Genomic DNA, 144,179 nt, shown 5'->3' on the forward strand with positions numbered 1-144,179 from the left:
GAAAATTCGATAGCCTGGTCTCACAGAGGATGGATGTCTGTTCTAGAGACACACCGGGCATCTTTGGAGTGAGGTGCTGGTTTTCAGGGCTCTAGTAGCGGGAGCAGAGATTCCTTTCCTTGACTGGTTGTTTGCTCATTGATTCTATATAATTTCCTGACAATTTAAGTGATTCATTACACTTCCAAACTGCTTCTCATGGGGGAATCTAATTTGTCCACAAAGTACTGAACTTAAGAGGCCCCACCAGCATCCAGGGCACTTCAGCCTGACTCAGAACTGCTGCTGCTGCTATGTGAATGCTCTATGACGGTTGTGATGTGTCTTGGGATTTGCCACCAAATGCACCTGGTGTTCTGTTTACTCTGGCAAGCTGGGGATTTTTTTCTTTTTCTTTTTAAAATTCCAGGATGAATTATTCATCATTACTTAGAATTTGGGTCTCTTTCATCTTCGCACTTGTATGGCACCAAGGTGAGTACTACAAAATTCCATAAAGCTCGTGATTAGCACTCTCTTGAATTTATAAAGAGACGCTTTTGTTGGAGCCATAATTGTCAGGGCAGGTGTACATGTGTCTACTGTTATAACAAGAAAAATGTAAATTAAATTCTGTTGTCAAGGGCAAAATATATTAACTTTGAATGATGTTCACTTACATCCCTACTTTTTCTTATTTTACTTGGAACACAATTGCTTATACCAGGTTGCCCCATGTAAATGGAGTTGGTCTTTAAGATAATGCAAATTATTTTCATTAAAAGTATACAGGGTTGGTGCATGTGCACCCTGTCCCTGATGACTGATTCCAATGAAGGCATTGAACTGGTGGCACAAACTTAAACAAAAAAAAAAACACACTTATTTAAGCCAAAATCAGGAAGGTTCAATGACATTAATGTCAGTGACTTGAGTCTCAGTGACCATTTACAATGGCCAAAAATCTAAAACTGCAAGTGAAATAAGAAAATTATTCCCCTCCGTGATTTCTCTTTTTTCTCTATGTAGCATTGCCTGGGGTAGGTAAAAGATTGCATGGATTTCTTTCTACAGTTTTTGAATTTTAGACTAGAAATGTAGGAAAGTTTATATTGATTTGAAACTTGCCTGGCTAAAATTCTAGAGCATCTGTCTTGGTTTTGTTTGTTTAGTTGAACAGACACATGATCACAAGTCTGAGGGAAAAGGTGTATGAGGTGTGTGGAACCCTACCATTTTCCTAGGGTTGGATAAATTTAAGCAGCTATATCGGGCAGGCCATGGTGTGAAACCCCACAATAATGAGTCCCTCTGCCCCTCACCTACTGCTGCACTAAGAAAGGATGTCTTATTTGTTGGGGGGAAAAAACTCCTGGAAACATAGTTATGTTTACTGTAAATTCTCTGCTTAAGATCAGCATGAATAAGTTTTCTTTTATTAACTCTGATGCTATCAACAAGCCATGTTGTTAACAAGTCATATTTTTATAATGGTAATGACTTCTAAAGTGGAAATTACTGTAGTTTAAACCTACTCTCTTTTATCTTTTATTAAGCATCTTTTTTTTTCATTCAACAAGTATTTGCTACGTACTTGCAATATTAGATATCCTGATTCTTTGTATTCTTATATTGAAATTTTTTAATTGTCCATTCTTTTCCTGTCCAAAATCATGAACTAGTTAGGATCACTCATGAAGAAAGGACTCTTTCAAATTTGCATTGCCTTTGGAGCAGAGAGAGAAGTTAGAGACAGTCTCTCTGACCATAGTTTTCTGTCTCCTCCAAGAGGGGTGAGGAGTTTCCATTTCCTTGGCAGCTCAGCCAGTGCTGCCCTGAATACAAATTACTCTTTCCATTCAAATGATTACAATTCAGCGTGAATCAGGCCCTTATTTACACTTGGGCATCACTCCTAAAAAGTTCCCCATGAAGGATAAATCCATAGCAAGATTTGATTTATTATTATTATTAATTTGAGAAAGCTCATTACCCTTCAAATTTAATAAGTACCTGTATAGAATACTATGATAAGGATCACAAAGAAATTTTTAAAAAATTCCTCCCTTCTGAGAATTTGGAGTTTGTTATGTCTATGTAATTATGACCGTTAGAAAAGAATCCTTTCTTGTCTACTGATCGTGACACTAAATAAAGCACGTGGGCTGAGAGCTCCTGTGATGAAATTAATTACAGCACCTCTGAAAGCTCCTTCCTTTGGCTAGCTTTGCAGCGACTTCTGCAGGCTGGCTTGTTCACTAAAGACCAGACTCCTTTTCCCCGCTTTCCTCTTATATTAATCCTTTGCAACAGAGGAGCTCTTCCTCCAGGCAGACCTCCTGGAATTCCCTTCTTCAGGAGGAGAGAAGCTGGCACCTGGCCCTGCTGAGTGGCTTTCTGGTCACTCTGTTTCTCTCTTCCATGAACTGCTATCTGCTCACTAAAAGACTCCCAGAGGAGCAGGGCAACCACTGGCCAATTGCTCGTTAGCCTATCGACTCTATCAACACAGAGCAGGGACTTTTCCAAGGAGGGCCCCCCTCCACCCAGCCTGAGGATGGGGTGTCGGCCTCTGGACTGTGGCCATCAGGTACCTCATGAACTGTCAGCAGAAGCCCCAAACGGATGCACTGCTGTCCCTGGAAACTAACACACAGTTTTAGAACATGGAAGAAAAGATGATGTCCTATTGCTCTGTTTTCACCCAAGAAGAGAAGGGACACAGGCAGAGAAAAAGTATTACTGGAATGTAATTAATTAATGTAATGTAATCCCGAATGTAGATTAGTTCACACAAGCCACTGGACCTGATCATTGGTAATGAAGACCCTAGAGAAGCTAATTTCTATAAACTGGGCCACCTTTTGCAAGAGTTTGGATGAGAAACTTGAGAAATAAGCCAAGTTGCCAAGAGAGGTGGTGACAGGGTTGCAGGAGGTGAGGTGTATGTGTCTGTGTGGTGACTCTCACCTTTGACCAGGGTGATAAGTCAGATCCCCCAGCCTCCTCTCCAAAGAGCTCACAGAGGCCCAACCTTCTGTGCCCCAGAGTATCCCGTGTCTGGCTTTGTAAACAGGAGCCGGGCAGGGAGCCTTCTCACGGGGCTGGAGCTCAATCAAGGTCATTCACGGGCCACTTACTACAAACCCTCTCCTCCCACCCTTGTCCCAGATCCAACTATTGTCTGTTTCCTCTGGGATCTGCTATCTTCTCCTATTGTGCAGTAGAGAAGAAGGGGACTCCTTTCAGGAAAAGCCTTGATAGTAGAATTCTTGAGCTAGGAGGGAATTTCAGAGCCACTGGCCACATTCTCTATATGCTGCTTTCTGATCAAGGATCAAGCCAGCTAAGCCCCGCCAGACCCAGAGGCCCCTCTCAGTGCTCTGAGAGCTCCAGGCAGGGTCAATTTCACAACCTTCCAGCCAGTGATGCCCATTGCTGTCTCCTAAATGTATGAAAATATAGAATGAAGCAGGAAGTGATTTCTCTTAAGGAGAAACATCATCACTTCCATGCTCCTCTTTCCGGAGGCAGAAGATCACGCACTGTGTCCAGCTGAGGTTTAGGATAAATAAAAAGCCCACCTGACGTGTGTGCCATTTGTAACTTACTGGAAGAAGCTGGATCTAGTGGGTGGGAAGGAAGCAGCTTGCCTAATGGAGGGGGATCTGCTGTCTACCTAACCACCCTCTCTCTTGACAGTTCAGCCCAGGGAACTCATGTATCCATTTTGGCAGAATGACACCAAAACCCCTAAAGTGGACGATGGGAGCTCATCTGAGATTAAACTAGCCATTCCCGTCTTCTTCTTCGGCGTTCCTTACCGTACTGTCTATGTAAGTGAGAAACGACTTAGCTGTGGGTCTACGGCCCTCCCCACCTTGTTTGTCATTAAGCAAAAGTATTTTAAATACCTTTTTCCAGGGCTCTGGGAATGGAGGATTTATTGGCAGCCCAGATGACGAGTTCTGAGATTTCATGAGCTGATAGGTTTTATGATTAAGGAAGTCAAAGGTATATTTAATGGCTAATGTTCATAGTAGAGGAGTATACAGGGCAATAAATTGCTTTTGTGGGTGATTAAACACCGAAGAGAAGCAGAGGCCCCAGTGCCAGGAACATTATTTCTGCCACTAGACAAGATAAAAAGATACAGTGAACCACCAATAGGAGTAATCTCATTTTTCTTTCCCTTCTGGGGGTGTGAAGGGTTTAGGCATCTGCTCCTCTTAGACTTCCTACCAATTTTGAGCAGAGTCCGAGTAGAGAAGAGGGGTAATCAACTATTATTTACATGTTGTTTGCAGAATCGGCCACCCTCAAAGGGTCTGAGATCCGCCATAGGGTCTCATTGTCAAAGCTGCGTGAAGAAATGGTATCATTTGCTGTCAGAGCTCTCCTGGGCCTGTGTTCTCAGGTTCTTTTTTATTTTTTACCATTGGAATTGCTGCTAGTGAGGCTACTGCACATTGACGAAAACGTTCAGAGCAATCAAACCTGTCTTCATCTTTGGCCTTAAAGAATTGAATGAAGAAAATGAAGATTATATTACATTCCAATGTTTCCTATGTTCTGCCCTGGAGGAAGAAATCAAACTCTGAACACCTCCAGCTCTGGTCATCTCTGCGTCTGGGACCTCTGTCTTCTCTGCTTTTTATTGATAGCTCAGGGCTGAGTCCCACCAGAAAACAATTTCCTCTTGCATTACATCAGCCCCGGTGCTTGAACTTGCAGCTCTAGCACCACCTGGGCACTTGCTAGAAATGCCACTTATCAGGCCCCACCCAGGCCTATGGAATCTGGGAGGTGGGCAGCAATCTGTGTTTAAACTAGCTCTCCAGGGGATTCTGATGCCTGCAAAAGTTTGAGAACCACTGCCTTTAACTATAGAAGATAATCACAACACATCTGAGTCATCATAAACGTCCTCTGCTAGTTTGTGTGTTTTAATTACACCATTATTTCCTAGAAAACTCATTGCTCTGGCATCTTGAAATGCCCTTTATGCTCTACTTACTGTATAGCCTCCTCGGTCTGTAACAGGTGATGGCGAGTTTCTGAATATATTGACCTGATTTTGGAGATGAGAGTATTCTCAGGGCTCCCATTCTGGAAGCCTTGGTCTCCTAGACCACTAGCCAAAACACGTGTATTTAGTTAAGCTCCTCTTTCTCCTTCACTGTATTGGGTGACATGGATTCTGAAAAATTCTTGCTTTTGCAGAATTGTTTATACTTATCAAATGCTACTGGATTATGTGTGTGTGTGTGTGTGTGTGTGTGTGTGTGTGTGTGTTGAGTTAGGCAGTGGCTTACGTGGACAATAAAGAAGGTCTGGAATTACAGATGCAATTAATTTGGGGCAGGCTTATTTGAGGGCAAATTATTCCCTGAGTTTCCAGAGTCATATAGTCTTGCTCAAGATTCTGGTTTGTTCACTGACTTGCAGGCAGTAGACTCTCAATGTCTTTGTAGTTAGGTCTCCAGCTTCCTTTTCAAACCACACACCCTTGCTTCCAAAATAGGGTGACGTACCCGTGACTCAGATACTGATAACTAACCTCTGGGATCTGGATCACCATTAATGTCCACAATATTTCTAATTAATATGAACCTAACAATAGAATATTTCTGTATTGAGGAATTGGAAGGATTCCCATCACTGACATTCCTGCTGTTGAAACTGTACAAGCCCTAGAGTTAAATGAGCTTCATAGGCCAACTTATTGAGCTGCAGACACAGACAGAGGAAAATTTTTTACAGATCCTGTTTATGAGTATGCATATTGGCTTGTTACTTGCATACGGTTGAGTAATTTAGTAAGCTTACTAAGCCATTTACAAATCATGAAGAAATCATTGTAAGATAGTCATTTACATATTCAATGTAAAGCTTTCATGTCTCCATTTTGTGCAGAGATTACACAAAGAAGTCCCCAGACTACAAGAGCTGTAATGGAATTGGGCTCATCTGTAGAGTATTACTTTGTCCCTTTTCTGGGTACAGAGTGGTTGTGACATCAGTAGAATTCCTTTAAATGTCTCAGAGTGGGATGTAGTTCATCTGAGATCTGAGTTTGATGATGGAGTATTTGATCTATCTTTTACTGACACTCCTCTCTCGTCATATAATAGGAATCAAGGTCTAATACAGAGTTCCTTAATTTTTTAATTTAACTTTTTGCTTCCACATTGGTTTTTTTCTGTCTATTTTGCATCTGTAATTCCAGACCTTCTTTATTGTCCACATAAGCCACTGCCTAACTCAACACATACACACACACACACACACATACACACATAATCCAGTAGCGTTTGATAAGTATAAACAAAGACAGGATAGAGAACATGAAAATGAGGCTGATTATTTAAGAAATGAAGCTGACTACAAATTGAAAGTGAAAGGAAACTGATGAGTTTGTCTGGAAGCAAACGAACCTCCTAGTTGAGCAATGGAAGCTGCTGTCTGGAGGTTCTAATTCAGTGGTTTAAAAGTTGTTTCCATTCATATGATTAGGTGAACGTCTGTTTTGGTTTATGACTCTGAAAGTGTCACGGTCTTGGATCCACTGTGCAAAACCTCTCCTGTCTTTGTAGGTCAATAACAACGGAGTTGTCTCCTTCAACGTGCTCGTGAGCCAGTTCACACCTGAATCTTTTCCCCTGACAGATGGGAGGGCCTTCATTGCTCCCTTTTGGGCAGATGTGCACAATGGGATTCGAGGCGAGATCTATTACAGAGAGACCATGGACCCTGTCATCTTGAAAAGAGCCACCAAGGACATCAGGAAGTACTTCAAAGACATGGCAACCTTCTCTGCCTCTTGGGTTTTCATTGTGACCTGGGAGGAAGTCACGTTTTACGGAGGGAGCAGCACCACGCCTGTAATCATTCATATTTTCCATTTTCCACTTCATATCCTGACATCTAATTCTTATCCATCTTAACGACTCTGAAGGAGCCTAATTGTTAGAGCTGAAGAATGTCGGTTTCCTTGAGTTAACTGAGGAGTCTTGCCAACTCACTTTTTAGGAAACAGAGGGAGCTATCACACCTAACCAGTCTGGTCAGCTGTAATATTTCAGAATCTGTGTCATCTCTGTCACGAATCATCACAAATGTCTAAAAAGAAACCCTCCTCACTTTCCTTGTAGTGTGTAGCATTTCTGTTTTGCAGGAGAGTGATTGAGGCACTGACACCCCTGATGATTAGGGAACAATCAGGAAACCAAAGGTCCCTTTCTCTTACCAGAGGCACAAAAGGCTTTCTCCATCAGCTAATTTCCTTTTTTTACCCTTTTTTTTTTTTTTTTTTTTTTTTTTTCACAAAACCTGATAGGAAAAGGAAAATAGGGTGTCAGTTTTGGGCCAAATGATCTGGCTTATTTTATTATGTTATGACCTTTTTTTAAAAAAAAAATTGTGACCGGAGCTAGAATTATTCATCTTTGATGCTAATTGGAGTGGGCAGTTAAAGCGTTTTCATGAATAAAGTTTCAACATCTGCTCAGAAATCCCAAATGAGCAATCAAATAAAAGTCAAATAAGGAAGATTATCACTGGCATTATTATAGAGATAATCAACTTTCTATATAAAAGGACAGAACAGAGTTTTCAGGAAAGCTTGCCATTTGTTTGGGTGACTTTGGCAATGGAGATCTTTGAAGTAGCAGATGGGTCTTCGATGTATAATTTCCAGTAAGCAAAGACACTCAAAAATCTGCCCTTCGCTTTCTTAGGATTGTTTCCAATTCCATCTGTTTTCCAATTTCCTTGGCGATGAGTCAGTTGTTTAAGGGTGGAACAGAAACTACTGAGTTGAGAGAGAGAGAGAGAGAGAGGTGAAAAAGTGCTGTGTTTGCAGTTGGTAGCTGCCAGGCAGTGAGCACCCTGTCTCTTTGCACTTCCTGACTGGAGCATCGAGATGCACCGCATCACTAAGATGTCCTGGACCACAGAAAGAAACAAGTTTAAACAAGGGATGCATTGGCTAGAAATAACCTCTAAAGAAGCATACATTTCCCTCTGTCATGTTATGGATTGCTAACAACTTCTCGGGTGATGTTTTATGTCCTCAAGTCTCATACCTTACAGTGTTAGAATGCGGGATGCCAGCGATCAATAAATTTGAGTGTCAGTGGGAGAAAAAAAATGCCCATCAAATGCTGACCACCTTTTTTTTTTTTTAAAAAAAAAAAACACAAAACTTCCATTGGCAGTAAAAAAGGCAAGATAATTTAGATACTTTCTGGTTTGTACTCTGGAGTAAATTTCTAGACTAGGTGAGGACTCTTTCCATGAGGATGAATGAGGTAACATCTAAGTGCTTTGAGCTCCTGGGAGAGAAAGATGATAAAAGTCCTCCAGAGCTGCAGGAGTGTCTATCCATCCTTGTCTTTGAAATCTGCCCCCTCTCCTGTTTACCCTTATCCCAGGCCTCCACTTCTTTAGAATAACACATATCAACAGGCCAATTAAACATAGGGCATGAGAGATCTTTTAGAAGTCCAATAGAAAGTCAAGGGGATAGGGACCTGTTTACTTTAAGGAAGGAAAACCAATATTTATTGAGGCTGACCATGAACCCTGGGCTGTATTAGGCTATGTCTGCAAATCATTTAGCCCTGTCTCTGCAAATCTTTGACCTGTGGAAGCTTGCTTTCCACTTTAAAGGTGAGGGAACAGGCCCAGAGAGGTTAAGTAACTTCCCCAAGGGTCAAGAAAAGGGATTTGAACCTTATACGAGGCAGTGCAGGATGCAAACCAAGTCTCCTATCTCTGAATCCTAACCTCTTTCCTCTGTTGCCCCCGCTATGTAGCATTAAAAGTCCTCTGAAGTATCATAGGGGCTTCCCTGGTGACTCAGTGGTAAAGCATATGCCTGCCAATGCAGGAGATGCAGGTTCAATCCCTAGGTCAGGAAGATCCCCTGGAGGAGGAAATGTCAACCCACTCCAGTATTCTTGCCTGGAAAATCCCATGGACAGAGGAGCCTGGCAGGCTACAGTCAATGGGGTCACAAAGAGTCGGACATAACTGAAGCGACTTAGCACGAGCACGAAATAGCACAAAAGGGCTTTTCAAGAATTGAAAACATGGTTTTACAAAAACAAATCCAGAGGAGTCTTAAACTCAGGTTGTAGAATGACCTGTGTGTGTGTTGCGGGGAGGGGTATGTGTGAGAGTAAGTGAGAAGTTGCCTGAGGGTGAGCCAGCTTCTGGAACGTTCTTAAGGATGATTAGCTGGTGATGAGCTGACTTCTGGGGTCAGACATGCGTTGCTTTCAAGACCTGCTTGGATCAAAGATATTTCCAAATTCATTTCAGAAGGAATTCACATCCTGAAGGAGCATCCTGGTCTGAAGGAGAGTTTAGCCTTGGTCCTTGCATGACCTTGACTTTATGCCTGTCTCTTGAACCTGACCCCGCAGCGGCCATGAGGCTGACTGCTGGTCCCCGCTGTGTCCCACTTTGCTCTTTTGTTGTGCGAGGCCAGAGAAGGAGGCATATACCTGGGTGGCTCTATCGTAAGTGCCATCGGCCGTGGCAAGCGCAGAGCTCGAGGAGAAAGTTCTTGGTTACAAAAAGGGCTTTTCTTTACTTGCACCTCTTCTCCTTCCCTGGGACCGTCCAGGATGGGAGATTTGGGGCTTCCAAGATCCTCTAGCCCAGTTTGATTACACAGGATAAGGATGTGGGTGTTCCTCTGCGTCTGACAGAATGTTAACCAGGATGGTATCAGGCAGCTGGGAAAATGCTGGGTTTGAACGGGAAAGGTCAAAGCAGTCTCTCCTTTTAACTCTAGTTTTACTTGAATTTCCTGAAAACACGCATCAAGGGGTAGGGATTAGCAAAGGAAAAGAGTAAAGGACTAAGTTTGCTACAGCTTCTTTCTGGAAACTGTTAGCAGGGCTGGTTTGAATTTGTATAACATCTCATCCTTAAAAGTTGAAAATTAAGGTAGTGTGTAATGACAGTGCACTCGGAGATCAGACTGGGAGCTCTGGCTCCAGTCCATTTTCTGTTGTTGGATCATTGTGGCATGTCCAGCAATTTGTTTCCTTTAGCCCTCAGTTTTCCTTCTTTAAAAAAAAAAAAATTATTTTGGCTGCACCGGGTCTTCATTGCAGCATGCACAGGCTCAGTAATTGTAGCTCCAGGGCTTAGTTGCAATGCGACATGTGGGATCTTAGTTCCTCAACCGGGGACTGAACCCAGGTCCCCTGCCTTGGAAGGTGGATTCTTAGCCACTGGACCACAAGGGAAGTCCCAGCCCTCAGTTTTCTTAGCTTCTGAGATGTGAATGGGCCAAAAAATTGCCCATCTTAACATTGGTTGAGGTACAGATGGGAGGGGAGCATGGAGAGAATTTTACAGATATAAAGTGATGCATGAATGCTCCATTAGAGGAGCAATTTCTCCCCACAATGTGCTTTTTAAAAAGCACTTTCCAAGCTTCACCTAAGAGAGGGGAAGACATCTCACCAAGGTTAGCCGTGTTTTCTAGGAAGCCAGAGAGCACGGCCCATGCCACCACTGGAGTGACACAGACTGGCATTTGTGTGCCCTGTTCCCCCTCCCCCACTCCACCCCACAGTTCTGGGAACAGGTGCTCACAGCCCTCTCCCCGACCTGATGGCTTCCTATAGTTTATTCTCATGCTGCCATCTATAGGTACTCAGGATTATCACACCCTGAGCCAGCCTCTGACTTTCCCTTCTGGTACCATTCAGAGATGTTAAGAGGGGCGCTGAGTCAGCCTCTAGGTAATTCTCAGGCAATTTCTCTTCTGGATGCACAACCCCACATAACTTGCTTTTCCCACTGGAGGCGAGAACATATTCGGAGAGAAGGCAGAGCAAGAGGTGGCCTGGGAGCAGCTCTGGGCAGCTTGGGGAGGGGGGAGAGGGCAGGGTAAAGGAAGCTACTGGGGAGATGATGGGGAATGTGGGTCATGAGACCCCCGCACCCACCCATTCTCATCCTGTAGGTGAATACCTTCCAGGCCGTCCTGGTATCTGATGGCTCCTTCACATTCACGCTCTTCAATTATTACGAGATCAACTGGACCACTGGGACTGCAAGTGGTGGCGATCCCCTGACGGGCCTTGGGGGAGTGATGGCGCAGGTAGGTGGTACTCTGGGTCATTCTCCTGTGTGTTTCTAAAGCCCTGCACTCTCTGCCTACACTCTCAGCATCCCCAGGGGGATCTTGCTTTGAATTGGAGAAGCACATCTGGTCCAGCAGGTGGACCGAGGGACTAGTCTCGCCTACCTTTCTATCTTGATCCAGGTGTGGCATGAACTAGTGGGCCTTTGTCACCTGGAATGGTGGCCCTGGGGGCTCCGGGAAAAGTTAAAAGTTTGTCTCTTGATTTCATGTTGTGCTGGGCTCTGAGAACAAGACGTTGGACAAGTAAACCAAAAGGGGATGGTGTGTATGCTCAAAAGTCTGTTCTTTCTTCTGTGCTCTAGGCGGGATTTAATGGTGGAAACCTCACCAATTTCTTCAGCCTGCCGGGGTCAAGAACCCCTGATATTGTCAACATCCAAGAGACAACAAACGTCAATGTGCCAGGTCGCTGGGCATTTAAAGTTGACGGGAAGGAAATTGACCCAGCCAATGGCTGCACCTCTAGAGGTAAAGGCATTTCCTCTTCTCTGAGGCAGAGCAGGGTTTGTTTAGTTTAGACTGACAGGCAGGCTTTTAAGCCACGGGGGCGGACTCATTGCTGATGCCTTACTCTTGACACCGCTCGGCTGGATAATGGAGATCAAGGTAATTTTAGCACGCACATTCATCACTCCAGGAGCTGAAGCCTGCATTGGCCATACTGCGATTTCTGAAGTCTTTGCCTGGGGTGTGAACACAGCTCCCCATCGGGAACTACTGCAAAGTGCATGAGGCTCTTGAATGATTTCTCAGCCAGAGGGACAGAAGGGAGCCCTCCTGTTTAACATTATTTTTGTTGTTGTTGTTGTTGCCATTTCCCCCTTTAAATTTTCCTTCTCATCTTTACTCCTGCTCTGCCATCTGCACTTTGTAGATCCACAGGAGTGGGTGAACTTGAAGCCTCGCCAAGTCTCTACGAGAGTAAATCAGTGCTTCCTAGTATGATTAGAAACAAAGGGGGAAAAAATGTCATAGTCTTTAGGGTAGCTTCTCCTAAAATCCTCGAAGCAGTGGCAAAACATTCAGGATTTTAGGGAGAATCAAAGCTGGCTTTACATCTGTGTGAACAAGCTATAAATGAACCTCGGTGGGTTTCCTTTACATTGGCATCCGAAGTTTGGAGCCTTCTCTGAAATATCAAAACCTCTTTGGATGTGCAAAACAGCCCAGGACTCTCATAGGAACGTCCTGGTTTATAGATTCCTGCTTCTTACATGTCTAAAAGTATTCAGAAAACAGGATTTCTGTTCATATTTCTGCTTCTAGAAGTGGAGGCTATAGCAACCAGAATTAGTAAGTCAGCCATTCATCTCTCAACCGATCCACTTACCCACTCACCTATCCACCCAACTATCCATCCATCCATTCAGCCATCCAACCACTACATCTTTCCAAATGAGACGCTAGCCATTCTCTTAGGTGCTGAAGATGAAGTTGCTCTGGACTCCTCTGACCCTACAGTAGAGAAGACAGCTGTGGACTCGGTGATGAAACAGTGCAAAACCTATCACAAGAGATGCGGGTGCAGGGTGCTGTGTAAACACAGATGATCCAGGGAAATGCGCCCAGATGCATAAGAAAGTTACGGTTTGGGATGGAGCTTTCAGGAGGTCTCTTTCTGTCCTTCCACTGAAAGCATGGTCTGGGGACCTGTATGTCTCTGCAGCCCTGGGAGCTTCAATTTGTATAATAATCAGAAGAGCTATAGCCACCTTCCCTGGTAGCTCAGCTGGTAAAGAATCCTCCTGCAACACAGGAGTCAGTCAGTCAGTTTAGTCGCTCAGTCGTGTCCGACTCTGTGACCCCATGAATCACAGCACGCCAGGCCTCCCTGTCCATCACCAACTCCCGGAGTTTACTCAAACTCATGTCCATCAAGTCGGTGATGCCATCCAGCCATCTCATCCTATGTCATCCCCTTCTCCTCCTGCCCCCAATCCCTCCCAGCATCAGAGTCTTTTCCAATGAGTTAACAATTCACATAAGGTGGCCAAAGTATTGGAGTTTCAGCTTCAGCATCAGTCCTTCCAATGAATACCCAGGACTGATCTCCTTTAGGATGGACTGGTTGGACGGACCTCCTTGCAGTCCAAGGGACTCTCAAGAGTCTTCTCCAACACCACAGTTCAAAAGCACCAATTCTTTGGCACTCAGCTTTCTTCACAGTCCAACTCTCACATCCATACATGACCACTGGAAAAACCACAGCCTTGACTAGACGGACCTTTGTTAGCAAAGTAATGTCTCTGCTTTTTAACATGCTACCTAGACTGGTCATAACTTTCCTTCCAAGGAGTAAGCATCTTTTAATTTCATGGCTGCAATCACCATCTGCAGTGATTTTGGAGCCCCAAAAAATAAAGTCTGACACTGTTTCCACTGTTTCCCCATCTATTTCCCAAGAAACCCCAGTTCACTTCCTGGGTTGGGAAGATCCACTGGAGAAGGCATAGGCTACCCACTCCAGTGTTCTTGGGCTTCCCTGTAGCTCTGATGATAAAGAATCCTCCTGCAATGCGGGAGGCCTCGGTTCGATCCCTGGGTTGGTAGGTTCCCCTGGAGAAGGGAACAGCTACCCACTCCAGGATTCTGGCCTGGAGAATCCAGGGACTGTATAGTCCATGGGGTCGCAAAGAGTCAGACACGACTGAGTGACCCGCGCTTGCGCTTTCATATTCAGCTGGCCTGAAATGCCCACACCCTCTGCCCGCCTCCCCTGTGCTGCACTCACACTTATCAAACCTCTGCCTTTGCTCTGAGGGAAGGTCGTTGGTGAAAGTGGCCTGCCTGGGCATCCTTGCCTCTGTGGACGCCGTCAAGTCCTCCATGTTCTGAATAAATAAATGCTTAGAGCTAAGCCAGTATTAAACTGGACAGAAAAGAACCTAGCTCCAAAGCTCACCAGGATTTCAAAGACTGCACTCTCCTCCCTTACACAGTGTAAACACAGCTTCATCTGAGGCCTGAGAAAGACACCAAACCACTGCCCCATTCTCTCTCTCGCCTTTGTGGCCTGGGCTGGGGACCTACCCGATGCCTCTCCCGCTTGTCCACGTGTCACAGCTGACTGGCTGTGGCCATGCTACCTAAGGGCCTGGTGGCAGCCTCTCCTCGGGTCCCGGGAGTGAAATGCTGTGATAATGGAAAACTACAGAGTCACAGAGCCGTGGGGTTGGCCAGATGCCAGCCATGCACAAAGTCCTCACTTTGACTTCATTCTTTCTCCCACTGAGTGATGGCTGTGGGTTTCATCTACAGGACAAATCCAATCTCCTTATACAGACTGCTGTGCATTTTAATGTGCCACTGGACATATATCAATCTAATGAGATGGGGATTTGGCCTGGGTGATAACAGGGGAAGTGTTGCATAGAGCGGGTTTATTATATCATCATTTTGCAAACAAAATTATCTCAGAGAGTCTACCTTTTGGGCCAAACCTCCTCTATTCAAAGGCATTTACCCCTCATTTATTGGAAGGCTGAGAAAGCAGAAACTGGAAATTATGCCGAGTGGAGGCTGTTACAATATATGCAGCCTGGGTTAGTGCCAAAAAGCACTGAGGTTGGAAGGGCCTGTTTTCAAGGCTGATGCATATGACCTACTGGGAATGTGAATACGTCTATTATGTTATTCAGGGGCCCTATTCCCAACAGGTATGAAACAGAACTGCCCGCTGAAACCTAATTGTTCCTGTTGGGCAGATACTGAAAGGACTGTCACCAGGGCAGGCCTGCCCTCTGCCTCGGCTCACCTGGCAGCCTTGTGCTCTGCATTAGGTATTCAGGGTTTTTTTTTTTATAAATTAATTAATTTATTTATTTTGGACAGAGTCAGGTCTCAGAATGTGGGATCTTTCATTGCAGTTTACGACCTTCTCTCTAGTTGAGCTGCATGGGCTCAGTTGCTCTGCGGCATGTGGGATCTTCGTTCACCAGCCAGGGATTGAACCCATATCCCCTGCATTTGAAGATGGATTCTTAACCACTGACCCACCAGTGAAGTCCCTAGGTATTCAGTTTTATAAAAATTTGAAAAACCTTTTCCAACTACAGTTTCAAGCTATAGTTATTCCTGGCATATGATCTTGTTTACACTTAACATTGCATCTTTTATATTTGCCTTTTCAAACATTCTCAGTGTACAGATGTTTCTACCTTATCAACCTGGGCCAGTTTTTTCTAGCGTCTCTGTTCCCCAGGAGGCAGAGATGAGAACATAGTCTTGTCCACTTTCTCCAGGGTGGAGGACTGAGACAGGAGGAAGTTAGGGCGGCGGTCTTGGCAGTGGATGGCAGACTTGTGGCCACTGCTTGGTTCTCTTGACTCTGACCCCTGACCAAGAACTGGATCACAACCCCCAGCCCAGCTCCCATGTCCACTGAAGGTTGCTCTTAAGAACTCACAGATTTCAAGGGTTTTGGTGGGGGGAAATCATTCATTTAGGGAAATAGTTTTAAAGACTAAGCACCTTCCAAATAAAGGGAAGTAAGTAGTAAGGATTTTAAAAATTAGCACTTCCCAGTTGTGTCAGGATGGGAAGTATATGGAAACTCTCAGTACTTTGCACTCAATTTTTCTGTGAACTTAAAACTCCTCTAAAAATAAAGTTTATTAATTTTTAAAAAAAAAACTAGAAAAAAACTTAGCACATTGCTTAGAACCATTCCCCTCCTCACCTCATTCTCCTCCTGACCCAGATTTTGTCAAGAAATTCTGTCCAGTGGATAAAGAGTGAGGAGGGCTAGACTTAGACAGGGCCTGGGGTGGGTCAGGAAGATCTTCTAGAGGAGGAAATGGCAACCCACTCCAGTCTTGGAAATCCCATGGACAGAGGAGCCTGGTGGGCTATGGTCCATGGGTTGCAAAGAGAGGTACATGACCGAGTATGGAGCAAAAAGCGGAGGTAACTCATGTAGGTGTAAGTCCTGCTTGAGTAGTGTCTGCAGGATTTGTGAGCCCACGATGGTGCCAAGTCAGAGGTCAGCCCTTTCCAACATCTTCCCAGGGAGCCTGGGATTTAATTTTGTGGGTCTGACTCCTGATTCTTTTCTGGCACCTACTTGTTACCAAAAGGTATGTATATGTGTGTCTGGCTGCTCACTGCTCAAAAGCCAATAGACAGGCCAGGTAGGTAGAAAGGAAAGTTTGCTTTATTTCAGATGCCAGCAACTGGGGGGAGGGAGGAGGATGGTAGACATCTGTCCAAAGACTGATACCCGCCCCCCTCCCTGCTGCCGACAAGCAGGGGGTGAGAGCTCTTAATGACAGAGTCGGTCGTGGGCCGGGGGAGGGGGTCAGTTCTTGGAATTGTCGCAACTCATGTCCTGGTACAATCTGGTCATCATATAGTTAACTTTTCCACCTGCTGTTTTAGTATCTATAAGACAACTCACAGGATATGACTCAGAATATTATCTATAGCCCTTGAGAAAGAACTAAAGGTCTTTGATTATGCTTAATGACTACATTATTATTACTTAGTCTCCTTTGACTGTTTTCCTTTGTTTCCACATTTCTCACTTCTCTGATTAAACTCATTCTTTGACTGCAGTTTTCCACAGACAAAAGGCAGGCAGGAGACATGGTGGACTGGGGGCAAGGACCACAGGGTTCTGCTCCATTTCATACTGAGCCCCAACAACTGCTTGTTGAATGAGCGGATGAGTGAATGAAGGAACACATTGGCCAATGAACCAACAGTGCTGCCGAGTTACCTGAGGGGGCTCCTTTCTGAATACCCTTCTTCTTGATGTCAAAAGGAAGGCGAGGGCAGCTGTGTGTCCTGGCCTTTCCCGTGGAGTGAAGCAACGTGTCTTTCCTTGAACGGAAGTGAGCTCACCAGCGGCGGAGACAGTGTTGCCAAGAGCTTAGGCTGGATTCCACACACATTTGGCTTGGAATCCCAGCTTCGCCATTGAGTTGCTAAGTGACTGAGATGAATCGTCTAACTACTTTTCAGCCTCAGTTTCCTCACTTGACAACAGAAGGCAGCACTTCGTATCTAACAGGGGTTTCTCTTGTGGGTTGAATGGTATGAGGCAAGTAAAGCTTTTAGCCCCATGCCCGGCACAGAAGGTAAATACGCAGTAAATGTCAGCTCTGCTGTCCTTCCTCCCCAGGACAGTTCCTTCGGCGAGGGGAGGTGTTTTGGGATGACCTGAACTGCACCATCAAATGCCGCTGTCTGGATTTCAACAACGAGATCTACTGCCAGGATGCCTCCTGCAGCCCCTACGAGCTGTGCGAACCCAAAGGCAAATTCTTCTACTGCAGCCCGGTGGAGACCAGCACGTGTGTGGTGTTCGGGGAGCCGCACTACCACACGTTCGATGGCTTTCTCTTCCACTTCCAAGGCTCTTGTGCCTACCTATTGGCCCGACAGTGTTTGCAGACTTCCAGTCTCCCCTTCTTCAGCGTGGAGGCCAAGAACGAGCACCGGGGGGGCTCAGCCGTCTCCTGGGTGAAGGAGCTCTTGGTGGAGGTGAATGGCTACAAGATTCTCATCCCCAAAGGAAGCTATGGAAAAGTCAAGGTGAGCCCATCTCCATCCTCCATGGGGAGATGGGGAAGCTGGAGATGCTTCATCCTGGGGAAGACCTTCCCAGATCTACTAGTTCTGCTGTTTGCTGTTGGTACCAAAGACTTGCATGGCTCTTCCTGCCTTGCAAATGCCTTGTAAAATTGTTCATGAGGCTAAAGTCTGTTTGTGCAAGAGCTAAGCTTTCTCTTTGACACATCTATCTGCTGGGTATCTTAATGTACATTTAGGTTCTTAGTTCCCTCATACACACACACACACACACACGCACATGTACATCCAAGCTCAGAAGTAACTGGGAACAGAGGTAAATTTAGTTTCTCATAGACCTAGCTTGAAACAGTGGTAGCCACATGTCCATGCCCTGGAGTCAATGTAAACACAACATACAAACCCATAACTCACTACAGTCTTTGATTAATAATCCTCACCCCACCCACTCATTCTGTTTGCCAAAGAGCTGTGGCTTCATTCTCAGAGAAACCCCTAAATTGATTGGTGTGTCCATAAGCACTGTCTGTCCAGGCAGCTAGAGTGGGCTGGGTGACTTCTTTAGTGAAACCTGGATGGAAAGTTACAGTAATTGCCCAAATGCTCCTTTAACACAACCTCCCCCCCCACCCCCGACTCCTGCTTGGAATGCGAGAGAACACAGATCTCTATGATTTGGTTTGGTTCGTTTAACCTATGCAAATGATTCTCATCCCCATCCACCTGGATATCAGGATAGGGCACTGACAAAAGAGAGAGAAAAAAAGCCACTAGCAATTACTCAATTTGTGGAGGCCCCAGTTTTCATGATGTTAATGAAGACCCTGTGGCAGCCGTGCATTTATTCAAGCAGTAATAACCAGGACCACAAGGGGCTGATTGCTGCAACCCCATGGAGTCCTTAATCCCCAAGCACGGAGGTCATCACAGAGATTACAAACCAGAACAGATGCCAACACAGGGAGGTCTTTCTTTTTATTTTAAAATACGTTTTGTAGTTTTAATTGGTGCAGTGTGGCCAACAAAAGGCAGGACCGAGGAACTAATTTCACCTTTTCTGGCTCTGCCCTTCCTAGGTCCGTGCAGCGTATCAGTGTCATAATTAGAAAGCGGCCTATTACTGTGGTTGAAATGCCAATTTGCTTGTTATTTGGTTAGTCTCCCTAGAGACAGGTCTGTAAATCAAATCAAAGGTAAGAATTCAGCTGCGGAAGTTTGGAGTTTTTCCCTTTTAAATTTCTCTTGTGCTGTCGAGCAGGACATTTGTCCTTGCGGATAGAGGCTAACATTTCCAGCTAGAAAAATGCTCACTAGCTCTCCCCTACCCCTTTGTCTTGTGGGGATCATGTGTACAATATCTGTAGTTGAAAAAGAAAGCTTCATGCTTTATTCCTATTTTCCATTTTGATTAAAAATTCTTTCCCCCTCACAGTCAGACTCTTTTTCTTTTTAGAAGGAAAGGGGCACCGCCAGTGCTTTCAGGCTCAGCAGCTCTGCTAAGTTTGCGTGGCTCTCTTCCATAGTCCAAGCGGAGGGCACGGATTCCTCAATTTTCTGTAGCGACAGGGAGGTGTGGATGTGAATGTAAATGTTTCAGAAAGAAAAGGTTATGTGATTCCAACTGCAAGCGAACAATGGCTCCCTTTTCCTTTTGCCAAATGGCTTCCAAGTGTCTCTGAATACACCTGCTCTGCCGGGGGAGGACGGCTCCGTGGATGGCAGAGCCCCCACCCAGGGTGACGTGGGGACAGGCGAGGAGGGGGTGTGAGGCAAGAAGGAGCCTGATTTGCCTGCGAGGCAGCCGACTTCCAGACATGCCAGGCCGGAAAACAGATCTTAGGAACGGATCGCTTTTCTCCGTATGCTGGGGTTAGGAACTGGGTTCTGAATATGCATTTTCCCCCTTTGAAATGTTCTTAAGTGACAAAATAAACAATTTAGGATTGTATATGTTAATGGGGGGGGGAACCCAGCTGCTGTTGCTGCTGCTGCTAAGTCACTTCAGTTGTGTCCGACTGTGAGACCCCATAGACGACTGCCCACCAGGCTTCCCCATCCCTGGGATTCTCCAAGCAAGAACACTGGAGTGGGTTGCCATTTCCTTCTCCAATGCATGAAAGTGAAAAGTGAAAAGGGAAAGTGAAGTCACTTAGTCGTGTCCAACTCTTAGTGACCCCATGGACTGCAGTCTACCAGGCCCCTCTGTCCATGGGATTTTCCAGGCAAGAGTACTGGAGTGGGAAAAGCCCAGCTAGCACTCATATATAGAAAATGTCTCCTTCTAGCTAATACTTATCAGTTTTCATCTTTTTCTCTCAGATAAAACTGCATAGTTTAGGGTACATCAGGGAAAAGAGGGCCAATGCCAAATAGCTCAAAGAGATCATACTCTGAGGTCAGATCTACTCAAGCCCTGTGCCACCACGCCAGTTGAGAGGCCTCTTTGAACCTCACTATGTCCATCTATAAAATGGGGTCATTGTGTTGTGTCTGGAAGGGAGGGCTCTTAGCTATAGTTTGGACTTGACTCCCTCTATTTAGCCCCAGACGGAAGCAGCGGGGAATGGTGGAAAGTGGGAGGGTCCTGTCACCCGCAAATTATGCAAGCCTCGAACCTCAGTTTCTCCATTTGCAAAGCAGGGAGATTATAAAGACCTTATTAGATTTTTCTGAGGATGAAACAGGACAGCCACATGTGTGACAGCTGGTACAGAGCCTGGCAAACAGTAGGCACTCAATATACACTTGTTCCCACGCTGCCATTCCTACCAAAATCTTTTCTCATTCTAAGACCTATCCTATGATGCTACTTCTCACTCCTCTTCTGGGAGAAATATCATTCTGGGGGAGGGTTGCCTGGAACACAGGGAGAGGAGGAGACACAAACAGGGAGACTCATCAACATCAGCTCATCGGAAGCTGAGGACTGGGACACCAGGAATGAAATAATAAGCCATGTGATGGTAAGAGTCCCCGGAGCTCCTACCCCGAGCTCTGTGGGGTACAGCACAGGACTCTAACATGTGGTTGAAACTGAGACATGTACGAGAGAGGAAGGGGGCACAATGACCACTGTGTCAGGAAAAATACCTTGGGCAACAGTGATGGTCAGCATAGGGACACAGGCGTTCTGAGTGGGACAAGATCAGCTGCAGAGAAACCGGGGGGCAGTAGCAACATCCAGGCACAGTCCCCGCTCTGTGGCTTCTGCTCTGAGATGCAACAACGGTCCTTTTTTTAGCAGGAGCTGAGCGAGAGGAGAGGAGGACATTCAGCGAGGGAGGTATTTGGCATTTACAATTATACCACCTTGGAGGAGATGTCCCTCCCTACATCTCAGCACAGAACAATACACAGTAATCACCCAGCGCTCTTGCTGGGTGACCTCCCTTAGAGCGTGGCTCTTCTCATCTTTGCAGGCTAACTTGCTACCTGGGAGATAGGGATGAATCAGTCAACTCTAGGGGATTTTTTTCCTATTTCTAACTCTCATCAGATAGCTTTCATCTCAAGCCTGTTTTTTTTTTTTTTTTTTTGGTCCCCTCCCCCTATTAAATCTTACTAATCTCCAAGGACAGAGAATTGCAATCGGCATTGGCGTGGTAAACCTTGGGAGCCACGCTCAGTCAGTTTGTTGTCTCAAATCCTAGACAACCCAGAGAGTAGCGGCAATGGTGGCACTAAAGACCCTGATGTTTCCATGTGCCAGGAAGCAGGACGGGTCAGGGCAGCCTGGACAAGCAGTTACAGTCAGCCCGCCCAGGACTGCTCTAGGACTAACCATCTATCCCAGCCCTCAGAAAGTGATGTCCAGAGGTGCCAGGCAGGGCAAGTGTGAGAAAGAAGAAAACAAACCCTATTGAAGGCTTATCAAGCCACTTACTCATGGGATTCTCTCTTAATCCTTTGCCCATTTCTCACCCACCCCACACACACACCCTGCAAAAAGCCCCAGGCCCTGTGGAGTATCCTCTACCAGCTGGCCCTTCTCCATGTCTGTGGGGAGGTCAGGCCTTGCCCTCCATTGCCCCCAGCCTCCAACACCAGTTACCTGCCTGATTTCTCTGTTTTTAATCTCCACTTGGGCTTCCCAGGTGGCTCAATGGTAAAGAATCCACCTCCAATAGACATGGGTTCAATCCCTGGGTTGGGAAGATCCCCTGGAGAAGGAAATGGCAACCCACTCCAGTATTCTTGCCTGGAAAATCCCATGGACAGAGGAGCCTGGTGGGCTACAGTCCACAGGGTCGCAAAGAGTAGGACTCAACTGAGCGACTGAGCAAGCACGCCATCTCTACCTACTTCAATACATCCTTCCCACTGGCCAGAATGGACTTCCTCAAACACAAGTCTGACCATGTCATTCCCTTGCTTAAAACTTTTCAGAGCTCTTGCTATAGAAGAGAAATCCAAGTTGTTTTTTGTTTTAGTGGGGTTTCATTTTGTCCCCAAAACAGACTTTTTTTCTGAGATCTGTTCCCAACACAGAAGCCAAAGCAATTCTCCCAAAACGGAAGTCAGATCTTGTCCATCTTTTGCTCTGCGTGCCCTCTCGGCTTCCCTCAGAGTCACAGCCAGAGTCTTTACAGTGGCCAACAAGGCCCTGCCTGTTCTGGCTGCCCTTATCTCTCTGACCTCACTGACCACTGCCCTCTCCTGGCTCTTCACTCTGGCCACATGGCCCATGTGTCCCCAGGGTGCCCAGCACGCTCCACCCCAGGGCCTTGCTGTACTCTCTGCTCAAGCCACTCTCACCCCAGGTAATGGCATGGATTCCTCCTCATCTCAAAGGTCTCCTTCCCCGTGGGGCCTTCCCTGACCCTATTTAAAATCAAAAACTCTCTAGCACTTTGGACCCACATTCCCAGCTTTATTTTCCTGCAGAACAGTTTCCTGGTGTTGTTACCTATTTTCCTTATTGGTTTTGTTTGTTGTTGGTCTCCTGAAGGGAAACAGATGTTCCAAGAAGCACATTTTTGTCCCCAACTCTTAGAACAGAGCTGGACACACAGAAAGGGCTACGTTGTTGACATCTGTTGAATGAATGGACCCTGCTTGTGTATCCACCTTCCTCTCCAGCCACCCCTTCCCTCTGCAGCCCAGCAACACCCGATGACTATCCTCATATTCATATAGCTCTATCTAACTGTGCAACTTCATTCTCTTGTCCTGGAATTCTCTGACCCCTCCTCTTCCTTCAGCCACTTCTGCTTATCTCTGAAGACTCAGGTCAGACTTGATTGCCCCTAAAAAGCTGATACGAATGCCCCCTCCCCAGGCTGGATCAGTGGTCAGGTACCTTTCTCCCACTGGATCACTGCATCACCTATGAATGCATATTTTAACTGGTACATTGATATTTGTGTCTCTCTTCCTCAGTAGACCAAGAATTCATCAGGGGCAGGGACAATTACTTTTTTTAAAATTCTTTTTCTCAACACCTAACATAGTGCTTGGTACCTAGTAGGTGTTCAAATTTGTTGTGTTGAATGATGACATGACAAAGTCCTGGTATCAGAAAGTGACAGGGTGTAATACTCAGAGAATAACACCAGGGAAGCCTCAAAGCTTGATGGTGTGGGATGGTTTATAGTGTCCCTGCCTGCTGGGAGGAGTGTCCAGGGGTGCCAAGGGCAGCACAGGGATCATGGAAAGTATGTGACTTGAGCTGAGACTTAAAGAATGAATTTCAAGGAGAAAAGAGGAAAAGCCAGGTAACTAGTCTTTTGAGAAAAGACTTGAAGCTGGCCTGAGAGCCAGGCTTCCCAGGGGGTGCAGTGGTAAAGAATCTGCCTGCCCATGCAGGAGATACAGGAGACGTGGGTTTGATCCCTGGGTCTGGAAGATCCCCTGGAGGAGGAGATGGCAACCCACTCCAGTATTCTTGCCTGGAAATCCCATGGACAGAGGAGCCTGGTGGGCTATAGTCCACGGGGTTGCAAAGAGTTGGATATAACTGAGCATGCACACATGCCTTGAGAGCCAGGCAGAAGTGTTGACCACCACCTGGTCTCCAGAGGGGTCTAGAGTTGCACTAAGCAATGCATATCTGTCACAACTCAAATGCCAGCCTGCTCTCAAGGGTCCCGGGGGCCTCTGCCTTCCTGGAAGGCAAGCCCGGCCCTCCGGTGCCTGAGCAGCTTGGGGGCCACGCACTCTGGGTCACTGAGTTGCTCCTCCTCCTTTTCCTGACCTCGGCTGGACCCGCTACCCTGGCCTCTGCTCACCTGCCTTTTCACTATTGCTGTTGTTGGCAGGTTAATGACCTAGTGGCTTCTTTGCCCGTCACCTTAGAATTGGGGGCGGTGAAAATCTACCAGAGTGGCATGTCTACTGCCGTGGAAACGGATTTTGGGCTCTTAGTGACATTTGATGGCCAGCACTACGCCTCCATCTCCATCCCAGGCTCCTATATCAACTCCACGTGCGGACTCTGCGGGAACTACAACAAAAACCCTTTGGATGACTTCCTGCGCCCTGACGGCAGGCCGGCCATGTCAGTCCTGGACCTGGGAGAGAGCTGGCGGGTCTACCACACCGAGTGGAAGTGTGACTCGGGCTGCGTGGACAACTGCACTCAGTGTGACATGGCCACCGAGGCCCTCTACTTTGGTCCCGACTACTGTGGCTTCCTCAACAGGACGGACGGTCCCCTGTGGGAGTGTGGCACTGTTATGGACCCCACGGCCTTCGTGCACAGCTGCGTGTATGACTTGTGCAGTGTGAGGGACAATGGGACCCTCCTGTGTCAGGCCATCCAGGCCTATGCCCTTGTGTGCCAAGGCTTGGGCATTCCGATTGGAGACTGGCGCATCCAGACTGGGTGTGGTAAGATGGCATCCCGTCCACATGGAAAGCCGCTCGTGTGCAGGGGGGCTGGGAGAGGGTTTCCAGGCTCCTCAGAGAGCTCCCTGTTAAGACACATTACCTGAGGGTCAGGGTGAGGTTGAAGTATCACAAATGATAAAGAATGAACTATAAAAGGATCTTGACCTTTCTCCCCAGCCAAAATGGTGATCAGAAAACAAGAAACCACTAATAAGCATCTGTGGTCTGGAGACATGGAATGTGTGGCCAGAGTAGGGCCATTAACAGTGGTGGCCAAGCCAAGGTTGAGGGGGGCAGTCCAAGCTGGAGGTGTCTATCTCTGAGGCCATTGCGGAAATGTGGACGCTGGCCTGGGGAATCAAGACTAGATTTTGGGAAAAGTATTCACCATCCAGATATTTATATAGAACCCATGGCATTTTTGTCCTTGGCTCTTTCTTCTTCACTTGCAGTCCCTCCAGGTTCTATGACTCCTGCTTTGGAGCATTTCAGCTGGTCAGAGAAGGGGCAATAGACAGGGCAGGTAGAGGCTTTCTAAAATATGCTGGGTGCTAAGGAAAAGCCCCGATAGTGTGGGAAACCCACCTGTCCCCTTGGAATTACACTTTTGGATTGAGTGTTTGGAACCATGTAGCTGTTTTATGGTTTCCTCCTATGCAACTTTCTCTCCATAACTACTCTTCCTAGTAATGTAAATGTTAAAAACCAGCAAACAGAAAAGCCAAATCACCTGTTGGAATTTTGTTTCTTTCCTGGTCTTTGGTTTTCTCCACAAAAGTAAACAGAAAATTATACCCCATGCATTTGAGAGTGTTGTGGAGGTAAGATTTTTAAAGTTTCTTTCAGTTCCAAGGCCAGAGGGCAATTTTTTTCCTATCAGTTTAAATTGGCTTCATAGAAATTAATATGCATCAGAATCAATTCTTTCGGAATTAATCAAGCTATTAAAAGACAATATATTTTTGTTTTTTATTTTTTTGCTGTGGGGACTGGCCAGCCTCTATCACGCCTGAAATATCCAAATGCTGATTCAAGCTAAGACTGACTATGACTTCTCTTTAATCCTTGTATAATCTAAGAGCATCCAGTTGCCTAAATTTTTGCCTATCATGGCTAATTTTTTCTAGTGGTACTGCTTTCCTACCCTCCACATTACTCTCTCTCTCTCTTTCACTTTAGTGGGATGAATTAGATTTAATTCAGAGAACTAGTCTACCAGGCTCTTGAGCACCCACCTGTAGGATTCAATCAGACCTAAACCAGAGTCAGATGTTTTTAAAGAACTGAATGCTTCCAAGGCAAGAAGGGCCTTTGGAAGGCATCTAGTTTCAATCTAGTCTCCTGGGGACGGGCACACAGGTTCTTTTCAGATAGCCAAGGTTCTTTCTTATTTTTCAAATCCCAGAGAATTCATTTTCTGTCTCCTTTGGTCCCTGTTCGAAAATTCACTTTTTCAAATTCCTCCTCTAAGAGTTACCTTTTTTATTTCTCTTGCAAGTTGGATTTATTTCCTTCTAAGAATGGGGCGTGCTCTTTAAAATCAGACCAACTTATATGCCCATGAGGTGAATATCTTAAACCATCTCCCTGGTTGTAGATCACTCAATACTAAACCTGTATTGAATAATCGGTGAAATCTAATTAGGATAGTAACCTGAAGTTTTCTTCTAGTCTTTCTTCCATCTTTCTTCCAAGATGATCAAATGAGGTTCTAACCCTTCTCGCTGCTCAGTAGTTATTACCAAAGGAGTTGAGCTCCTCACTATAGACACAATCTCAGTCTCCCTTCCCCCAGCGAGTGCCGGCTAGACCCTTCTCCGGGAGCCAACTGGTCCAGAAGGGGCGCTCTTCTCCAGGCAACCCCCTTCGCCCCCCACCCTCCGGTTAGCCCCCGGGTCATTCACCTTGTCACTCTCTCCTCTCCCCTACGTCAGTGTCCACCGTGCAGTGCCCGAGCTTCAGCCACTACTCCGTGTGCACCAGCAGCTGCCCAGACACATGCTCGGATCTGACGGCCTCGCAGAACTGCGTCACGCCCTGCACGGAGGGCTGCGAGTGCAACGAAGGCTTTGTCCTCAGCACCAGCCAGTGCGTCCCGCTGCACAAGTGCGGCTGTGACTTCGACGGCCACTACTACGCCATGGGCGAGTTCTTCTGGGCCACGGCTAACTGCACGGTACAGTGCCTGTGTGAGGAGGGCGGCGACGTGTACTGCTTCAACAAGACGTGCCGTGGCGGGGAGGTGTGCGCCGTGGAGGACGGCTATCAGGGCTGCTTCCCCAAGCGGGAGACCGTGTGCCTGCTCAGCCAGAGCCAGGTACTGCACACCTTCGACGGCGCCGCCTACGCCTTCCCCACCGAGTTCTCCTACACGCTCCTCAAGACCTGCCCCGAGCGGCCGGAGTACTTGGAAATCGACATCAACAAGAAGAAGCCCGAGGCGGGGCCCGCCTGGCTGCGGGGTGTCCGGATCCTGGTGGCCGACCAAGAGGTCAAGATAGGAGGCATTGGGGCTTCGGAGGTCAAGGTAAGACTCCTGTGGCCTTGGAGAGTTTTCTGATGAGTCCCGCGGTGGAGCCGTGTTCTTCGGGCTTGCCTCGATGCCTGGGACCGTGAGCGGATTCTAGGACCGCAATGACTCTGAAATGGGAGAGCTTTCTGACTGTCAACACCAAGTATGCATCGAGTGGAGACGTGGAGTGAAGCTGGGATTCCTCAAATGAGAGGAGGACCAGCTCCCCAGAATAGCAAATACTTACAGGACGCCTACTATGTGCCAAGCACTATCCTAAGCAGTATGGCATTTCATCCTAGGCCGTAGATAACTATTCTCATTTTACAGATGAGAAAACTGACGCACAGAGAGGTTAAGTGACTTCCCCAAAGACACACAGCCCTAAAATGAAATTCAGGGCTGGGTCAGCTGGCTCCAGAGTCTGTGCTCTTTACCCTGTACTATGTTGGATCTTCTATTTATAGATTGAAATTGATGTAACACTAGGGTGCCTGCCATGGTGCCTCCCGCCCCTCTGTTCTGGTCTAAAATACCCAATACTACACATACAGGTTCATAGATAATTAGTTCTAGAAGGAATTTTTGGAAATCATCTAATGCAACTCCTCATTTTCATAGGAGAATCCCCAAAAGGCTAAGTGAGGGCCCTGGGCCTGACACCTGGGTGGTGGCAGAACTGAGATGAGGGAGGGTGGGGGAGGGGCGGTTCACCCTCCTTCCAATGGTACATGCATTTCATAATATCACACGACATCTAATCTAGAAAGTAAAAGTCAATGCAGTAAATAAAACATCCATCCACAAACTGAAAGGGCTGTGTTTTTATACCCACTGACATGCTGGCAGAAATTAATTTATTGAACTAGTGTTAGGTAGATAGGCAGATGGACAGCTGGATAATTAGATATATATACTGTGTGCTTCCAAGGGGCTGAGACACAGGGAAGAGTAAGATTTGAAGAGTGAGGAAGGGAGAGGAAGGAGGTGGGAGGTCGGGGACAGGTAAGTCACATATCTACAATGACTGCTGCTCACACTTCAGTGTTTAGAACTAGCTCAGGGTCTCTCTCTCTCTCTCACACACACACACACAGCAAATGTGTTGGATCAGAGGAGCCTGGAAAAAAAGCAGCAAAGATGCCCATGAAAAAACAGTTGATGTCTGTGTGGTTTCCACAGACTGTCAGCTTCTCGACATTTCTCCAAGGGCTAGTCATGGGGCAGAACCACATCTTTATTCACAGCCTAGGAAACTGTGGGCACTCTGTGCATATCTGGGATGAATGACAGTGATTTAATTTTTCAGGTGAATGGTCAGGAAGTGGAACTGCCTTTTTTCCATCCTTCGGGGAAGCTGGAAATCTATCGAAACAAAAACAGCACGACGGTGGAGTCCAGGGGTGTGCTGACCGTGCAGTACTCAGACGTGGGTCTGCTCTACATCCGACTCTCCACGGCCTACTTTAACTGCACTGGGGGGTTGTGCGGCTTCTTCAATGCCAATGCCAGTGACGAGTTCTGTCTCCCCACTGGCAAGTGCACGGACAACCTGGCGGTGTTCCTGGAGAGCTGGACCACTTTCGAGGAGATCTGCAATGGGGAGTGCGGGGACCTGCTGAAGGCCTGCAACAATGACTCGGAGCTGCTGAAGTTCTACCGCAGCCGTTCCAGGTGCGGCATCATCAACGACCCCTCCAACAGCTCCTTCCTGGAGTGTCACAGTGTGGTCAACGTCACCGCTTACTACCGCACCTGCCTCTTCCGCCTGTGTCAGAGCGGGGGCAACAAGTCAGAGCTGTGTGACTCCGTGGCCCGGTACGCAAGTGCCTGCAAGAACGCCGATGTGGAGGTGGGCCCCTGGAGAACCCACGACTTCTGCCGTGAGTTGGGGCTGCGTTATGGGGGAGGCCGGCCGGATGATGGGCGGGGCAAGAGCTGAGACATCCCACTGGATCGTCTTCTTTTCCCGGTGGAATCCCACACTCAAGGACAATCTAATTACCTTGTAGACTTTCCCTGGGTGTCCTCTGGAAGGCCTGTCCCCCAAGACCAGACTGTTTCTCACCTTTATTTTTGTTTCTCATCACACAGTCCCTCTTCGCTGTAGAACAGTTAGCTCTTGACCCTTGGTTTTATCTAGTGGAGGAGACACATCATGTCAAAGCACCAGAAATCTTTGTGACAGCTCAGTGGGTGCCTTCTCTCTTGGCAGCAGGACCCCATTCATTTCAACAGAATGTGATCAGTTGGGGTACCTTCTCCCGAGTAGAGATTAGCCCTATTCCCAAGGACAACTTGACAATGGTTATGAAGAGCCCCATGTAGCTGGTTTTTCATTTTGTCCCCAGAATATTTCACCCCTCTTGGCACTACTGGTAGTAATGAGAATAATTGCTGGGAAGAGGAGATAGAGAACCTCCTCAGCTAGGGAAGAGCCCAGAGGGAGGAGTAAGTGGGAAGGTAGAAGGAGGGGTGGCTGAGGAGGTGGGACCCAGGCCTGGAACCAGGACTGACCCACCTGGACTGCATCTCCATATCTCTTCCCTACCAAGAAGGTCAGACCTCACCAAGACCAGCTCCACCATTGAGAATTCTATCCCTCACGTCTGATTCTTTCTCTCCCATTGTATTTCTTCCTATTTAACTTTTTACTTTGAAATAACTTGAAAGTTACAGGGAAGGTACAAGCCTATCGATATAGCTTTCACCCAGATGAATCTACTGCTAGCATTTTGCCCCACTGGCCTTGTCATTCCCTCTCACTTTCTCTCTGTTTGAGAAGAAGTTGCAGAGCTCATTTCCCTTTGTGCCCCTAAATACATAAGTCTGTATTTCCTTATAATCAGGACACTTATTCATAGCATAGTACAGTTACTGACCTTAGGAAACTTAACATTGATGCGATAACTTAACATTTGTATTTCAGTTTTGCCAGTTGACCCAGTAATGTCCTTTATAGCTTTAGCCCTCTCTCAATATGGATCTAGTCTTAGGATCCCACGTGGCATTTAGTTGTCATGTCTCTTTGGTCTCCTTAAACCTGGAACAATTCTTTAACTTTCTTTGTCTCTAATGATCTTGTCATTTTTAAAGAATAGAGTCTCCCCCATTTTGAGACAGAATGGCCCCCCATTTGGGTTGGGTGTATCCCCATGACGGGGTAACACTGTATACTGCACCAAGCTTCCTGCTTAGGAGATGCCTGTTTTCCTCCTGGTATCAGGTCACATGGGTGGCACACTGTGTAGCGCCTCCTATCATTAGGGATGGGCATGTTGATCCCCTGGTCAGGAGGTGTCAAATGTCTTCACTCTGTGTCATTATGGGGTTTCTCCCGTGCAACTAATGACCACTCTGTGGGGAAATACTTTAAGACCATGCAGTGTCCTGCTTGTCTTCAGAGTCCTCCTCCTCGATTTAGTGCCCACCGATGGCTTATGCTCGTATTGATCTTCAGCATGATGATTACAGGCTGACAGTTTCCAGCGCCTGTACTCTCTCCACTAGTGCCCGTCAGCAGCTGTTATTTTACTGAGCCCTCGCTTCTCTTCTGTCTGCCTGTCACCTATCTATCATTTATCCATCCATCCACCTATTTATTTATCTCAATCATCTATCTTTTGAAGGAGCACACCTTGCAGCTTGTGGGATCTAGTTCCCTGACCAAGGGTCAGACCTATGCCCCCTGCTTTGGAAACGTGGAGTCCTAACCACTGGACCTCCAGGGAAGTCCTTCATCTATCTTCTCAATATTGACACGTGGATTCCTGTTTTTTTTTCAGTTATTTGTGTTTCCTATTTCTCACGCTCATGCTCAGTCACTAAGTCATGTCCAACTCTTTTTGACCCCATGGACTGTAGCCAGACTCCTCTGTCCATGGGATTTCCCAGGCAAGAATACTGCAATAGCTTGCCATTTCCTCCTCCAAGGGCTCTTCCTGACCCAGGGATCGAACCCACAGGTCCTGCTTGGCATGCAGATTCTTTACCACTGAACCACTGGGGATATATTACATTTGTTAATTATTTTGGCATTAAAATTGTTTCAGATTTGGCCCGAGGGAGCCCCTTCAAGTTGCCTCCTACCTCCTTTTCATAGGCTTCTGTCACTTTCTTTATTTTTTAAAAATTAATTTATTTGTAATTGGAGGATAGTTGCTTTACAATGCTGTGTTGGTTTCTGCTTTACATTAACATAGGTCAGCCACAAGTATACACATGTCCCTTCCTTCTTGAACCTCCCTCTCACCCATTTTCTTACTTTCTAGATTAACAAGATGCTCCATGTCATCTTTTAGCCTTCCCTTCCCTAGCCTAGAATCAACCATTACTCTAAGAAGCCCAGGTTCCTTTTGGTGGAGAATGTTATTAGAAGTTAAGGTCTGGGTACTTCCCTGGTGGTCCACTGGTTACGACTCCATGCTTCCAATGCAGGGGACATGGATTCGAGCCCTGCTCAGAAAACTAAGAGGCATTGCAACAGGGCCAAAAGATTTAAGAAAAGAAGAAGAAACCAAGGTTTGGGTGAGGCTTACCTATCACTACTGGAGTATCCTTACTTTGCCTCTAGGCCTTTTCAGTAGAAAATTCTTAGACAGAACTAAGACACAGACACACACACACACACACACACACACTCACTCACCTTTATTTTATAATAATGCCCTTGTTTCTGAGCATCAAAAGTCCAAAGGAGTGTCATCCCAAAGATAGGCGGTTTTGTCCCTGGTGACCCTGACCACACTGGGGAGGGTTTAATTGCAGAAGCTGTCAATCCTGGAGCTGGAATTCTGGGAATGCTCTTTTCAGAAATTTACCTAAAGGGAGGGAAGCTCCAAGGTTTCTACTGACCACCACACCTACTGGGACCTCAGAATGCCTTCCCAAGGCCTTGTTATTAACCCACCTCCCACATCCTCTTCTGCCCTATCTCCAGCTTGTCTGCAATGATCTCCGTCCCTCCCCCTGCACTCAGCTTTGTAGTTATAGTTCATTCATGTTACAGGATTACAGAGTCTGCCTATACCCAATCCATGTTGTTGCCAGACTGTATCTGTGTCATCCTTTTAGACTATGAGCTCCTGCCTAGCGGGAAATGTCATTGGATTGTTTTTGTACTGCACCAAGCACAATTTGGTGGCATTGTTCATGGGAAGTAAGTGTGGGGCCATGGCAATGATGCTTTCTTTTCCTGGTTGCAGTACCTGCTGAGAATTGCTTCTCCCCATCCTTCACCAACAGTTCTATGAAGACCTATAAGACCTAGAACTAACACCAAAAAAAAAAAAAAAATGCCCTTTTCCTCATACAGGACAGGAATGCAAAAGTAGGAAATCAGGAGATACCTGGAATAACAGGCAAGTTTGGCCTTGGAGTACAAAATGAAGTAGGGCAAAAGCTAACAGTTTTGCCAAGAGAACACACTGGTCATAGAAAACACCCTCTTCCAACAACACAAGAGAAGACTCTACACATGAACATCACCAGATGGTCAATACTGAAATCAGATTGATTATATTCTTTGCAGCTGAAGATGGAGAAGCTCTATACAGTCAGCAAAAACAAGACCAGGAGCTGATTGTGGCTCAGATCATGAACTCCTTATTGCCAAATTCAGACTTAAATTGAAAAAAGTAGGGAAAACCACTAGACCATTCAGGTATGACCTAAATCAAATCCCTTATGATTATACAGTGGAAGTGAGAAATAGATTCAAGGGATTATATCTGACAGACAGGGTGCCTGAAGAACTATGCACAGAGATTTGTGACATTGTACAGGAGGTGGTGATCAAAACCATCCCCAAGAGCAAGAAATGCAAAAAGGCAAAATGGTTGTCTGAGGAGGCCTTACAAATAGCTGATAAAAGAAGAGAAGCTAATGGCCAAGGACAAAAGGAAAGATATACCATTTGAATGCAGAGTTCCAAAGAATAGCAAGGAGAGAGAAATAAGAAAGCCTTCCTCAGTGATCAATGCAAAGAAATAGAGGGGGAAAGACTATATAGAATAGAATAGAATAGAATAGAAATAGAATGGGAAAGACTGAAGATCTCTTCAAGAAAATTACAGATATCAAGGGAACACTTCATGCAATGATGGGCACAATAAAGGACAGAAATGGTATGGACCTTACAAAGCAGAAGATATTAAGAAGAGGTGGCAAGAATACACAGAAGAACTGTGATCTTAATGACCCAGATAACCACAATGGTGTGATCACTCACCTAGAGCTGGACATCCTGGAATGCGAAGTGAAGTGGGCCTTAGGAAACATCACTATGAACAAAGCTAGCAGGGGTGATGGAATTACAGTTGAGCTATTTCAAATCCTAAAGGATGATGTTGTGAAAGTGCTGCATTCAATATGTCAGCAAATTTGGAAAACTCAGCAGTGGCCACAGGATTGAAAAAGGTCAGTTTTCATTCCAATCCCCAAAGAAAGGCAATGCCAAAGAATGCTCAAACTACCGCATAATTGCACTCATCTAACACACTAGCAAAGTTATGCTCAAAATTCCCCAAGCCTGGCTTCAAACAGTACATGAACTGAGAACTTCCAGATGTTCAAGCTGGATTTAGAAAAGGCAGAGGAGCCAGAGATCAAATTTCCAAATCTGTTGGATTATTGAAAAAGCAAGAGAGTTCCAGAAAAGCGTCTAACTTCTGCTATATTGACTACGCCAAAGACTTTGACTGTGTGGATCACAACAAACTCTGGAAAATTCTTAAAGAGATGGGAATACCAGACCAACTTACCTGCCTCCTGAGAGATCTGTATGCAGGTCAAGAAGCAACAGTTAGAACCGGACACGGAACAACTGACTGGTTCCAGATTGGGAAAGGAATACGTCAAGGCTGTATATTGTCACCCAGTTTATTTAACTTATATGCAGAGCACATTATGTGAAATGCCAGACTGGATGAAGCACAAGCTGGAATCAAGATTGCCAGGAGAAATATCAATAACCTCAGATATGCAGATGTCATCACCCTTATGGCAGAAAGTAAAGAGGAACTGAAGAGTCTCTTGATGAAAGTTAAAGACGAGAGTGAAAAAGCTGGCTTAAAACTCATCGTTCAAAAAACTAAGATCATGGCATATGGTCACATCACCTCTTGGCAAATTGATGGGGAAACAGTGAGAGACTTTATTTTCTTGGGCTCCAAAATCACTGCAGAAGGTAATAGCAGCCATGAAATTAAAAGACACTTGCTCCTTGGAAGAAAAGCTGTGACCAACCTAGACAGCATATTAAAAAGCACAGACATTACATTGATGACAAAGATCCAAATAGTCAAAGCTATGGTTTTTCCTGTAGTCATGTATGGATCTGAGAGCTGGACTATAAAGAAAGCTGAGCACCAAAGAATTGATGCTTTTGAACTATAGTGTGGGAGAAGATTCTTGAGAGTCCCTTGGACTGCAAGGAGATCAAACCAGTCAATCCTAAAAGGAATCAGTTCTGAATATTCATTGGAAGGACTGATGCTGAAGCTGAAGCTGAAGCTCCAATACTTTGGCCACCTGATGCAAAGAATTGACTCACTGGAAAAGACCCTGATGCTGGAAAAGATTTAAGGGGAATACAAAGGGATGACAAAGGATGAGATGGTTGGGTGGCATTACTGACTCAATGGACACAAGTTTAAGCATGCTCTGGGAGTTGGTATGGATAGGGAGCTTGGCTTGCTGCAGTCCACGGGGTCGCAAAGATTTGGACATGACTGAGCAACTGAACTGAACTGAATCCTTCATCAGGGCCTGCAGAGCTGGAGCAAGTGCTTTTAAGTACCTCTTTTAGAGGGAGGCATGTGGACAGCAGCAGCCACATGGAGCCTGGCTTCCTTGGGTGGAGGGTCACGGCACACACTTGAGAATGCCCTAAAATGCGTGGATGGGTCTGGTGAGGCAGTCCAGAGCACACACACTTTATAATCAAGTCTCTGGGTACTAAGAGGTTAATCTGGCCGGGGTCTTGCAGAGTGGGGATTGGATTGCGTAACAACTGCAAATCAGGAGCACAGTCTCCTTTGGGCCTGGAAAGAGACAACCGCTGCTTCTGTGTTTGGATATTTTTTAACCGGCGCTCACTGGCAGAGTCAGACTGCCCAATTAAGTAATTTCAGAGGCATTTTGGGGGCCAGGAGAAGTTTTATTACTTTGTTTCTGTATATGCCAGACTTTCAGACACATTCAGACAACACAATAAGTCATAAAACGGGAGCTATTTAAATAACTCATGTTATTTGCTATCACCATAAACCTGCAGTCAGTGTTAGAACATTCATAATTTAGAGACAAATGTGAAAATCCCTCTCTACAGACATATTTTATCAGTGCTGAACTAGCCTTCAACTAGTCAATGGAAGTGGAGACAACCCCTTAGCCCAGAGGGGGAAAAAAGATTGGCTTTCAGTACGCAGTGCAGAACTGTTGAGTTGGTACTCATCAGCAGATCTATTACTGCCAGGCACTTTATTTCTCTATAGTGTCCTTTGTGTCCTTGAATTGTAAAACCCTCTTAAGGAGTGATAGTGTACATAATACCTAAAGAGAGCCTTAAAGGCCAGATCTTAAACTCCCAGGAGATGGTGGGTGAGGACCTTCACAGATCTTCAGACAACACAGACCTGTAGGTAGATTTCTTCTCTGCTCCTAGACTCACCCCGGCTAGTATCAAATTCTGACAAACAAAAATAATAAAGAGAAATGGGAAGGTTACACAGAACCCCACGGTGAGCTATGTATGCTTTTCTTTTATATGCTGTGCTTAGTGACTCAGAGACTTAATCCATCAAGGAAGGCTTCTAGACAGAAGCACAGCTTGAAGTGAAGTTGGAAGATGGGTAGCATTTCACTTGGTGAGGGCCATGCCGGTGGGGCCAAGGGCATGAACAGAGGATGTGGGGGTGACCATTTCTGAAGTCAGTGAGGAGGCGGAAGGGGTCAGAGAGCACAGGAGCAGAGAGGCGAAAGACCCAGGGTGAGTCCAGTTTGTAGAGTGGTGGCACCTCCCTGAAGCCTGTCTGTGATGGAGGGGAGTATAAGAGGGGGAAGAGCACAGCGTTTACTGACCTCTACTGTGGACTTGGCATATTAGCACAGCGGTCCTAGTTAAGTGTTGTCCTTATTTAATAAAAGAAGAAACTGAAGCTCAGAGACGGTACCCCCAGGTCTCTGTGGCCTCAAAGCATTTGTTCCTTCCAGGACTCTCTTTCCAGAGTCTTTGAGTTCAGAGACTTAGATTCAGGAGACACAGTTTTGAATCTCTCTCCAGTACTTACCAGCGGAGTGAAGTCACTAAACTTCAGTTTCCTCACCTGTAAGACAAGGGTGATTTGACTTTCCTTACCGTCCAGATTCTTGGGAAAATCACACTAAAATGCCTAGAACGGTGCCTGGCATGTTGCAGGTGCTCAGAACAGGCCTGTCCTCCCAGAATCTTCTGTGTGAAAAATCAAGTGCGCTAGGGGCGCATGACAAAGGCTCACGGAGTCTCGGATGGATCACCCCCAGTGAAGCTGGCGGCATGCTGATCACATGGCATTCGCTGAGCCCACTGTGCTGGACAAATAAGAGTCACGTGCAGCATATACACATGCATGCACACACAGGCACACACATGCATTGCACACACCCATGCATGCACACACATGCACATATACATGTGCATACACCCGTGAATGCACACGCACCGTGCATGCTGATGAGTATACACAAACTCTGTCTCTACTCTCTGTCCCTTTATCAAGCCCCTCTTCTCCTTGCCTACCCTCAGCTCTGGAGTGCCCGGAGAACAGCCATTTCGAGGAGTGCATGACGTGTACGGAGACCTGTGAGACCCTGGCCCTGGGCCCCATCTGTGTGGACATCTGCTCCGAGGGGTGTCAGTGTGACGAGGGCTATGCCCTGCAAGGCAGCCAGTGCGTCACCCGGAGCGAGTGTGGCTGCAACTTCGAAGGGCACAAGCTTGCCACCAATGAGACCTTCTGGGTGGACCTGGACTGCCAGATCTTCTGCTACTGCAACGGCACGGACAACAGCGTCCACTGTGAGACCATCCCCTGCAAGGACGACGAGTACTGCATGGAGGAGGGCGGCCTCTACTACTGCCAGGCCCGCACCGACGCCTCCTGCGTCGTCTCGGGCTACGGCCACTACCTGACCTTTGACGGCTACCCCTTTGACTTCCAGACCAGCTGCCCGCTCATCCTGTGCACCACAGGAAGCAGGCCGAACTCAGACACGTTCCCCAAGTTCGTCATCACAGCCAAGAACGAGGATCGAGATCCGTCGCTGGCGCTGTGGGTCAAGCAGGTGGACGTGACCGTGTGGGGCTACAGCATCGTGATTCACAGGGCCTACAAGCACACGGTGCTGGTGAGTGGGTGCAGGGCCCCAGCAGGGGAGCCGTGGGGATGTGAGGACAGGGCTCCCGGGCCAGCAAGCCAGGCTGCAGCTGAACCAGGCAGGCCCAGGATCTAAGGAACAGCAGAGGATGTCAGGGCAGAGAGGGGCCCTGCAGATTTCTTGTGACTTTATCTTACAGATAAGGAATGGAGCCCTCAGACAGGAAAATACCCAGGTCACCGGAACCGAATTAGGGACAGAGCCAGCTCTAGGGACTCAGCCTTTCATGTCACAGCAGTGTGCTGGGGACGGCACAGACCTAGATGGAGTTCCGGCTCGACCACTGTCATGTGGCCTCAGGCAGTGGCTGTCTATGTAGGAGAAGGCACGCCTAGTACAGGCTAGGCATCTGCAAGTGTACTGTTGTTTAATCCATCCCCTTGCCTTGTATTTTATTTGTTTTTGGCTGCACTGGGTCTTCCTTGCTGTGCACAGGCTTTCTCTAGTTGTGGCGAGTGGGGGCTACTCCCCAGTTGCGTTGCACAGCTTGCTCATTGCACTGGCTTCTCTTCTTCCGGAGCATGGGCTCCAGGGTGCACGGGCTCAGTACTTGTGGTTCACGAGCTTAGTTGCCCCGCGGCAGGTGGGATCTTTCCAGACCAGGGATTAAACCTGGGTCTCCTGCATTGGCAGGTGAATTCATAACCACTGGACCATCAGAGAAGCCCCTCCTTCTCTTCTTTGAGATAAAAACATTTGCCTGCTTGGGCCTCCTTCCGCCTCTTCCAGTCTCCCTTTGGTTCCCAGGGAACCAGGGAGTTCAAGAGTCTTGCCCACATTTGGAGCACTTAGGGACTCCCTTATAATCTTACTTTTTCCCACATTTTCTGTCCATTGACCTTAAAGACAGGAGCAGGTAGGGATTGAGGAGTTTTGTGCACTCCAAAGTCCAGCCTGTGGACATCAGCCCCAGCAAGAGCCCGGCCAGCCCTTCTTCAAGGGCCCACCCTAAGTAGAACTTGGGACACTAACAAGCCATTACTTTAGCATTTTGGAGGGGCTGACTTAGGATGTCAGCCTTCTAACACTATCTTCCCAGGTCTGTGGTGTAATATATCTCTAAGGAGGTGCTTCTTCCTCTTGCATATGTTCTCTTTCAAATCCTGACTTAAAGAGTTCCTTGCGCAGCTCTGCTGATATCTTTCTTTTCTTAGGATTTCCTTTAACCCCCTTCTCTGACAAACAGAGGTTTATGAGCTTTTTTTTTTATTGCCATAAAAGTCGCATAACATAAAACATACTATTCTAAGCATACTTCACTGTACAATTTGAGACTTCCCTGTAGTTCATACGGTAAAGAATCTGCCTGCAATGGAGGAGACTCAGGTTCGATCGCTGGATTGGGAAGATCCTCTGGAGTAGGAAATGGGAACCCACTCCAAGATTCTTGCCGGGAGAATCCCATGGACAGAGGAGCCTGGTGGGCTACAGTCCATGGGGTTGCGAAGGATCAGACACAGCTGGGTGACTAACGCTACACGCCGCACAGTTCAGTGGCACTGAGTGCATTCATATTGTTGTGCAACTCTCATCACTTTCCACTCCCAAATTTTTCACCTTCCTAAACCAAAACTCTGCCCCTTGAAACACTAACTTGCCATCTCCCCTCCCCACCCCAGCCTCTGGCATCTACCAGTGCTCTATGAATTTCACTGTTCTAGGTTCCGCATATAAGTGGAATCAAATAGTATTTGTCTTTGTGCTTAGCCACTCAGTCGTGTCTGACTCTTTGCGATCGCATGGACTGTTGCTTGCCAGGCTCCTCTGTCCATGGGATTTCCCAGGCAAGAATACTGGAATGGGTCGCCATTTCTGCCTCCAGGGGATCTTCCTGACCCAGGGATTGAAGCTGTGTCTCCTGCAGCTCCTTAACTGTAGGTGGATTCTTTACCACTGAGCCACCTAGGAAGCTCAAAATACTGAAGAGGGTTGCCATTCTCTTCTCCAGGGGATTTTCCCAACCCAGGGATCAAACTCAAGTCTTCTGCATTGGCAGGCAGATTCTTTAGCACTGAGCCACCAGGGAAGCACATATTTGTCTGTACCCTCTGTATATTGGAATGCATTCTTAAGGTTAACTTAATATATGTCCTAAAAACAGATTGTACCTTTTTTTTTCCCCTGTGCTTTACAATAGGCTCTCACCAGCCATCTGCTTGTTAAACTGTCTTCTCTTTCACGTTTACTGGAAAATGTGCCTTTTTAGCACCTAAGATGAAAGTCTCACTATGGACATTCCTCTTCTCTTTCTCGGATATTTTACCCAAACCCCCTACTGTTTCCCTATGTGTTTCCTTCTAACAGTTGGTCCCTCAGTCATTGAAGGCATTAATCATAGTGCATTTTTCCATGATGTTTGTGTCTGGCTCACTCAATACTCATTGTGGGCCTCTTGAGTGTGGGAACCACACCTAATCCATCTTTATGTTAAATGAATATACTGCATGCCATGACACTCAAAACATTTGTCAAATAAAGGAAACAGATGACATAATAAGCCCTTTCTTCCAAGGTTCCTACAACTTTCATTTTGCCGCTGGTCACTTCTTCAGCAATTGGGAAGATTGAATTGCCACCCGAACAAGTTAGGAATATATCAGGTGCCTTGCTTTTAGCCACGTAAGTTTTCTAACAGATGTCTGGATAGTCAAAGTCACTCATTACAATAACTTCTCTCCTTCACTTCCATCAACTGTGTTAAAACAAAGACATCAATCATTTTGTCCATGTGGCTGCCTCCTATTTGTACTTTGCTCCTCCTCTGATATTTTTCTACCCTTAGATTTATAAATTTTGATGTCATTCCTTCTTTCTGTGACATTTAATGCTCTTCCACCTTTCTACTTTTCAGGTTGTTCTCTTCTTTTAAAATGCAATCTGTTCGTAAGCCCTGTCTCATCCAGTGTACTATGAAATTGTATTTTCTGCCTTGCATTACACACTCTCAAGGTTTAGTTAAGTAGACATCCGAGGTTACCTATGTTTTCTGACCCAGTTACCTTCACATATGGACACCAGATCCTCATGGACACTTGTTCTTTTTTCTGCTCTCCCTTCTCTCTTCCCCAGAGGCTGATTCCCTGCTCTCACTGGGTGTTTCCCTCTCTTTGGGTGAGCTCACCTTCCAGGCACATGTCTCTTGAGATGCACTCATGGCTAAAAAGTCAAGAGCCATGAGAACCACACTGCTGGTCTCTTCCTCTCAGAAAGAGATGGAGAAGGGAGAGTATGTTAGTTCTTAGGGCTCCCATCACAAAGCATCATGGACCAGGTGGCCTAAAACAGCAGAAACTTTCTTAGAGCTCTGGAGGCCAGGAGTCTGAAATCAAGGTGTTGGCAGGGCCATGGTCCCTCTGGGGTCCTAGGGAAGCATCTATTCCAGGCTTTCTCCCAGCTTCTGGTGGTTGTAGGTGACCCTTGCCTTGGGGCCTCATACCTCCAGTCTCTGCCTCCATCTTTTCATGACCTTCTTCCCCCTGTGCCAAATCTCTCTCCTTTTAAGACCACTCGTCGTTGGATTTAGGGTCCACCCTTTCACAGCGTGATCTGATCTTAACTTGATTAAGATCTGCAAAGACCCTATTTCCGAGCAAGACCACGTTCACATGTCCTGGGGGTTAAGACTTCAGTGTATCTTTTGGGGGGACACAACTCAAGTCTACAACAGGGAGTAATTAGAAAGTCATGGGCAGCAAGGAGGAATTGATTAACGGGGTGAGGGGACACTTTCCACAGCCTGCCTTTCTATGTCCCCAGATGTCCTAAGATGCCCAAGCTGGGAACAGAGTATATAGCTTTCCAATCTCTGACAGGAAGACCAAGTTCAGGATGCTTGAAGGTTCTTTCCTTCGGGGGCCTGGGGGATAGATTTAGCATTTACTTTGAATTATTAACATGCACTACAGGATCTGCTTGTTCAATGATTTGCATTTGTTTTTCCCATGATGTTATTATTAGTCACCATCTCTCCCTGAGAAGAATAACGGCCATCATAATGACAACACACAGTCAGGCACCGGCAAAACACAGCAACAGAGCCAGGTCACTGCCGGTGCACACAAAACCAGAGGTGACCTGGAAGGGACTCCCTGGGACGCCAGGTCCCTCTGGGACTCTCTTTCCCTGCAGTACTGAGGATATGGGGAAATCCACTAAGCCAAGGAAAACTAGAAATAAACATGCTGTGTGTGTACCAGGCAGGGTGTGGGGTGAGCAGGAGAGGGGAGCCTCTCCAGGGCATTGCACAGCCCAAGCATCAGCCTTCCACAGCCGGAGCTCCACAGAGATGGCCCCTGTCCTCCGTCTCCCCTAGGCTCAACACAGCCAGGTCCTGAGTGGTCCAGGCTGAGGGAAAGGCTTTCAGGAGCCTCACAGCCAGTGTCTTTATCACTGACTGCTCATCCTATGGGCAGCAGAGAAGAGAGGACCTTTGAACATCACTCTGGCTCAGTTGTGTTTGACAGGCTTGTATTGATGTCTGTCCTGTGCCAAACCCTGAGGGTAGAAACATGAGTCAAACAGGGCTCCTGTGCTAAGGGAACTCAGGGTCTGGTAGGCGAGACAGATGTGTTCACAGGTAACTTTAACATGATGTGAAATCCCAGAAAAATGTGATGTGTGGGCGGAAGGTGGGTGTCATGAGAGAACAGGTTGCCTGAGCTACCTGGGGGTGGAGAAGGAAGGCTTTCTGGAAGAGATGACCCGGAGCTGAGCCCTGAAGGTGTCCATTGGCCGGGCCCAGAAGGAGGGCCAGGAATCGTCCATGGAGACCCAGAGGGGCAGCAAGGTGGGGGGCTGTGAGGGGACCTCAGAACAGCTGAAGAGGTGGCAGCAGGTCTGGGCCAGCTATTTAAAGGAAAGCTCTCCACTGAAAAGCAAGTTTGTGGCCTTATTTCCGATACTCAGATTAGAAACAAATAGCCCCACACTGATCCCCACGTCCTCCTCTTCCTCCTCTGTGCCTGCGTCCTCCGTCCATCAGGCACTGCTTCCTTACTGACCCCTTCCTTCCTCGGCCTCCCACCTTCCCTCCATTCTCACTCGCAAGGGCAGACAGGGCAGGGATGTAGGGATGGGGGTGGCATTCCCGGGGCTTCAGAGATGAGAGAAGCCAAGCCGGCCTGTTTATGTTGAGGCCTTGCTTTCCCAGGTTCTCGAAGCCTCTCAGTTGTAATCCAGGTACAAGACCTCCCCAAGGTGTCGCCCCCTGCTTGACATCCGGTAGCCAGGAGCAGAGAATTGGAGAAACGCCAGCGGGCACACGTGAGCCATTTGGTGCACAGCCTTGCGTTTATTCACGTGTGTTGTCAAGGCTGGTGGGAGGCCCTTCGGCCTCCGTGTCTCAGTGACCTTGAGCACCTGTATTATGGGTCTACATGGAACCTATGTCACCTGAGCTCTGGGCCTTCTTATTGAGAGAATTGTGCCTACCAGATGTGATCTCCCTCCTCCACTTCCCTCCTCCACCCTGTCACCGAAATGACCCATCACCACGTCATCTTCACCTCCTCTCCTTGTTCCAGAGAATGAGGCATCTCTTCCCCCTCCAGGGCCACTACCCACCTGCACCATCTCTATCTTGCCTTCTCAGGCTCTTGCCCATTTGTCATCTCCTCCCTCTCCTGTGTCTTAGGTCCTTCTCTTCAACCCATAAACATATTTATTCTAAGACAAACCTTGACCCCAGTTCAGCCCAATCCCTCTTCTATCTAATCCCTCTGCTCCCTTTTCTTACCAAACTCCTGGAGTCATCTCTGCTTCCATATCCCCTGTCTGCTGTTTAACTTCTCCAGTCTAACCTCAGGTTTCATCATGCTACTGAAGTTCTTTTACTAAGATCACTGGTGACTTTTTTGCAAAATGAGTCTCTTTCAAGCTTGATCTCATGGGACATTACACACGTGGCCCTCCATGGTCCAGGAAACTCCCATCTCTCCATCTTCATCTTCCATCATTCCCAAGGTCACATTTTGTGCTCCAGCATCATTAAATTGCTGTAATTCCTCATATTTATGAGGTTGTTTCTCTCCTCTTGGCTTTGACGTGGGCTATGCTCTCTTCTTGGGATACCCTTTTCTTCACTTTCATTCCTTCTTTTTTGTTGTTTTGTTCTGCTTTTAATTTTTATTGAAATATAGTTGACTTATAATGTTGTGTTTCTGCTGCTAAGTCGCTTCAGTCGTGTCTGACTCTGTGCGACCCCATAGACGGCAGCCCACCAGGCTCCCCCATCCCTGGGATTCTGCAGGCAAGAACACTGGAGTGGGTTGCCATTTCCTTCTCCAGTGCATGAAAGTGAAAAGTGAAAGTGAAGTTGCTCAGTCATATCCGACTCTTCGTGACCCCATGGACTGTAGCCTACCAGGCTCCTCTGTTCATGGGATTTTCCAGGCAAGAGTACTGGAGTGGGGTGCCATTGCCTTCTCCAATAGTTTTAGGTATATAGTGAAGTGATTCAGTTATACATACATGTGTATATACATATATACACACACATATATATTTCTTACATTCTCTTCCATTATAGAATATCGAGTATGGTTATTCTGTATATTATAGAATATTGAGTATAATTCTCTGTGATACAAGTGGATCCTTGTTGGTTAGCTATTTTATCTATAGTAGTATTTTTTAAAAATTTTATTGGGGTATAGTTGATTTACAATGGTGTTAGCTTCGGGTGTACAGCAAAGTGGCTCAGTTATACATGTACATGTATCCACTCTTTTGTAAATTCTTTTCCCATATAGGCCATTACAGAGTATTGAGTAGAGTTCCCTGTGCTAAACAGTAGATCCTAACTAGTTATCTAGTATGTGTATATTTTAATCTCAAACTCTTAACCTATCTTGACTGGCCAGCACTACTCCCCATTCAGAGCTGGGTGTGGGCACCATCTTCAGTAGGTATCCTTGATTCTGTTCCCAGGCTGAGTCTGGTTCCTGTGCATCTATTTATCTCTAATGTTAACTTTTATCAATCAGACCTGCTTATGTACTTGTCTTGACCACACGCCTGTGAGCTCCTAGGGAAAGAGCCTTGTGCTTTATCCTAGCATTTAGCACGGTGGCTGGTGCACAGTAGTGCCAGACTGATGCCTACCAGATGAGTGAGTGAGTCCTGCCTGGACAAATATTCACAGACAAGGAGATAGCTGAGTTGAAATTTGAAGGGTGAATATTGCCCCAGAGAATGGGGGGATGGGGAGGAGCATCAGTGCTGTCTCAGGTTTGATCGCCTAGAGGCAGAGTCTGAGAAAGTGGTGCCTGAAAATGAGGGATACACCAGGAGTAGGGAGCTCAAAGAGGATGTGGTCTAAGCTGGACACTAGTTTCAGTCACCGGAAACTCTGATGCGTGACCCACACACAGAATCAGTCCCCTGTGTTGGTCAGCCATTGACCAATGGCTGCCCTTAGGGTGAGGTCAGGGCTGGAATAGGAGGTCATAACCTCCTGGGCCAGATGGCTTCCCTGTGACCAAGACCAACTGTGAGTTATCACTAGCCCACATTCACAACTGCTGAGGATGAGTCCCCCGAAGGGACCCAGAAAGCACCACCACACTCACAGCAAAGGGAGCAGCATGTGGAGTGGTGCAACTCAGTCCGTTTGGGGAGCAGTGAAGTGCTGGGTGTGGCTGGGGTGCAGGAAATGAGTGGGTTGGGCCTGAGAGGCAGGGCCAGCTCCTGGAGAGCCCTGTCCGATGTGCTAAGTGTATCCCCCATTTCATTCACACTGCAGAGAGGGTTTTAAGTATTAATTGCATTAAAAAATATTGGAGAGGCAGTGAAGAGTGAATGAAGGAGAGGGGAGGACTAGGGCAGGGAGAGGAGTAGCAGGTGTGTTTAAGAGTCGAGGTGGAAGGTTGGAAGGTGATGAGAGTCTGAATTAAGGTGGTTGGGCTGGGGGTGGGAGTGTCAGATGAGAAAGAGATTAAGGAGGTCAGAAGGGGAGGTATTTCCAGTCAGAGAGCAACCTCAGACCACCCCAAAGGGCAGCCACCTTCCTCTCCACCAGGAAGATCAGCTCTCTCTTAGCCCTCACAACAGTCTTTGTTTTCCAGCATGCACTCACCCAGCCACAAGCTGCAGGATTTGACTGATCTGAATCAAAGTGGTGCGAGGGCCATACCATACTGGAGTTTGAAGCTCAGAGATTTCCTAGTTTTCTCAACTTAAAATATACAGGAGGAAACATGTGTCAAGTACCCTCTCCACGTGAGGCTTTGTGGTGGGCGCCCAGCGGGGAACGAGGGGGAGGTGGATGCATAGATCAATAAAGTGTGGTCCCTCCTCTCAAGTCGCTCCTAATCCTGTAGATGAGACAGAGGTGTAGACAACCAGCTGTAATATGAGGCTGATGTCATATGCGCTTCAGTAACAGGTACACGTGCCTGATCTTGGCCAAAGGTGCAGAAGAACAGGAGAGAGGTATAAATAACTTGTTCTGGTTGCCCAGACGAGGGAGTGATTCATTCTGACCACAGGCTCCAAAAATCTTGTCTTATAGAAGAGCTGGCATTGGAGCAGGGTCTGGGGATGAGAAGGATGTTGACGGGTAAAGAATAGCATCCTTGGCAGAGGGATCAGCAAAGTCAAGTCATTCTTCAGGAAAAAGAAGATCCTGAAGGATTTAATAAATTGAGGCTTGTCTAAGATAAATCCATGGAAGAGCTGGAAATAGCAACATAAGAGTTCTAGGTTTGGATATTTTAGTCTAAACTTTAATTGAATTCTTATTACCCTCTCATTACCTTGGAGAAAACAATTTGAACTCCTGGGGGAAATAACGCTATAAACAGAAGGCACTGAAATAAATAGGTGTATTGATGTACAAAGGATAGTCATTTAAGTCTGTTCAAATCCTAATAATAATAGTTGAGTGACAGAAACGACACTAAATGCAAAGATTGGATTCAACCTGCTTCCACCCCCCTCTGGGGCTGCCTCTCAGAGACTAATCATTAAAAGAGCAGTGGGGGACGGGGTGGGGGAATGTCTGGGTCACCTGGATTTGTCTATGCCAACCGGCTTCCTCTTGCAGGTCAACAATGAACGGCTCTATCTGCCCCTGAAGTTGGGACAAGGGAAGATAAACATCTTTTCTTTTGGTTTCCACGTGGTGGTGGAAACTGACTTTGGGCTAAAGGTGGTCTACGACTGGAAGACCTTCCTGTCCGTCACGGTCCCTCGGAGCATGCAGAACAGCACCTACGGCCTGTGTGGCCGCTACAATGGCAACCCCGACGACGACCTGGAGATGCCCATGGGTCTGCTGGCCTCCAGCGTCAATGAGTTTGGACAGAGCTGGGTGAAGAGGGACACCTTCTGCCAGATTGGCTGTGGTGACCACTGCCCATCCTGTGCCAAGGTGGAAGGTTTCTCCAAAGTGCAGCAGCTCTGCAGCCTGATCCCCAACCAGAATGCGGGCTTCACCAAGTGCCACAGCAAGGTCAACCCCACTTTCTTCTATAAGAACTGCCTCTTCGACTCTTGCATCGATGGGGGCGCTGTGCAGACCGCCTGCAGCTGGCTGCAGAACTATGCCAGCACCTGCCAGACCCAGGGGATCGCGGTGACTGGCTGGAGGAACTACACGTCCTGCTGTGAGTCCTTCCTGTGGGCTCTCCTTGCATTTTGATTGGTGTGGGTGGGCCAGTCACCCAGTACGAGTCAGAGCAAATCCAGCGGGGCCATTTCAGGACATGCACTCCGGTTTTGGTGGGGGTTTTTGGCCGTGCCGCGTGGCATGCAGGATCTTAGTTCCCTGACCCAGCAATTGAATGTAGGCCCCTAGCAGTGGAAGCATGGAGTCTTAACTGCTGGACCACCAGCGATGTCTCAGGATATGCACTTTTTGGGGGTAAGGAGATCTACCCTTTGGAATTGAGTTTGCTATCTGAAGCAAGAGCTCAAACCTCCAAGAACCTCTGTCTTCTTATCTATAAAATGGGGTTAATACCACTTCCTTCCTTTATATTCCTCTGAAGATGAATCAAAATGTACATAAAGCAGAGAGCAGCCCACATGGCATTTGGGCTCAGCAAGGACACAGTAGGATTCTAACAAAAGACAAATAGGGGGGAATGAGATAGTAGGTTGCTTAGTTCATAGTTCTAGAACCTCACTGACTCATCACTGTACTGATAATTTATATGCTTTCACCTAATATATTTTTCTATTTGACTCATATATGTCATTTATCAGGTACACTAGTGGTAAAGAACCTGCTTTACCAATGCAGGACATGTAAGAAACCCAGGTTCAATCCCTGGATCAGGAAGATCCCCTGGAGGAGGGCATGGCAACCCATTCCAGTATTCTTGCCTGGAGAGTCCCATGGACAGAGGAGCCTGGCGGGCTACATTTCATAGGTCACAAAGAATCAGACGCGACTGAAGCAATTTAGCACGCACACATGTCGTGTATCAGTTTTTGCATTGATGAAATATAGCAGAATGTTGAAAGCATTGGACAGAATGTTGAAAACATTGGAAAAAGAATTAGATACACCTGAGATTAACATTAATATTGCACATCGATTATATGTCAATGAAAAAAGAGAGAAAAAGCAGAAGAACTAGAGCGCCTGGATTCTTGCCTTGCTCTGTCCGTAAGGATGGTTGTGACCCTGACGCATTTCACTTGTCCTCCCTGGTCATTTGTACCCCCACCCCCCCGCACTCCCCGATAATGCTGCTGCCTACACTCTTTATGCTACAGAAACGTCAGGAGGATCAAATTAGATAATTGAAAGCCTAGCGCACTCCATGCATGTTAAGTGGTATTGTTGTTACATTCCTGGCTCGCTTTGAGCCAAGTCCAGTGCTAAACACTTTATCAACATTATCTCCTCAATCACCCAATTAGTCAGGGAGAAACTGAGACTCACAGGAGTTAAGTAACTTGCCTAAAGTCCTACAATTTCAGTGGCAAAGTCAGGGTTTGACCTTCCAGCCTCAAAGCTCCAGCTCTCAGCCTGTACACTACATAGTGGAATAATTTATCTGCATTTAGCACATCACAATAGGAAAAAATGGGGAAGAGAAACTGCTATTGGTCTTTGGCCAAACTGCCTGGGTCTGTTTTCCCATCTCAATCTCATTAGCTACAGCAAATTTCTTTTAGGCCTAACTGTATGAGAAAGGCTACAAATGGATGCTGAATGCAAAGAGCTCCAAATAAGTGATACAGCAGGGGTCCTGGAGAATAAAATCCCTTTTCATCCTGGTAAAGGGAGATTTGGATGAAAAACCAAAAACAGTATTGTCATTTAATGCTCACACAGTTCGTTTACATTCCACATAATTGTATTCATGTAGATTAGGAGGGGAGGGTGGGAGGAAGTGGGGAGGGGGACGGAGAAGATGCCATGTCAGCCAGGCTCAATCCCTGAGTGAGGGGTTACAGGGAGCAATGCCAGTAGGGGCCTCTGGTGACTTTAATAAAATAAATACGCCTATGAAAAAGTCAGACTGTGGATAAACCTCCAGAACTACTCTGGATTCACTGAGGTGAGCTCACTGGGGTGAGAGTGCTTCATTGTCAGCATGCTCAGTTGCTCAGTTGTATCGGACTCTTTGTGACCCCACAGACCATAGCCCTCCAGGCTCCTCTGTTCATGGGGTTTCCCAGGCAAGAATACTAGAGTAGTTGCCATTTCCTCCTCCAAGGTATCTTCCTGATCAGGGATCGAACCCAAGTCACTTGTGTCTCTTGCATTGGTAGGCGGATTCTTTACCACTGCACTGCCTGGGAAACCCATAAGAGAGCTTACCTTCCCCTAAATCAGAAGACCAGCCTTTGAAGCCAGGGGCCTAGACATGGTGCAGGATGGGGAGAGAGTTTTAGGAAGGAGACCCTGCCTGCTGCCTCTTGAGACCTGCTGCAGAGCAGTCCCTCTTTTCCTGTAGCCATGCCGCGGAGGCCGCCATTTTGTCTGGTGTCGCTGGGATGTGGGGCAGAGAATAGTGTCTGCCCACATCCATTACCTCTAGCTGCAATGAGCAGATAAGAATTGTTTAAAGAAGGCTAATACCAGGAGCTCTCACCTGAAATTATGGGTATCAAATGTTGTCACTCATGGGAAAGAAAAAGAAGCAAGTTAGCACACGCTCATGGCCTTACCTTTGAGGAGAAAGGTCCCCTTCTTCTAGGGAGCTTGGACCCATAGGGCTGAAACTGGTGCAGGATGGGGAAACGGTTTGGAAAAGGGAGACTGTTCCTAAAGGCTATGAAGACTATTTTTCTTGTCCTCCTGTCCCCTCAACCAGCATTCTTTCCTCTCCCCCGCTCAGAGTGCTGTCCAGACATTGGTGGCATCCTCTATACATAGTCACAGGGAGCTCCATACAAGTCAGAGCAGAGTCTATCCTGCCCACCCTTGACCATGAACTCCATCCCTGCCTGGACTTCTGCCTGCCAGCAAGGCCTAGGCCAGCTGTCCTCACCGCAGTGGGGATAGTCCTTCCCTCACCTTGGCATTTCAGGACAGGGGCCAAGATCTAAAAGAAAGCTCCTGAAGAGGTGGTGGTGGTGACTGGCAAAAAGAAAAGCTAAAATAAGAGAAAAAAAAAATTACACTTTAGAGATGGCGTGTGGGTGGAGATGGAGGGTGTGCGGACACAGTTGGAGGCAGCTTAGTTTTCCATTTTGAATTTCAGAAGCAGAGAAAAGCCGTGGGAGCCTGAGTCCTAACTCAGCCATTCAATCTGAAAGATCACTGAACACAGACTGGCTTCAATATGATTGTTTGTAACCAAGTTTGGGGCTTGCCTGGTGGCTCAGTGGTAAAGAACTCTCCTGCCAATGCAGGAGATGTGGGTTTGATCCCTGGGTTGGAAGATCCCCTGGAGAAGGAAATGACAACTCACGCTAGTATTCTTACCTGGGAAATCCTATGGACAGAGGAGCATGGTGGGCTACAGTCCATGGTGTCACAAAAGAGTTGGACACAACTTTGCAACTAAACAACAACCAAATCTGACATGGTGTTAACCTCTGAGACATGAGGGCAGGAATAGCATCCCCCGTCTCCCTCCCTGGGTTTGCTCAGGTGGCACTAGTGGTAAAGAACGCGCCTGCCAGTGAAGGAGACATGAGACGTGGGTTTGATCCCTGGGTCGGGAAGATCCCCTGGAGGAGGACAGGACAACCCACTCCAGTATTCTTGCCTGGAGAATTCCCATGGACATAAGACCTGATGGGCTGTAGTCTATAGTGTTGCAAAGAGTTGGACATGACTGAGTGATTTAGCACACATGCATGTCCCACTCCTCTCTTCCACTAAGAATTCATCCATTTCAACACTCACATGTTGAGAAATGAGAATGCTGTTTTCAGGAGAAAAAGGGTTAAGCCAGAATTGCCCATTAAATATATGCTTGATTGGTAACAAGGTAGGATGCTGTTGGTTATCAATAATATTGGCTGTTCCCATCAATGGGATAATTTATTACTGAATTACTCTTTTTGCAAATGCATTGGAAAACTCTTTCACCCAAGTTGAACAAATAGGCTTAGAGCAGGGAGGGGAGGCCAGTTGTCTTTATTGCGAATGCTGTCTTAAAATTCTTTCAGCTGCATCTGTCATTCTTTCAGTTCTTTAATGGAGAACTTAAATTAGAGCACTTGATGGTGAGGATACAGTAAGAGAAGAAAATAATAAATTCATTGCAGGTACTTAGCTCTGACCATGTGCCAGGCACTCTTCTCAGTGCTGAGTCCTCAGTCAATGACTCCTATAACTTTACAGCAACCCTGTAAAGTACGCCCTATTTTTAAAAATTTATTTATTTTTAATTGGAGGATAATTGCTTTACAATATTGTGTTGGTTTCTGCCATATTAATAGTCCCACTTTCTAGAGGAGGAAACCAAAGCTCAGAGTAATTCAGTGACTTTCCCAAGGAAATTGGCTTGGGTAAATTGGAAGGTGGCTCCAGAGACAGTGCTCTCTGGCTGTAGGATGCTGCTCCTCTTATCTGGTCAGGCCAGGAAGCCCTGGGGGGTTGGGAGTGCCTGGGTACCACAGGGGATGCAGAGCTCTGTAGAACCAGGTCTGGGGAGGCACCTTCCAACCTCAGCGGGCCATCGTGAGAATTAAACGTGATGACGGCTCATACACAAGGCTGTCTGGCGCCTCATCAGCCAACGTTGAGTATCATTTTCTCTTTTTTCAGAGGCAGATTTTGCTACTTCAAAGCTCTTGGTCAAAAGTCTGATCATTAGGCATTTTCCTATATCTTTCTCTGCAAACTCAATAAATTCTAACTGAGGGACTCCCCTAGTGGTCCAGTGATTAAGAATCCCTTGCAATGGCATGGGACACAGGTTTGATCCCTGTCAGGGAAACTAAGAGCCCACATCCCAAGGGCCAACTGGGCCCACGTGCTGCAGCTACTGAGCCCACACTCTCTAGAACCCTTGCACCATAACTAGCGAAGCCGCACGGAAGAGCCTGGAGCTATAACAAAGACCCAGCGCGATCAAAAAAAAATTGTAGTTGAATAACTTTAAAAATTCCTATTGTTACTACTACAACTGTTCCTACTGTTAGTAACAGAAACTTTCATCGAAGTGCCAGGCACTGTACAAAATTGCACCCCATTTTATGATAACAATGATTAATATTTGATGAGGGAGATGTTATTATCTCCATTTTACAGATGAGGAAGCAGAGGAGCCAAGGTTTAGAGAGAGTAGATAACCTGCCCAAGGTGACATTGCTAGTTAGTCACAGAGGCCAAGACTCAAGCCCGGTCAGCCTGACTCCAGAACCTTGACCAGTTCCATTTCATTGCTGCGTTGCTCTTCCCATGCATCCTGCCCACCGAGGGCACAAAGGCTGTATCAGTCCACTGGCCACAGCAAGAGACACAGTTGTGACCACAATAGAAATCCAGGTGTAGAACCATCATCACTTTCAGCTCTCCGTACTGCATTTGGGTGGAGAAAATCAGAATTAGGAATTTGGAAGATTGTTGTCAAGAATCAAGTATTTATTAATCACTTGTCACATTCTCAGCACTGTTTGGGGGACCACAAAAAATCAGAAGTATGAAATATGGAGTTTATTGCCTTGTTGGGCAAATAGGACGGGTATACTTGAAACAACAGTAGACATTTCTAAATTGGTAGTTATGTCTTCCCAGATATTAAAATATATTGTAGAGTTTCAATGCGTGCGTGCTAAGTTGCTTCAGTTGTGTCTGACTCTTTTCTACCCTGTGGACTGTACCTTGTCCATGGGATTTGCCAGATGACTAGTCGATACTGGCACATGCACAGAAAAAACCAACCAGTGGGCCAATGAGAAAGTCTAGAAATAGGCCCAAACACCAAAGAGAAATTAGTATATAGTAAAGCTGGTGTTTCCAATCACTGGGGGAAGTGTATTAGTCAATAAAGGACAAACTATCAGGGGGAAAAATAATTAAATCCTTCCTTCATTTCCTCACTCAAAAATAAAACCCAGACAGAGCCAAGATTAAACATGAACATTTAAATCATAAAACTACCAGAAGGGTTTCCCTGGTGGTTCAGTGGTAAAGCATCTACTTGCCAATGCAGGAGACATGGGTTTGATCCCTGATCTGGGAAGGTCCCACATGCCATGGAGCAACTAAGCCTGTGCACAGTTATTGAGCCTGTGCTCTCGAGCCTGTGAGCCAAAGCTACAGAGCCCATGTGCTGCGACTACGGATACCCGTGCACCCTGGAGCCTGTGCTCCGCACTGAGAAGCCACTGCAAAGAGAAGCGCGTGCTCTGCTACTAGTGAGTAGCCCCTGCTCTCCAAAACTAGAGAAAAGCCCATGCAGCAGCGAAGACCCAGCACAGCCAGAATAAACAAATTTAAAATGAAACAAACTACTAAAAGAGAACAAAGGCATATTTTTGGTAATCTAGGAGTAAAGAGGGCCTTTCTAAGCAAAACACCTAAAACCACAAGGGAAAACATGATAAATTTGACTACTTTAAACTTTTGTATTTCCATATGGCAAAAACATCATCAAGATCACAAACCAATGTACCAAAAAAAAAAGGAAGAAGCAGCAAAGTCAAAAAGCAATTGGTAAATATTTTAACACGTGACAAACAAAAATGTATTTTCAGTTTACAAAGAGCTTTTACAATTTAATAAAAAATTCAACAAACAAAATGTGTAAAGGACGTGAAAAGGCAATTCACAGAAAAAGATATACAAATAGATTATAAACAAAGGAAAAAGATAATCAGTCTCACAAAGGATGCAAATGAAATAAGGATATAGCATTAATTTCTTATTGTGGTAAAATACACATAACAAAATTGCTATTGTAACCATTTTTAAGGGTGTAGTTCAGTGTCACTAAGTACATTCATATTGTTGTGCAACCACCATCCCCCACCTCCAGAATGCTTTTCATTTTGCTCAACTGAAACTCTGTACCCATTAAACACTAACTCTCCATTCCTCTCCCTTTCCAGAGTCCCCTGAAACCACTGTTCTACTTCCTGTCTTAACTAGATACCTCACATAAGTGGAATCATACGGTATTCATCTTTTCGTGGATGGTTTATCTCACTTAGCATAATGTCTCAAGGTTCATCCAAGTTGCAGAATCTCCTTCCTTTTTCAGGTTAAGTGATATTCCATTGTATGTATAGACTTCATTGTGCTTATCCATTCATCCATTGGTGGACACCTGTATTGCTTCCATGATTTAGCTATAATGAATAATGCTGCTATGACAACAGTGTCTAAATGTCTCTTAGAGATATTTCTTTCACGTTTTTAAGTATACACCCAGGAATGGAATTGCTGGGCCTATAGGGTAATTCTATTTTCAATTCTTTGAGAAACCACCCTACTCTTTCCCACAGCAGCTGTACCATTTTACATACTTATCAACAGGGCAAAGGGTTCCAATTTTTCCACATCTTTACCAATATTTGTTATTTTCTGGGTGTTTTTTTATAGTAACCATCTTAATGGGTAGGAGGTGATATTACATTATAGCTTTTATTTTCCTGATGATTAGTGGTGTTGATTTTCACATGCTTATTGGCCATTCATATATCTTCTTTGCAGAAAGGTCTATTCAAATTCCTCTCTCATTTTTGTATCAGATTGGTTTTTTTTGTTGTTGAATTTTAGAAGTTCCTTCATATTCTGGATGGTGATCCCTTATAGGTATAGCATGTAGTTTTTTTCCAAGGACCAGAAAGTTTGGGGATAAACAATTAGTGAGGATGAGGGAAAAATAAATCTCATATAGCCCTGGTAGGAGGATAAATTGACAGTCTCTTTAGAGGCCAGTTCAGTTGCATCCATCAAAAGCTTAAATGCACATACCCTCTGACCCAATTATTCCACTTCCAGGAATTTATTGTAGAGATTCATTAACTCATGAGGGCATGGATAAATGTACAAGGATGTAGCATCTTTATAAACACATAAAATACACAGAGCAGTGCAAAAACAATGATTCAAGCCTAAGTGATGTAGAGTAGAAATTCCCACATAAGAGTAGTTGTACTTTTTTGTATTGTTATTTTTGTTGTTTATTTGATAAGTCATGTCAATTCTTTTCCGACCTGATGGACTGTGGCCCATGAGGCTCCTCTGTCCATGACATTTCCCAGGCAAGAACACTGGAGTGGGTTGCCGTTTCCTTCTCCATGGGATCTTCCCAACTCGGTTTAAACCCACATCTCCTGCATTGGCAGGCAGGTTCTTTACCGCTTTTTTTGTATACATTGACTTAAATACTAGTTTCTGTAAAATATTTAAGCAAATCTGTCTTTAATGATTGACTACCACTTGCTGAACACTTCGGTGCTTGTTGTTGCTGTTGTCCCGTCGCTAAGTCTCGTCTGACTCTTTGCAACCCCACAGACTGCAGCACACCAAGCACTTAGGTGCTTGGCACTGTTCTAAGTACACAGACTCACTCATTCCCTCCCAAAAAGCCATGAAGTGCTGCCCTGGGTAACTGCATAGTACAGATAAGGAGCTGAAACCCAGAGAGATTAGGTAATGGCTCCAATCTCTTAGAGCTGATTCCAGAGCCCACACCCTTCACCAGGACCCCAGTTGCCTTCCAGGAAAGCGTGTACATACATTTAAAAGCCACAGAACATAGTTGACATGGATTGGTCTCTATACACAGGCACACACACCACGTAGGTTTGCCTTCTCAGAAATCAAGGGGTTCAAGGGCCAACTGTTAAAAACTATTGGCTTGGAAAAGGGTTCTGGAAGTTTTGAGTTAGTGAAAGAATAGGGAGTTTTGCAGATAAGTTGGGATTCTACCTGGGGCTTGAAGAATGAGGGATCTGGGGACTCCCCTTGGCGGTCCAGGGGTTAAGACTCCATATTGCCAATGCAGGGGACACAATCCAATACTGGGCCAGGGAACTAAGCTCTCACATGCCATGGACCATGGCCAAAAGAGTAAAACAAATAAAATATTAACACATTATGTAGAGTCTAGAAAAATTGTACAGATGAACCTATTTCCAGGGGAGGAATAGAGATGAATATGTAGAAAATGGACATGTGGACACTGCGGCAAAGGGGTGGGTGGGATGAATTGGGAAAATAGGGTTGACATAATACACCACACTGCCATGTGTAAAGGGCTGCCCTGCTGTCTCAGATGGTAAAGAATCTGCCTGCAATGCAAGAGACCCGGATTCGATCCCTGGTTCTGGAAGATCCCCTGAAGAAGGGAATAGCTACCCACTCCAGTATTCTTGGCCTGGAGAATTCCATGGACAGAGGAGCCTGGCAGGCTACAGTCCACGGGGTCAAAAAGAGTCTGACACGACTGAGTAACTAACACATACATACACCATGTGGAAGATAGACAGGTAGTGGGAACTTGCTATAAAGTACAGGGAGCTCAGCTCCGTTCTCTGTGATGACCTAGATGGGTGGGATGGTAGGGAAGGGGGTGGGAGGGAGGTCGAAGAGGGAAGGGATATACATACAGGTATAGTTGATTCACTTCATTGTCCAGCAGAAACTAACACAAAATGGTAAAGCCTTTATACTCCAGTAAGAAAATGATAAATGGGAGATAAATTTGGAGACACTGGGAGGATGAAGAAATGGGTGGGGGAAGGGAGATGAACACCAGATGGGGACCTAAAGGCAGAAATGAGTGTGGGGCATCCCCTGGAGACCATCCAATGAATCACTGGAGTCAAGATGCATGTTGGGTAGTGGGTTTAAGGCAACAGGTTGGAGAGAACCTCAGGGAAAGCAAGACTGAGGAGAGGAGCAAGAGGTGTGAGGAGCAAGAGGTGTGAGGAGCCGGGTAACCTCCCTCTGCTCTGCTGTCCATGGTTTCTGCAGTGCTGAGTCCCATAGAGGCGTTGCATAAGCAGAGAGGGGAGGAAAGCGGGAGGTGGGGGGCAAAGCTTCCTCCCCACCAGGCCTCCATCTCCCCGAGTGGGTGAGGGAAGGCCGGGAGGAAGGCTTTGACAGCCCTGGGGATGGCCCATCCTGACCCGTGTCTCCCGTTGCAGCCGTCGCCTGCCCTCCCAACAGCCACTACGAGAGCTGCGTGAGCGTGTGCCAGCCCCGCTGCGCCGCCATCCGCCTCAAGAGCGACTGCAACCACTACTGCGTGGAGGGCTGCCAGTGCGACCCCGGCTACGTCCTCAACGGCAAGAGCTGCATTCTGCCCCACAGCTGCGGCTGCTACTCCGACGGCAAGTACTACGAGGTAGGGGCGCCGGCCCGCCTGTCTTCCTTGAGAGGCAGCGGAGTTCTCTGCCCGCTAGAAGAAAGATGGGTCGCGGTGAACCCATCTTCCCTTCGGATGAGGATAAGATGGTGCTGTGGATTCACAGGGAGGCGGAGAGGGGGGACCTGTGGGGCGAGAGGTCACGGACAGGTCACGGACGGACAGAGGCTCCGGATTTAGACATGCGCTTGGGTCTCACTCTACCCGCCTCCTCGCTAGCATTGTGTGTGCCTTTCTCCCTCCTCCGTGCCTTTCTCTAAGCCCTTCTGATTTCCTCTCCTGTAAATCTTAGTCTGAAAGCTTCTGACGTAGCTGCTGTTTGGAAATAGGAAGGCAGTGAATCTGACATTTATACCTGTCTTAGCTAAGGGCAGTTTTAACTGGAAAATATGGAGCTCTAGGCTGGGAGGGTGGCTTTCTCTCTTCTGTCTATTGCAGCTCCATGAGAAGAGGAGTGAAGGCTGCCATCTCCTCGTGTGCCATTTGTCCCTCTAGGACCATCCCCAGAGAGTTCTGTCTGGGCTGCTTAATGTCCTGTTTTCCGCATCCTACCCTCTTCTCTCTCTTTGGGGGCTTCACATAGAGCTGATGAAGATGCCTTTCTCAGATGTCCCTGAGTAAAACATATGAGCATGCAAAATCATTTACACTTCCACCCTGTAATCTTTCTTTATGTGCTGGAATACTTTATGTGCTTAAAAAGATCTTGCCTGGAGAGGTTATTTAGCCCTGGGTTCTGCCTCTCACCCATTCTCTGTTTAAACGATATCAATACCTGACATTGGTGAGTAGACAGTTAACAACAGCATCTGTGCAATAGCTGCTATTTGAAGATCTCCGTGCTAGTGGTATTGTTGGGGATGATAAAGCATGTTCCCTGCCTTAAGGAACTTAAAAATCTATTCAGGAGAGGAGAAAAAAATGCACTTTAAAAACAAGAGGACAATTACAAAATAACATATCAACAAGTGAAAAATAATACCCTACAGAACTAATCAATTTTAAAATGAAAAAGAATCGAAGCATTAAAAAAAAAACCTAATTGAAGTGTCTAAATTGAAAATAAACTAGGCAAAAAAGAAACACTGCTTTCTTTCTGTAAAGAAATATTATTCTTGTTCAAGAACAACTAAGTTGGCTTTACTTTGAGAAGAAATAGAATGAGATGAATATGGCCGTTACCATCAGTCTCATTTTCAGTGGGAAATTTGTTTAAATGTTGTATTAGAAAGATGGGGGGAAGTAGAGTAAGATAGCAGAATTGATCAAAGAAGGCTTCTTGGCAGAGGTGAGTTTTGAAGTTAGCTCTCAGAGATATTGATTATTTGAAAGGAAGAGGCAAAACATGTGGGAGAAAATAATAATAGATTCCATTTTCCTACAATCTGGGAGAAGAGATAACCAGGCTCAAAACTAAAAACACTATTTCAATCTCTGCTCCCCTGTCCAGAGATTTACTGAAATGTATCCACTTATCAAGTGTGTCATGCTTCCCTCAACAGAGATCCTGAGTGTCTGTGACATAATGGATTGAGATTTGGGCTTGATCCTAGCTGAACCAACACTGGTGATGTGACACTGAACAAACTGTGTTATTTCTCTGAGCTTCTGTGACCTTATCTCCAAAACATTACTAATAATACCAACTCATATGGTCATTGTGTAATCTATGCAGGTGCCTTAGTACCTGGCACCTAGCAGTTCAATAATTGGTAGCTGCTTATTGTTTTGTTAATTCTCTTAAGAGGCATTTTATAAATTAAAAAAATCCAGGCGTGTTAATGAAATGATGCATATAAAAGCCCTTGGAGCTCTTAGAAAAAGCACAATACAGCTCTCAGCAGCTATTAGCACTCTCAACATTAGTATCCACTTTTCATCAGAAAGTCAGTGGGTTTTGACAACAGCTTATATCTGGGAAGTAGCAAATTCCCAGAACAAATAATGCATACCTACTTGCCACAGTTCACGCAAGCTTGGAGGCTTGTTTATACGACAGATTTCTTTGGAAATAAAAAGAGAACACATCTAGCCATTAGCATGTAGGGTAATTACCCGGCTGTCCTTATCAGGTCTAATTACGGTTGAGCAGGCAGCACTGGGCCAGTCTCTTTACTGGGATGCTACTTTCATGATCAAGTTCTCCTGTAGGATGAGTTATGGACCCTTGATCATATCCACATACATCAGGTTATTTTTCTCTCCCCACCCATGCAATGTCTGACTTCTTATCTGAGAGAGGCCAGACCATCCACTCAATTATTCTGCAAATCTGATAAGAGAAAGGAAGCCAATTTGTGAAGCTGCTGGCACCCAGAATATTTCACGGGTCTGGAAAGAGGTTCCGGGAACTACTTATACTCCATTTTAGGGGTGAAAGAATCAGGAATGGTTTTCTTGAGAAAACTCTTCCTGGAAGATCTCACCCTCTTCCTACTTACCCTTGGATCTAAGTCAGATCTCTATTTGATATCCAGGATTTTGATAAGTCTATCGTTAATGCAGAAAATTGTGACCAGACAGTAGAACAGGCCCTTCTTGTGCAATTAAAACATCTCTGGAAAGCACTGTTTTAGAAAATTGAATTAATGCCTTGAGTGCCCTCATCTCTATGAAGTAAACCACTCATTGGGACCACACTCCACTTGAACAGTCATGACCAATTTCAAACAGTTCCCTGGAATTCTTAGTCTAGAACAGGTATGAGATCAAGAGCACAGACTCTCCAAGTACAGCTGTGTCTACAGGTTGTAGAAAGAGTGAAAAATAATAGCTGCCACCAATTGCTGATACACTTCGTTGCAGGTATTTAATATAAATTTTTATAATTCCCCACTATCTGAAAGAGGATGAGTGGTTCTTCTCTGGTAATAACAGCAGCTATTATTTATTGAGTACCTACTCTCAGCCGGGAAATGTGCATCACACGTCTTATTGAATTTAATCTTCACAACTGCCTTGCAAGACATTATTACTAACTTCAATTTAGAGAAAGCAAACCAACACTCTGGGAGGCTGGCAGAGCCTCTCAGGGTGGCATGAGTAGGGTGGCAGAGCTGGGATCGAAACCCAGGTGGTCTGATCCCAAAGTTTTCCCTTCATGGACCCTAACTGTTATCTAGATTTCTCGCTTCAGGATATAGAAATAGAGGTATCTGCAACAAAAGTAAATTAGATTATTTACAAGGAAAGAAGTTTGGAACAGTGAGTCCTGTGAAATGTTGAAACTGTCAGCTACAAATTGGCACTTGCCATTGGCACTTGCCATCTACCTCTACAGGGATTAAAACATGTGCTACGTCAGCTGCTTATTTTTCAACATTCCCTGAAAAGAGTTCAGGGTGAAGAGCAGAAATCAGGCATTCTGTGCTCTGGGAAAAACCAGGGATAGGTCTTCAAATAGGTATTTTTAGAGCCGATTTTATGCACGCAATTCTTGTAGCTCCTTATATCTAGAAAAGCACTAAAATCCTTCATGGTCATGACTGCTCCTCATGACTAGCAGAAACCTTCTGCAAAAAATAAGTGCTTGATTGCATATATTCTCCCTTCATCAAAATCACATACATACCCTCCCGCTTGCCTCTTTGGAGCAGTATCTCAGAGCTATCTGAAATGCTGTCTCCTGAGCTATAGCCCTTATTTTGCCCCCAATAAAACTTAACTTGCAACTCTCACATTGTGCATTTTTTAAGGTGACAAAAATGGTTCAGCATAGGAATTAGTTCTCTCTTTCTTTAGCCTAGTTAAAATTGAAGGGTGGGGTTTATCATTATTGAGTGAATTTAAATTTGTTCCTTCAAGTAGAGCTGATACTTGTTAGATGAATTCCCTACCAAGTATTTTCCACTTTGCCTAGTTCCTTGACCTGCTTCTCTAGTTGGTTGACTGTGATTAGCTCTACAACCCACTGTGAAGATCCCCAAATTCTTGATTGAAATCACTAGAGACCAGGTAGCATATTGTTTGGCATCTGAGTTACCCGGAAGGCAGGTACTGTTTGACTTGAACCAGCCTCCCTTGTGGCAAATTCCAGCCCTGTTACTGATAGGCCAACCCAGCCCGGAAATGGTCCAGGTGGACTGGGCTTTGGGGTCCCCAACCTTGACCACCACCAGAGTTTCATGCAAAGGGCGCCTCTCTTCCAGCCCAAGCAGCTGTTCTGGAACAGCGACTGCACGCGGCGGTGCCGCTGTTTCCGGCGCAACCTAATCCAGTGCGACCCGCGCCAGTGCAAGTCGGACGAGGAGTGCGCGCTGCGCAACGGGGTGCGCGGCTGCTTCAGTACCAAGACCTCCTACTGCCTGGCGGCCGGCGGCGGCGTCTTCCGCACCTTCGACGGCGCCTTCCTCCGCTTCCCAGCCAACTGCGCCTTCGTGCTCTCCACTATCTGCCAGAAGCTCCCCGACATCTCCTTCCAGCTCATCATCAACTTCGACAAGTGGTCGGCCCCCAATCTCACCATCATTTCGCCCGTCTATTTCTACATTAACGAAGAGCAGATTCTCATCAACGACCGGAACACAGTCAAGGTGACGAGCCTGCCCTTGATTCTTAAGAAATGTGCCCTGGAAGGAGGGCCTATCTAGAGGGCTATTTACTGTGGTTTTCCCGGATAATGAGTTTAACTGGCTATTTCATACATACCATACACAGATCGGAGAAGGCAATGGCACCCCACTCCAGTACTCTTGCCTGGAAAATCCCATGGACAGAGGAGTCGGACACGACTGAAGTGACTTAGCATAGCATAGCATAGCATAGCATACACAGATAACCAGATTTTAGAGAATTGAAAGTGTAAAGATTCTACAGGCATAAGCAAGGGCCCCATTTAGTCTTTCGCTTACTAGTGGTAAAGAATCCACCTGCCAGTGCAGAAGACATAAGAGATGTGGGTTCAATTCCAGGGTAGGGAAGATCCCTAGAGGAAAGCAAGGCAACCCACTCCAGTATTCTTGCCTGGAGAATCCCATTGATAGAGGAGACTGGCGGGCCACAGTCCATAGGGTCACAAAGAGTTGGACACAACTGACATGACTTAGCACATACGATTCCAAAGGCCTTGCAGGATATGCACAGTATCTCAAGGACATAAGGTCAGCATGTATGCTAATAAAACTTCAGGTGAGGGACTTCCCTGGTGGTCCAGTTGTTGGGACTTCGCCTTCTGATGCAGGGGGTGTAGGTTCAATCCCTGGCCAGTGGTTAAGATCCCACATGCCACACAGCCAAAAAACCAAAACATAAAATGGGAGCAATAATGTAAAGAATTCAATAAAGGCTTTAAAAATGGTCTGCATCAAAAAAAAAAAAAAATCTAAAAAAAAAAAACCAAACTTCAGGTATTGGTAGATAAGTCAGCTTTTACTCTGAATTAATTTCCAAAAAGATTCTCATTTGTTTATAAGAGCTTGAAATTATTCTTGGCTCTGCCACCTGAAAGAAGACCGACTCTTTCATCTCTGCCATCCTTTCTAGAAAATGAAAGACAGCAAGTCTTTGCCTGTAAACACAGCTACCTAAATAAAAACGGGTGGGAGGGATCGTCCCTCACTATGAGAGCGCCCCCTAATGACACGCCGAGGGAAGGAGCACAGACGAGAGAGATGGTGGATTTCTCTTAGGGTTGGCTCTTCTCTAAGAGAGTTGCCGGGTTTCCTGTGAATCTTACAACGGCATATAAGTAAATGTGAATCTCCAACCCCCACCCCCCCAATAAACTAATGCACCACTCCGACCTGTATTCCTCCCATCCTTCCATCTGAGAAGATAACCTGCTCTGAAGTGGTGGTGACTGCCAGTCACCCAGTCACTCAGCTAAACCAGTCGGCTGCAGGCGGACTAGAACCATGGAGTCAGCCCTGCCTCCCCCCACCCCGTGTTGCAAATCCCAGCTAGGGAGGGCCAAGGAGAGAGCCAGCACGGGCATATTAATGTTTTTGGAATTGAGTGGTACTGTATCTGCTTTCCACCACTGGCTCAGATAATCATGCACCGGGAGTATCTCTATTTAAGGAGTCATCGAATAGCTTAGTATCCAGCATTAGGCAAAAGACTGGTAGGGTTTTGCAAGCTTAAAAGGAAGAGTCTGGATTTTAATACTGGTTTTTAACTTCAATGAAAGTTAATCTGCTACTGTTTTTGACACTCTAATTCCTTTTGCAAATTGGCCCACATGGACATGACTGTGTGGGCCCAGAATATATCAGCAAGAAAGCAAAAAGGGATCACCTGAGATCAAAACTGACATTGTGCTGAATAAAATACTCCCAGCCACCAAAATAGTAAAGAATCATATTTTTTTAAGGCTTCTGCTATGTTTTTTTAAGCAACAAAAGTTACTGATAACCTAGAGGGGGGAAAAGAACAATTTCTTTTGTAAGTACAGAAAAGGCATGTTATGTTCTGTCTTAAGGGCTAAGAAAAGAAACTGTTATAAAGCAAGAAAATGACAAATGGAGAAAATACTCTGCCTATAGGGCCTCTGGGAGGGCATCTCCTGTTCGAATGTTATAAATAAGAAAACAATAAACATAGCAATGATCCCCAGATTCATTTTAACCATGTTAGACTCTCCTTAACGCAGGATTGGGATTTTTTTTTCAGTAATTGGTTTATGCTGGAGAAAGTTTTATACAAAAATCTAGCCACTTGTTGTGCATTATACCTTTGCAGCATTTTTATTTTAATCTCTCTGCCACCATAGTTTGCTTCTTTGGGAGGTACTGTGGACAGTAAGATGAGCAAGCCCTCAGATTCCTGGGCAGGCATCAGCAAAATACGAAATTCAGTCAAATCTCCTTGCTGCCTATTCTTGTAAATAAAGCTTTAGTGGAACACAGCCTTGCTCATTTAGTTACTTTTGTCTGTGGCTGCTTTTTTTGCCACGAGGATAGATCATATGGGCTACAAAGCCTAAAATGTTTACTCAGGACTTTTACAGTAAATATTTGCCAATTTCTGCTTTGAGGGTCATTTACTTCTTCTTTCTCCTTTAACAGGTGAATGGCACACAAGTGAATGTTCCATTCATAACCGGCCTGGCAACAAAAATCTACAGCAGTGAGGGGTTCCTGGTGATTGACACCAGCCCCGACATCCAAATCTACTACAACGGCTACAACGTCATAAAAATCAGCATCAGCGAGAGGCTGCAGAACAAAGTGTGTGGCCTTTGCGGCAACTTCAATGGGGACTTAACTGATGATTACGTGACCTTGCGGGGGAAGCCGGTGGTGAGCAGCGTGGTCCTGGCCCAGAGCTGGAAAACCAATGGCATGCAGAAGAGGTGAGAGTCTCCAGTCACTAGACTCAGTGGTCCCAGTCCTCCCGTGTCTATGACAGATGTTGATGAGGGAGGTACTTCATATAGCAACTCCCTTCCTCGCCTACAAAGAGCTAAGCTCAAGATCTTTGGAGTTTTCATCATACAAACAGGCACAGTAATTTCTTGAACAGCAGAGGAAGTAACTAGGCTTAGATGATAAGTCTGAATTTTGGTGTTATCCGGCCCTTGGCCAAACAGAAGAGTGTTCCTAGGATTAGAACTCTAAAGCCTTGACCATCTGCCCAACTGGTCAAGTTTAACTTTAACTGTGACTGGGCATCCTTGCTGAGGGTGGGATTAAGAGTTAACCCAGGAGAAGAGGGTTATTCCTTGCTCCCTAGTGCTGAGACTTCGTGTCTGTGCATGCTAAGTCACTTCAGTCATACAGCCTGCCAGGCTCCTCTGTCCATGGAATTCTCCAGGCAGGAATACTGGTGTGGGTTGCCATGCCCTCCTCCAGGATTGTCCCAGGATTGAGTCTGCGTCTCTTATGTCTCCTGCATTGGCAGGTGGGTACTTTACCACAAGAGCCATCTGTACCTCTTACCAGAGGCTTGGTTGTGTAGGCAGAAGTTGGTGGGAGTCTAGAAAGTCCAAGAAAGTAGAAGTCATTGAGGTTATTATCAGGCCCCTCTCTGGCCAACTGAGATAGAAGGAACTAGGCAAGTAATTTCAAAGGTGTTTAACTTAAGAGTCCTTCCAGACTGCCAAATCATGTTAATTCCTCTGAGGTTCTAGAGCTACACTTCTCTTTCTTGGCATTTCTTTGCTTGTACAATGATTCTGTCCCCTTGAGCTTTAATGTGCCAAACGTCAGCTGAATTCCCAGATGTGGGAATGAAGCTCTCAACCCTCTTTGACTTTTCTGCAGGTGTAAACTGAAAAATGTGCCATAAATTAGACCGTCCTGTGAATTGTGGGACCCAGAGCTGGAAAGAACCTTGGGCACAGTCTGGTCCAGTCTCTTCCTTTTCTAGGTGCAACGGAGGTTAGAGTGGAATGATTTAGATGAGGGGGCACAGTAAGTGGCAAAGCCCAGATTAGATTTCAGAATTCCTAATGTGATGCTTTCTCTAAAATGTCACTTCTGGGACCCACAGTTAGAAAAATGACTCCTTTGCACATTAAACTATTCTGGGGCTTCCAAAGATGAGCAAGATTCAGCTCCTCCTTAGGAATCATCATTCTGTTTGAGTTTCCTTTCCCTTCTTATTTCCTTTTTTTCTTCTCTTATAAATGGTTGCAGCCTGACACCAATTTTCTTGTGAAGATTTTCCTTATGGTCTCTGGTAGCTAACTGGAAATGGTTTAGAAGCTTCTGGATGTCCTTTCAAATCTTTTACTTTACCAACAGTTATTACTTTTATTTTTTATTAATAATAATGTAATTATCATTATTGTTATTGGTTATTATATCCATATCTGTTGATAGTTATTGTATCAATCATATCAGTCAGTTATATCAAAGGTTGTTGTTGTGTAGTCACTAAACAACAGAGTTGATCGTGTCCAACTCTTTGTGACCCCATAGACTGTAGCCCTCCAGGCTCCTCTGTCCATGGGATTTTCCAGGAGGCAAGGACACTGGAGTGGGTTGCCATTTCCTTCCCTAGGGGATCTTCCCAACCCCGGGGTTGAAGCTGCATATCTTGCATTGGCAGGTGGGTTTTTTTTTTTTTTTTTTTTTACCACTGAGCCACCAGGGAAGCCCACATCAAAGGTTGCTGCTGCTGCTGCTAAGTCGCTTCAGTCGTGTCTGACTCTGTGCGACCCCATAGACGGCAACCCACCAGGCTCCGCCGTCCCTGGGATTCTCCAGGCAAGAACACTGGAGTGGGCTGCCATTTCCTTCTCCAATGCATGAAAGTGAAAAGTGAAAAGTGAAAGTGAAGTTGCTCAGTCGTGCCCGACTCTTAGTGACCCCATGGACTGCAGCCCACCAGGCTCCTCCATCCATGGGATTTTCCAGGCAAGAGTACTGGAGTGGGGTGCCATTGCCTTCTCGGACATCAAAGGTTAATGGTTATTATATCAATATCTACCCTTGTCTGACACACTGGCTACTATCATTTTATTTTACCCTCGCTCATCCCAGTGCTGTAACAGTAGAAACTACCTTGACTTTTGAACCCTAGCCTGGGTTAAGGTTGGGATCAGCACCCACACTGACTTCTGGGTTAGCTGAAGAGGTCACCACTGTGGTCTCCCTCCCCCACCCCCACTGGCCATCTCACACGCCTGGCGTTGCCTCCTGGTCTGACTACGTCTTTCACCCCCAGCTGCAACGAGCTGCAGTTCTCACAGTACGCGGCCATGTGCGACAACGTGCACATCCAGGACATGCAGGGCGACGGCTACTGCCTGAAGCTCACGGACATGAAGGGCTTCTTCCAGCCCTGCTACGGGCTGCTCGACCCCCTCCCCTTCTACGAGTCCTGCTACCTGGACGGCTGCTACAACCACAAGAAGTTTCAGCTGTGTGGCTCCCTGGCCGCCTACGGGGAGTCCTGCCGCTCCTTTGGAATCCTCAGCACCGAGTGGATTGAGAGGGAGAATTGCTGTAAGAGAATGATTTTATTTCTGCAGACTCTTCTCTGAGTTAGAAAGCACAGCTTGGCCAGTGGCGTCACTTTGTCTGGGGCTAGCCACTGGTCTCCATCTCAACCTGTAGATCTGCTTTGGGGGTTGAAGGGTGGAGAGGTGTGGGCTGCAGGAGATTCTGTGAGGGGGCACTTTCAGTGGCGCTTGACTCCCCCCTAGGTCCAGTTATGGAATTCAGAATATCAACAGAGGAAGGTGGGGTTCTCTGGGTTGGAAGAGCACCAGTGTAGTGACTTCTAAGATAGCAGGACAGAGCATGGGACTCCTAATTGATTTCAGTGCCCCAAATTCAGCTCTCCAAAAGCTCCTTTCACATGAGTCAGAGCCCAGATCACAAAGAGAAGGCAGGTGGCAAATGGCAGACTGAGCTGGCTGTATCTTCCTGGTTGCAAGGAAGCCATGATTAGATTTATAAAGGGATTATACGTGTGCTATTGATGAAATAAAAATCTATAGACTCTTGCATTTTTTTTCTGTAGTGAGATAACTACTTTGACGTCCATTATCTATTATTCTCTTTGTTTTCTTGCCATGTTAATCAGATAGATGGAGCAAGTAAGTGTGTGCCTAAATGCGCATAAATTTGTCATATCCGTATATGCGTGTCCATGTACATAAATGGTCACTCTGTCCCATGAATGCAGTGTGACACTGCGTCCGTCAGAACGTGTGCGTGTCCCTCGAGGCACAACAGCAGCCCCGTGTACACACAGGTACCGCCGTGAAAACTGGCCGTGTTTGTTTCAAGACGGAGTGTTCTCATCAGTAAGTCTGCACACCACACCTGACAAGAGTAGGGATACACAATTCAGAACCTGAAAACAATGTCGTTAATTAAAATATGCACTCAGTGATTTCAGAAACTCTTAAGCAAATGCAGTAGTTTCTGTTGGCAATCAATAAAAGTGTTTTGTTTGGTAACTTTAATATTTTACCCTCTTCTGTTAATAAGCAATACTTTAAAGAGCCTAAACTGTCTTGAACTTCAGAAATTGTCTGGAATTTTAAAAAAATATATCAGTTTTTGTTTTTCACCTCAAAACTTAACCTCTGTATTGGGCATGTTGTATTTGCCAAGTAGTAAATGGCCCACTCTGTTTGTAAGTGAGGTTTTTGTCTTCTTGGGGGCTGTAACCTCCACACTTTTTTTCCCCCTTATTCTCCTCGGTGGTTTGCATATTGTGTTAATCAACCAGCACATTCATTGGGTGGCTGCTGTGTGCTTAGCACTGTCTTGGGTGCTGAACGCATTAGGCAATAAATGGGCCTCTAGAAAAAGAAGCTTTTAAGAAATAAGTTTATTTGGTGGAATATTACTTAGCCATTAAAAAGAAGTAATGCCATTTGTAGCAACAAGGGTGGACCTGCTGCTGCCGCTGCTGCTAGTTGCTTCAGTCGTGTCTGACTCTGTGCGACCCTAGAGACGGCAGCCCACCAGGCTCCCCTGTCTCTGGGATTCTCCAGGCAAGAACAGTGGAGCGGGTTGCCATTTCCTTCTCTGACCTAGAGGGTGTCATACTGAGTGAAGTAAGTCAGACAGAGGATAAGAGATATCCTATGGCGTCCCTTACGTGTGGAATCTGAAAAGAAATTATACAAATGAACTTATTTACAAAACAGAAAGAGCTTCACTGTTTAGAGCACAAACTTATGGTTGCAAGGAGGAAGGATGGGAGAAGGGATGGTTAGGGAATTTGGAATGGTCATGTACACACTGCTATATGTAAAATGGGTAAGCAACAAAGGACTACTGTATAGCCCAGGGGACTCTGCTCAGTGTTATGTGGCAGCCTGGGTGGGAGGGGAGTTTGGGGGAGAATGGATACAGGTATATGTATGGCTGGGTCCCTTCACTGTTCACCTGAAACTATCACAACACTGTTAATTGGCTATTCCCCAATACAAAATAAAAAGTTTAAACTGCAAAAATAATAAGTACGTGTATTTAGCTGATGGTGAGGGCTCTATTCTAGTCATCTTCCTTGGAATTAAGACAGACTGATGCGACTCCATTCCTGTCCTCTCACCTGTGGTAATGGTTATTTAGCAGAAGGTCAGGAGAAGCATCTGCAGTTACGGGACAGCTTGAGGGGTTTGTTTTGTTTTGTTTTTAAACTCTTGAAGGTAACTTGGCGCATGCTTGAGTTGAATCATGGCTGTTTCTTTAACACTTACTGTTAGAAACCATGACAACAAGGAAGATTATTACACCTGGATAGGGAAAGAGAGTCTTTAAATAAAGAAATGAGTGTCTAAAAGAAAGTGTTTTCCATTAGTGGTTCTCAAACTGAGACGTTAATGAGCTTGCAGGTGGCCTATGGGCTCATCTGCTACAGAAATATTGTTTGTAATCTGTTGGTGATGACACTCCACATACATTTGTATTTTACTTAGAGTTTTCCCTGTTTTGGCAAAAAAAAAGTGCCATTAATCTCAGTCAATGCTGGCGAGTTGTGTGTAGATTTTGGTTTGCCTACTTTTACAAATTAAGTAGAAGCATGTGGACCATGAATCAAAAAAAAAAAAAAGACTAAGAAGTCCTGGTTTAAGGGACCTCTCTGGGACCTTACTGGCCCTGAAATCTTCATTCTTGACAATTACTTGTTGAGTATCTACTGTGAGGTGGCCAGGTATTGGGAATATAGAGGTAAATGGTTTGCAGTCTACAGCTTATATAAATATAAAGACTTTGATGCACATGATGGTGTACAGAGCAGTAAGTGCAGGAATCTCGGGACGTGCTGGCAGTTCAGCTTGTTCGTATCTTCCATCCTCCTCACTTACCTTCACCTGTGCGTGACTTTGGGTACATTTCAGCTGTGATGCCAAGTTACAGTACTTAGCTGGCAGAGATTGTAAGGGTTGGAAGAGATAATGCCACCAATGCATGAAACACATAGCAAAGACCCAATTATTAGCTATCGTCATTACTTCCTGAAAGGCTGCCCTGTTTGTTAATTTGTATCTGCCATCTGACCATCACCAGGTCCACTGAAGTGGCAAGTTCAGAGTGTGACCACATGCTGCTGGGCATTGGTGTGAAAATCAAGTTGTGTGTGTTTCTGTTTGTTTTCCTTTTTAGCAGGAGTGGTTGAAGATCCTTGTGTGGGGGTGGACTGTCCCAACCGAACCTGTGAACTGGAAAATGGAGGGGAGCTGTGTGGCTGCATTGAACCCCCTCCCTATGGAAACAGTGAGTGACACCTGCCGCCCCCCCCTCCAAGACAGGCCCAGTGGGAGACGCCTGGCAGCCTTGTAGGAGAGCTCCTGGGTGGGAGACCACACGTCCCATACTGTGGGTTAGAAACCCAGATAATGAAGTTTTCATGAGCATTTAAGCAGAACAAGAAAGGAACCCGACCTCTTCAAAGTTGGCTAATGTTCATTTCCTTGTAGCTACATCCCTTTCTTCAATAAATGATAAACGTAAATTTGTACATTCATAGAATCAGTCAGCTCCATCTGAGGCCATGTTCAACACCAGAGAGATCCAAATTGATCTTTTAGACTCACAGGGAGATAGGGTGGTTTGGCGAAAACATGAAACAATCAGGACGAGAGTGCCAGGTGCTTGAAGACGTGTTTAAAGCCAGCTTTATCTTCCCTGAACTTTTCAGCAGGTCTCGAAGAAAACTGAAATGTTGAAGCAAACTGCAAGCCATTAGGACTCCAGGTCCTGTTCTTAACCACAGCCACCTTAAAGTAGCAATGACCTTGTCCCTGGCCCAGAGCACACTGTTTTGTCAGCTTGAAGGGGAGCTGCTTTGCTTCCCAGCTCCATGCCCTTGGTTGAACCAGGGAACTCAGGAGGCATGTGCTACGTTTAGCATCAGCAAATGAATGCCTGGTTGACCAGAAGGCTCCACAGGAGGGGACCACATGAGCTGTTCAAAGGCTTCACCAAAGCAGATAAAAGTGTTTCTCTCTGCTTCTTTAGTGCTCGTTAGCCTGTGTTTGTGTACTCATGGAAAATGTCCACTGGTGCATCCCATGACAGAAAACAAGAGCTCCTAGTGCTGGCCTGGGTACCAACCCAGGGCTGCCCTCACTTGAATCATGTTTTTTAGCCAGGCCACAGCAAGCCAGACATGGTATGGAGCTTACAAGAGTAGCTCCTACCAGAATGGGGCAGGAATCCTGGGTTTAAGAAGAAAAGAGCAAAGATGCTTTGTATAGCATTTTCATCTTTTAAAAAAAGGCTCTGGCATTGCTCAGGTTATTGCTTTGAATGACTTCATATACTCATTGAGACTGATCAGAGCTTTGTTAGGTATGCCAAAGCTTCTGTGTGAAGATCATCAGCCTCTTCTGAAGAGGACAGGGTACCACGCCCACTCCCGCAGCAAGGGCAGCTCCCAGTGACTCGCCTTTCATACCTGTGTCCCCACAGACTCCCACGACATCATTGATGCAGAGGTGACCTGCAAGGCGGCTCAGATGGAAGTGTCCATATCTAAGTGCAAGCTCTTCCAGCTCGGCTTCGAGAGGGAGGGCGTGCGGGTCAATGACAGGCAGTGCACCGGCATTGAGGGCGAGGACTTTATCTCCTTTCAGATCAACAACACCAAAGGGAACTGTGGAAACATCGTGCAGGTGAGCAACAGGGGCCAGAAAGAGCGCCCGGCCTTGGTGGCGACAGCTCTGGACGTTTGCACACTGATCGTCCTTAAGCCAACTTCAGGGGTCTAACTTAGAAACATGCTCCTTGGAAAACAGCAAAAGACACCCATCATTGAGTGCTAAGTGATTGATTGAGCTGAAAGCAAGATAAGTGACATACTTCCTTCCCTGCTTTGCCCTGTCTGCTGTCATCCTTTGCCCTGAATGTTGACACATGTTTTTATCTCTTTCGTGCTTTTATTGTTCTTCCAGGTAGACAGTTGGGTTCAGCTATTTCGAGGGGTAAGGGTGATTCAGACATCATTTAACAGTTGGATGCAGAAATATAGCAAGGTCACAACTTTTTGTCTTGGGCTATCTAATTTCTAGGTTAGCAAAGCATCTCACTTCTCTTCCTCCTGTGCCTTCCTGCCATCTTTCTTTTTTTTTTTAATTTTTTATTGCAAAATATTTGCTTTACAATATTGTGCTGGTTTCTGCCAGTCATCGACATGAATCAGCCACAGGTATACATATGTCCCCTCCTTCTTGAAACTCCCTCCCACCTTCCACTCCCTGCCCCTCCAGGTTGTCATAGAACACTGGGTTGAGCTCCCTGTGTCACACAGCAAATTCCCACTGGGTATCTATTTTACATATGGTAATATATATTTTGTTAACTGTGTACATTAACACTTTTTAATCAGCGAGTGAGAGGAGCAAGATGGTAAAACATGCATGTATCCATTTGGGTACTTGTGGGCATGCCTGGTACAAGATTTGACAGGGGGTGGATTTTGAATTAAGAATTGAAAGATGATATGTATTTTACCTTGGGATGGCAATACTTTATGCTGTGCCCAGCTTGGGTTCCCACAGATAACCCGGGGCTGGTAGTACTTAGAATTCAGTGGTACATGAAATCACCCTTGGTGGGCATTCAAAGTTATCAGATTGAAAGGTGCTGTTGCCATCCATTTAATACTTTTTTTTTTCTTACTAAATGCTGAGACTAGCTCCATCCTGATTTATACTGGCCTCTGGGTTATGTATGGAATGAAGCCATTTCTCTACTTTCAGGCCCATGGATTTAAAATGCAAGCCACATACTCACACCCAGATTTAATGATTTCTGACCTTCCTTTGTCTGCAGTCCAATGGCACTCATATCATGTATAAAAACACTATTTGGATCGAAAGTGCCAATAATACTGGCAACATCATCACCAGGGACAGGACAATCAATGTGGAATTTTCATGTGCTTATGAGCTGGATATCAAGATCTCCTTGGACTCCGTTGTGAAGCCTATGCTAAGGTAGAGAATCTCAGGGGCTGTGCACATCGCTCTGTCTTTTCCTTGACAGTTAAGGTTAGCATAATCAAAATTGCTAGCATCTGTCTCTGAAGCACTAGGAAAGAATAATTCATGTTTTCTGAACTCAGATGTCTTACACCGGTGCTGTTCGATAGAACTTTCTACAGGGATGGAAATGTCCCATATCTGTGCTGTCCAATGCAGTAGCTGTATGTGGGCATTGAGCTCTTGAAATGTGCCAGGGGAGCAGGGCACTGAGGAAGTGAATTTTTAGTTTAATTTTAATGGCCACATGTAGCCTATTAGACTTTACTTCTCTCTGCCTGGCTTTCCCTCTGCATTTTCAGCTTGGAAAATGGTGATTGGATAGACAGCATTGTTTGGGGTTCCCTACTCATGACTGTGAGAACCGGAATATTTGCTGCCATGTCAGTAAACAAAGGATGTCACAGTCATCAGGGAGTGCAGCCCCTGTGCATGGTGAGCTGATGAGACCTGAGGCAACTCAGGAAGGAAAGAACACCTGCCATCTAGCAGCCGCCAGACTGTAGCCACTCCTTAAGTTGAGCCCTGAAAAAAAGAAGCTTAGGATGTGAAAACAGGATACTGGCCCCAGATAGCTGAGGTGCATATCCAAGGAATGATTTCAGTGAGCCCAGACTCTTGCATCTTCCCGTGCATAGAAAAGCACTAAATTCCTTAACTTGGGATATCTGGTTTTCTTTAATTAACAATAATTTTTGGATGTTCAGATTACCCTTTGTTGCAAAACTTCTGTATAACCTGGCCCCTCCCCTCCCATTCTGGGAGCAGTTGGGTCAGGGTCATTTGGAGTCCTACAAATTCCCACCAAATAAAACATAACTCTCGACTTTTAGGCTGTGAATATTTTTTTAAGTCCACAACTTTTTCCCTTATAGTGTCATTAACCTGACGGTTCCAACTCAAGAAGGCAGCTTCACCACCAAGATGGCGCTCTACAAAAACGCCTCCTACAAACATCCTTACCGCCAGGGTGAAGTTGTGCTGACAACTCGAGATGTGCTGTACGTTGGGGTCTTTGTGGTCGGAGCTGACTCCACACATCTCATTCTGACACTGAACAAATGCTACGCCACCCCATCCCGTGACAGCAACGACAAGCTCCGATACTTCATCATTGAAGGCGGGTGGGTAGCCTCTTCCTGAAGGACGGTCTCAGAGCCGTTAGCGTGAGATTTGTCTACATCTTTTTTAGGGAAGAGAAAGGTAACTAACATTTGCTGACTACCTACAGGACCAGCATTTTGCACCCAAGAACTATCTAATCCTTATAACTACGTATGAAGTAAATGTGATAAGCTCCTTTTTAATAGATGAGAAGGCTGAGGCTTAGTGAGAACAAGCAATTCTTGAAGTCACACACAATTTAGTGGTAGATCACCAGTTTTCTGTGGCATTAACTATAAAATGCTCTATTCTCAATGTGATCAAACAGGGCTTTCTGCCCTACCTACTTTGAATTTCAATCTGAGTTGAATGTGGATTATCTACAAATGAAAGGAGGTAATGAGAATTACTAAAGTTGGTGAATAATGGATCTATCAAAATTTAAAAAGAATTGGCATAATAGCCTGTAGGTGAGTTTTTCTACTCACCAATATGTGCCCAGCACCTAGTATATTTCCTGAAAAATAGTGGTTATGCAACAAAATTATTGAATGAATGAATGGGTGAATGAAAAAGAAGAAAAGGCTATGAACCAATCAACAATCATGATAATTATCTTTATTTTTTAAAAACACTTAGTGGTTTTGTCAAGCAACAATAATTTCTTAACAGGTTTATTGCATACATAATTTATGTGCAATAAAATGCATTTGCTCTAAGTGTAAAATTCAACAATTTTTGGTAAATTTACAGAGAAGTGCAACCATCATCATAATCTAATTTTGGAACATTTCCATCACCCCAGTACATGAATTCTTAAAAGCAGATGACTGTATTTATCAAAATTCTTTCTTTTATAAGTGGTATAGACCATTTCAAACAAGTTTATGCAAAAACAAAGTACTTAATGTTTACAAAACCAAATCACATAAGTAGATGTGGCTTCAGGAATAATTGGGTTCGGGGGCCAGTTGCTGTCAACACTCCCTCCCTCCCTCTATCCTTTGTCTCTCTGTTTCTGTCATTGTCTCTGTCTTTCTCATTGTCCTCATTAGACACCAGCATTTTTTCAGCATTGTAACCCCCAGGAATGAGCATTCCTTCTAATCCCAATTCAGGGAATTGGGAAGGAGTATGATAAGCTTTTCTTGGATGGATTCCCTCTCCTTTGTTTGGAGAAGATGCAACATTAAAGTGCCTGGTGTTGGGGAGGACAGTTTTTTTGATCCTCTTAGGGTTCCTGGCTGGGTCTGAAAATTATTTGGACAAAGATTAACAGGAGAAAAGCATACACATTTATTTAATATAAATTTTACATGACACGGGAGTCTTCATAAGGAAATGGAGACTCTAAGAAATCGTTCAAACTGAGTATCGTTTTCCCCATTTGACAAAGAGTGAACAGTTGTGGATATGATAGGTCCATCATGTGTGGTCACTATAGTGAACCGAGGGAAATCTTAGCCAGACTCTTCAGACTCTTCTCAGTGCCCCCTTGACTTTGGAGATAAGAATGCTCCTTTCCTCTGGTATACCTCTCACAGGAGAGTTTTATGGCCTCTTTCAGGGGAGAAGAGTGACCTTCCTGATTCTGTCATTTTTCTCAAACTCCTTCAGTTGAAAATATTCAAGGTGCCAGATTTGGGAATAGTGTTTCTTGAACCCTATCTCAGGCCTGAGTCAGCATCCTTCCCTGGGGTGCTATGGATAGGGTATAATTAGCCTTCAAGTTGGGGAGGGAAGGAATAGTTCCCCCAAAGAAGACTATGCTTCTAGGCAGACAAACAATAAACATCCACTACTTTGCAGATGAACAGGCTCAGAGCCTGAATACAGCTCACCCAAGGCTACCTAACCAGCAAGGGGCAGAGGAAGAAATCTTTCAGATACCAAGGTACATCAACTCCCTACCTGGCCAGGTGTGGCTTATGGCGTGGGTTGCTGAGGTGTCGAATGGGATTTTCAGCAAAGGCCTCATGAAGGCACTATCTTTCTGGGTTGATTTTTAGCCTCCCTGGAGGCAGAGGGAAGGGCTTGAGGATTACATGGTATCTTGCAGATCCAGATGCTCAGGCTAATGTAACAGGTCTCTTTCTCCATGTGTTCCCTTGCTCCCCACCCCATCATGGTCTTTTCTCCCAAAATAAAAGGGCTACGATTTGAGCCACTATACAAACCCTGGTGGGTGGGCTTGGGCTGCCTTTGAAGGACACTGTGGCATTTAGCATTTTTTAAATAGTATTTAATAGAGTTGACCCAGAGAGGGAGAGTAAGTGAGCGCGTTCATAAATCTCAGCTTCCCCCAGGGTCTGGATGAAGGTCTTCAAATTAAACTGTTGTTGGGTGAGAAGTAATTTCATCATGTGAGAGAATTTTAATTCATGAGTCCTTTTGACCTTTCTTGAAGGAATATGGTTATTGTTTTGTGTTTTTTTTTTTTTCCCAGTGAGCTTATGGAAAAACTGATGCTCAGTGCGGAATGACTGAGCAGAATGGTTCTGCATTGGAATTTGGGGGGAGGGGGGTCAGCTGCTTCTCTCCAGCTACACGGGGGTGGGGGGTGCAGAGATGCCGCTGCCGTGTACCAGTGATGCAGTGGTCTGAGCACACAAAGGTCACTTCTCTGCTCTCTGTGTATGGCCAGACAGAGGAAAGGACACCATCCTTCCGATTGTGGACAAGGATCCTGGTGTTCGGTTTGTTTGCCCCCTAAGGCGACATCCAGACAGACTGTCCCTGCTTCCCGAGACCCCTTCCTTCTGCTTCCTGTTTTTCTGACACTTAAATCTCAAATCATCTCTCTGGGAGTTGGGGGTCTAGTTATGAGGGAAGGTCTGGGGACTTTCCTGGTGGTCCAGTGGCTAAGATTCCACATTCTCAGTGCAGGGGGCCTGGGTTCAATCCCTTGTCAGGGAACTAGGTCTCACATGCCGGAACTAAAGATCCTGCATGCTGAAAGAAAGGTAGAAGATCCCACGAGATGCAACTAAGCCCTGACACAGCCAAATAAGTAAATATTTTTTTAAAAAAGGAGGGAGTTGCTGCGTGAAGACCAGAGGGCTGAGAACACTGCAGAATCCTTGAACCAATTTAGATTATTCAAATGAGTTACAGTGACAAGGAAAAGTATGGCTAATAAGTTTTTGTTTCAAAGCTTTTAGGAAACTATTGCCTTATAGACTGAATTACCAAACTGAGCAGGTGTGGGGATCCTGAAGAATAACATCAATTAAAATTTTTCCTTATCACTAAACTATTGAATTCTGTGGGCCAAGGGAAGAAAACATAAGGAGAAGAGCCACCCATTTTATCTTGATAAGATCTTTTTTAAAGAGCTCCTTGGCTGCAATGGGCCAGCCTTGGCCATGGCAGCACAATTCATTCATTCACTCACTGATTATTCCCAGAGTTTTTGGGGGGTCTAAAAATTAAGTATAATTTTAACACCACATTTCAAAAAAAACAGTTCTGAGAGTTAATACTGTTTGTAATGTTCCAAAAGTAAAAATACAATTTATATATAATTGTACACACACATAGACACACACAGAAATATTCTCTTGGAGTTAAAAGATGTGTCATAGCTTTTATCTGTCAGGCAAATATTTGTATGAGTTTGACTACACAGCATCTAAATATTCCTTTTTATTTAAAAATTTTATTTATTTTTTACAGTAGGCCCTTATTGGTTATGTATTTTAAATATAGCAGTGTGTACATGTCAACCCCAAACTCCCAATCTCTCCCTTTTACCCACCCTACCCACCTGGTAACCATAAGTTCTTATTTTAAGTCTGTGAGTCAACTTCTGTTTTTTAAATAAATTCATTTGTATCATCTTTTTTAGATTCCTCATCATTTCTTAAAGATTCCTCATATAAGCAATATCATATGATATTTGTCTTTCTTTGACTGATTTAGTATGATACTCTCCAGGTCCATCCATTTGCTGCAAATAGCATTATTTCATTCTTTTTAATGTCTGAGTAATATTCCCTTGTATATATGTACCACATCTTCTTTTGAAATACTTACTGCGTGCCCATCAGTGTGTTGGAGACACCGTGACGATTGCACCTTGGTTCATGTTCCCCGGGGCTCAGCAGGGTGTTGTCGGCAAATTTCAGGCAAGGCCACTTGTTCCTGCCTGATCAGGGCATATTTATACTGGAGGGGGAACCACAGACGGGCACTGGAGAAAAAGCAGGGTTAGTTAGATGTGCAGAGAGGCTTCCAGGTGGGGAAACAGTGTGTGAAAAGACCCTGGGGCATAAGAGACTGCGGGCCATTTGGGGAACGCCAACGAGTGGAGGCAGATACCGTCGTCCCTTGCCTATTGGCTCAGTACCGCAAAGAGGGAATCAGGGGTGTCCCTTCAGCTTGTCTGTCTTCTCCAGCTCCCATGTGTTTGCACTTATAGGGAGACTTCCCAATAGATCTTGAAAAAGGGGCCCCTCCCCAAATTGCTAATTAACTGAAGAAAGTACAGAAGACGTAGGGACTCATCTTGTGTTTGTTTAACTGATACCCGTAAAACACAGCTTTCTGAAGGATAGGGATGAGAAACTGACGTGCAGGGAAATTGAGTACAGGCCCTCCGGTTGTTTTGTCTTTAGTTGCAGTTAAGATGCTAATTTGAGGCGCTATTTGATGCTTTTCCAACAAACTATGAAACTGTAAGGGAGTCCTAACAAAACAAGCCCACACACTCCAGAGGTCACTTTCAAACGCAAAGGCATTTTTACCGTTCGTGATGGTTCGGTGTGGGACATGAACGTGTGAAGCAGAGAGTCCCTTTCTTTCTGAACAGGTGTCAGAACATTAAAGACAACACCATTGGCATTGAGGAGAACGGCGTCTCCCTCACCTGCCGCTTCCACGTCACGGTCTTTAAGTTCATTGGGGATTATGATGAAGTCCACCTACACTGCGCAGTGTCCCTCTGTGATTCAGAAAAGTACTCCTGCAAAATAGTAAGTGAGAGTGTGGAAATTCAATGTGCGTCTTTATTTCTCACGGCCTCAGGTTTCCCCACGTGGGGATGGTGAATGCCAAGTTCGGTGGCTCTTTAGAGGTTTTTTTTTTTAGGGCTCAAGGCACCTGGCGGTGGCTGAATAACAACCATCTTCAGATGCCCAGGAGTGATAGTCATCTGTGCCAGAACACTAAGAGAGCAGGGTAGAATGATGACCGTTTACTCTTCTCTATCTCTGAAATGTCAGACTGTTGTTGGTGTAACACTAGACCAGGGTTTCTTAAACCTCAGCGCTACTGACATTTTGGACCAAATGATTCTTTGCTGTGGGGCTGCCCTGTGCTCTGTTGACTGTTCAGCACATCTCTGACCTCCACCCACTGGATGCCAGCACCTCCTCCCCTCGTACAACACCTGAAATGCTTCCTGGAATTGCCCAGTGTCCCCTGGGGGAAAAAATTGGCCCTGTTTGAGAACTACTGTGCCAGAGCCTCAAGAAGCCAGGTCACCTGCCTCTGAAGTGAAGGCTGGGGCCAAGATCTCCTCCACTTAGAAGCAAACTGCCAAGCTCAGTATGTACTTTATCCAGGTCTCCTTTAGGGAGGGGCTATCCCATAGATTATCCACCTCCATGCTCTGGGCCTGGGGCTCTGAGGGGCTGGCAGATGAGGTGACAGACTCATCATCTGGTCCACGCCAGGCTTACATCTCCACCATGTACAACTATGTCCCTAAGGTTTTACTGCGCCAGTCCCTGGCCCCTAACCCTTAACATTGCAGCTTTACCCTCACCTCATGTTGACAGATCGGAGAAGGCAATGGCACCCCACTCCAGTATTCTTGCTTGGAAAATCCCATGGACGGAGGAGCCTGGTAGGCTGCAGTCCATGGGGTCGCGAAGAGTCGGACACGACTGAGCGACTTCACTTTCACTTTTCACTCTCATGCATTGGAGAAGGAAATGGCAACCCACTCCAGTGTTCTTGCCTGGAGAATCCCAGGGATGGCGGAGCCTGGTGGGCTGCTGTCTATGGGGTCACACAGAGTCGGACACAACTGAAGTGACTCAGCAGCAGCAGCAACATGTTGACGGATGGCCTCCCAGGTGGCTCAGTGGTAAAAAACCTGCCTGCCAATGCAGGAGACGAGGGTTTGATCCATGGGTTGGGAAGATCCCCTGGAGGAGGAAATGGCAAGATATTCCCTCCAGTCTTCTTGCTTGAAAAAATCCCATGGACAGAGGAGCCTGAAAGTCTACAGGGCTGCAAAAAAGAGTCAGACGTGACTAAGTGGCTGAACAATACATTTTTGGCAGAATTGAGATGGGGCGGTGGCCCGAGCTGCTTACCGATGCTGGTCCATACATTACCATCTGATCTGATACAGGATCCTCCTTCCTAGGAGGGGAGCCTCTTTGAATCTAATTCTAGTGTGGAGAACATATTAAATTCTGTTCAACATACAGCCCCAAGTCCCAGGGGGCTCAATGATCAAGAATACATTGCTTCTAATTAATCTGAGCTGCAGTAGTGCTCTGGACTGAACCCCTGCCTCTTTTGGAGGTGAGGATGTGGTGAAGAATAAGTTATCAGCTTAATTGTGTGAAATGTTCCCTTTGGTGTTCTGTCTTTCAGACTTGCCCTCAAAATTCCAGGACTGCCACAGATTATACCAAGGAACCTAAAGAACAGATCATTTCAGTGGGACCTATTAGGAGAAAAAGTATGTATGTTCCCTAAAACACTCTAAATGATTAAAACAATGGGATTTGAAGATTCAGGCTAACTCTGGGGTGTGTGGTGCCTATGACGTGAACCTGGTGAACCAGGAGCTTGAGGACGCCTGCTTGGGGACCCCAGTTTGCGAAGCTTGCCATAATCACAGGTGTCCATAATGACATCCTTTCACAGATTACTGAAAACTCATGAGAGTACTAGGCCTTTTCCCTTGCCACGCCTCTCTTTAAAGCCTTGCCCGTAGATATGAGATGAAGAGCTAGACTGTCTGCAGGTAACTTGTCCAGGGCTGTATTTCAGGGCTGGACTGGTGTGAGGACAATGGAGGATGTGAGCAGATCTGCACGAGCCGGGTGGACGGGCCTCTGTGCAGCTGCGTGACCGGCACCCTGCAGGAGGACGGCAAGAGCTGCCGAGGTGAGCTCACAGCCTCTGGGCGGGCAGCCAGGGGCACAGGAAGTTCTTGACTCCCAGAAGGAGACATTCCAACGCGAGGCCCAGTGGGTCAGCAGCTGACCTATGAGACTTCCAGAAAGTAAGAAGGAAAGATGAAGCAAACACCCAAAGAACTTATTGTTGTTGTTGCATCACTAAGTCATGTCTGACTCTCTTGCACCCCCATGGACTGTAGCCTTCCAGGCGCCTCTGTCCGTGGGATTTCCCAGGCAAGAATACTGAATGGGTTGCCATTTCCTTCTCCAGGGGATTTTTTTGACCCAGGGATTGAACCCACGTCTCCTGCATTGGCAAGTGAATTCTTTACCACCGAGCCACTAGGGAAGCCCACTCAAGGAATACTAGCATCTTTTTGGTTTTTTAAACCTTTGAGTCCCTGATCTTTTATCTAAAAGATGGAATTTTTTTTTTTAAAGAAAGTTATCCAGCCATTTAATAGAGCTTCCCAGGTGGTGCTAGTGGTAAAGATTCCGCCTGCCAATGCAGGAGACACAGGAATCGAGGGTTCGATCCCTGGGTCAAGAAGATCCCCTGGAGAAGGAAATGGAAACCCACTTCAGTATTCTTGCCTGGAAAATTCCATGCACAGAGGAGCCTGGAGGGCTATAGTCCATGGGGTCGCAAGGAGTCAGACCACAACTGAGCAACTGAGCACACACACACATTCAGGCATTTAAGAACGAAGTGGTGACCTTTAATCTGGCCCCCAAGTCTAGGACTGGGGTGTGTGATCCATCAAACACACTTTGCTGCAGCAGCCTTAGCTACCAGGTTTCCCCGTTTAAGTTAGGATTCATCTAGAGGTTGAGTTAATTTCACTTCCTCACTGCCACAGTCAAGTCCACTTGGAGAAGGTGGGTTCTTGGCATTGAAAAAAGCAGGTGCCTTTGTTTGAATCCACCAGGATGGCTGATCCATGTCAAGCAGTACATTTTTTCATAGGACTTACCATGTCGCTCTTTCTGTTCACAGCCTCTAATTCTTCCATCGAACTTCAAGTTTGGATGCTGCTTCTCGTCATGACCCAGATTTCACTATGGCATTTTGTCTATAAGTCAGGCATGACCTCATAATTCACTCAAGGTTATATATAAAGTACTGTAATTTACTTACTTCGACCCCCTGTAGGCGATAAGGTGTGTGCCCTTAAGTCAGAACCTATTTAAAATTGTCCACAGTCTCAAAGTGGTGCCATCTCCCCCATAGGGTCAGAGTTCCAGAAAAGAGGGAAAAGCCACGCCACCACCACCCCCTTTCGGAGTATGCAAACCTGCTTCTAAAAGTTGCTTGTGGAAAACATGTATCTTGCCTAACATTTCCAAACAATTGTCACTAGGAACATTGGGCTCACAGGAAAAACCAGTAAAGGAAAAAATTCTGGTGAAACAAGTCTACCTGGAAATCTCACCAGAGAAATCTACCCCACCAGTAGATCCAGTGCTGTGTCTGGATCATAGTTTTTACAGAGGGAGGGCCTGGTGGAGTGAGAGTGAATGTGGAGAAGCAGTGATTGGAAGGCTTGACTCCCTCTGAGGGGTCTCTCCAATGTTTGGAAGTGTCCGACCTCCGATTCACCCACGTTCTCCTCCCCCTGCCCTCATGTCCGCCAGTCCTGCCAGGGCCAAGTGTCCACCTCGCATATTGTTTGCTGACCTGGGGAACCCGACCCCCCATCGTTCCCTTCAGACCCAAACTCTTCTCTTTTACAAATCAACCGAATAATTTTTAATATGTTTTATGCTTAAATAAACTCTGTGTTCAATTATTCTCATTATTCGGTGGCCAGAATCATTCGTATTGATGTTAAGCTTTGCACACCAAATAGCATCCTCTGATATAAACAAAGAGGCAGCTAGAGCAGCAGCAACTGGAGCAGGTAGGCCCTGCTGGCTGGAGCTCATTTTACTATGCGGCTGTTTGTACTGGCAGAGCATTAGTGGGGCATTTAGGAAGGTGCTAAGAAGAAGAGAAGCAGGCAGTGGCCTCTTTTGTACATGATACAAAAACCCACATTTACTCTAATTAACTACAAAACGGAGGGCCTGGTAAATACATCCCTGGGGTGCCTCTCTTTTTAAGGTTAAAAACAAAGTAAACACCACTTCCAGTTCATTTTGACGTTGTTCTGGATTGAAGCTGAGGGTATTTCTGCCGTTTCCTGGGAACTCTGGGAAACACTGAGCGGAGACCCTAGTGTCCTTGACTCTTAGTGTGAGGATGATTCCTGTTGTCTGGCCTATAAAAGGCTGTCACTGTCTCTGGACTGAAGAAGTGGTGTGTAGACTGAGTCTGGGCCGAGCGGCTTTGTTCTCTCAGCCCCTGGGAGGGTCTGCAGACTCTAGCTTGGCAGCCATAGATGCTGTGCAGCCAGGAAGACAGCTGGTATTGATGGAGAAAAATATGCGTCTGCTTCAACTTGGACATTTTAAGATCTTTTGGGAAAATGCTGAACATTGAGATGGATTAAGGAATAAACTGCCCATTCGAGGTAAGATGCAGAGTACTTCTTCCTCACTGTGATGGAAATTGATGTTATGCACAAGTTCTTTGTTCACATGAAAATCCCCAGCTCCACACTTCCCCCACTTTAAGATCAGCAGCCTCAGAGCTAATGTTCAATTCTCATTTCCAGAGTCTAAGGTATAGGTTTTCACAGTCAGATTCTGAGTTGAACACAGTAACATTTATTTATTTATTTCTACCTGATTGGGCTTCCCTAGTGGCTCAGACAGTTAAGAATCCACCTGTACTGCAGGAGACGGGGTTCGATCCCTGGGTCAGGAAGATCCCCTGGAGAAGGGAACAGCAAGAATACTCCAGTATTCTTGCCTGGGGAGTCCCATGGACAGAGAAGCCTGGAGGGCTACAGTCCATGGGGTTGCAAAGAGTCAGACACACTGAAACTAACCCATGATTTCCTTAGATAAATTTTAAACTGAAGACATATAAGGAGGAAATGTTTTCCCATGTCATAACTTCTCTTTATTGATCCTCATATCACAGTCATTATAAATTTCTAAATTAAAGACTATAATTGTTTTTTTTAATATTTTTAATTAAATCCTTTCTGGCCACACTGATTCTTGGCCTCTGGTTTTCTCAGAGGGTTGACACCCTCACCTGTCATCAGGATAAGGTAGGTGTAGAGGCCTAATAGAAAACCCCGGAATCTAAGTGGCTTACACAACAGAGGTTTCTCTTTTGCTCACGTCAGGGGATTCTGATCCTTACTTGCATCCTGGGGGGTGGTGGTGGATGGAGACTTCATTAGCTTGTTTTTCTCTCATTTTTACTGAGCAATGTATTCTTTCTTCATAGGACTGCAGTACCACCTTTAGCACAAATCAGCTTCAGTCTCTGTGGTTCTGTGAGCTCCTGATTCTCTTCCATGGGTTCTTCTTCTGTTCCTGTGTCAGAATCACGTTTTTATGGAGATATAATTGACATCCAACATTATGTTAGTTTCAGGTATACAATGTAATGATTCAATATATGTATATACCAGGAAATGATCATCACTAAGTCTAGTTAACATCCATCGCCATTCATAGTTACAGTTTTTATCTTGTGATGAGAACTTTTAAGATCTACTCTTCTAACTTTCAAATACAGAATACAGTTATTCATGTAACATATATTCATATAGTTGTCATGATGTACATTACCTCCCCAGGACACAGTTATTTTGTAACTGGAAGTTTGTATGTTTTGACCCTCTTCACCCATTTCACTCTGTCTCTAGGAACCACCCGTCTGTTCTATGGTTTTTTGTTTTGTTTTTTAGATTCCCCAATAAATGAGACCATACTATTGGTTGTCCAAAAAGTTCTTTCCAGTTTTCCATAAAATGTTATGGAAAATGTACTTTTCGGCTAACGCAGTGTATTTGTCCTTCACTGTCTGACTTATTTCATTTAGCATAATCCCTCATGGTCTGTCCATGTTATTGCAAGTGGCAGGATTTCTTCCTTTACTATAGCTGAATAATATTCCGTTGTATGCATGTATGTATTCAGTCATCAGTCGGGTCCGACCACATCTTCTTTATCCATCCTTCCACTGATGGATATTTAGTTGTTTCCATATCGTGGCTATTGTAAATAATGCTGCAGTGAGCACAGGGGTGCAGATATCTTTTCAAGTTAGTCTTTTCATCTCCTTTGGATAAATGCCCAGAAGTGGAATTGCTGGATCGTGGGGTGGTTCTATTTTCAGTTTATGGAGGAATCACCATACTGTTTTCCAGAGTGGCTACACCAATTTACATTCCTAACAGCCAGGGGTTCCCTTTTCCCCACGTCCTTGCCAACACTTGTTATTTCTCGATATTTTATTACCTTTTGTTGCTGCCAGCTCCATAGGAGACTTTGGGGCTCACCTCCGCAAGGGGAGAGAGTGTAGGGAACCACACCTCATAAGAGACACAACATATCTATTCCCATTGCACTGACCAAAGCAAGTTACATGGCCAGAACTAACGTTCAGAGAGAGGGCATTGTGAACTTCCTGTAGCCTGGGAGGGAGAAGAACCGGAAATCTGTGGTGATGGCTGCCAAGTAGCCTTTGAACCAGTCATGCCTATCTGTATTAAAGAGAAACATTTATCTATGGAACTAAAAATGAACAGGTCCCTTAGCTGACTGTCTGCAAGAAGAACCAGGATATGGTCCTGACCCTTCTACAATGCTAATTTAATTGTCTGCTTGAGACAAATCATTCCAGATCACAATACCTTAACTTTCCTCTCTATAAAATGAGAACTTTAAGCTTCTTTTAAAATATTCTTAGGTTAGAAAATGACAGGATACAAACGTAAACCCTATGAGAGCATATATTTAGAGAACTCCAGAACATTGTCTTCTCCTGCCGCTCAAAACGATTTGCCTTAAGAAAGGGGGGTGAAAGAAAGCACATGCTTAGCAAAGGTGAAAAGGGGAGCTAATTAGGAATCTTATTAACTTGGTATTTCTCTGATATCAAAAGAAACAACATCCTGGGGTCTGGCATTTCTGCCAACTGGGAATTCTATAATTAGTTTCTTAACCAGTAGTAAGTATGGGCTCTATTCAAAATCCTAGTGCCAAACCTTGAGAGCACGAATTGTTTCACATTATCTAATATTCTAGCTATCTTTAGAACCATTTGACATTTAGTGAGAGCTTGAAGTCTAATAAAATTTCTTTCAACCAAGAATATTAAGTAATTATTAAAAAAAAAAAATGACAGTCATACCGGGTTAGAGTAATAAAGCATTACTTTACTAATTCTGAATGAGTTTAGCATCGACACCGTTCTGAACCTTCCGGCCTCTCTCCTTGAACTCAGGGATGTCTGCATCTTGTATTGCACTGCGATTTGGTCCTGGCTAGGAGAACACGACGGCATTTTTCAGTGCCCTGAATCACGGGCATCTGCGGCACAACTCAGTGAAACAGAAAATCAAACAGCACCCTCTAGTGTCCGCTTTTATTTTCGCATGAAACACGAACGTGCCTTGAACGACACCAATCAAAATATGATTTCTCCCTCTCCGTGAAACCTCAGATGTGGAGCGTTACCAGAATGTAGCTTTAGAGAACACACCAAATGCCAAGGACATTTCTGAGAACAGTACGATATTTATTCTTATGCGCCCAGGAAGCATCATTCCAGGGAAAAAAATAGCAGCTCGTGGCATCCCATGCAAATTTTGTCCTTAATATCCATTTCTCTTAACGTGTTGACAAAAATAGCTATCGAGAAAAATTAAGTATCCCTTTAAAATGTTGGGAAATAAACAGTCTGATCTGGAAAAAGCCATGAAATATTTAGTGGTCTTTCTTTCCCCACAGCAGACTGTGAAATACTTTCTTATGCGTCTAAAGCACAACAACCATAACTCTGGTCTGACTAATGGAAGTCTCTGTTTGTGATGGTTTAATTATGTTTGCTGAAATATGACTCTCATATAAGACAACGTCTTCGTGGCAGAGGGACAGATCTCTGTGTCTATTGATAGAAATAAAACACAAAACACTCATTGTTTCATGTATAACTCGGCGATCAAATTCTGTTTGTTAAGAAAACAAATGGAGGAAAAATGTTCACTGTACATTTTGCTGTGTGTTTCTGTTTGCGTGTGGCCTCTGGGTCAGCTACTGTTTTATTCATTAGCGTAAAATATTGATGATGAGACAGTTTAAAAACTCAGACATTCTCTCATTAGATGAAATAACAGTACCTTGTGCTCATGGAGCATCCTTCATCACGAATGCTTTCCCACCTGTATTTACTATTACTCAATCCTAAATCATGCAGCATTTTGACAGAGAAATCAGAGGGGAAGCACTGGGTTGAAGTTGTAATTGCATTAAGTACCAGCTAAAGGAAAATGCAAGCCCACTCGTATATGTGTGCTAGTAGGTTTATCTAGGCATTTCCAACTTCTGATGAGACATATGAGAATGATAGCAGTTTTTTCAGCCTTTTAAGAAGAAACAAACTGTGACACACAGTTCTTGATTTCTCCCCCTGACTCTTGAATTTCTTTGTGGAATAGTTCAAGGTACAAAAATCCACTGATATCACCCTATCTTTAATTGGTCAAAAATATATGATTTTACTGAAAAAGATAACATAAGTAATTAGAGCTTGACAAACATTTACATTGAATTTATGTAGAACTCACAGAGTTTTTCCTATTTTAACACTATTTGCAGACATATGCTATTAAGTTAATTATATGCTAATCAAAGACAAGAATGCATGGCTCCCAGTGTTTTCCTCTTGCCTGACATGAGAATTCTCGGTACAACCTGCAGTCCTGGTCCTTGAATGTAGTCTACTTTCTACGTGGATCTACTCAGATCAAGGAGTTACAAGTGTATATTCAATGATGTTCTTCCTGAGTCCCAGAGTTCATGACTGCAGAATGCTGCATCCTTGCAAAGGAGGGAGTCTGCTCTCTTGAAGAGTCCTGCTCAGAAAGCAATTTGGCAAAGTAATTCCATGAGGGAAAATGATGGGACATATAATGCAAAAGTGTCTAGGTGCCGTAGCAGAATAGTCAAGGCATAAAATCAGAACCATTGTGGATGGCACAGAACACATTTTTTTTCTTGTAACAAAGCCCTAGATCCTAAATACTTACCGTTAAATCTCCAAAATAGAAGTGGAAATATTCTAAATTTTAATTCCAGATTAGCAGGATCTAGAGATGCAGCCCCTGTAGATTTTATTCACATCTCCCATGCGCTAACATTTACTAATTGTACTTTTGCCCTTTTGATCCTTTTCATAAACAGTTCCTTTAATTAGTTAACTTTAAGTGGAAATCAAGAACTAAGTCAATAGAGGGAGAGAAATCTTATCTCCCTTATCTTAAAAACCCACCACCACCTTGGGCCACAGTGAACAATTTAGCAAGTGATTGCAATCAGTTTAAATGCACACTATTTAGGCAAATTGCCCTGAAAACACAGGCTGCCTAAATCCTAGAGAAACACGTCTTCACATATAACTCTAAATACTTTTAATTTTAGGAAAAGCAATTCACAACAGTCACAACAAATGAGGACTTTGTGAAATTCCAGGTGTTACGCTCCAGAAACACAGATTCATAAATGTCATTTTTCCTAGTAAATCTCCATCTGTGACTCCTAGAAGCCAAGAGACCTCACAGCTACATCAGTATGAACTCCTCATATCTTCTCTGCCTTGGAGTTTTCCATACTGTGTTGGTAGCTTAAAACTATGGGCTTCCCTGGTGGCTCAGATGGTAAAGAATCTGTCTGCAGTACAGGAGACCCGAGTTAAAGTTCAATCCCTGGGTTGGGAAGATCCCTTGGAGAAGGGAATGGCAACCCACTGCAGTATTCTTGCCTGGAGAATTCCATGGACAGAAGAGCCTGACAGGCTACAATTCATGGGGTCTTAAAACTATAGAACTTAAAACTTGGATGGTGACTAGAAATTTTCCATAATTAAGTGTTGCAAAATGTATGGGTGTATTTCTAAGTCTTCTACCAAAAAGTGTCATTTTGAGGTGCTCAAATATTACAAAAACGACAAAATGCCGCATCTTTTAGTCTGAGCTTAGAAGTAGGTCCCTTAAATGCCACCTCCAAAGCATGCTCCTATGGCAGTTTTGTTTTTATAAACAACTTGAAAATGCAAGCATTTTCACCAATTCCTACATTAATTATTCCAATCCTATTCTGGGTTTTTCCTTCTCACTGCACGCATGCGGGCTAAGTTGCTTCAGTCATGTCCAACTTTTTGTGACCCTATGGACTGTAGCCCGCCAGGCTTCTCTGTCCATGGGATTCTCCACTCGAGAATACTGCAAGGGATTGTTAAGGCCTCCTGCAGGGGATCTTTCTGACCCAGGGATCAAACCCGAATCTCTTGTGTCTCCTGCATTGGCAGTCGGGTTCTTTGCCACTAGGGCCGCCTGGGAAGTGCTATGTGACTGCACATAGGCTGGGAAAATGAGCGTGGCATAATCCTTCAGTTTTCAAAGGTAGGACAAGGAGATTTCACTTCAAAATGTAAGAAGGTGTAGCTGAGGATGGTAGAGAGAACACAGATGGACCAGGCTTGGCCCTTCTCATGGGACCTCGAGAGAACCAAGTTGACTGGACCAACATCAAAGGTAATTCATGTCCCCTTCCAAAAATGTCACAAAAAGGAAAGTTCACTTTTAGTAAAACTCCTAAGCAGATTTCATTAAAAGATAGGAGAAAATTATCTTAATTTTCTTTCTGAGATATTTAGAAATACCCTAAGAAGGATAACTGTGACTCGCTCACATTTAATTCCATGAGTAAAAATCTAATGGAACCCAGATCCAAGAAATGAAATGGAGAGACAAGATTACCCTGAGGAAGAAAGTATGAATTGAATAAAATATTCCTTGTAGAAACTAAGCAATGTAAGGAAAAGAAAAATGTGTCTTGATTCAATTACCTTTGGAACAAATGCGTATTTTAAAACAACACTAAACTGATTGAACAGCAAGTAAATAAATGTAAAGCCCAATCCATAAGATACACAAGAAATACCAATAACTTCCCCCTTGGACATTGTAAAACTACTAATATTTCCTTGGCCGATCTCTTTTGTCCAAGTCTCAGCCATTAAGATAGCTAAGGTTCCATTTATTTCTACAGTTATGTGTGTGAGTGTGTGTGTGTGTGTGTGTGTGTGTGTGTAAATGTAAGACTCCAGAGTGAGTTGTAAGGAAAGACTCTCGTTATGGTGAATCTTAAAATTTGTAGTATTTAGCACTGAGCTTTCACTTTTTTTTTTTTTTCCTCCCCACACTGAGCAGCATATGGGATCTTCGTTCCCTGATCAGGGATCACACCTGTGCCCTTTGCAGTAGAAGCACGGATCCTTAACTGCTGGATCTCCAGGGAAGTCCCATGAGTTTTTAAAAAAATATTTAGCAAAAGTTCTATTTAATTTCTCCTGAGTTAGATGAGGAATCTGTCATTCAAAATTCATTCAACTGCATTTGCTATGTTTTCAGATTCTCAGAACATTCCGTGGCTCCCTCTGCCAGCTTGTCGACTTTTGCCACAATAACATCCAGAACCTGAGAGACAGAAAAGAAATTCTGAGCTTTTTTTTCTTCTGAAAGAAATATGGTCCTCTCAAACTGATCTCAAAGAAAAATGAGACCCAAGACTTTCATTAAAACATGAAATAGAGCAGTTGGCAAATACTGGAAAGCAAAGCCCTCTGACGCCTATAAAAAGGAAAAGAGGAAAGAAAAGAAAAATTCCTGTTCCTGAATATCAGTGTGTATCTGTTTGTTGTTATTGTTCTAGGCAGAATTAATGAACCAACTCAAATATCTCTTTAAAAATAATCTGGGGGCTTTCCTGGTGGCTCAGTGGTAAAGAATTCCCCTGCTAATGCAGGAGTCATGGGTTTGATCCCTGATCTGGGAAGATCCCACCTGCCACAGAGCAACTAAGGCCGTGGGCCACAACTACTGAGCCCCAGTCCCACAACTACTGAAATCCGTGAGTCCTGCGCTCCACAACAAGAGAAGCCGCTGCAACGAGAAGCCCGCACACCACGACTAGAGACTAGCCCCTGCTCGCTGCACCTAGAGAAAAGCCCACATAGCAACAAAGACCCAGTACAGCCAAAAATAAACGAATACATAAATAAAACTATTGTAAAGTAGTTTGGAAAAAAACATATATGTTGCTCTCTTCCGGCATATTCCTCAAAGCTTTGTGGGAAATGTAAGCCCGTGAACCAAACACAACCTCCAAGAATGGCACTGACTTCAAAACTGGGACTGTAGCTGTCCTTTGCCATCAAGTGTAAGCTCAGTGGAAATTTAGAAGCCAGTTCATGGAGATTTAGAAGCTTCCGGTGGATTTCTTGGGTCCCCCTGAAGAGGCAGTTCTCTTGCCAATTTTCTCCAGCTATTATTAGTCTTTGATCACTTGGCATGTCAATCCAGCTCATCCAAAAAAAAAAAAAAGAAATCTTGTTTAGTTAACCCTGAAGATTAGAGTTTTTCACTTAACGGAAGAAGTAAGACTTTTTTTTTAAAGAAACACAGTTATTATTTACTAACTGCATATCAACCCTGTGGTGAGGGTTTTTCATCTATTTCCTTTATTCCTCCTAAATGAGCCTGTGAAATCATTATTTTCCTGTTTTATAGATGCTGGTCTAGAGAGGTTAAGTAACTTGCCCAAAGTCATGTTATTTGATTTTCAAAATATTTGACAGAGTTGAAAGAGTTATTGCAAGGGATCTTGTCTGGCATCTTAGTAAGCAAAATGCCAAATATGACAGGTATACTTTATGTTATCCAACATCACTTAGATACAGGTCAATCAAGTACTCTATTTTCCTTGGAGGGTTGTCATGTGGATGATCCAATTTTAAAAGAATTTCAGATTTTTTGTGCTAAAATGAAATTTTACACTAAAATTCCACTGAACATGAGCTGATTTTACTCCTAGCATGAGAGTTCAGAACACAGATTCTAGAGTCAGACAGGCTCTGGGTTTGAGTCCTGGTTTCACCACTTACTAACCAGATGTACTTCATTTATTCAATTATTTTTTCAAATATTTATCAACTGTTTTCCTTGTACCAGGGCTTCCGTGGTGGCTCAGATGGTAAAGAATCTGGCTGCAGTGGAGGAGATCTGGGTTCAATCCCTGGGTCAGCAAGACCCACTGGAGAAGGGAATGGCAACCCACTCCAGTTTTCCTTCCTGAGAAATCCCATGGACAGAGGAACCTGGAGGGCTACCATCCATGGAAGCCACAAAGAGCTGGACACAACTGAGCGATTAACACACACTTTCACACACTTTCCTTGTAGTGGGTATTGGTCTATGGTGGTAAATGAAAACTGATAAAGAAGTAATTTCCAATGGAGAAAAGTCCTATGGAAAAAGCAAACAGGACGTTATGGGAGGAAATGAGGGTGGAAAAGTCATTGAGATACAGTGGTCAGGTAGGCCTTCTTTCAGCTGAGATTTGAGGGAAAAGAAGGAACCAAGCAAGCGTGAAGGAGGGCATGTCTGGGGAGGCTTTTCAAACAAAGGAGAGGTTCAAGACCTTTCGGGCAAGGTCTTGAGGCTTGAGAATGCCATTTGCAGGGATAAGGAGGTAGGGTGCTACATGCTAGGCCTGGGGAGGTAGACAGTGGTCTTGTCAACCAGGAGAAGGCATCTGAATTTTATGTTAAGAGTAATAGTAAGCCACTAAAAGATTTTAAGTAAGAGAGTGATATCATCCAATTTACTTTTTAAGAAGAACTTATTTTTTAGAGCAGTTTTTGGTTCACAGCAAAATTGAGCAGAAACTACGCAGATTTCTCAAATATCCCCTGCCCACACACATGTATAACTTTCCCCACCATCAACACCTCACACCACGTGGTACTGATACATTTGTTACAATCAGTGAACCTACATTGACACATCACCATGCAGAGTCCATTCACATGAGGGCTCCTCCTTGGTGGTACACATCACCATGCAGAGTCCATTCACATGAGGGTTCCTCCTTGGTGGTACACATTGTTGGCAAAAGCGTGGTGACACGTACCCATTATATCTATAGGATCACACAGAATACTTTTATTGCCCTAAAAATCCTCTGTGCTCTGCCTGCTTATTTCCACCAATTTACATTAAAATAGTAACTCCAAATACTATATAGAGAATGGATTTGTAAAGAGCAAGTGAGGAAGCAGGAAGAATTAGTGACTCTTGTACAGGGCTGGGTGGTTGGCAAAAGCCCAGGGACGGAGCCTATGGGAAGAAACAGATGACTGAGCTATATTTTGGAGGAAGATGCTGTGGGACTAAGTCATCCATTGGGTTTGAAGACAGGGGAAAGATAGAAATCAAAACTGTTTCTGATTTGTACAACAGGATGGATGATGATGTCACTTACTAAGACAGAAAAAAGTGAGAAATAGTTTCAGGGAGAAAATCAACTGTTGAGTTTGGTACACATTGAGCAAGCAATGTCTGTAAGAGATCCAAGCAGAGGTGTCAAGTAGGCAGAAGATATACGACAGGAGCTTGTCAGACTAGACTGGGGTGGTGATAAGCCATATATAGGAATCTTATACATTTAGATGGCATTTAAGCAGAGGACAGAGTTTGAGAGAGAGAAGGGGTCCCACTCTCAGGGGACCTGAGAATCTGCAGGATCAAAATCTAGAAATTAGAAAGAGAGGCAGATGTGACCAAAGGAAACCGAGGAATAGCCTGAAAAAGCCAAGGAAAACTCAGGAGGAAGGGGGACTGGATACCATAGAAAGAGAGGATTTCAAGCAGGATAGAGTGGCCAATTGCGTTGAGAGTAAGAAGATGTTAAGCAAGTTATTGAATCTTTCTCAGAAGCTGTGTGTGTGTGTGTGCTCAGTTGCGTCCAACTTTTTGCAGCTCCATAGACTGTGGACTGCCAGGCTCCTCTGTCCTAGCAAGAATACCAGAGCAAGAGTACCTTTCCTATCCAGGGGATCTTCCCAACCCAGGGATCAAACCCATGTCTTTTGCATCTCCTGCATTGGTGGGCAGATTCTTTACCACTGTGCCACCTGGGAAGCCCCTTCTGACCTCCAAAATCTATAAAATAGGAATAATATTACTTATTCCCTCTGCTTGCTCAGAGAACTTAGTGAAATGACAAATCTAAGCTACTTAGTATGGGGCTCTGTATATAAATAGTGTACAGTAGGTTTGTTTTTTTCAATCTTCATTATCTCAGTGTTACCTATTGTTTTTGTGTTGTGTGGAAGAGAAGTTAGTCAAGGACTGTGTTTATAAGACTGCCAATTAAGCTAGCTTTTAGTATTTCTCTTTCCTTATTGACATTACAGATCATTAAAAAGGTATAAGAATAAATTTCTTCTTGTAGTAAAACACTGCTTTTCAGCATCAGTGAGAGAATATGCCATTAATTAGTTCAAAACTTGTTTTACTTGTTTACCATTCTCTAATATCTCTTCACTGCCCTGTAAAGTATGAGTATCTTTTCCCCCAATTAATTTTAACTGCAACTTGCACAGGGATCAATCAGCAATGTTATTAACATCTTAAGAATACTAGCCCACTTACTGTAAAAGTGTTCATATAGATATCCCTTATGGGAATATTCTCTAAAAAGCTTGCTGGCATTTCTGAATGCTGAACTACTGTCTAAAAAGGAAAATTATCAAGCATGCAGGCTTTCCAAAAAGGCATGAGACATTAAAAGCTATTAAAAACAGTGAAGCATTAATGAAAAGAAAATGAGCAGCTTTCATTTATTAAAAATTATGTAAACACACTCATTTCAGATCCATTATTATTGCACTTGGATGTTTTTCCTAAATGTTATCAGCAGGTAGAAATAGAAGATGAAAAATTGCTCTTAACTAGCACTTAAAAATAGAAACTTCTCACAATCTTGATCCTTGCAAAGTCCTACTAAGACTAGTTAGACTGATAACAATTCCATGAGCCTATGAAAATTTAACCAATGAAAATTTAAAGCTTGGAATAAGTCTTTTAAGAATACAAGAGAAATTGAAGAAGGATTGCTCCTCTATTATTCTCCAAGTCAAACATTTGGAAAGTTTCCCCAATTAATAAAGATGCATCCCAAACCTTGTATGATACAATGGAGACCAGTCTATAAGCAAAAATAACCAATAATTCCCTATAAAAGAACTGATTAATTTGTTAGTATTTACCCAATATATAATTAGTGGATAAATACCCATGAAAGAGAAAGCGAAATATCCACATAATATTAATTGGATACTTGAGTGCTACCCAGTGCTCAGTTGTGTCCGACTCTTTGCTACCCCCATGGACTGCAGCCCACCAGGCTCCTCTGTCCATGGGATTTCTCAGGCAAGAATATTGGATTGAGTGGCCATTTCCTCCTCCAGGGGATCTTCCCTACCCAGGGATCAAACCCACGTCTCCTGCGTTGCAGGTGAATTCTTTACCCGCTGGGCCATCTGGGAATACTAATTCTGATTATTGCTCCAGGCATGAATAAGCTTGAGCTTATTCTAGTTACTCAGTTTTTTCCTCTTCTCATTTGTGTTCCTACTCACTCATTCCCTCTTCTTTCCCTTCCTCTTGCTCTATTCCAACATCTCTTTAAGGCAATAACAAGGATATAGAAATAACCCCCAAGCTGCATTATTTAGAGGCAGGTAAGAAAAAGAGGTAAGAATATAAAGTAGTATAAAAACTTACATGCTTGGAGAAGGAAATGGCAACCTACTCTAGTATTTTTGCCTGGAGAATCCCCATGGACAGAGGAGCCTGGCAGGCTACAGTCCATGGGGTCGCAAAGACTCAGACACAACTGAGCGAGTAAGCACACAGTTAATAAAAATGAATGGTGTTTAGTGTAAAAAAAAAAAACTTACATGCTTTTTTGCCTATCAAGAAATTCTGTACAGACACTAAGGAAGAGCCACTAATTTGATTCTAAGCTGCCTGGGAAACAACACAAAGTCACTCAAGGGAGTGTCTATAGAATAAAAACAGACTGCTTAAGATAAGTGGTAAGTGAGAGAGGAAAAAATAGATATAATCATTTTGTAAGTCCAACCGATGACTCACTTCTCTGTTGGAATCTATACATTCGTGGGAGGTATCTTTTGTCAGCTATGACAGCCATTTAACCCAGTATCAAAATAAATTGAACTAAGAAGCAGACTGTCAAATTGCTTTATTATAAAGAATAGCATAATTATTCCCTATACTTAGAGCAGAAAGAACTCGCTCCTAAGTGCTCTCATAAGGAGAATTAACACATAATACAGAATTACAACATAAGAAGTCACCATTTATTGAGTATGAACGCTGTACTGGGCTTTATGATCTGCCCCCTCCATACACTATAACATCAATTACAGCTTCATCCCAGGTGTTGGCATGAATTTAAAAGGGCCATTTCCTTCTGACAGAACCCCTCCATGGCATCATGCCAAAGTTCAATTCAGTCAAAGCCGCTCTGCACAGTCTCAGGACATAGCTTCCTAAAGATGTGGTTGGATTGTTGTCTAAACTTAGAGCAAAATTGTGACAGGTGAACTAATATCAGAACCACCTTCTAAGTCGCTTCAGTCATGTCTGACTCTTTGTGACCCTATGGACTACAGCCTGCCAGTCTCCTCTGCCCACGGGATTTTCCAGGCAAGAATCCTGGAGTGGGTTGCCATGTGCTTCTCCAGGGGATCCTCCGGACCCGGGGATCGAATTTGCATCTCTTACATCTCCTGCATTGGCAGATGGGTTCTTTACCACTAGCGCCACCTGGGAAGCCAAACATCCTGGAGCACGTGTTAAAAATGAATGTTCCTGGGCCCTCTCCATACTAACCTAACAGAATCCTGAGGGTATGTCCAGGAGACAGCATTTTAAACATGTGCCTGGGTGACTCTAAGACACCCTTGGTTACAGAGGTGTTGCCAAACGGTTTCTTGAGCAGTGGTCTCCAAATGTTTTCATTACCCACTAAGTAAGAAAATTTTTGAGCATGCCCAGTATAATATTTATGCTTATGCACAAGTTTGATATCCAACTTCCCAGATTGTTTTACCAGGTGGCTCAGTAGTAAAAGAATCTGCCTGCCAATGCAGGAGATGCAGGAGACGTGGGTTTGATCCCTGGGTAGGGAAGATATCCTGGAAGAGGAAAGGTAATCCTTTCCACTATTTTTGCCTTGGAAATCCCATGGACAGAGGAGCCTGGCGGGCTACAGTCCATGGGCTTGCACAGAGTGGGACACGACTGAGCATGCACGCATGCACAAGTTAGAGATCAGTACTAGTTTACTAATATATTATGTAGATTATAAAGCACATACATATATTTTTAAAGATCAGGTTTTATATAATCATTATGTAGGAATATCTTAGTAGGAGCAAAGTGTAGAATAAGTTTTGTTATTTTTGAAAAATTTTGATACTTACCCAGAATTCTATAATCATCAGGCACATATCAGCAAATTAATTGGGTTTTCTAGTATTAATGCTATTTTTGCTTACAAATGTGATTTCTACTTTATTAAAAAGCTTTGAGTCATATGTTTATAAATAGTCAAAGAAAATGTCCAAATATTCACTCTGCAGAACTGTAAATGTTTAATTAAAATTTTTGTTGTGAAATAGATTATATATACAAGAGAGTGTATAAAGATAAACAGACAATCATAATAAGCTGAACACTCACTCACATGCCAACCTCATTGGTCAAAAAATAGAATATTACAAGTACCTACCTTGAAACCTCCTTGCATGACTCCCCAACCAAATCTATGCACATAACCCTTCTCAAAGTAACCATTATCTTTGAAATCACTCATCTTTTTCTTCTTTTAATTTTACCACATATACTGTGTGTGTGTATGTGTGTGTGTGTGTGTGTGTGTGTGTTAGTCACTCAGTCATGTCTGACTCTTTGCAACCCCATGGACTACAGCCCACCAGGCTCCTATGTCCATGGAATTCTCCAGGCGAGAATACTGGAGTGGGTAGCCATTGCCTTCTCCAGGGAATCTTCTTGACCTGAGGATCGAGGGTCTCCAGCATTGCAGGCAGATTCTTTACCATTTGAATCACTAGGGAAGCCCACATGTATATGTAGCCCCAAACAATATGTTGCTTCCCTTTTCCTTTGTTCAAATTGTATATAAAATAGATCATAGTGTATGTATGTATGCTTTTTTTCATTCAGCACCATCATTTTGAGATTCATCCATGCTAACGTGATTAAAGATGCTTGCTCCTTGGAAGAAAAGCTATGACAAACCTAGACAACATATTAAAAAGCAGAGACACACTTTGCCGACAAAGGTCTGTGTAGTCAAAGTTATGATTTTTCCAATAGTCATGTATGGATGTGAAAGCTGGACCATAAAGAAGGCTGAGCTCTGAAGAATTAATGCTTTCAAACTGTGGTGCTAGAGAAGACTCTTGAGAGTCTCTTGGACTGCAAGGAGATCAAACTAGTCAATCCTAAAAGAAATCAACTCTGAATATTCATTGGAAGGACTGATGCTGAAGCTGAAGCTCCAATACTTTAGCCACTTGATGCAAAGAGCTGACTGATTGGAAAAGACTCTGATGCTGGGAAAAACTGAAGGCAGGAGAAGAGGGCAACAGAGGATGAGATGGTTGGATGGCATCGCCAACTCAATGGATATGAATCTGAGCAAACTCTGGGAGATAGTGAAGGACAGGAAAGCCTGACATACTGCAGTCCATGGGGTCGCAAAGAGTTGGACATGACTTAGGAACTGAACAAAAACAGCAACATGAGTAGCTCCAGTTCATTCATTTCTACTTCTGTATACAGTCATCCTTGAAATCCTCAGAGAATTGGTTACAGGACCCCTTTCAGATACAAAAATCCACAGAAGCTCAAGTCCCTTATATAAAATGGTACATACAATATTTGCATATAACCTACACACATTCTTCCCCCACCCTCCATGTACTTTAAATCATTTATAGGTTACTTATGATACCTAATAAAATATAAATGCTGTGTAAACAGTTGTCAGCCCACAGAAAATTCAAGTTTTGCCTTTTGGAACTTCTGGAATTTTTTCCCCAAATATTTTCAATCTGTGATTGATTATAGTAGCCAAGGATACACAGGGCCAATGGTAGTACTCCATTATAGGAATAAGCCGCAATTTATTTATGATTATATTACAGAAGGACATTTGAATTGAATCATGTTTCTTTTACTGTTATTACCAACAGTGCTACCATGTACATTTTTGCTTCCCAAGGTATATTTCCAGGAGTGAATTTGCTGGGTACTGAGGGATATTCAACTTTACAAAGCAATGCTAACAGTTTCCCAAAGTAATTCTCTCAACCTCGTGCATGAGAGTTGCCATTGCTTGGCCTCCTTGCCCAAATTTGGTTTTGTAAAGCTTTTTTTATTTTTGCCAATCTGTTGAGTGTGAAACCGTATATTATATTTTTGACTTAAATTTTCCAGATGACTGTTAAGGTTAAGAATCTTTACATGGATTTATGAGTCATTTTTGTTTCTTCCATGCCATCTGTTTATGTCTTTTGCTCATTTTTTTCTGATAAATTGTCATTTTTACTGATTCATAGAATTCTTTTACATTCTGGACGCTCATCTTTATGATTACATATGTTGAAAATATCTTCTCCCAATTCGTGATCTGTTTTTACTCTCTATTTTTTTTGTGAGGAATACACATTTTTAATTTTAATATAGTTGACTTATCAATCAGTGATAAGTGGCATATGCCTATGTGTGTTTTTAAAAATCCCTTCCTACCTCAAGTTCATAACGCTCTTTTCCTAAAAGTTTTAAAATTTCAATTTTGATTTCAATTCAAAATTTTCCATTTTTAGGTCTTTAATCTACTAGGATGATTTTTATGTGAGATTGGGGTGCACTTCTTCTTTTCATTTGGTAACAAATAGCCCAAGCACCATTTGTAGAATTATCCTTCAGATAATTATTTCTCAGTGCCTGCTTTGTGTGTACGGATTATTTCTGAGCTCTCTCTGCGTTATCCGTTGGCCAATCTGTTTATCCCTGACCTAAAACCACACTATCCTGATTACTTGTGGCTTTATATCTTGATACTTAGAAGGACACATTCTTCTATTTTGTTTTTTTATCAAGAATGACGAGGGAGAAGGTATATGTATACTTACCGCCGATTCACGTTGATGTACAGCAGAAACCAACACACCACTGTAAAGCAATTATCCTCCAATTTAAAAAATTGATTCAATAAAATTAAATAAATAATGAAAAAAGAATGATGGCTATTCTTAGGCCTTTATTCTTTCATGTAAATTTCAGCATAATATATTATAATATTATATAATATAATATTCCATATAAATTCACATGAACAAAAGTTACAAATTTCCCAACATAAAACAGCACACCAAAAAAACCTATTGGTGTTTTGATTGGGATTGCACTGAATCCAAAAATCCATTTGCGAACTAACATCTTTATAACGTTGAAATTTCCTAATTATTGTCCATTTACATTTTTAATAATTCCAAATATTTGCAATTTTTCTTCCCAAAGTTTTATATATTTTTTAAAAATTATTCCTAGGTATTTGGTTACTGTTGTTAGGTAAATAGTATTTGTTTCTGAATATATTATCTAACTGGTGCTGATGTGTTGAAATACAATTGCCTTTTCTATATTGAGTTTCTCCTAGTGATTTCCAGAAGCTCCCTAAATAACTCTGATCATTTATCTGTAGAGTCTTTGGGTGTTTCACATATATAGCATACTATCTGAAAACAATAATTTTGTTCTTTCCATTTCCATATATTTTACTTTTTTCTTTTTTTTTTGGCCACTCCATGAGACATTGCGGGAGACCTGTGATCGACCCCTGGGTTGGGAAGATCCCCTGGAGAAGGGAAAGGCTACCCCCTTCAGTATTCTGGCCTAGAGAATTCTGTGGGCTGTGTAGTCTATGGAGTCGCAAAGAGTTGGACACGACTGAGCGTCTTTCACTTCACTTCCATGCCACATGTGGAATCTTCCCTGACCAGGGATCAAACCTGTGTCCCCTAAACTGGGAGCACAGAGTCTTAACTACTGGACCACCAAGGAAGTCTACCTTTTTCTTTTCTTACTGTGTTGGTAGGATATCAGGGACTTTCTTTAATATGAATGATGGCAGGGGCTTTTGTCTTAATACTGATCACAAACAAAAATTTTCAATGTGTCTTAACTAAGTATTATCTTTTCTTTCAAACTTTTTGTGAATGTTCTTTATAAGTTTACAAAAGCTCCCTTATATTTTTACTTTGTTAATAGTTTTCACTATGAATGGATGCTGTATTTTCTCAAATGCTTTCCCAGCATCTACGGAGCTGATCATATTATTTTTTTCTCCTTTAATTTATGAACATGAATTGCTTAATTGATTTTCTAATACTGAAAAGATAATACCTTGTATTCCTAGGATATATACAACTTGCTTGTGAAATATCAACCTTTTGTGCATTGTTGAAATGCTATCAATTAGTTTATATTGGCCTATAGTTTTTTTTTCTTATGCTGACCTTATTGGAATTTTATACCAAAATTATGCTATATTCATAAAATTAGTTCCAGAATATTTCTTATTTTGAAAATTCTTTGCAATTGTTTTTGGAAGGCTAGAGTCGTTTTTTCTTTGGGTGTTTTGTAAAACACATGTAGCCCCAGAGTTTTCTCTATGGAACAATATTTAACCACTGACTCAATTCCCTTGACAATTCCTAACTATTGTGGTTCTCTATTCTTTGAGCCAGTTTTATTTTTAATAAAATATTTTAATAAAACTTTATAAATTATAAAGTAAATAATTATTAACATATTTAATAAAACCAGGTTTTAGCAGTTATATTTTTTCAGGGATTTTTTCCAGTCTATTTAAATTTTAAATGTTATTGGCATTAAGTTGATTATCTATTATCTTTCTGATACCTGTAACATCTCCAGTAACCCCCTCACTCCCTGTTTTCATTCCTAGTACTGATCATTTGCGCCTTTTCTATTTTTACTTAATCAGTCTTGGCAAAGTGTGTTTGTCGCTCTGTTGTGTCCGACGCTTTGCGACCCCATGGACTGTAGCCCACCAGGTTCCTCTTTCCATGGAGCATTTAAAGTTACAAATTTCTTTATAAGAATTATGTTAGTTTGATTCTAAAATTTTTACATGTATTTTTATTGTCACTTCTTTAAAATATTTTCTAATGTGTACTGAAACATTTAGTGTTAAGTGTTTAGTGAAATGTTATAAACTGTGCAGAATATTGCATGACTCCAAAGTTCACTTAAAATTGTATGGACGTTTTCATATTAGAGATGCTTCCTTTTAATCTAATTACTGTGTGTGCTTATGTTTACAAACTTGTTATTATATTTTAGCTATGATTTTTTGGTAGGAGTCTTTTGTGTAGGCTATGTTCATCCGAAATGCATAAATTCCACTTAAAGGTGGTGTAAATGGCCTAAGTCACAATCTGAAGAAAGACGACAAATGGAAGAACCACGGTGATGCTGTCCACATTGTGACAGTCCCATCTCCTCAGAATACTCAGGTAACTGACTCAGAAATAAGTGACGGCATCAGGGGTGTCAGTGTTAACTAACTCATTCATTGTTATTAAGGTGTAACGTGTTTGTCTTGGTAACTAAAAATAGTCATATAAATATAACTTTCACGTTTTCTCCCCCACCTCACCAACGCACGTCTGGAGCTATAATTCTCATCCCTGGGAGATATGAGCAGGACCTAATCTTCCAATGGAGATGTATCAGTCTTCTAGGGGAAACAATATGTTTGTGGAATAAAAAAGCATATTTAAAATTATATTACACTTACATATTTGGAAAACAACAAAAGCATCTATTTCTTTTATAATACAAACCACACAAAAGATTGACATCTCTGCTGGTGAAAATTTGCAAAAAAAAAATGCTGTGATCCTCAAGGGAATGCACATTACAGTCTCTGGGAGGGCAGAGAGATTTTTTTTTTCATCTTTATCATAGGAGGCCTTGGTATCAAAAAGATTAGAAAACATTGATCTGCTTTGAAAAATGATTAGACTATGTACCTTTTGTCTCTGCTCTGCAAAAGTGCTTTCTCCCTACAGAACTATTGACAGATACTGTCTGGTAGATATCTGGAGGTCAGCAAGGGTTGGTTGCCAAGCAGAAAGAGAAAAATGACTTTTACACATATTTGAGCTGAGAATAAGTCCTATAATATATATTCTCAGTATACACTGGCCATAATACTTCCCTTCTCCACTACAGTTCCCAAATCTCCCTTGCTCTATTCTTTTTCCATCTAAATTAAAAATTGAGAAAGGGTTTGAGGAAGCCAAGGACACAATGACACCCCAAGGGTCAGGAGGCACTGACCAAGAAATGGCTTTTATTTTTCTATACCTCATTCTCTAAAATGAATGTCCTATAAAATAATTTAAATTATCTGTGTTAGAAAAGGTTTATGAGGCATGAAAAAAAATCCTCTTACAGAAAGAAATACCATATAAAATACGTATAAATATATTTAAGTTATGCAAGCTCTCACTTTTCTACTTCAGTGCCCACCAGTGAAAAATGATGCCTGAATGATTCATTCCAGAAAACATAGTCTCATGCATTTTAATCACTCTTACCAAGTATTTCAAAAGAAACATATCAATAAGTTGTTTACCAGCAAATATGATAACCCACACGATAGGCCAGTCATTCTAATTACACTTTAAAAAGAACAGAAATGAAAACCCACTTATAGGAACTTCTCTCATTACTGTTCTTGCTGCTCAAGCATTGGAAACAAGAATTCTCCTTTCCACATCTGCTTGTACAAAAGGTCATGCTTCCGTGGCTTGCCAGAAATTTGTCTTAGTTCTTGGAATAGTAAATATAAAAAGACAGAACTGAACTTTAGACTCAATGACAAGATTATTTTGTTATATAAAAGTTAACCACAAAGCAACAACAAAAGTTAAGCACAAGCAAATACAACCTAAAACCTACCAAACCGTCCTTAGCTTGTCTTCTAAGTGAGAGTGTATTTTTTATTTTGAATATAGGTGTCGTCTTCTTGAGAAAGCCTTCTCTGAGCCCAAAGATGTGGCAGGTTCCCTAGCACCTAGTACTTAGCTCTATTAGAGGGCTTTTCACACTATATTATAATTGCCTGCTTACTGGTCTGTCCTGCACTTAAATGTAATTCTTCTCAAGAAGATACAGTACAGTTAAGCTATTTTACTCTCAACATTTAGCATAGTGTTTGTTTGGTCCATAGTAGAAATTCAATAAATAAATGTTAAATTAAATCTCAAAATTTCACAAGATGGCAGTAAATATAGATTGTTTCATCAACGATGAATCCCTGGTGTTGTGGAGTAACCAACCACTCCACTTATTCTCCTCTCTAATAATAATGGTTTTCAAAGTGGCCCCAGACCAGCAGCAGCATCACCCAGAACTTGTTAGAAATGCACATTTTCAAGGCAACCTTCCTAAGCTGTTAGTAGGAAGGTAAGTTGGTGCAGCCACTATGGACAGCAGTATGGACGTTCTGATCCAGCAATCCCACTCTTGGGCATATATCCAGAGAAAACCATAATTCAAAAAGATACATGTACATCGATGTTCACTGTAGCACTACTGGTAATAGCCAAGACGTGCAAGCAACTGAAATGTCCATTAACAAATGAATAAAGAAGTCATGGTGTGTGTGTATATATATACACACCACAGTACCATATATGTACATGGCTTCCCTGGTGGCTCAGATGGTAAAGAATCTGCCTGCAATGTGGGAGACCTGGATTTGACCTCTGGGTAGGAAAGATCCCCTAGAGAAGAGAATGGCTACCCACTCCAGTATTCTTGCCTGGAGAATTCCATGGATAGCGGAGTCTGGCAGGCTACAGTCCATGTGGGTTGCCAAGAGCTGGACATAACTGAGCAACTAACAGTTTCACTTTTTCATATATATATATATATGCGTCTCCTGCATTGGCAGGCAGATTCTTTATCACTGAGCCACCTGGGCAGCATTTATATATATAAATACATCACACATACAGAGAGAGAATACTACTCAACCATGGAAAAGAATGAAATAATGCCGTTTTGCAGCAACATGGATGGACCTAGAGATTGTCATACGAACTACAGTAAGTCAGAAAGAGAAAGACAAATACCACATGATACCACTTATATGTGGAATCCAAACTATGACACAAATGAAACAGAAGCAGAAGTAGGGGCACAGAGATAGACTGGTGGTTGCCAAGGGGGAGAGTGTAGGAGAGGGTTACATTGGGAGTCTGAGACTAGCAGATGCAAACTGGTATACATAGAATGGATAAACAACAAGCTCCTACTGTATAGCACAGGGAATTATCCTGTGATGAACTGTAATGGAAAAGGATATGAAAAAGAATGTGTGTGTATGTATATACACACATACATATATATAAATAACAATAACTTTGCTATACAGTAGAAATGAACATAATATTGTAACTCAACTTATAATAAAACTTTTTTTTGAAAGAGACCACATATTATATGAAATGTCCCAAACAGACAAATCTGTAGAGACAAAGCAAATTTGTGGTTGCCTAGGGCTGAAGGTTGGAAGGAGACTGGGAGTGACTGCTAATGGATACAAGGCTTCTTTGGGGGTGATAAAAATTGATTCTAAAATTGATTGTGGTGATGGTTGCAAAACTCTATAGATATACTAAAAACCATTGAATGGTACACCTTGAAAGGATTCATAATATGGTATCTGAATTATATCAAATTGTTAAAAAAAAAAATAACAGCACATTTTCAGATGCTATCCAAGTCCTACCAAATCAGAAACTCTGGTAGTGGGGCCCAGAAATCTGTGATTTAACAAGGCCTTCAGGTAATAACTGATGTTTTTTAAAGCTTGAAAGTCACCACTCTATAAAGTTTTACTCTCCAAATGGGTGTACTGAACTCCCAAGGCAGATAATTTCCTAAACACATACACTGATGAAATTGCTAATTAAGCTCACAGCCTTTCATAATGCAGAAGGGTCACCTTCTAGGCTGATTTTTTTTTTTTTTTCCAAGATATACAAGGTAGGAACTTCCCTGATCCAGTGGCTAATAATCTGTGCTCCCACTTCAGGAACCCTGGGTTCGTTACCTGGTGAACATTGAACTCGCTCAGTCATGCCCGACTCTTTGCGACCCCATGGACTGTAGCCCGCCAGGCTCCTCTGTCCACGGGATTCTCCTGGCAAGAGTACTGGAGTGGGTGCCTTTGCCTTCTCCAGGGGATCTTCCCAACCCAGGGATCGAACCCGAGTCTCTCACATGGCAGGCAGATGCTTTATCCTCTGAGCCACCAGGGAACACCTGAGCCACCTGGTAAGGGAACTAAATCCCACATGCCACAACTAACAGATCCCCCAAATCACAGCAAGAGGATACCACATGCCACAACTAAGGCCCAGTGCAGCCAAAAAAAATTAATAAATTAAAAAGAAAAAATGACATACAAGCTAGGTTGGACATTGGACTTCATTTTATATACTCACATGTTGCCAACAAAGAGAACATTGGTATTGCAAGAGCATGACCAGACTACAGGATTTCCAACTGTCTTCCTTGGATGCCTAGAATTCCTTATGACTCTGCAAGTGCTGCCGCAGACAGAAAAGATGGGGCTGCAGACCTCTCATCTGACCTCCCGTCTGACCTCCCGTCTGACCTCCCGTCTGACCTCCCATCTGACCTCCCATCTATTTGCACAGACCTCCCAGTGCAAACAGAGCATCTGTTTGTTACTGGTTTCTGCACCGAGGTTCTTCATGTGATTTCATGTGATAAAGGATTCCATCTCTAAGACCAAAAAGGCTTCCAGATACTGACACGTCCTGAATGAGTAGAAAAACTTACTCAATGTTTAGTATTTGTTGTTGTTTAGTCGTTAAGTTGTGTCTGACTCTTTTGTGACCCCCATGGGCTGTAACCCGTCAGGCTCCTCTGTCCATGGGATTTCTCAGGCAAGAATACTGATATGAGCTGTCATTTCCTTCTCCAGAGAATCTTCCTGACCCAGAGATCGAACCTGCGTCTCCTGCTTTGCAGGCGGATTCTTTACCACTGACCCACCTGGGAAGCCCAGTAGTTTTATTTATGTAACTCTAAACCTTTTAAGAGTTACATAACTCTGATTTATGTAACTCTAAATCATTTTAAGCAATCAAGGGCAAGGTGAGTCAGAGTGATCTGTTGCAAACAAAAGAGTGTCCACCATAAGAAGCAGATTTGGTCCTTTATATACGTGATCTCAGGTGTCCTCACAGTGGCCTTATGACACAGGCACCTTTATGTCCACTTGATGGATGACGATGCTGAAGGACAGAGGTTAACTTGCCAGAGGATCACACTGCTAGCACATAATGAAATCAGATTCTGTCCTACACAATCTGGCTGCACAGACTATGAACCAAAACAAGATGTTAAGTTGTTTTTAGCTAAAGTACTGAAATTTCCAAAAGATTTACTTTAATATGTATGTATGTGTGTATATTGGAGAGGGGATAGGCTACCCACTCCAGTATTCCTGCCTGGAGAATCCCATGGACAGAGAAGCCTGGCAGGCTACAGTCCACGGGGTTGCAAAGAGTTGGACACAACTGAGCAACTAATACACATGCACATGTGTATATATTCCTGTAAATATATACATCTATGAATTCTAGGAGACAAGGGAGTGACATTGTAGCCAGAATGCTGGGACTGTCCTGCCTTACAGCCCAAGTTTATCTCTGCCGTGGGTCACAAAGAGCCTCTGCTACAGATGGGCAGTTAACTGTTCTGATGATTACAAATTACCACAACGCATGACTTCCAAATTTGAGATGTTTGTCCAAATATGAATGTGCCCTTGAGAATGTTTCCCACATAAGGAAAGCATTCATCAAGAGTGTCACGGCAGCATAAAGGCTGAGAACTGATCGTTGCTTTAGAGTGTATATTGCTGTTCGGTGCTGATTTTAATTATCTACAGGCCAGGGGATGGTGTGACCTAGTACACCTTTTAAAGAATCTAAAATATCTGAAAGCTCATAGTCTGGCAAAGAGACAGAAATGTCTGAGAGATTTGGTTGTATGAGTGGTAAAGTCATGTGTTGGAAAAGCAAGAAAACACAACAATTAAAAAGCAAGAGACTGTTTTTCACGAAGATGGGGCCAAAGGCAAAGGAGGAAGCTGATGCCCTTCCAGAGTCAAAGCCAAAGCAAAGGCTTGGAAGGCCAGTAAAGCCGTCCACAGACTGCTTTGGAAAGATGTCCACAACCACAGAAAAAGAAGATCTGAGCATCACCCACCGTCCAGTGGCCCAAAGCACTGTGGCTCAGGAGGCAGCCCAAATATCCTTGGAAGGGCACCCCTGGGAGAAACCGGCTTGATCACTGCCATCATGAAGTCCTCCTCACCACTGAGTCAGCCACGAGGAGCAGAGACGACAACACCACACTGGTGTTCATTGTGAACATCAGGGCCAACAAGCACCAAACTAGTCAGGCTGTGGAGAAGCTCCATGCCACCTACTGTGCGCGTGCTAGTGTCTGTATGTCAGTGGTACTTTCTCAGTTTGTCTCACCCCCAGCTGAGTCCGCAAGTCTGTTCTCTAGGGGTTCATTAGCGGGAAGTTGCTGTACAGCACAGGGAGCCCAGCCTGGCGCTCTGTGATGACCTAGAGGGGTGGGCGGGGGAGGGGAGTGAGGCTCAAGAGGGGGACGATACATATATAATTATGACTGATTTGCATTGTTGTGTGGCAGAAACCAACACAATATTGTAAAGCAATTTTCCACCAATTAAGAAATATTTTTAAAAGAAGCTCTACGCCATTGAGCCTGGTGTGCTGCAGTCCACAGGGCTGCAAAGAGTCAGACACAGCTTTGCGACAGAAGAACAGCAATGGCCTTGACACGACAAAGGTCGACACCCTGATCAGGACTGATGGAGAGAAGAAGGCATATGTGCAACTGGCTCCTGACTATGATGCTTTGGATGTTGCCAACAAAATTAGGATCATCTAAACTGAGTCCAGCTGGCTAATTCCAAATATAAAACTTTTCACTATATAAAAAATACTGAGAGGTGGACTTCAAATGCTTCGGGGAGCTGGGAGCTGAATTTCCCAGAGCAAAATATTCCTCAATCATCTTTAGCATAGCCATCCAAGCCACCTCAATTCCTAACAATATTCCCAATGTTTTATTAATAAATCTTGAGGAAGGTGGGTAATTTATTTCTTGAGTTAATTCATTTAATGCATAAATAAACCTCTCCTCAAGCTGATATTTACATGCAGAACCTAGCCATATAGGTCACTTACAGAATCAGGATGCAAGTCAAATTCATCGTAACCTCACTGCCTTTCCATCAGCATTTCATTGCACAATAAAATATTTGGCTGTTGGAACATCTACATCCACATTCTTTGTATACAGTGTACTCTTTCTCAGTACTTTGTATATAGACCTTTTTCTCAGTACTTAAAACACATTTGACAACGAGTGACAATGTGGCTGCATGTCACTATCAACTTGAGAATTTTATTTATGTATGAAATGAATTAAATCTAGAAATAAATTATCCATTTTCCTCAAGATTTATTAACAAAACACCGGAAATATTGTTAGGAGTTAAGTTTTAAAATCTAAGCTTAAGAAGACTATAAGGGTGATACTAATAAAAATACAGAACGCACGCATGCATGCTGTCTCTTCAGTCGAGTCCGACTCTTTGAGACTCCACAGACTGTAGCCCGCCAGGCTCAGGACCTCTAAAAATTCTCTACTCTATAAAGAAACGAGGCTGGCAAAAACTGTCATGATCAACTTTTTGGAACCCTGGAAATTAATCAAAGGCTATAAGCCGTCAGGGAACTTTTTTTTTTTTTTTTTTTTCAAGAAAAAAGGCTGAGTTTGGTAAAGAACAATGAGCCTTGTGGCATTTTTAATTTGCCCTATTCTCATCCCTCCTCTCACTATATGATAATCACGAATATCAATAGCCCACAATCACAGTTAAAAACTGCAGCCTGGGGAAATTTTCTGGTGGTCCAATGGCTAAGACTCCACACTCCCAATGCAGGGGGCCTGGGTTTGATCCCTGGTCAGGGAACAAGATCCTATACGCTTCAGTGAAGATCGAAGATCCCACATGCTGCAAATAAGACCCAGCACAGCCAAACAAATAAATAAATAGAATAAATATTTAACAACAACCAAAAAATTAACACACACACACACACACACACATACACACAGCAGCCTGGCAACCACTGAAAGTAGCAAAAGGGGCTGATATTCATGCAAGATGCAATAGGATAACCAAAACCTGGGGGTAAATAAAAAGGTAAGGAATAAGATATTTATGTGGGGCTTTGCAATTATCGGACATATTCGTGGGAATCTAGAGGGCCATGTAGCTGCATAATAGAGCATAAGTAGTGCATATGTTCTGACCACTTACATGTACCATTGTAAGGAAGGCCCCCGGCAAGAAAGGAAGAAGCAAAAGTATTTCTATTTGCAGATGTCATGATTTTATATTTATAAAACCTTATGGATTTATTAGAAATCCATATATACAGAAAACCAATTGGAGCTAGTAATCAGGTTCAACAAGGCTGCAGACATGAGAAACAACTGTATTTCCATACAATCCAAGAATAAAAAATTTTAAAGTTTATTTACAATAGCATCAATAGAACAAAAGCCTCAGGAATAAATTTAACAAAAGAAGTGAAAGACAAATACACTGAAAACTGTAAAACATTATTGAGTGAAATTAAAGATCTAAATAAATGGAAACACAAACCAGGTTCATGGGTTGGAAGATTTAATGATGTTTAGATTGTGTATGGGTTTCCCAGGTGGCGCTAGTGGTAAAATAACCCACCTGCCAATGCAGGAGATGCAGGAGACCACAGGTTTCATCCCTGGGTTGGGAAGATCCCCTGGAGAAGGGAATGGCAACCCACTCCAGTATTCTTGCCTGGGAAACCCCATGGACAGAGGAGCCCGTTGGGCTACAGTTCATGGGGTCACAAAGAGTCAGACTTGACTGAGCACAGCACACAGATTAACTAGAGTTTCTCACAGTTGCTGTAACAGATGATCACAGAGCGGGTAGCCTAAAACAACAGAAATCTATTCTCTCCCACAGTTGTGAAGGTCAGGAGTCTGAACTCAAGGTGTCATCAAGGATGTGCTCCCTCAGAATCTTTCCTTGCCTGTTCCAGCTTCTGGTGGCTGCAGGCACCTGTTGATTTGGGTTTCATGATTCCCATCTCTGCCTCCATCTTTATATGGACTTCTCCTCTGTGTGTCTAAGTCTTAAAATCTCCCTCTACCTTTATCTTATAAGAACAACTGTCATTGGATTTAGGGCTTACTGTAAATCCAGGATGATCTTATTTTGAAACAATTACATCTATAAAGAGTCAACTTCCAGAAAAAATTCACATTCACAGGTTCCAGAGTTTAGGACGTAATATATCCTTTTGGGACCACCATTAAATCCACTACAGGTGGAAGGATTTTCCAAATTGATCCACGGAATCAAAATGCAATCCTTTTCAAAATTCCAGCTGCCCTTTCCCCCCAAGAAATTGAGAAGTTGATCCTAAAGTATTGATACATAAGAATATGCAAGGGACCTAGACTGCCAAAACGATCCGACAAAAAAATAACAAAGTTGGATGGCTTACATTCTCCAAGTTCAAAGCTTAATATAAGTTCACTTTAGTCTCTCAGTCATGTCCGACTCTTTGCAACCCCATAGACTGCAGCACACCAGGGTTCCCTGTCCATCACCAACTCCCAGAGCTTGCTCAAACTCATGTCCATCAAGTCGGCGATGCCAGGTGTACACCCATGGTGGATTCATGTTGATGTATGGCAAAACCAATACAATATTGTAAAGTAATTAGCCTCCAATTAAAATAAATTTATATTAAATGAAAAATTGGAAAACTCATACACTACTGTGGGAATGTAAAATGGTGTAGCACCTTTGGAAAACATTCTGGCAGTTCCTCAAAATGTTAAACACAGAACTAACATACGACCCAGCAATTCTGCTCCTAAGTATACATCCAAAAGTATTGGAAGCACATGTCCACACAAAACTTTGTTCACTAATGTTTACAGCAGTGTTATTCATAATAGCCAAAAAAAAAATGGAAACAATCCAAATGTCCTTCCACTGATGAATAAAAAAATAAAATATGATATATCCCTACAATGAAATATTATTCAGTATTTGAAAGGAATGAAGTACTTAAGCATGCTACAACATGAACAAACCCTGAAAACATGATAAGTCACAAAAGGCTACATACTATATAATTCCTTTAATAGGAAATGTCCAGAATAATCAAATCTACAGAGACAAAAAGTAGAGTAATGGTTGGTGAGGCTGAGGGGAAATGCAGAGTGATTGCCAATGGGTTTGAACTTGAAGTGATGAAAATGTTCTCAATTGTGGTGAGGACTGCACAGCTCTGTGAATATGTTGAAAACTACTGGACTGTACACTTTCAACAGGTGACTTGAAAAAACCGTTTGCACAACATTAGAAAATACAGTAAGAAAACAAGAAGGAAAGATATAATATCCATACCTGACCTTTACAAACAATTCTAGTAATTTTTTGATATGTGTATTTCCAGAGTTTTATCTTTCAATTTTTAATAAGATTACAATATACATATACCTCAATGATATTAAAAATTTTAATATAATTACAATATACATGAATTTGGGGTTTTTTTCTTACTGAATAGCTCTTTGTCCTTATGACATACATCCAAAATAATATTTGTAATGGCTACTGAGCATTTTATTACCACCATTTATTTAAGCAATCTCCTAATTTGTACATGTAGGTGGCTTTAAATTATATTATTTTCAACACTTTAATGAATATTCTTGTAGATAAATTACTGTATACTCAAGATTACATACTCTGGATTGATTCCTACAAAGGAAGGTGCTGGATAATGGATATGTACATTTCCTCCAAAAAGATTTCTGCTCCCACCAATCATGTATGTGACCGTCTGTTTCTTCACATTACTTCTCAAACTCCCTGGCTTACTATCATTTTTTAAAGTAATTTTATTTAATTCTATTTTATTTTCGTCTGTGCTGGGTCTTCATTGCTGAGCGGGCTTTTATCCAGTTGCAGAGTAGGGGTACTCCTTGGTTGTGGTGCATGGGTTCCTCTTGTTGCAGAGCACGGGTCCTCGGGTGCATGGGCTTCAGTAATTGCAGCACATGGGCTCCAGTAATTGCAGCACATGGGCTCAGTGGTTGCGGCTCCCAGGGTCTGGAGCACAGGCTCAATCGTTGTGGTGCACGGGCCTGGTTGCAGCATGTGGAATCTTCCTGGGTTAGGGGTCAAACTTGGTCTCCTGCATTGGCAGGCAGATTCTGTACCACTGAGCCACCAGGGAAGCCCCTTACATCATTTTTGAATTTTTGCAATTTCATGGGTGGAACACAAATTCTTCTAATTTAATTTTTCTGAGTATTAATGAGGCTGAACTTCCTTCCTCCTTTCAGCCATAGGTATGTTTTCTCCGTGAATTGGCTATCAATTAATTTTATAATTGGGAGTTTGTCTTTTACTATGGATTTATAAGATATTGAGGATTTATCTTAAATATAAATATACATGTACATTGCAAAGTTTATTCTCAGGTTATTCACTTTTTAATTTGTGTGAGAAGGTTTTAAAAATCTACACAATTTAAAATTTGGTTGTCCGAGGTTTCTCTGATGTCATGTTTAGAAATCCTCCCTTACATAGTTACTCATAAAATTTATGATTTTATTCATGCCTTTTTCCATAAAATGATTCTACTTTCTCTCTGGCACTGTTTATAACACTGAGTAGCTCTCTATGTTTACACATCTCCAAACACATCCAGTGTCTCTTCTGTTTCCATTAATGGTATCACCAGCAGTAGCCAAATTTGTCGATCCTTCCATTAAAATTTAGCTCATGTTTCTCCTTTCCATGGTCCTTAGTTAAATCTCCCTAGAGTCATTCTCCTTCCAAATTGTCCTCCGCATAGAGTTCTTTTTCAAAATAATATTGCTGAACTGTTCAAAACCTCCAATGACCTGCTTGATGACTTAAAATAACATCAAATCCCTAGACCCTGTGCTCAATATCCTCCCCAGTCTGAAAGACCTGTGGGAGGCTGGCTCATCAACGTCCGTGTGCAAAGTCAAGTGCAGGCAGTGGGAGTGACGTGCCCCAAGGAAACCGAAGCTTACAGGCTTCAGATGCCACTTTCAAAACATTTTATTTTACATTTTTATTCTGGTGGAAAAAAAACAAACCACATATCACAAAATCTGCTAAACATTTGTTTTGGAATAATTTCAGACTTACAAAAAGGTTTAAAAATAGTTCAAAAAATTCTCTGATGCCTTAGGAGATAAATCTTATGCCTCTTCCCAGATTCCCCAAATGCTAACATACTTGACAAATAAACCGTGCTTGGTCTACCATCCTCTCTGTGTCCCTCTCTCCATGTTTGGACACAATGCTCATCGCACTGTGGACGTGCTCCTATCCTCTTACTGCCTGCTGTTGGCTATGCCTCATCTTTTCAGGAGTCTCTACCCAATCTGCATGAAAAGTCCCAAGCCAGGAGCTTTTAGCACTGAAGCTGAGGAAGAGTTGGGCCTCTCCTATTAGAAAGATATACTTGTCAAATCCAAGAGCTGGTGGTCTGTTTCCCGCAGTGTGGGTGGAATGTGGGGGATGGGCAGACCATGGCGGGGAGGGCAATCCCTCAGTCAGAGGGAGTCTGGGACAGAAATCCCCACCCATGCTTACTCCTGCTGGAGTTCTTAGATATAACTTCATAAAAAACCATGGGGGTGGGGGTGGGAAGAATTGGGTGATTGGGATTGATGCATGTACACCACTGATTCTATGGGTAAAATAGATAACTAAAGAGAAGGTACTGTATAGCACAGGGAACTCAACTCAGTGCTCTGTGGTGACTGAATGGGAAGGAAATCCAAAAAAGAAGGGGTATATGCATAGTATAGCTGATTCACTTCGCTGTGTAGCAGAAATTAACGACGCCCTGTAAAGCGGGGGCATGCCCTGGTGGTCCAGTGGCTAAGACTCCACGCTCCGAACACACGGGGCCTGGGGTTAATCCCTGGTCAGGGAACTAGATCCCACATTCTGCAAATAAGAGATTGCACACCACAACTAAAGATTTCACACACCACATCAAAGACTGAAGATCCCACGTGCCACGAGTAAGGCCCAGCACAGCTAAATAAATAAAATAGGGACTTGATATTTTTTATAAGGGCGGGGGAGAAGCAAGAAAAAAAATGTTCTCTAACAAGTGAAAATGGAATCAATATTTGACAAAAGATGAGATGGTTGGATGGCATCACTGACTCAATGGATAGGAATTTAAGCAAACTTCAGGAGGGAATGGAGGCCAGGACAACCAGTCCACAGGGTCCCAAAGAGTCAGACACGACTTAACGACTGAACAACAACAACAATAGATACACACACAGAATGTTTATTCAGCCTTTAAAAAGAAGGAATGCTTGCCATTCTTGACAACATAAATGGACTTTGGGGGCATTATGATAAATAAAATAGAGGAAGTCAAATGCTATATGATCTCACTTATATTAATAGTTAACTCTAAAAAAGCTGAACTCATAGACACAAAGGATAGAACTATTTTCAGGGGTTGGGGATGGGGAAAGAGATGTTGGTCAAAGAGTACTAACTTCAAATTCAGAAATTTGAGTACAAACTTCATAAGAGAAATAAGTTTGAGAGATTTAATAAACAGTGTGGTGACTAGAGTTAACAACAGTGTATTGTATACTTGAAAGGGAGAAGTGATAAGGTTAGATATTAAATGTTTTCACAAAAACAGCAGTGGTAATTGTGTGAGGTGAAGGATGTGCTGCTGCTGCTAAGTCGAATCAGTCGTGTCCGACTCTGTGTGACCCCATAGACAGCAGCCCACCAGGCTCCCCTGTCCCTGGGATTCTCCAGGCAAACACTGGAGTGGGTTGCCATTTCTTTCTCCAATGCATGAAAGTGAAAAGTGAAAGTGAAGTCGCTTAATCGTGTCCGACTCTTAGCGACCCCATGGACTGCAGCTTACCAGGCTCCTCCATCCATGGGACTTTTCAGACAAGAGTACTTAACCTTATTGTGGTTAACATTTTGCAATATATATGTGCATCAAATCATGACATTGTATACCTTAAACTTACACAATGTTATGTGTCAGTTATATCTCAATAAACCTGGGTGGTGGTGGTGGTGGTTTAATCTCCAAGTCCACTCTGACTCTTGTGACCACATGAAGTGTAGCCCTCCAGGCTCCTCTGTTCATTGTATTTCCCAGGCAAGAATACTGGAGTGGGTTGTCATTTCCTTCCCCAGGGGATTGAACCTGAGTCTCCTGCATTGTAGGCATATTCTTAACCAACTGAGTCACCAGGAGAATAATTAAACTGTAAATTTCTTAAATTATAAAGTTTGAGCCTTACGATTTTATTTCTAGTTCTGAGATCAGTGTTTCATAAATCTTAGGCATGGTAGATGAAGAAATACAACTTAATGGGATCTCATTCCCAAATCCCCTAATGTCAGTATTAAACAACATTTCTGAATTTAAAGTACTATTCCCTGCTGCTGCTGCTGCTGCTAAGTCGCTTCAGTCGTGTCCGACTCTAGGCGACCCCAAAGACAGCAGCCCACCAGGCTCCCCCGTCCCTGGGATTCTCCAGGCAAGAACACTGGAGTTTGCCATTTCCTTCTCCAATGTGTGAAAGTGAAAAGTGAAAGGGAAGTCGCTCAGTCGTGTCCAACTCTTAGCGACCCCATGGACTGCAGCCCACCAGGCTCCTCTGTCCTTAGGATTTTCCAGGCAAGAGTATAATTCCCTAGGGACATACAAATCATACAACACCCATGTCTGGTTCAAACCAATGTAGATCACTGGCATACTTCTTACCAAATGATGCTATTAAAATATTTATTTATACTTTCCCTGCTTTGGATAAATGGGTATAAATGAATGGGAGGGTGTTTTGAAATGATCTGATCATTTAGGATAAACGTTCTACTTACACAAATACAAATCACTGTTGTTATTGTTCCACCTCACTCTCGGGGCCTGAGCCAGCTTTTAAAATTTTATATATAAATTTGTTCACAAACTGGTAGGCCAAATAGATAAAGCAAAGGCAGCGAGCCAGGAAAATTTGCATCTGGATTCTCTGTAGGACTCTGGGCAAGTGTTGCCTTGCAGTTTCGGAGACAAATTTATTTGTGTAGTACAGATGGTTGCCTCAAGAACAGTTTGTAATACAAATTGCTATTATAGTGTATCATTCTCATTAATTTAGAATCAGATCCATTTTACCTTAGTTACAAGTGAATAAAAAGTCTGTCGGCTTCAAACTTTCAATTATATATACATATATATGAAAATATAATATATGGAATAAAGTAAAATAATGTATATGAAATAAAACATAATAAAATGAAAATATAATAATGTTATAAATATATATGTATAAATATATCTAACTCAGGAGGTAGGATTAGGATATGTGAAATTTTTTTTATAAGGATTTTTTTTAACATGTATTTGCTTATTTTATTTATTTAGCTGTGCCAGGTCTTAGTTGCGGCATGTGGGATCCAGTTCCTGACCAGGGATTGAACCCAGGCCCTCTACATTGGAAGGATGAAGTCTTAGCCACTCGACCACCAGGGAAGTCCCTGTGTGAATAATTTTAATCCACTTGTCTGGCTCTGTTTTTATTTTTTTAATTTATTTTTTTGATTGAACTATAGTTGATTTACGAAGTTGCATTAATTTCTGTTGTACAGCAAAGTGATTCAGTTATACATATACATACATTCATTTTTATATATTCTTTTCCATTATGGTTTATCACAGAATTTTTTTTTTTTACTTAAAATAATAGTTTAATAACACTGCTGTTTTGTTTATTTCAAATACATATTTTTTTTTTAATTGGGAAAAAAAATTGCTCTACAATGCTGTGTTGGTTTCTGCCATACAACAATGTGAATCAACCATAATTATATATATATCTCCCCTCCCTGGTGCACCTCCCTCGCCTCCCCCAGGCCACCCATCTAGGTCAACACAGAGCGCCAGGCTGCTCTCCCTGTGTTTTTTTTTTTTTTTTAATTGGAGAGAGCGTTTATTTAATTATAGATATTTTCACTATAATTTTAGAGGAAATACCACACAATTACATAAACAGTGAATATAATATCTTTTTTTTTCTTTTTTTTTTAATTTTATTTTATTTTTAAACTTTACATAACTGTATTAGTTTTGCCAAATATCAAAATGAATCCACCACAGGTATACATGTGTTCCCCATCCTGAACCCTCCTCCCTCCTCCCTCCCCATTCCATCCCTCTGGGTCGTCCCAGTGCACCAGCCCCAAGCATCCAGTATCATGCATCGAACCTGGACTGGCAGCTCATTTCATACATGATATTTTACATGTTTCAATGCCATTCTCCCAAGTCTTCCCACCCTCTCCCTCTCCCACAGAGTCCATAAGACTGTTCTATACATCAGTGTCTCTTTTGCTGTCTCGTACACAGGGTTATTGTTACCATCTTTCTAAATTCCATATATATGCGTTAGTATACTGTATTGGTGTTTTTCTTTCTGGCTTACTTCACTCTGGATAATAGGCTCCAGTTTCATCCACCTCATTAGAACTGATTCAAATGTATTCTTTTTAATGGCTGAATAATACTCCATTGTGTATATGTACCACAGCTTGCTTATCCATTCATCTGCTGATGGACATCTAGGTTGCTTCCATGTCCTGGCTATTATAAACAGTGCTGCGATGAACATTGGGGTACTCGTGTCTCCCTGTGTTATATAGCAGCTTGCCACTAGCTATCTGCTTTACATATGGTAATATATACATGTCAATGCTACTTTCTTAATTCATCCCGCCTTCTGCTTCCCCTACTGTGTCCACAAGTCCATTCTCTATGTCTGTGTCTCTATTCCTCCCCTCCAAATAGGTTCATTAGTACCATTTTTTCTAGATTCCATATATATGTGTAAATATATGATATTTGTTTTTCTCTTTCTGACTTACTCCACTCTGTATAACAGGCTCTAGGTTCATCCACCTCACTAGAACTGACTCAAATCCATTCCTTTTTAGGGCTGAGTAATATTCCATTGTATGTACGCACCACTATCGATGGACATCTAGGTTGCTTCCATGTCCTGGTAACTGTAGATCACAGGCTATTGAATATAGTTCCCTGTGCATTACAGCAGGACCTTGTTGTTTATCTATCCTGTGCAGGCTAGCTTGCATCTGCTAATGCCTCCCTTTCTTGAGGGAGCATTTCCCTCTAGCATATTTAGGGGTTGGTACTAGTTTGACTCCTGAGTCAGTCCTTGTTACACCTGCTACTTAATCTTCTCTTCGGTTTTCTGCTCACTTCACATCTGATCATTACTCAGACTAACTTCTCCTGATATAAAGCTGTTATGTAGCCAAGAGGGTTTCCCTGGAGCTGTGCTCATGTGGACACAGTTCAATGGAGAAGATCATTAGAAGTTTCTCAGAGGAATTTTCTCTTGTGTCATTTTTTAGGGTGCAAAGGAATAAGCTGGACAAGCAAAAATGCTTTCCAAGAAGGGGACAGCATCATGTACTTACGTGTTCAGGCAAAAGGCTGAATTTGAAGCTGAAAGGCAATACTGATCACCAGCACAGTGTACCCATGCACACAAATTGTTTGCTTGGCTGGAGTTAAGGGAGGAGCCTGCAGATCATGGACTAGAGGACATAATGAGCATGATTTTGCAGATACAGGCACTGTTTGCAGAATTTAGTGTGGTTGACAGCTATTTCCCTTTACTTCAGATTTTGATTTTTTTTCTGTCTGAGTTGAATCCACTTCAGTCTTTCTGGCTTGGGTGACCTAGCAGTCTAGTTCTGTCTTACCTAGTTCGCATGTTCTTGAGAGTATAATTAAATGCCCTCCAGCTTTGTCTCACATTCTCCCAGCTTCTTTCCCTAACAACTGCCTGGTTTGCTCACTATTTCTAAAATGAAACAAATAAGAGTGAGAATTTAGATCATTCGTCTCTTCTCTAGCAGAGCTTTCCATGACAGACCACATCATAAGCTACTAGCCTGACTTCGGATGGGAAGCCCTTAGATCTGGAGACCCCCAGCCCTGGTGGTGGTACCCGGGGCAGTTGAGGTAAAGATGCAGAAATCACAGAATGTGATAGCAAAGGCTTTTCTGTTTGAGCAGGCAGGCCCTGGGTGTGGCAGGCACAGTACCGGGAGAAGGTCAAGGCTCAGCTCCATCACTCACTGGCTATGCTGCCTTGAATAAGTGACTTCATCTCAGCGAGCATCTGAACCCAGATTCTCGAAACTGAAAAGTACTTAACTTGCAGAATGATTATGAGATTCGGAAATAAAGTGTCTGCTTCATAGCTGCTGCTGCTGCTGCTAAGTCACTTCAGTCATATCTGGCTCTGCGTGACCCCATAGACGGCAGCCCACCAGGCTCCTCCGTCCCTGGGGTTCTCCAGGCAAGAACACTGGAGTGGGTTGCCATTTCCTTCTCCAGTGCATGAAAGTGACAAGTGAAAGTGAAGTCTGCTCAATAAATGGTGATACACAGACACCAAACTTCAGTGGGTTTTTTTTAATGATTCAATTATTTTTTTATTTTTGGCTGTGCTGGGTCTTTGCTGCTGCGTGGTCTTTTCTCTAGTTGTAGAGTGTGGGGGCTGCTCTCTATTGAGGTGCTCGGGCTTCTCATTGCAGTGGCTTCTCTTGTTGAGGAGCACAGGCTCTAGGCATACGGGCTTCAGTAGTTGCAGCACATGGGCTCAGTAGTTGTGGTGCATGGGCTTAGTTGCTCCTGGCATGTGGGATCCTTCTAAACCAGAAATCGAATCCATGTCCACTGCCTTGCAAGGCAGATTCTTAACCACTGGACCACCAGGGTAGTCCTTTTACACTTCTATAATCAAAATATTCAAGAATTTCATCCTGAGAAGGGTATTCAAGATCTAGCCTAGATACTGTAATTTCTATATGGAGGGGTTTTCTTACTGTTCTACTGAAATACACACTACGATGCTTCCAATTGAAAGTAATAGAGAAACCAACCCACCCCATTTGATTCAAGGAATGAAAAACTGACCAGTTGGCATTTACACCAAGTCTAGAGATGGGGCAGGCTCCAGGGTTGGCTGTTTAAGTGACTCACTTGTGTCATCAAGAATATAGGTTCTTTCTCTTTACTCTGTAAGCACAGGGTCTGTATCATTCTATGTCTGGTTCCCTCTCTGGGTTGTGAGACAGCTGCTGGTTACAGTAAGACCCGCTGATTTCTTTATTTACATCCAGCAGATGACAGAAATTTCCTCTCCCTAAGCCAACCAATGGAGTCTTTCTTTTCAGTCTCTGGGGGCCAATTTACATCCCCTCATGCAACGGTAGGTCCTTGAAGCAACCCCTGGATTCCTAACCAGAGCCCATCAACGGAACTCGGGTCAGTTCCTCAAAGCTCACTGCTGCCACACAATGGGAAAGGAGAGTGAGTGCTGAGGAAACAAGCCTTGCATCCACTAGAAGAGATCTGCTCAGAAAACACTCGTGCTTTGGCTGAAGTGATACTTGACTGCACGTTCATTTGGGAGTTTACTATACAAAATGAATTACAGTGTTTCTCCCAATTAGTGTCCAAAGTAGATCTTTGCAAAGGTCAAGTGCCAGTCTGAGATCACTGTTAGATTTCAGGCAGTTTATAGAGTACTGAGGTTTGAACATCCATCCAGAAAAAGTACAAACTGATTTTTTTCAACATAATTGGGAAAATATGTCCGTTGTCAGATAAATCATTTACAGCTAAAGGCTGTAGCTAAATATTATGGGCAATCAATATGTCCAAAGACAGGCAGGAGAGATTTGTCTTCCATCCAGGTAAGCCCATTCCCCTGAGAAATTAAAGCTGCCTTACACCACAGCATTGGTGCATAACCACGAACACATAACATTCATTAGAAAGCATCAATGCTCTTTATCTGCAGGAAGTTATTTATCAGTGTGTAACATCTCCATAGGGCTTCCCTGGTGGCTCAGACGGTAAAGAATCCACCGGCAATGACGGAGACCTGGGTTCGATCCCTGGGTCAGGCAGATCCTTTGAAGGGGAGGGCATGGCGACCCATTCAGCATTCTTGTCTGGAGAATTCCCGTAGACAGAGGAGCCTTTGTGGGCTACAATCCACAGGGTAGCAAAGACTCAGACACGACTGAGCGACTAAGCACAACACAGCATCTCCACATATAGAACACACACTCTTTTCTCTTTAAAATTGGTATGAGGAAGTCACACAAGCACATTGTAACAAAACCAAATCAGTATCAATAAACAGACAGTAAACAACCAAATTAAGTTCCTTTCTCACTTAATTTCCCCAGAGTCCCCCTCCCTAAAGGTTTGTCAGTTTCTTGCATGTCCTTCCCCAGATATTCTATATATATATATAAAACAACATATCAGATCAGATCAGATCAGTCGCTCAGTCGTGTCTGACTCTTTCCGACCCCATGAATCGCAGCACGCCAGGCCTCCCTGTCCATCACCAACTCCCGGAGTTCACCCAGACTCACGTCCATCGAGTCAGTGATGCCATCCAGCCAACTCATCCTCTGTCGTCCCCTTCTCCTCCTGCCCCCAATCCCTCCCAGCATCAGAGTCTTTTCCAATCAGTCAACTCTTCGCATGAGGTGGCCAAAGTACTGGAGTTTCAGCTTTAGCATCATTCCTCCCAAAGGAATCCCAGGGCTGATCTCCTTCAGAATGGACTGGTTGGATCTCCTTGCAGTCCAAGGGACTCTCAAGAGTCTTCTCCAACACCACAGTTCAAAAGCATCAATTCTTCAGCGCTCAGCCTTTTTCACAGTCCAACTCTCCCATCCATACATGACCACAGGAAAAACCATAGCCTTGACTAGACGAACCTTTGTTGGCAAAGTTATGTCTCTGAATGCGAGCATATTTCTGTCCTTTGCTCATTTTTATTTAGTGATGTGTTCATACATATAAGTGGGCTTCCCTGGTGGCTCAGATGGTAAAGAATCCACCTGCAATGACGGAGACCTGGGGAGGAAAGCACCTGAAGTGAGGGGGGAAAGATGCCCACAAGGGGAGGCCTTGGGTGTGCTGTGTTACGTCGGTTCAGTCGTGTCTGACTCTGCGACCCTGTGGACTGAGCCCACCAGGCTCCTCTTTCCATGGGATTTTCCAGGCAAGAATATTGGAGTGGGTTGCCATTTCCTCCTTCAGGAAGCTTAAAGGAGGCTGGGGCCTTGCAAATTACCTAAGCTTGATTTTTAATCTTTCAACCAGTTAGAGACAAACCAAAGAATTTTACCACGCATCTGAAATCAAAGAGTTATTTACTCAATTAATAATTTTTTTTTCTACTTGTGTACATGGTTTTCGAATGATATTTTTGAGTAAAAGCCTTATCTCCAGTGTATTTCTTCAGCTGGAATATCCTTATTTTTGAGATTCTCTAATTCACCACTAGATGGACCTATTTGATATTTTGTCTTGCCAGAAACAGAATGGTTTTTTTTCTATGCAGTCCTTCCTAGCAAGAATTTTTTTTCCAGTTGTTCTGATACGTATTTTTTTTATATTGGCTTATAATTGCTTTACAATGTTGTGATTTAGTACACAAGAAATTCAAATAAATCTTTTTTAAATATTTTTTTAATTAAAAAAAATTCATTCATACAAAATAATGAATAAACTATACTCATATACTTAAATAATGTTAATAAAACCAAATATGTTAAACCTCCTGGCTTAAGAAATAAGTGAAGTGAAGTGAAAGTCGCTCAGTCGTGTCCGACTCTTTGTGACCCCATGGACTATACAGTCCATAGACTTCTCCAGGCCAGAACACTGGAGTGGGTAGCCTTTCCCTTCTCCATAAGAAATAAAACACAACCCAAAAATCTTCTAAGCCACTGTGCCCCCTCTCTGAGCTTTTACCTCTCCTTTCCATCTATATGAAACCAACATTCTGGATTATAAATTACCAGCTACTTTCAAAAATAGTTTTATAATATATACTGTATCTCTAAATAATAGAATATTTAATTATTTATTTTTTCCAGGTCTTGGAACTTATATAAAAGAACTCATATGTATTTTTTAAAGTTTTTCTCACTCATCATTTCATTTCTGAGATTCCCCCATCTTTATATGCATATCTCTAATTCATTTTTTAAAATTGCTCTATGATATTTGTGGTATAAGTAGATTAACATTAATTTATCTATTTTACTGATTTGGGACTTGCTTTTTGTTGTTGTTGTTCAACGCTGTGATTTTAAGATTCTCATTTTCATTCAGGGAGCTTAAGTTTAAATAGATAAATATTCTTGTTTTGTAGTCTAGTAATTCTAATATCAATCTTGGGAGTCTGATACTTCAGTTTTTTACACTTTTTTCCTGGTGCCTTTTGTTTATTTGGGCTTGTTTCTTCGTGTGTCTTAGTAATTTTTTAAAAATCGTGACTGCATGCCCCTTTGGTGGAAATTCCCTGAAAATAAAGGTTTATTTTTGTTTTCTCCTCCAGGCTAATGCATCTTTAATTAGCCACAAGGAGCTCTCCACTTCTCTGCTCTGGAAATCATTTCACCTATTGCTCTGTTTGGCTAATAGTCTCTGTCTTCAGCCATGATGAGGCAAGTACTCTTTCTTAGGCACAGGGAAGTCCATGGTTTGCTCTTTCCTCCAATGATGAATATGTTGGGAAAGTTATTGCTTTTTGATAAAACTATTGCTGTTGGCTTCTTACACACAAGTCATTTGAGTCAGGTTCTTTCTCTCTTTGTGTCGTGTGTGCGTGTGTGTACAGGTGATGTCATCAATTTGTCCCAGATTAGCACTCCCTGTCAACATACATACTTGATGAAATAGCAAATTGATTTGGTTGAACTGCAAATCAATTCAGAAGATACTCAAAAAGATCCTCCTCGTTTCACAGAATTTATATGTGGCCTCCTCAGGCCCAATATAATGAACAATTTGGGTCACAGATCAAATGGAAATTCCCACCACTCTTGTCAATGTCAATGACATCCGTGAAACTGGCAGGGTACCTTACATCAGAATGTCCTCAATCTTAAGGAACCATGTGGGCAGATCGTCTTTACTTTCTGTCCTGCTCTGACACACCTGAGTCTGTTCCTTAGTAAAAAGATGAGAGGGCCCAGTGGATGCATGAAGGCAAAAACATCAGTTAGGATGTCCAGCATCAAGGGATTTGGAGCTGCTGTGTACTTCAGGACCAGGAGTCATGACAATACTAGGCACAGGAAGAGCTGAAATCAATGTTTTACATGAATTACACAGGGAAGATTTTCTTTGCTTCTGTCAGGCGTCTACTGTAATATCAGCTTATCGCTACTTTAAAATGAAATCTGGGTCTGATGTCATTCAGACTATGCAGATCAGTTCAATTCAGTTCAGTCACTCAGTCATGTCCAACTCTTTACAACCCCATGGACTGCAACATGCCAGGTTTCTCTGTCCATCACCAACTTCTGGAGCTTGCTCAAACTCATGTCTATCGAGTCGGTGATGCCATCCAACCATCTTATCCTCTGTCATTCCCTTCTCCTCCTGCCTTCAATCTTTCCCAGCCTCAGGGTCTTTTAAATGAGTCAGTTGTTCACATCAGGTGGCCAAAGTATTGGAGTTTCAGCTTCAGCATCAGTCCTTCCAATGAATATTCAGGACTAATTTCCTTTAGGATGGACTGGTTTGATATCCTTGCAGTCCAAGGGACTCTCAAGAGTCTTCTCCAACACCACAGTTCAAAAGCATCAATTCTTCAGCGCTCAGCTTTCTTTATAGTCCAACTCTCACATCCATACATGACTACTGGAAAAACCATAGCTTTGACTAGACAAACCTTTGTCGGCAAAGGAATGTCTGCTCTTTAGTATGCTGTCTAGGTTTGTCATAGCTTTTCTTCTAAGCAGCAAGCGGTTTTTAATTTCATGGCTGCAGTCACCATCTGCAGTGATTTTGGAGCCCAAGAAAATAAAGTATCTCACTGTTCCACTGTTTCCCCATCTATTTGCCATGAAGTGATGGGATCAGATGCCATGATCTTTGCTTTTTGAATGTTGAGTTTCAAGCCAACTTTTTTACTCTCCTCTTTCACTTTCATCAAGAGGATCTTTAGTTCCTCTTCACTTTCTGCCATTAGGGTGGTGTCAACTGCACATCTGAGGTTATTGATATTTCTCCCGGCAATCTTGATTTCAGCTTATGCTTCATCCAGTCTGGCATTTCTCGTGATGTACTCTGCATATATGTTAAATAAGCAGGGTGACAATATACAGCCTTGACGTACTCCTTTCCCAAATTGGAACCAGTGTATTGTGCCATATTCGCTTCTAACTGTTGCTTCTTGACCTGCATACAGATTTCTCAGGAGGCAGGTAATCTCTTTAAGAATTTTCCAGTTTGTTGTCATCCACACAGTCAAAAGGCTTTAGCATGGTCAAGAAGCAGAAATAGATGTTTTTCTGGAACTCTCTTCCTTTTTCCATGATCCAATGGATGTTGGCAATTTGATCTCTGGTTCCTCTGCCTTTTCTAAATCCAGTTTGAACATCTGGAAGTTCTCAGTTCATGTATTGTTGAAGTCTAGCTTGGGAAATTTTGAGCAGTACTTTGCTAGCATGTGAGATGAGTGCAATTGTGTGGCAGTTTTAACATTCTTTGACATTGCCTTTCTTTGGGATTGGAATGAAAACTGACCTTTTCCAGTCTTGTGGCCACTGCTGAGTTTTCCAAATTTGCTGGCATATTGAGTGCAGCACTTTCACAGCATCATCTTTTAGGATTTGAAATAGTTCAGCTAGAATTCCATCACCTCCACTAGCTTTGTTCATAGTGATGCTTCCTAAGTCCAACCTCACTTCACAGTCCAGGATGTCTGGCTCTAGGTGAGTGATCACACCATCGTGGTTATCTGGGTCGTTAAGATTTTTTTGGTAGAGTTCTTCTGTTTATTCTTGCCACCTCGTCTTAGTATTGTCTACTTCTGTTAGGTCCATACCATTTCTGTCCTTCATTGTGCCCATCTTTGCATGAAATGTTCCCTTGGTATCTCTGATTTTCTTGAAGAGTTCTCTAGTCTTTCCCATTCTATCATTTTCCTCTATTTCTTTGCATTGATCACTGAGGAAGGCTTTCCTATCTCTCCTTGCTAGTCTTTGAAACTCTGCATTCAAATGGGCATATCTTTCCTTTTCTCCTTTGCCTTTCACTTCTGTTCTTTTCTCAGCTATTTGTAAAGCCTCCTAAGACAACCATTTTGCCTTTTTCACATTTTTTCTTCTTGGGAATGGATTTAATCACCACCTCCTGTACAATGTCACAAACTTCCATCCATAGTTCTTCAGGCACTCTGTCTATCAGATCTAATCCCTTGAATCTATTTGTCACTTCCACTGTATAATTTGTAAGGGATTTGATTTAGGTCATACCTGAATGGTCAAGTGGTCTTCCCTACTTTCTTCAATTTAAGTCTGAATTAGGCAATAAGGAGTTCATGATCGGAGCCACAGTCAGCTCCTGGTCTTGTTTTTGCTGACTGTATAGAGCTTTTCCATCTTCGGCTGCAAAGAATATAATCAATCTGATTTTAGTATTGACCATCTGGTGATGTCCCTGTGTAGAGTCGTCTCTTGTGCTGTTGGAAGAGAGTATTTGCTATGACCAGTGTGTTCTCTTAGCAAAACTCTGTTAGCCTTTGCCCTGCTTCGTTTTGTACTGCAAGGCTAAACTTGCCTGTTATTCCAGGTATCTCTTGACTTCCTACTTTTGCATTCCAGTTCCCTATGATGAAAAGGACATCTTTTTGGGGTGTTAGTTCTAGAATGTCTTGCAGGTCTTTGTAGAGGCATTCAACTTCAGCTTCTTTGGCATTAGTGGTTGGGACATAGACTTAGATTACTGTGATATTGAATTGTTTGCCTTATAAATGAACAGAGGTCATTCTGTTGTTTTTGAGATTGCACCCAAGTACTGCAAGACTGTGTAGGTAGCATGAGTCATGTCTCCAAATCAGCATGAGTGTGGGCTTATGGTTCAAAATTCTCAAAGACGATCTTTTCTTTCTTTCTTTCATTTTATTTTAATTTTTGGCCACACCACATAGCATATGAGATCTTAATTTCCCAACCAGGTATCAAACCCATGTCCCTTGCATTGGAAGCACAGTCTTAACCACTGAACCACCAGGGAAATCCCTCTTTATTTCATTCATTCTTTCTTTCCTTCCTCCCTTCTTTCCTCCTTCCTCTCTTTCCTCCTTTCTTCCTTCCTTCTCTTCTTTCTTTCTTCTTTTCCCCGTTTCTTTCTTTCTTCCTTTCTTTCCCTGCTTATCCTAGAGCAAAGGCCAAACACACAAACCTCCTTTGGAAACATCATTTTCTACATCAACCCTTCCTAGAGTTCTGGCTTATGCTAGAATCTTGGATTTTACTTCCCATCCTTCTTTGGATCCAGACTTTGTCTCCTATTCATTAGAGGCCATTAAAATTCAAGGCCTTCTAAGTTCAAGTAACAAGGGCAGTCGCTACTACCCTAACAATAACAACAAGTCAGAGAAGCTACAAAACCATAGTATTTTAAGCCCACCAGAGATCTTGGAATAGAGTTAAATCTAACTAGGTGACAATCTAGAACGTGAAGAAGCCTTCCTTTAAGAGTAGAGACCTTAAGAGTAGAGACCTATTGTTATTCTAGCAGAGCACCTGAAAGAGGAAAGAATGCATGCTAGTAGATAATAAGGAGAAACCAGCCATATTTTAATGAATTTATAAAGACCACATGTGAGCTGCAAGATGCATTAGAATCCCATGGAACCCCAACCACAGAAAATGTATGCACCTAGCTGCCAACTGTCTCCCACAGGCCTTCATCAAGGGCACACAGATAGGATGCCGAAGGCTGGGAGGAGAGCAGAACAGCTTCCCAAGATCCTGTATAAGGTGCTCAGACCTTTTCCAAGTTGAGACAATGGCCCACTGCAGGGAAGAGGCAATGCAGAAACAGGAGGAGACAAATCTTTCTGCAGCACTTGGGCTTGTTCTGAGTGCAAAGCAGTGACTGCCAGACTGAAACCCACTCCAGGATAGTAGAACATAGAGAGATCTTCTTAGGTACAAAAAGGTAGGGATGGAACTGATGGACAAAGAAGTATTTCCAGCAACTCGAAAAGCTAGAGTCCAGGCTATGAAACGGAAAGGAATCTCTCATGATTCAGAAAGATGGAAACAAGTAAAGAAACTTCTGATATCTTACTGGTACTTACTTGGTGCTTCTGCAGAGCTAGAGATTCTTAGCATCCTGACAGAAGTAGGGCTGAGCAATTTTCTGGGGGAAATATTATTTACTTCAGCCTCGACTATTCTTTTATACACTATGTCCAATGTACAAGGCAAACTATGAGACAAACGAAGAACCAAGGTGATGGAAATCATGATCATGGGAGGAAGGAATCGGACTGGGAAATGTACCAGATATAGGAATTATGAGACGGGGACTTAAAAATAACTATGAAAATGTGTTAAAGGACCTAGTGGAAAAGCTGGAGAAGTGGAAAAGTTTGGACATTCGCAAACATATGGGAAATGTCAGCAGGGAGATGGAAATGATAAAAACAGATCACATGGAAGTGCTAGAAATGAAAAACATATCATAAGTGCAGAATTTATTTGATTGGATTAGAAGCAGCCTGGACACAGAGGAAGAAAAAGATATATACACTTAAAGGCAATAGAAATTATATCAACTGAAATGCAAGAATAAAAACAACAGAAAATACAATAAAATATCTGAGATCTACAGGACACATAGATATAATCATTAGAGTATGAGAGGGAATGGCACAGAAGAAATTGTGGAAGAGATAATGGCTGAGAACTTTCCAAAACCTTTGAAAGATTTCGATTAGCAAACTCTGAGCAAGAGAAGCACGTGTGTGTGGCCACACACACACACATACACAGAACACAGCACACCTAGGCACATCAGACTCAAACTGCTGAAAACCAAGATAAAGAGGAAATCTTAAAAGCAACTGACTCTTTGCAGCCCCATGGCCTATATATAGCCTCTGTCTATGGAATTCTCCAGGGAAGAATACTGGAGTAGATTGCCTTTCTCTTCTCCAGGGGACCTTCCTGACTAAGGGATTCAACTCGGGTCTCCCGCACTGCAGGCAGATTCTTTACTGTCTGAGCCACCAGGGAAGTTACATACAAGGAAACAACAATAAGAATTATTGCTGCTTCTTATTAGAAACAAGGTGGGCCAGAGACAATGAGAAGACAACGTTTAAGCACTTGAAGGAAAAAAAAAAAAGACAACCTACCATTCTACATATGGCAAAATATATCCTGCAAAAACACAGGTGAAATAAAGACATTTTCAGATAGATGGAAGTGAAGCAATTTCACCTCCAAAAGAGGCACTACAAGAAATGCTAAAAGAGTTACTTGGGTGCCAAGGTCCAGCCCCGGCTGATCCAGGGTATTCAAAGGGGAGACGAAGTAGGCGACCTATTTATTTATTTATTCAGAGATATAAAGAATAATAGAATGAGGATAGCTCAGTAGGAAAATTCAGTGGAGAAAAGAAGCTGAGTAGCTTGGTTTACGCGCAAAATCAATATAACCCATGACACCAGGTTAGCTCTGACCACGGAGGCTGCAGGCGTCCTCTCAAATAGCGGAAGGTGCCCCACCTTAGACACCTTCTCGAGTGGGTCTTAGAAGCCCAGGCAAATAAATGGTCGCAGAGGATATCCGCGCTCCAGATGGATACTCAGCTGGAGGTTGAGGGGAAGAATGACATGGGGAGACCAAGAGTTGGTGAGCAAGACCTGTAGCTTTATTTTCAACAGGGGCTTTTATACCCTAAGTTACACATAGAGGATAATAGGGGATGCAAAGTCAGCAGTCTTTGATGCTTATCAAAAACCAGGGTTTCTTTCCTGCAAATTTATCGTATATAAATGGTTTAGGTGATTTACATCATCTTCTGGCCAGAAGGCCTATTAACATTTTATGACTCTTGACAAGGACTTATCAACAAAGACTTATTTTCTCTAAGAGTAATTATTTTAAGGTTTGGCGCCATCTTCCGAAGATAAGATTACATTCCTATAGGGCGGATGTGTAATGGGTTTACAAAGGAAAGAATTTATTACCTGGTGTTACTAACACCAAGGCCACTACTTATTTTTTCTACATACCAACTATATTAATTAATACACATTCAAGGATACAATACAGGGGATGTGAAAACTTGGCAGCAAGCATTGGCTCATCAATGAAATCTTTTACTAGTTTTATTCTGACAGTTTCTAACTCTCTGAGAGGCTCTAAGCTATTTGAATATCTTAAGCTTCCTGTGCCTCTTGAGGCTGGGAGACTGTAAACAATCATATGCATAGCTGTAGGTGTCCGGGTAAACTTGTCAGGCGAGTTAGAGAGCCATCTGAGGGGTTTGGATTTAAACACTCCTAATTGCCCAGGAACTTTATTAATTGGAGCTGTAAGTTAGCTCTTTGACAGAGAGAGCGAGATGGTGGTGGGGGACAGCCCCCAGTAAAGTCAGAGGTGAGAGCACAAAGCAATAAAGTAGGCAGACTCTGGTTTTTGAGGGTAGATGCTCGAGAATATCCGGGGGCACTCCCGAGGCTCGATCCCGCCTTTGCGTATGCCGAGCCTCCTTCCTCATGACCTTTGTCACGAGTGGAATGTCTCTCGCCGGCTCCCGGCAGTCGAGGAGTAAATAGTCTGCTTTCCAACATTAGGGACTCAGGTTCGACCTCTGGTTAGTGAACAAAGATCCCACATGCCCCAGGGCATCTAAGCCTGGTGCCACAATGAAGACCCAGCACAGCCCTACTTCTGTCAGGATGCTAAGAATCTCTAGCTCTGCAGAAGCACCAAGTAAGTACCAGTAAGATATCAGAAGTTTCTTTACTTGTTTCCATCTTTCTGAATCATGAGAGATTCCTTTCCGTTTCATAGCCTGGACTCTAGCTTTTCGAGTTGCTGGAAATACTTCTTTGTCCAGATCCAGGAAGTACAATGCCAAACAAAACTAACCCAGAAGGGAATGCACCAAGACACATTGTAATTGAAATGGTAACACTTACCCTTAAAAGCAGTAAGGGAAAAGCAACTAGTTGCATAAAAGGGAACTTTCATAAGACTATCAACTGACTGTCAGTGGACAGTTCCAGTAGAAACTTGGCAGGTCAGAAGAGATTCACATGATATAATCATAGTGATAAAAGGGGAAAACCTACAACCAAGAATAACCACCAAGGCTATCAATCAGATGGAAAGAGTTTTACAGACAAGCAAAAGCACCACTAAATTGACTTTACAAGAAATGTTAAAGGGACTTCTCTAAGTGGACAAGAAAAGACCACAGCTAGAAATATGAACATTACAAAAAGGAAAATTTCATTGGTAAAAACATTGGTTAAGGTAATAGATTAGCCACTTTTAAAGCTTAAAGGTTAAAATAAAAATTAAAAGATAAAAGTAGTAAATCATCTACCTCCACAATAAATAGCTAAGAGATACACAGAATTAAAAGATGCAAAATATGAAGTCAAAAACATTAAACATGAGAGGGAAAGTGAGCTTGCAGGTTTTTTAAAAAATGAATTTGAATTTAAGAGATCATCAACTTAAAAAAATTCTTGTTATAAACCTCATGGTAACCACAAACCAAATATATATATGTATATATATACACATACAAAAAAAGAAAGAGGAACCCAAACATAAAACTAAAGATGGTCATCAGATCACAAAAGAAAAGAACAAAAGAAGAAAAAAGAAACAAAAAAACTATAAAACAACCAGAAAACAATTAACAAAATGGTAATAAGTACATACATATCAATGGTTACTCTAAATGTAAATTGATCAAAAGCTCCAATCAAAATGCATGGAGTAAATGAATAAAAAAACAACACCCATATAAGAAACTCACTTGAGATGTAGAGAAAAACTGAAAGTGGGGGGATGGAAAAAAGTATCCATGCAAATGGAAACAGAAAAAAAGCTGGGGTAGCAACACTTACATCAGACAAAATAGATTCTCAAAGGGAGACTGTAACAAGAGACAAAAAAGGACATTACATTATGCTAAAGGGATCAAGCCAGCCAGAATATATAATAACTGTAAACATAAATACACCCAACCTATGAACATGTAAATACATACAGCAAATATTAATAAACATAGAGGGGGAAACTGATAGTAACACCATAAAGACAGCATCACCTGGATACCAAAACCAGACAAGGACTCCACAAAAGAAAAATTTCAGGCCAATATCACTGATGAACAAAGGTGCACAAAGAAATCCTCAACAAAATATTAGAAAAAAATTCACCAGCACACTGAAGGGGTTATTCACCATGGTCAACTGGGATTTATCCCAGGGATACAACGATGGCTGAATATTTGCAAATCAATCAAATGTGATATACCACATGAATGAATGGAAGAATAAAAATCATGTGATCATCTCAATAGAAAAAACCTTTGACAAATTTCAATGTCCATTTATTATAAAATCTCTAGGGAACCTACCTCAACAATAAAGACTATATATGACAAGCCCACAGCTAATACCATATTCAACCATTAAAAGCTGAAACCATTTCCTCTAAGATCAGGAGCAAAACAAGAATGTCCACTCTCATCACCTTTATTCAACATGGTATTGGAAGTCCTAGCCATAGCAACCAAAAAAGGAAAACAAATTAGTGACATCAAAATTGGAAAGGAAAAAGTAAAGTCATCACTGGTTACAGATGACATGATACAATACATGAAAATCCTCAAGATGCCTCCAAAAAGCTATTAAATACAATAAATAAATTCAGCAAAGTTGCAGGATATAGGATTAACATACAGAAATCAGTTGCATTTCTATACACTAACAACAAACTATAAGGAAGAGAATTTTTTTATAAATCAACGACAATTTTAAAAAAAGAGAAAAAAACCAAATCCTGAGAATCATCTCATTTGAAATAGCACAACAATCATCAAATACCTAGAAATAAATTGAACAAAATATGTATATCAAAGATATTGGACTTCCCTTGTCGTCCAGTCATCAAGAATCTGCCTATCAATCCAGAGGACTTGGGTTTGATCCCTGCTCTGGGAAGATTCCACGTGCCATGGGGCAACTAAGCCCATGTGCCACAACTCCTGAGCCTTCCCTCTACAGCCTGTGTGCCACAACTACTGAAGCCCACATGCCCTAACGCCCGTGCTACACAACAAGAGAAACCACTGAAATGAAAAGTCCATGCACCCCAACTAGAGAGTAGCTTCTGCTAGCCACAGCTAGAGAGAACCCATGTGCAGCAACATAGACCCAGCACAGGAAAAAAAAAAAAAAAAAAAAGATGTCATTAATACAAACAAAATTCAAACTACAGTTTGGGAGAAAATATCAGCAATACATTGGAACATTATATATCCAGAATATATAAACATAGGCTACAGAGTAATATTTTTAATGTAGACAATTCAGTAGCAAATATAGGGGCAAAATGTCAGAATAGGCACATCAACAAAGTAGATATTCAAAAATGGCCAATAAGCATGAAAACATTAGTCAATGAACCAATTTAAATGAACACCAGTATCTGTGTAAAATATCATTACATACCCACAAGATAGTTATAATTTAATAGACTGATAATACCCCGCACTTGGTATTTCAAAAGAATCTAAAGCAACTGAAACTCGTATGCTACTGTTGTTGGCAAAGGATAGACAAATGTATACCTTTGGAGGGAATGAAAATTCAGTTCACACACTGAAAACTGGTTTGACAGCAATGTATTCAAGCTAATAAATGTGTGTAAAACCTAAGATCTGGCTACTTACTCCTAAAGATATACAAAACATAGATGCGTACTTCACATGTATCAACAACGTATGTCAGAAAGTCCTTAATGACATTATTTGTAAGAGCACAAACTGAAAACAAGCTAAATATTTATTGATGGTGCCATGCATAAATAATCACAAAAGGTGCCATGGATAAATAAACACAATATAGTCATACAATGGACAACAAAGCAGAAAAGAAAATAAGGGATTGATACATTGATAATTTGCATCAACTCACAAACGGACTAGCAAATAAATGACACAAAAGACAAAAGAATAGGCACAGAATTATTCTAATCATATAAACTTCAAAACCAGGCAAAACAAACCTATTAGAAATGAGAATGGTGACTACCTTTGGTTAGGAAGGACTGTAACTCAGAGCGGGTATGAGGAGGGTTCTAGGGCTCTGGTAATGTCCTCTTTTTTAACTGAGTGATGGCAACATGTGTGTTAATTTTGTGATTATTCCTCAACATGTACATTTGCCTTGTGTATGTTTTCATCTCTATGTGTGCTATATACCAAAAATAGTTTATTTTCAACAATAACAAGTGCTATGGCTGAGATAGATAAGACATGCATGATATGTATTGAGGAAGACAGAAGGGAGCAACCTGAAAGGTAGGTCTTACAAGCCGAATTGAGTTCCAGAAAAAAATATGTTGATCTTAACACCTAGAACTTCAGCATGTGACCTTAGGGACTTCCCTTGTGATTCAGTGGTGAAGAATCCACCTGACAGTGCAGGGAATGCCGGTTCAATTCCTAATCTGGGAAGATCCTACGTGCCGTGGAGCAACTAAGACCATGTACCACACCTACTGAGCCAGCGCTCTAGAGCCTGCACTCCACAAGAAGAGAAGCCACTGCAGTGAAAATTGGTGCACCTCAGCTGGAGAGTAGCCCCCGCTCACTGCAACTAGAGAAAGCCTGTGAGCAGCAACAGTGACCCAGCGCAGCCAGAAATAATTCATTTAAAAAAGAATGTGACCTTATTTGGAAATAGGGTTGCTGTAGATAAATATTAACTAAAATGAGGTCATGATGGGGTAGGGGGGACCCTTAATTCCGTAGGGCCAATGTCCCTTAATAAGAAGAGGGGAATTGGGGCAGACACAGAGGAGAACATCGTGTAATACCAGAGACTGAGGGCGCTTGTAAACCAAGCAACACCAAGGATTGATGGCCTCTACCTGAAGCTAGGAAGAGGCATGAAAGCTCTTCTCTAGAGGTTGCAGAAGGCATGTGGCTCTGCCAGCACCTTGATTTTTGGACTTCCAGCCTCCAGAACTGTTAGACAATACATTTCTATTGTTTTAAGCCACCCAATGTCTGGTACTTTGTTAGGGCAGGCATAGAAAATGAACACAGTGTGAATCAGTGTTCTGTTTTCACATGGGAGGCAGTTGAAATCTATGTCACTAAACTAGGGGCCAGGGGGGTTCCCAGCTGGCACTAGTGGTAAAGAACCCGCCTGCCAACACAGGTAGACATAGGAGACACAGGTTTGATCCCTGGGTTGGGAAAAACTCCCTGGAGGAGGGCGTGGCAACCCATTCCAGTATATTATTTTTTTTCTCCCCAATGTATATATATAGTATGTTTCTTTTCTTTTTTTTTTTTTTTAATTTTATTCATTTATTTTAATTTGAGGATAATTACTTTACAATAGTGTGGAGCCTGGTAGGCTGCCGTCCAGAGTCACAGAGTCGGACACTATTGAAGCCACTTAGCATGCATGCACTAGGGGCCAGACTAAAAATTAGCTCTGGCATTTAAAGTCTATTCATTGGTGGGACTTCCCTGGTGGTCCAGTGGCTAAGACTTTGCCTTTCAATGCAGGGGACACAGGTTGGATCCCTCGTCCAGGAGGATTCCACATGTCGCTGGGCAACTAAGCCTGTGGGTCACAACTACTGAGCCTGAACTCTGGAGCCCTTGAACCACAAAAAGAGAAGCCACTGCAATGAGAAGCCCGTGCACTGCAACTAGAGAGTAGTCCCCTCTCCCCACAGCTAGAGAAAGCCCTTGTGCAGCAACTCTGACCCAGCACAGCCAAAAAATAAAAACAAACGAAGTCCATTGGTGACAAGCAAGGCAATGAGTAAATAAAAGATGTTTGGGGGATAAAGTCCAGCTCTCTGACATTTGGGCCAGCCGTTATATTTCTTTCCTTTCCCCAACATTTTCTAAAGCAAAGACATTTGGAAATAGCTTACTCATTATGTAAAAATGCCAGGAAATAAAATGCCAGCCTCTTTCATCAGAAAGGTAATTTTCATTCTGTTTCTGATTACTTGGTGATATAGGTATCTGGATATCTACTTTTCATAAAAATTTCTCTCCCCACCCCACTCCAGCAGACTCCAAAGGAATTAAATATACGAGCAAAAAGGGATGGAGAAGGCAATGGCAACCCACTCCAGTACTCTTGCCTGGAAAATCCCATGGACGGAGGAGCCTGGTAGCCTGCAGTCCATGGGGTTGCTAAGAGTCGGACACGACTGAGCGACTTCACTTTCACTTTTCACTTTCATGCATCGGAGAAGGAAATCGCAACCCACTCCAGTGTTCTTGCCTGGAGAATCCCAGGGACGGGGGAGCCTGGTGGGCTGCCATCTCTGCAGTCGCACAGAGTCGGACACGACTGAAGCAACTTAGCAGCAGCTGCAGCAGCAAAAAGGGAAGATATTGCCAATGAGAATTTAGAACTGAAAGGCAGGTCTCAGGCCAATTTCTTGTCATCTTGGTGGTCTTAAACACCTCAAAATGAGAGTTTCAATTAGAGTGATCTTGGATTAGTAGAATCCCCAGAAGCCTGACAGAAGCAAATTAAACTCCCCCACAGAGAAATTCATCCCAGACCTCAAAGAATCCCAACAAACAGAACTCAAATGATCAGTCCATCCTCCTTCTGTCTTGTTTATAAGACAATTCTCAGGACTTCCCTCGTGGCCGAGTGCCGAGGTCCAGCCCCGGCTGATCCAGGGTATTTGAAGGAGAGACGGCCTAGGCGACTATTTATATGTTAATTAGAGATAATAAAGAGTAATAGAATGAGGATAGCTCAGTAGGAAAATTCAGTGGAGAAAAGAAGCTGAGTGGCTTGGTTTACGCGGAAAATCAATATAACCCGTGACACCAGGTTAGCTCTGACCACGGAGGCCGCAGGCGCCCTCTCGAATAGCGGAAGGTGCCCCACCTTAGACACCTTCTCGAGTGGGTCTTAGAAGCCCAGGCAAATAAATGGTCGCAGAGGATATCCGCGCTCCAGATGGACACTCAGCTGAAAATTGAGGGGAAGAATGACATGGGGAGACCAAGCTTTGGCGAGCAAGGCCCGTAGCTTTATTTTCAAAAGGGGCTTTTATACCCTAAGTTACACATAGAGGATAATAGGGGATTCAAAGTCAGCAGTCTTTGATGCTTATCAAAAACCAGGGTTTCTTTCCTGCAAATTTATCGTATACAAATGGTTTAGGTGATTTACATCATCTTCTGGCCAGAAGGCCTATTAACATTTTATGACTCTTGACAAGGACTTATCAACAAAGACTTATTTTCTCTAAGAATAATTATTTTAAGGTTTGGCGCCATCTTTCGAAGATAAAATTACATTCCTATAGGGTGGATGTGTAATGGCTTTACAAAGGAAAGAATTTATTACCTTAAGGGTCTAAAGTTACTAACACCAAGGCCACTACTTATTTTTTCTACATACCAACTATATTAATTAATACACATTCAAGGATACAATACAGGGGATGTGAAAACTTGGCAGCAAGCATTGGCTCATCAATGAAATCTTTTACTAGTTTTATTCTGACAGTTTCTAACTCTCTGAGAGGCTCTAAGCTATTTGAATATCTTAAGCTTCCTGTGCCTCTTGAGGCTGGGAGACTGTAAACAATCGTATGCATAGCTGTAGGTGTCCGGGTAAACTTGTCAGGCGAGTTAGAGAGCCATCTGAGGGGTTTGGATTTAAACACTCCTAATTGCCCAGGAACTTTATTAATTGGAGCTGTAAGTTAGCTCTTTGACAGAGAGAGCGAGATGGTGGTGGGGGACAGCCCCCAGTAAAGTCAGAGGTGAGAGCACAAAGCAATAAAGTAGGCAGACTCTGGTTTTTGGGGGTAGATGCTCGAGAATATCCGGGGGCACTCCCGAGGCTCGATGCCGCCTTTGCGTATGCCGAGCCTCCTTCCTCATGACCTTTGTCATGAGTGGAATGTCTCTCGCCGGCTCCCGGCAGTCGAGGAGTAAATAGTCTGCTTTCCAACATTAGGGACTCAGGTTCGACCTCTGGTTAGTGAACAAAGATCCCACATGCCCCAGGGCATCCAAGCCTGGTGCCACAATGAAGACCCAGCACAGCCAAAAAAAAAAAAAGATTCTCAGCTGTAGCCACATGATCGTCCCACTTTTCATCCCAGAACATGCTGCATGCTGTGACTTGTCATCCATGGCAGAAGCCGCTCCCTTCTCTTTCTAGTCGCATCCACCACCTGACGCTGGTGAACTCCCATAAACTGCTTTGCATTCCTTACACAGTAAGTCAATGTTCTCTCTGTGCTCCGATTCTATTTTAGTCAAAATTTATATTTGCAACTCAGATCTCTTCAGGCCCCAGCAGTCCACACATGGATGAATGCTAACGCCTCAACATGAGTAGTTCATATGTCACAGATTAATTGTTCTGTAATTACCTGTGGCTGCTGCTGCTGCTAAGTCGCTTCAGTCATGTCCAACTCCGTGCGACCCCATAGACAGCAGCCCACCAGGCTCCCCCGTCTCCCTGGGGTTCTCCAGGCAAGAACACTGGAGTGGGTTGCCATTTCCTTCTCCAATGCTTCAAAGTGGAAAGTGAAAAGTGAAAGTGAAGACGCTCAGTCGTGTCCGACTCTTAGCGACCCCATGCACTGCAGGCTACCAGGCTCCTCCGTCCATGGGATTTTCCAGGCAAGAGTACTGGAGTGGGGTGCCATTGCCTTCTCCAAGGGTTCATGTTACAGACACACAAAATATTAGAGATTTAGTCAAGAGAAAAGTTTATTTTCCTTTCACACAAAGGTGTTAATGAGCATAGTTAACTTTATATTCTAAATATTTATTCCCCATTCATTAAGGACTTTCTTTTAAGTATAATTCTGATTGGAGTTCTGAGCAGTCTTTCTTATATATACTGTACCTCTAGTGCTTTGCATTGGATTTCCTGCTTCAGTTTGTTCAAAGTTGAGACAAATGAAGACACTTATAAAGCAGATTGAATGCAGATTTCTACTAGATTTGAGGGCTCTAAAAGACTTCTCTGGGTTTCCCTGGTGACTCAGAAGGTAAAGAATATGCCTGCAATGCAGGAGACCTGGGTTCAGTCCCTGGGTTGGGAAGATCCCCTGCAGAAGGAAATGGCAACCCACTCCAGTATTCTTGCCTGGATAATTCCATGGCCAGGGAAGCCTGGCATGCTGCGGTCCATGGGGTTGCAAAGAGTCAGACATGACTGAACAACTGAACTGCAGTCTGCTCATCAATGAATTTGGTTGTTTCAGAATACAAAATAGACAGAAATCTGTTGCATCTCTATACACTAACAATGAACTATCAGAAAGAGAAATCAAGGAAACAATCCCATTTACAATTGCATCAAAAAGATTAAAACACCTAGGAATAAATCTAACTAAGGAGGTAAAAGACCTGTACTCGGAAAACTATAAGACACTGATAAAAGAAATTAAAGACGACAGAAAGAAAGACACACAGTGTTAATGGACTAGAAGAATTAATATTGTTAAAACAATCATACTACTCAAAGCAATCTATAGATTCAATGCAATCTCTTTCAAAATACTAATGGTATTTTTCAAAGAACTAGAACAAGTAATTTAAAATTTGTGTAGAAACACAAAAGATCCCAAATAGATAAAACCATCTTGAGAAAGAAGAATCTGGAGGTATCATGCTCCTTGACTTTTGGCTACACTACAAATCTACAGTAATCAAAAAAATATAGGGGACTTCCCTAGCAGTCCAGTGGTTAAGACACTGCAACTTTGACTGAAAGAGCCATGAGTTCCATCCCTGGTCAGGGAACTAAGATCCTGCAAGCCATGTGAAGCCAAAAACAAACAAACAAAACCCCTATAGCACTGGCATAAAAAAAGGGGGCACATAGATCAATGGAACAAAATAGCGAGCCCAGAAATAAACCCACACTCCAATGGTCAATTAATACACGACAAAGGAGAAAAGAACATACAATGGAGGAAAGATAGCCTCTTCAATAAGTGGTGCTGGGAAAACTGGACAGCTACATGTAAAAGAGTGAAATTAGAATATTCTCTAATGCCTTATACAAAAATAAACTCAAAATGAATTAAATCCCTACATGTAAGACCAGAAATCATAAAATTTCTAGGAGAAAACATTGTTAGAACACTCTTTGACATAAGTCATAGCAATATATTTTTTGGATCTTTCTCCTAAGGCACAGGAAACAAAAGCAGAAATAAACAAATGGGACCTAATTAAACTTAAAAGATTTTGCACAGCAAAGAAAACCATCAACAAAATGAAAAGACAACCTACTGAATGGGAGAACACATTTGCAAAGAATACAACCAATACGGGGTTAATATCAAAAATATATACGGTTCAGACAACTCAATATCAAAAACAAGGAACCTGGTTAAAATCTGGCAAAAGACCCTGAATAGACTTTTTTCTAAAAAAGGCATACAGATAGCCAAGAGGCACATGAAAAGATGCTTAACAGTGCTAATCATCAGAGAAATGCCTATCAAAGAAAAGAAAGAAAGAGAAGTCGCTCATTCGTGCAACCCCATATAGCCCGCCAGGCTCCTCTGTCAAGGCGAGAATACTGGAGTGGGTTGTCATTTCCCCTCTCCAATGCATATCAAAACAACAATGAGATACTATCTCATACCTGTCAGAATGGCTATCCTCAAAAAGACCACAAAAAACAAATGTTCACAAGAAAGTAGAGAAAGGGAACTCTTAACCACAACTGGTAGAAACGTAAATTGATGCAGCTACTTGGAAAACAGTGTAGAGGTTCCCCAAAACGCTAAAAATAAAATGACCATTCCACTCCTGGATATAAATCTGAAGAAGACAAAAACACTAATTCAAAAAGATACATGTGTACCAGTGTTAACAGAAGCATTATTTACAACAACCAAGATATGGAAGCAACCTAAATGTCCATTAACAGATGAATGGATAAAGAAGATATGATGTGCATGCGTGCGCGCGCGCGCACACACACACACACACACACACACACATTGGGATACTCAGTTCAGTTCAGTTCAGTTCAGTCGCTCAGTCATGTCCAACTCTTTGTAACCCCATGAATCGCAGCACGCCAGGCCTCCCTGTCCATCACCAACTCCTGGAGTTCACTCAGACTCACTTCCATCGAGTCAGTGATGCCATCCAGCCATCTCATCCTCTGTCATCCCCTTCTCCTCCTGCCCCCAATCCCTCCAAGCATCAGAGTCTTTTCCAATGAGTCAACTCTTCTCATGAGGTGGCCAAAGTACTAGAGTTTCAGCTTTAGCATCAGTCCTTTCAATGAACACCCGGGACTGATCTCCTTCAGAATGGACTGGTTGGCTCTCCTTGCAGTCCAAGGGACTCTCAGAGTCTTCTCCAACACCACAGTTCCAAAGCATCAATTCTTCGGTGCTCAGCCTTCTTCACAGTCCAACTCTCATATCCATACATGACCACAGGAAAAACCATAGCCTTGACTAGATGGACCTTTGTTGGCAAAGTAATGTCTCTGATTTTCAATATGCTATTTAGGTTGGTCATAACTTTCCTTCCAAGGAGTAAGCGTCTTTTAATTTCATGGCTGCAATCACCATCTGCGGTGATTTTGGAGCCCAAGAAAATAAAGTCTGTCACTGTTTCCATTGTTTCCCCATCTATTTGCCATGAAGTGATGGGACCAGATGCCATGATCTTAGTTTTTTTTTTTTAATTAATTTTTTTAATTGAAGGATAATTGCTTTACAGAATTTTGTTGTTTTCTGTCAAACCTCAACATGAATCAGCCATAGGTATACATATACCCCATCTCTTTTGAGTGTCCCTCCCATCTCCCTCCCCATCCCACCCATCTAGGTTGATACACAGCCCCTGTTTGAGTTTTCTGAGCCATACAGCAAATTCCCACTGGCTATGTATTTTACATATGATAACGTAAGTTTCCATGATCTTAGTTTTTTGAACGTTGAGTTTTAAGCCAATTTTTTCACTCTCCTCTTTCACTTTCATTAAAAGGCTCTAGTTTTTCTTCGCTTTCTGCAATAAGGGTGGTATCATCTGTATATCTGAGGTTATTGATCTTTCTCCTGGCAATCTTGATTCCAGCTTGTGCTTCTTCCAGCCCAGCATTTCTCATGATGTACTCTACATATAAGTTAAATAAGCAGGGTGACAATATATAGCCTTCATACACTCCTTTCCCAATTTGGAACCAGTCTGTTGTTCCATGTCCAGTTCTAATTGTTGCTTCTTGACTTGCATACAGATTTCTCAGGAAGCAGGTAAGGTGGTCTGGTATCCCCATCTCTTTAAGAATCTTCC

At 43.3% G+C, this 144,179-nt stretch overlaps 1 protein-coding gene and 1 long non-coding RNA gene across 2 annotated transcripts; one reads left to right on the forward strand and one right to left on the reverse strand.

Annotated features, from left to right (window-relative positions):
• Positions 1-410: 410 nt before the first annotated feature.
• On the forward strand, positions 411-83,095 carry TECTA (tectorin alpha). Its single transcript, XM_055548399.1, has 23 exons — positions 411-474; positions 3,682-3,815; positions 6,576-6,863; positions 10,970-11,107; positions 11,455-11,620; positions 17,274-17,686; positions 23,941-24,511; positions 26,446-27,038; positions 28,333-28,906; positions 36,808-37,409; positions 46,483-47,044; positions 56,955-57,154; positions 61,324-61,707; positions 64,180-64,466; positions 66,770-67,065; positions 70,189-70,299; positions 71,497-71,699; positions 72,859-73,022; positions 73,943-74,191; positions 78,982-79,144; positions 80,781-80,868; positions 81,183-81,299; positions 82,311-83,095. Exons 1-23 carry the CDS (start codon positions 411-413, stop codon positions 82,409-82,411), a joined length of 6,468 nt encoding a protein of 2,155 aa, XP_055404374.1. The 3' UTR covers positions 82,412-83,095.
• A 1,354-nt stretch (positions 83,096-84,449) lies between these two features.
• On the reverse strand, positions 84,450-107,059 carry LOC129628824 (uncharacterized). The gene is made up of 3 exons (XR_008702914.1): positions 106,950-107,059; positions 88,133-88,293; positions 84,450-84,745 (listed from the first exon to the last, which is right to left on the reverse strand). It is a non-coding gene; the product is annotated as an uncharacterized LOC129628824 (long non-coding RNA).
• Between the last annotated feature and the right edge of the window lie 37,120 nt (positions 107,060-144,179).

The sequence above is a fragment of the Bubalus kerabau genome, chromosome 15 (assembly GCF_029407905.1).
Source record: "Bubalus kerabau isolate K-KA32 ecotype Philippines breed swamp buffalo chromosome 15, PCC_UOA_SB_1v2, whole genome shotgun sequence".
Taxonomy (NCBI): Eukaryota; Metazoa; Chordata; class Mammalia; order Artiodactyla; family Bovidae; genus Bubalus; species Bubalus kerabau.

Excerpts from the sequence above, each read along its gene's own strand:
- TECTA (XM_055548399.1), top strand. The coding sequence starts at position 411 with ATGAATTATTCATCATTACTTAGAATTTGGGTCTCTTTCATCTTCGCA. Across the intron at positions 3,816-6,575 it reads TTCCTTACCGTACTGTCTAT|GTCAATAACAACGGAGTTGT; the intron begins GTAAGTGAGAAA and ends CTGTCTTTGTAG. Across the intron at positions 24,512-26,445 it reads GCGCATCCAGACTGGGTGTG|TGTCCACCGTGCAGTGCCCG; the intron begins GTAAGATGGCAT and ends CCCCTACGTCAG.